Source organism: Phascolarctos cinereus, unplaced genomic scaffold, assembly GCF_003287225.1.
Source record: "Phascolarctos cinereus isolate Bilbo 61053 unplaced genomic scaffold, phaCin_HiC Scaffold_7;HRSCAF=346, whole genome shotgun sequence".
Classification (NCBI taxonomy): domain Eukaryota; kingdom Metazoa; phylum Chordata; class Mammalia; order Diprotodontia; family Phascolarctidae; genus Phascolarctos; species Phascolarctos cinereus.
The window spans coordinates 96785148-96929326 of record NW_027556180.1 but is presented as its reverse complement, the minus strand read 5'-3'; the positions used below and the strand labels follow the sequence as shown (position 1 = coordinate 96929326).

Below are 144179 nucleotides of genomic sequence, written 5' to 3'. Positions count from 1 at the left end.
TTACTTAACGACAACAACACACATATTAATATATTTATATATACTGATATTTATGTAATACCTAACATTCACATAGCATTTAAAAGTTTACAAAATTTTTTGATAGATTATTTCATTTGATCCTCACAGTAACCCTGCAGGGTGGGTGCTATCATCTGCATTTTATAGATGAGGAAACTGAGATTGAGGGAGCATAAGTGACTTGCCAGGGTTCACAACATCTAGTTAGTGTCTGAGGCAGGATCTGATTCCAGCCATTCCTGACTTTAAGTCCAGTCCTTTGTATTGAAATTATGTAAGACTTCTATTCCATCAGAAGAAAAAAAAATCATTTAAACCTTCCAAATAAAACAGTCCTAATTAAGGACTTAGCGATGTCAGCAAGTCACCAAGTGGTAATCATTTGCTATTCCCTTTCTATGCCTATTCAAAAGTGCTTGTATCATATGCATTTCATAGAAAACAAACAAACAAAACATAAACCCTTGCTTTTTACTAACAAGAAAAGGCCAAGTGCTGGGTCAAGAGAAAAAGAATGAAACAAATACTCTACTAGCAATCAGAAGATATAGGTTATAGTCCCACTAACCAGCTGTGTGAAATTGGGCAAATTGAATTATCTCTCTAGGCCTCAGTTTTGTTATCTGTCAAATAAAGAGGCAATGCTCATCATAATTTCTTCTATCTCTGAGTGATAGGATCTGTAACTAGGATCTTAACAAAGGAGCAGAAGATTTTTTTTTTTTGGTACAAGATAATCCTATATGGTTTTGTGTTGATTCTTGTAGCGTATGTAGGCTACTCCCAGGGCAGGTGTTTTTGACACATTCTGAAAGCCATGGATTGTAGCATTCTTCTAACAGGATCTGGTCCTTTGAACAATTTAAAAAAAAAATCAGTAGTTCACAGTAGTCACTCCATCAATGTCTCTGTTAGATGGCCCAGACTAGATAGGCAATGTTAGACTCAAAGGACTAATTTGGGACTCAAATTCTAAGTTGGGGATTTCCCTGGAGATTATCATGCTGTCAGTCTGAAAAAAGAACAGTTTCAGAAACTGATAGCTACAACATGCTAGCTGACCTTTACTAGGTGTAGGAAAACATTTAAGCCTAATTGAGAACCTGCTTAGAGCTACAGCTGAATGTAATTGGATTTGTAACATATATAAAACAAAGAGAAATTCTAATGAAAATGCTCCAATACCTTTATTGTACTAGTTGTACCATAGGTGCTACTTCTTGATTCAAAGAGACAAAGAATGGCCATAATAATAGCAAACTCACTTGTCATTTAATGTCTTAACTTGAGTCTTTTTGTTTGTTTGATAAATTAAAGATCGGCTTTCCAATATGTGAACCCACTTCTCATGGTAGAGTTCAGTTATCTGGTATTATGATAGAGATAATATCTACCACCAGGTATTTAAAATTGGGTTTTTATTGATTAATTACCTGCTATGAAATTAATATAGGTAAATGAAATAAGGATTTATTCTTTCTAAATAAGAGATCCCCTAAAAGTTGTTTGGAAGCATTGAAAGTAGATGGTATACTTGTGTGGGGCACATGCATACCCTAGCAGAGCACAGAGGATAGTGTACTAAAAAAGACAAAAATGACTGGGGTCAGGTGACATAACTAATTATGGTAGTTTTTTATTTTATTTTATTTTATTGTATTTCTGCTTTCTTCAGAATATTTACGTTTCATAGAGCTCTTGCCCTGAAGCAATCATAAGGAAAGGTTTTATTGTTCACTGCCTCCCAATGTGAACACAGATCCAGGACACAGGGAAATGTACCCACTTGTTTTTAGATTTTTAAAATATATGTAAATATATGCAAATGAAGCCACTTGTTTTTAGATTGCATATAATATATAATAATATTATATATAGCTAGTATATATTGTATATAATCTAAAAACAAGTGGTTGCATTTGTATGCAAACACACACATATATACACATATATATGTATGTTATACATATATATTATAGCTTCCTTGCATTTTGGTTATCTATTTAAATGAATAAACATCGGCAATTTTGAGAATTTTAGTTTGAATCCTCACTGGATGACTTCCCACCTGTGTTACTCTGAGCAAGTGATTTTCCTCTTCTGAGCTTCTGTTTCCATATGTTAACATTGTGCTGAGGAGGAAGACAGTAAGGGAGAGGATTATAGTTAATGTTCTATAAGGTCTCTTTCAGCTACAAATATGTGATTCCCTGATTTTATTATTTCAAAATTATATGTTCTTTGAGAAGAATCCAAGATCCTATTAATAGTTTATGAGAGGAAGTGAGGATCTATGTCACCAGAAGGGGGGAAAAAAAAGGAAGTTTGGAGGAAGCAAAAGTTGCCTCCTTTGATTGTCCTTTTGTCTTCTGCTTACTTCTATCAGGCCCATTTCATTGTCAAAATCTATGACTTGAAGTAATGTCTCTAATTAACAAGAGAGGAAAAAAGCCTTCTGTTTCCTTTGATCAATGCTATGATGATAAAAAGGGAATTATTTAGGGGACTATAGTAGATAGTCTGTTAGATAACTCTTACAGATCTGTGTGGCCCTACTAGAATACAGATTTTTTTTTTCTTTTTCTTCTTCATTATATGCTCTCCCTCCCTCTCCCAAATTCCTCTCCTCACTTAATGTTAGGTACTACCAGGAGCTGAAACAGCCATGGAATATTTCAGATATCCTTTGGATTCAAGTAAAGAATGCAGAAAACTTGGTTGTAATTACTGAAATACCTATTTGAAAGAGAAAGAACAAACAATAACCCAATGATTCAATTCTCATTCATCCATACAATGAAACCCACCAAAAGAGGTAATAGAAACCTGGTATTTTTCTTCCTGTTGCACTTCATTGAAGCTAGAATTCTTCTTTTCTTCTTTTTTATTTATTTATAAGACTATGCTGTAACATGTAACCATCTGGTATTCGGAATCTAACTTTGCCTGATAATTTCCTGGTGTCTCTGTCTCTGGGTGATATACTGAATTATAGGAGATCTGAAGTATGGAGATTTAACAACTCTCTAATTAAGGCTGCAGCATTTGTGCAACAGATGAAGACTATTTCAGAATATATTAATATCAATAAAAACCAAGAAACTAGCCTGGGTGTTTTGTGGGAAGCTGCCAGAGCAGTCATGAGGGGTAGAATAATTTGCTTAGCTGCAGTGGTAGCACAAAAAGTATATATTGAGTACCAGTGTAAATTAGAAAAGGAAGTTAATGAGACGAAAAAAAGCAACATAAAAAAAGCAGGTACCCTAGGACCCTCCAACTTTTGATTAAACAGAGGGAAACTAAATGCTTTGTGGTGAATAACACAGACTGTGTTAAAGCTTAATGAACAAATGTACTATGAAAGGGGGAATAAATCTACAAATTATTTGCATATGATCAGGATGAGGAGAGAGAAAACATAATCACCACCTTAAAAGCATGGGACCTTCTCCCTGAATAGCAGCTGAACACTAGGATGAGATCTTCAGATGTGTTTCCAAGAAAATCCATCTATGTTAAACATGGGTCACAAAGAGCATTTCTTCTTATTGAATGTGTGATTGCTAGGGATTAAGGAGGGATAAAATGAATTTGGTGTCTTCAGAGACCATGGAAAGGACAACAAGCTATTAAGAGATAGAGTTTCAAGAACAGTAGTTCCAGATGGATTTGTAAGTTTTGAGAAAAGTTTTCTTTCTTTACTTCTGACTTAAGGAATTCTTCTTATCACTGAACTAGGCCTCTTTCATGTTATAATAAAAGCAAGTACATTTAAGATGGAAAATGAAAAGAAAATGCATGATATGAATAATCAAGGGGTTGTGTGTTTCTTTAGCTTACCTTATTCATAAAAATGTGCATATATACATATATACTTTATCTGTTTCATACAGTCTCAGATCAGGAAGTGCCCAAGGGCTCATCCATTACAACACTCTTAATTTTTATAAAATGAGGAAACTGAGACCCACAGAATGGGAGTGGCTTGTCTTTGGTCATATAGAGAGTTAGTGGTAGCTTTAAAGCTCCTTACAACCTGCCTCCAATCTATCTTTGCAGCCTCCTTAGGCATTCCCACCTTCTACCACCAACCCATTCTGAAATACAGCAAAACTGGTCTTCTTTCTAGTTCTCACTAAGACATTTAATCTCCTATTTAAATTTATTTGCACTAACTATCCCACATGCCTAGAATGAATTCCCTTCTGATCTCTGCTGGATAGTGAGTATCTCTTACTTTAGATGAAGCACAAGTACTATCTTCTGCCAGAAGCCTTTCCTGACCCCCTCGCTACCCCAACCGCTAGTACCCTCTCACCCACACTGCACTGTATTTAATTACTTTAAATGTATTGTACTATATCCACTTATATTCTATTTATTCTGACTATATTTACTGTATTTCTCATTAATATTTACACTCCTGGAGAGTAGGGATTGTTTCATTCTTTGTACCTATATCCCCAGTGTCTAGCACAGTGCCTTGAACACAATAGGCAATTAGTATTGATTATTGATTGATTCAGTCAAGGCATAGTCAGTGGTAGCACCTGTCCTGATTCTTAGCACAATATCTTTTTTACATACAACAATATACATATCCATTTGTTAATTTAGTGATGATAGTTTTACAGCACCCACCATGTTGTGACACTTAGAGTTACATTGTTTTTTGTAGAATTTTAGCAAGGATATGGAAGCGTTGTAGATTCTAGCAGGAACTGGATGGTAGAGAATTGTTCATGTGGTAATAAAATTCAGACACCTACTCTTTTTTTTTTTTTTTTGCTAGGCAATGGGGTTAAGTGACTTTTCCCATGGTCCCACAGCTAGTTCAGTATCAAATATCTGTGGCCATATTTGAACTCAGATCCTCCTTACTCCAGGGCTGGTACTCTATCCACTGTACCAACTAGCTGCCTCAATACCTACTATTTCTTCTTCAGCCCTAAACCAAACTTAAGAGGAACTCTGAAGGGGATCTCACATCACTATCTCTGTGGCATACAGCAAGACATTTAATCTACCTGCAACTCATCTTCAACACTTGTAGCATGAGAGGGTTGGACCAGACGGTTTCTAAGGCAGCAATGTGATGGTGAATATTTAACAGTGATCTCTTTTGGGGAAAAAAATCTTTTAACTTTAACCTGAATTATTAGTAACACTTTCTTCATCACTTTCAGAAGTTTAGGTGATCAACAAAACAGTAAGTCAAACCCTAATTTAAAGAATTTGCTGATTTCTAAAGTGTAAATGTTCATACTAAAAATTTAGCAATCAATTGGCTCTTGGCTGTTTGAACTGGCTCCAGCACATCCTTATGGGGTGCCAAACCCCTCAAGATCCACGATCAAAGAAAATGTTTTTAAGAATAGTGCAAAAGTAATGCATAAAAAAGGCAGGAATCCTTATCATGTCTATTTGAAGGAAAGTGCTTTGGCTTCATTAGCCTAGTACCTTTCAATTAATGATAATGTTCTTGAATTTGAAAAAAAAAAGGGTTTTTTTTTGTATCTTCTGAATTTAAAGGAATACCCCTGTAATTGCTCCTCTGTCCCTTTCACAACCATAAGTTTGAAGCTTCACAGGGTATTAACTAAGTGAGCAGGAAAAAAACAAACAAACATAGTATTATCCAGGAGTTTGCTGTAGCCAGCACTTACTGGCTGATTGTTAAATATTCAGTGTGAGTATTTTCACTTCAGAAATCAACAAATGTTATAAATCAGAGTTTGGTTTCCTCTTTTGTTCACTGTCTAGACTTCTGAAAGTTATGGAGAATATGGGAAGAATGATGCAGATAAATTTAAAAGTGTACTATGGATACCTTTTTTTGTTTTTTGAAGAGTCACTGGTTAAACATTTACCAGCATACCACTGGTACAATCCAAGCACTTGAATAAAGAGAGCAAACAGGCTTTACTTGTAGGGCAACATTTTCAGCCTTTCTTTTAAATACTCCCATCTCGGCTTCCTCTGTATAGTCACAGATGCATTCATCTTCTGCCGTCCTTGCCCCAAAATGCTATATCTGGGCAGGTGCCCACATATAGTTTACATATGCATACGTATACATATGTATGTGAATGAAAGAAAATATGTATATGAGACAAAAATGCCTTCTTTTCCTCTTTTTTTCTTTTTATTACTAAAATTTCAATACACAATAAAAGAAAAAAACATTATAAACTTAAATAGTGAAACTTAAATAAAAATAAGAAAAGCATGTCATGTGTACAGCAGAATGTAAGAGGATTCAGAATATGTAGCAATAAATTTCTGTTTCAAGAAAATCTATATCATGAATATTACACATTGTGTTGAGAGCTATCCATCTTTTTCTTTGCTTCCTTGTAAATTTTCTTTTGCTCTCTATAGTGCACTTTTTACTTTGTTCTTTTTTCTCTTTCCCTCCCCACCCCTGAAGGCTACAATTAAGTCTGGATTTATTTATATAGGCATATACATACACATATACATATATATATACATACATATATAGACATACATATACTGTCACTAACAAATCCTACTTCTGAAGTTTGTTTTTATATTTGAGCATATGTCCTATTTCCTATCCTTCTAACTCCTCTACTTTACTTCTACCTGCTTCCTTGTCCTCCTCTTACTTAACCTACCCCCCTCCAAGGACCCCTCCTTTATCCTCCATTCCTCTGAATCTAAACATCCTTCTATATCCTCCTTTGACCTCTTCCCTCACCCTCTCCACTAAAGATCCCTCCCTTATCCTCTCAAGAAAACCCTCCCTTATGCTCCTTTATCCTCCCTTTTCCCTTAATCTAAATACCCTTCTGTGCCCCCCCTTCATCCTATTCCCTCACCGCCCCCCAGAGATCACTCCCTTATCCTCTCCCTCCCAATCTCCTTGGCATTTTGTTTTTTTTCCTGAATTTAGAAGACTTTTATACTCTTCTAGATATATACATATCATTCCCTTTTGAACCCATTCCCAATGAAAGTACATTTCCAGAACTAACAGCCCTCTTCCCCAATGTGATTCCTCTGTATCTGTTCTTCTCACACATCATTTGTATAAGATAATTACTCTTTTTACCTATTTCTAAATGATTTTACTTCTTAAAGTTATGTCATACTCAAGTCTACCCCAGTCTTTCTTAGAAACTACCCAATTTCTAATAACAATCTTAGACATACATTTTGCATTTTACATACACAAAAGGTAAACAGTCTGTCCTTATTGAGTCCCTTGTAATTAGTTTTTGATATGTACTTTACATTTCTCTTGGTTCTTGGATGTCAAATCTTCTATTAAGCTCAGTGTTTTTTTTTTTTAACAAAGTCTTGAAAGTCTGACAGTTCATTAAAAAATGTCCATTTTTTTTTTCATTCAGGATTATGTTAGCTTTGCTGGGTATGATATTTTTGGCTGGGACTCCAGATCTTTTACTCTTAGATATATAGTGTACCATGACTAGTGGTCTTTTAGTGTCACCACTGCTAGGTCTTGTGTGATTATAATTGTGGTGCTATGATGTTTACTTTTTTTCTGTTGTTGCTCCTAATATTTTATATTTGAGCTGGGGGGTTTCAGAATTTGGTTATAATATTCCTGGTTTTCCTCATAGGATCTCTTTCAGGTAGTAATTGGTAGATTTTTATAATTGCTACTTTCCCCTCTTGTTCTAATGCTTCAGGACAATTTTCTTTAATTATGTCTTGTATTATAGTATCAGGATTCCTTTTTTGATTATAGCTTTTAGGTAGTCCAGTTATTCTTATGTTTTCTCTTCTTGATCTGATCTCCAGAACAGTTGTTGTTGCTGTTGTTTTCTTATGAGGTGCTTCACATTCTCTTCTATTTTTGTTTTTCATTCTTTATATTTTGTTTTATTATTTCTTGCTCTCTTGTAACATCTCTGGTTTCTCCTTGCCCATTTCTGCTTTTCAAGGGGTTGTCTTTTTTCCTTAGGATTCTGGAACTCCTCTTCTAATTGGTTGATTGTCTTTTCGTAATCTTGTTTTTCTTGAATCATTCTTATTTATTTATTTCATTAGTTTTTCATCACTCTTATTTGATTTTAAAAGTCTTTTTTTAGTTTTATTAATTTTTTTTGAATTTTAGGGGGCCAGGTGACCATTTGACCTTTACTCTTTAGGGGTAAAAGAGGGTTTCTTTTCTTCAGTATCCTGCTCTGAGGATGATCTGCAGTCTCCTTTATGCCTGTTATTTTCTATGGTTGAATTCTTTTTCCTTTGGCCCTGTGTTATTTCAAATTTTGTAATACCTTAGTTTTTGTAATCATCTCTAATCCTGGAATATGGATAGGGGTGCCTCTGGCCTCAGATCTTCTTCCAGTTCTCTCCTCTGGCCTGGAACTGGAACTGAAACTAAGACATCCAGCCTCCTGTAAGTGTTAGCTTCCATATTCACTGGGTGTGTGCTGGTTCCTTCTTCCTCCACCCCATCTCACCAGCACAGCTGGGTCTATTTTTCCTTATCATCAGAGATTCCCTTGATCTTCCACTCAGATCCCCAATTCCCCTCACAGTCCTGGGGGTTCCCTTGGCTGGGGACAGGCACCATCCAAACCCAACTAACTCTTGGGTATGTTGTTTAAGCTATCCCTAGTCTGGAAGTGTTTATTCTTCAGAAGGACCAAATCTAGTCCTAGTATTTTTCTTAAGATCTTCCCCAATTATCCCAGGAGGACCCCTGTTCTACTCCTACTCTTACTTATTTTTACTACTCTATATTCACCCTGAGGCATCATTTCAACTCTTTTGTAGAGGAAAATCTTAAGACCTTGGACTTTTCTTAGGTACTCTGCCATCTTCCCAGAATCCTCTCCTCTTTTTCGTCCTTTAATCAATGATATCATGATGTGAGAGATGAACTCTCAGAAGTGAAGCCTCCTCAAAAGGTCAATAATTTTTGATTATTATTTTCAAAATCCTCCCCCACTCAGACCCTGATTTTAAGCAGGTAACAGAAAGAATAAGCCCTGCCCCACCCCCAACCTGAGCTTGCCCTTGTCTTTGAATTTTGGGTCTGGCATGTAAGCCCACCCCCCAGTTAAGGTGGTAAGGGATAGTGGTGGGTGGAGACTTGTTTGTGTGGTGGGTGGAGACTTTTCGTGGTGGGCAGGGATTTGCTTTTATAAGGTGGCCCCTGTTACTTGGTCTCTCTCTCTGCGTATGTATGAAGGAGCAGAGAGCCATCTTTGGAGATTGTAATAAAGGTAACCTTTGCTTTCCACCTTGAGATGTCTCTGAGTTTAATTTGGGTTAGGGTCACTGTCGCACACAATGATAAAAACGGATATTATACACACTTATATAGAATATAATAAATGTATGTATATACATATTTATACACACACACACACACACACACACACATATATCTATATATATATATAATCCTGCCCGAGTCCCTTGTCAGAGGTATCAAATTTCCTAACCAGATTAAAATATAATTGGCAAATATTTTAAAAAATAAATGAAAGGAAAATAGAACATAGCAATGTTAATTTGTGATTTTCTAAGTTAATATATTGCCTACAAGTATTTCTTTCAAATTGAATGTCACACCATTCACTTAAAAAAATCCATTTTTATAATCATATCACAGATGAAAGAAGGAAACAGAAGGCTTGTATGTATACATATATGTTTTTCTACCCAGCATTTTTGATACCTTTATAGTTTCTTAGAACTATAATTAGTTAAATATTGAAGTAGACCAGAGAAGTGTTATTTTGGACAATTCATTATGACATGGAGGGAAGCTTGTATCTATGCCGCAGTCCTTCTCTTGCGCTATGCAGACTTTGGCCCTAGGATTCTTTCTGGTGAGATATTTCACCACATTCAGACTACTCCATTCTCACAATAGTTCTCTCTAGCCATCTTCCTAACCTTCTGGGGGACAGATGTCATTCCCTGTCTCAACCTCTATTTTCCATCTTTCGCTCCAGAAGCAGTAATCAAAACAATACTGCACTTTCTGGAAAGTGAAATAAATTACGTATTACACTTATCCCTGTAATTTCCCAAAAACACCCCTCCTTGACCACCATTCTCCTTTAGGCCTATTATTTTGCCCTACTCAAATGTAAATTCTTTTAGGGCAGGGGCTGCCTTGCTTATTTATGTTCCCAGAACTTACCATACTTCCTGGCACATAGTAAGGACTTAAATTATTTTTCATTCATTACTTTCTTTTTCATAAATTGTTCAGTTAAATTCACACTGACAGTAAGGAAAAAGAAAAGGCAATACTTAGAATTTTATAACGTTAAATTATTCAAAATAACTTGCACATTTATTTCATGCCAGGAAAAAAAGCAGCTTGACATACATAATGGAATGCTGGCCTCAGGTCAGGAACACCTGGGTTCAAAATTTGCTTCCAATACTTAGCACCAGTTATACCACAGACAAGACAATTAACCTCTCCAACCCTCAATTAACTCTAAAAGAGTTTAAGTTAAAAGTAACTGTGTTCTGTATTTGTGGCCATACTAACTATGTTCTGGGGGGAAAAGGGCTATCAGTAGGAGTAATTTATTTAACAGATCTATTCCATTTTCTCTTTTAACTTTAGTATAACTTTATTTCAGGAGAGAGAACATGCCTACAGAGGCCAGATTAGTTCATGCACTTCTATCCTTTTGAGCTCTTTAAGCCTATAGGAATTGGCTCTGAAGTTTAAAGAGCTTTTTGAGTAGTTATTAGGGTTATAGAAGACTTTTTTCCTTGAAAAAAAATATACATAATGCTTTGCTTCTGTTCATTCCTCTCTACTCAAATCAGCTGGTGTGATCTCACTCACAGAAAGGATCAGACAATGTACTTGTTGCAGTTTGATTGAAACCTGTTTCAATTTTACCCACTTGTAGACTTGTACTGAAATCATTCAATTTCTGCTTGCTTTGGATTTAAATAAAAGACACATTTTTCTCTACAGAGTTTGGATCATCAGATTACTTTTTATTGTAAAGCTGGTTTTGTTTTTGAAGTGATGGGGTCTTTCTTCAAGTATTTTCTTTGTGGCATTAAATGGATGTTACTTCCTTTACCATAGTTCTAAATAAAAGAACCAATTAGAACCTGAGAAAACTCCCAGAATCTCTAAGGAGTGAAAACATAAGGTGGCACAATGGATGTAGTGCCTGGCCTGGAGTCAGGAAGATTTCACTTTAAATCTGATTTCACTTACTAGCTGTGTGACCCTAGTGAGTCATGTGACCTCTGTTTGCTTACATATAAAATGGGGATATTAACATTATCTAAGTTCAAGGTTTATGAGGATCAAATGAGATAATAATTGTAAAATGTTTACAATGCCTGGCTCACTTAGTAGGGAAGCTCAAAATGTTAAAGAAGATTACTGAGGGTATACGTCTTTACTCGTCACCTCAGAAATTTTCTTTTTTTCATTATGTTTGAATTTATTTTAACTGAAATACAAAATAAGAAAAAAAAAGTCATGTACACAGCAGAACATGAGCTTTCAATATAAAGCAATGGATTTCCATTTCAAGAAAACATATGGAATAAATACTACATATTATTTTCAAAGTTTTCCAACTTTTATTAGCTTACTTGTATGTTTTATTTTGTTCTCTGCTACGAACTTTTTACTTTTTCCCCCTTTCCCCTCATACATACACACATGGATATCCATAGATATAAACACACATATAATACATATACATAGATATCCATAAGCATAGACATATATATATATATATATATACTCAAAAACAAATAGGAAAAACCACATTATGCTTATTTCCATTTGTCATCTGTTTCTCTGTAGGTGGAGACTACCATTCTTCACAAGTCCAAATCTTTCCATGTTTTTCTAAATCCGCTAGCTCATTATTTCCTACACCACAACAATATTCTGACCCAATTACATTCTATTTGGGAAATTGTCTATGACAGTTTTTCCTCAATTTTTCTGCATTCCTTCTATATTTGGCTACATAGGTTTTATTTATACAGGAAAATTTTAATTTAAAGTAATCAAAATTACCCATTTTGTACTTCAACATTGCTGTCATCTTGTAATATGGTTTAAGGTCTGATACTACTGAACCCACTTCCTTCATATCTTTTAACCCTGGTTTCCTTTAAGTGCTTGACCCTTCATGTTATTATTTTTTCTAACTCAGTAAAATATGTTTTTAGAAATTTAATTGGGATTGTATTAAATAAATAGATTAGTTAGGTAAAATTGTCATTTAAAAATTATGTGATCTTTACCTACTCATGCATAATATATATTACTTCAAATATTTAGATCTTTGTATAAAAGGTGTTTTATATTTATATTCATATGGTTCCTGTTTTGGCAGGTATACTTTAATTTTTTTATACTGTCTAGTTATTTTATATGGTCTAAAACTAATGATTAATATTCCTGACACAATGTAGTTTCCTTATTTTTCTTTTTTTATTAAATCTGATTTTAGTTTTAAGTTTGTCTGAAATCATGATTACTATCACTGCTTTTTTACATAATAAATTCTACTCATAACCATTATTTAATGTCTATGTGTATTTCTCATTTTATAGCATTTCCTAAAAGCAACATATTGTGGAATTTAATCTGCTATCAGTTTCAATTTTATGGGTAAACTTATCCCATTCTCATTCTAAAATATGAGTACTTGTATATCTTCCTCCTTCCTATTGTCCTCACTATCCTTCTCACCCTATTGCTATCCCTCCCCACTTCTCTACTTTACTTCTATACACTACCTTGCCTTTCTATTCCTTAACCTACTCCCTCCTTATCCTTTCCCTCAATCCCATCCCCTTGCACTCCTATTTCTTTCTTAATTTAGAAGACTTTTATACCCTTCTAGCTATATGTTTATTGTTGCCTCTTTAACCCATTCCAGATGAAAGTTGGGTTCCAGAACCAACAGCCCTGATCCCTCTTCTAATTTCTCTGTATCAGTTCTTCCTCACGCACCTCATTTGTATGAGATAATTACTACTTTTGCCTTCTCCTATATCATTTTGCTTTTTAGAATCATATGATACTCAGCTCTACCCAAATCTATTGAACTATTGAACCCAATTACTAATGACAATCTTAGACATACGGTTTACATTTCCCCATAAAAAAGTAAGCAATATGTCCTTATTGAGTCCCTTGTAATTAGTCTTTGATGTTTACCTTATATTTCTCTTGGACCTTTGGTGTCAAATTTTCTATTTAGTTCTGGTCTTTTTTCAATAAAATCCTGAAAATCTGTCAATTCATTGAATATCCTTTTTTTTTTCATTCAGGATTATACTTAACTTTTCTAGGTTCAGCAATTACCCAGAACAAAATAACCCATACTGATATGACAATGATCCAATGACTGACCAAAATCCAGGCATACGATACCCCTGAAATAACATTTCAAGAGCCATGTTATAAACTATCTTAGTGTCTAAGTGTCTCCATGGATAGACCTCTGGTCCAGGAATCAGGAAAATCTGAGTTCAAATTCAGCCAACACTGTGTGACATTGGGCAGGTTACCTAACTTCTGTTTGTCTCATATTTCATCAACTATAAAATGGTGATAGTAATAGCACCTACTTCCCAGAATTGTTATGAAATTCAAATAAAATGATAATTTTGAAGTGCTTAACACAAAGCTTGGCACAGAGTAGGCATTATATAAATTCTCTTCTCCTTCTTCTTCTTCTTCTTCTTCTTCTTCTTCTTCTTCTTCTTCTTCTTCTTCCTCCTCCTCCTCCTCCTCCTCCTCCTCCTTCTCCTTCTTCTCTCTCTTTCACACACACACACACACACACCCAAACACACACTCACACACACACACACACACACACACACACACACATACACACATAGAATATCTAGGTAAACCTCAATCATTTTGGATTGACAAATGTAATCAAGAATTGATTCATTGAGACATTTAGTCAACAAGTGTTTGTTAGTGACTTGATATGTATCTGATGTTCTGTTTGTTTGTTTTCTTTGTTGAGGGACAGGTGGGGAGCTTCCAGGTAGGTTGCATAGGCCAATGGTCTTGGAGACAAGAAGACATGAGTTTTCCTCCTATCTCAGATACTTATTAGCTGAGTGGTCTTAGACTAGTAACAAACTTTTTCAGCCTCAATTTCCTCATCTATGAAATAAAGATGATATTAACAACCATCCCATAGTAATTATAATGGGTTGTTTTCTAGTAGTTTCCTAAAATTACTAAGGTGCTGAACTAGATGTTCATTCTCTTCTTTTTTATAGTATTTATATATACATTTACACATACAAATTTCCAGGAGGAGTAAATGCCTACTTTATCTCAATGGAAAGTATTGGACTTAAAGTCAGAAAGAATTAGGTTCAAAAAATACATCAGACACTAGTCAAGTGACCTTGACAACTCATTTAACTTTTCACTGCCTTAGTTTCCTTTTCTGTAAAATGAAGGAAATAATAGTATCTATTTCACAGTTTGAAAGAGTAAATCAGATAAATTATTTAAAGTGCTTTGTAAATCCCAACTTATAATATAAATATTAATACTATAATACTATATATGAATATGATTATATATAATTATGTTTCTCTATAAATGCTATTACAACAGATTTTCAATACTTAAAATATTAAATGACTAATATGTGGAATGTGTAAGAGTTGACTTAGTTGGATAAAAGTTTAAAAGCCAGGGAGTTAAGTTTGAAAAAAAATTCTTTTCACCTAGATGTTTATTTAATGTTTCTTGAATGAATGAGTGAATGAATGAATGAGCATGACCAAAGAAAAGGTTTGAAATAGAAATAGCCTTTGAATTGCAAAAATATTGGATTTGAATTGATGCAAACCATCAAGGCTGGAAGAAGAACATGAGCAAAAACATCTGGATACTGAAAAATATAAGCTATGTGTAGCATGAGGCTAAAGATTTTAAATTATCCCCCCCAAATGCTCTACATACTCTAGTCTCTAGACTTTGATAATTGTGATCCATAATTAGACCACATTAATATATTAATGAATGAATGCATTAATCAAAACATATTTTCCAGGACAAGGGAATAGTTGTATATTTCTCTATCCTGATCAGAAAACATTTGAAGTGCTGTATTTAGCTCTTAGAGACTGATTTTAGAAAGTATATTGCTAAGATAGAGAACATCAATAAGAGAGTCACCAAGCTAGTGAGGATTCTTGAAGAAATATACCAAAAAATGTTGAGTCAGTAGAAGAAAATATTAATACACAAAAGATTAGAGAGCTGATTTGATTGTTTAAGTGGCTGTTTGGAAGAGGAATCAACTTGTTTCACTTAAACTGTCTGCCTTTGTTTTCTCTTCTGTAAAGTGGGTATAATAATAGTACCCACCTCTTAGGTTGGTTTTAAATATGAAATAATATTTCTATTTTAAATTATTTTATAAGCTTTAAGCCATTATGTAAATGCCCATTGTTATTTCTATTATTATTGTTGTTGTTGTCAAGCAGTCCTTGGAAGTAATTTGCCTTAAGTCCTGATGGTTGCAGCTGACATTTGAGTTTATTTTATTTAACAATAAGACCTGGGAAACAAGCAGTTCCCTGCTGTGCCAGGAGGTTATGTGTTCTATTTCAATCTAGGGGATTCTAAAGTGAAACATCAGATTTCTCAGAAAGCAAAAGATCTCTATCCTCTGGTTTTATACTTTTTTTTTTTTTTGTGAGTGCCTGCCATTCATCTGAGGAGATTTCACAGAAAAGTCTTTTGTCATTCTTTCCCCTTCCTTCTTTAAAAATATATTTCTACATTATCATTTCCCTTTTTATGTAGTATACTTGTATTCCAACTCTCTTCTTAAGAATAGGGATGATTTCTCACACTCAGGGTCCACTGGAGCCAATAGTACTGTCTCATGAAAGCCAATCGTTAAATTTTCAGCATGAGCATTTAGATAACAGAAATTGACAAACACTTCAAATCAGGCCTTGATTTGTTAATTTGTTAATCCTCTAGACTTAAGAAGGTGACGGGGAAAATGTTAATAATGAAGATTAAATATTAATGTGTTGTGCATGATTTTTTTCACAGAGCTAGTTAAATATTTACCAGCATTCCCTGCCTCATACATATTTGTATTTTGCATAGATCCTAGAAAAGTCTTATATTCATAGAAATTGTTCAGTAAATATTTATTGAATGAATAAATGCTTATTTGTTCATGTTTCTGGATAAAACTTTAAATATTTTCCCTTCCCGAAAAATATGTTCCCATCTGAGGAAGATATACATTCCTTTTGCTTTGAGTTAAGATTTCTCCCTGATCTAGAAATGAATGAATCTGACAATCAACCTTGTGTGTGTGTGTGTGTGTGTGTGTGTGTGTGTGTGTGTGTTTTGTGGCTATTCATCTATTTGTTGATTATTTAGAGCTTAAACATAGCTTTTATGTGGGCTACAACACATTCAAGTGTGACCAAAACTGTTATCAAAATGTAATTGGGAAATATTTTAAAAAATAAATACATGTATAATAATACGATAACATTATATCTTAAAACTAAGTCAACATGCAGCCCACAAGAATACTTAAGTATTTTTCAGTGACCCTTATTTCTGTTTGAGTCTGATATCTCTGGGCAGACTTTTCACTTCATCTCCTACCTCTTCTGCCTGTTTTGGTCAAATCACTATTTGTCGCCGTGTCCACCTGGGGTTGGAAAGAGACAGACAAATGGTGAAATTTAACTCAGTTTTGTTACTTGGAACCACACTTACTAAAAGCTTTTCTGGAGAACAAGTTGGAGCCACTTGTTAGAATTAGTGGTTTGACATTTTTTAAAAAAATTATCTATGTGTATCATTTATCATTCATCACTGTCTTCCATTCTATTAAAATTCCATTCTATATAATAGTTCTGCCATTTGGGGTGAATCAGTTATACTGACTGATTCAAGTACCTAAATTCACTGGGTAATTATTAAGTGTTTTGAGTTACAACCCAATCTTCTTCTGCTTCTCTTCTGCACGCTTTTCATCTCTTCTAGCACCTATTAACATATGAAACTCCAAATTGAGATTACCTCTCTAAAGATTTGATGATAACAGAATTTTAAAAGAAATTGTAAAGTCTCATATTATGTGCTTAATAAAATATATCTCTCACCTTTTCTATGTAAGACATGAGCAAAAATTATTATCAAGCATTGTATTGAGCTAGACAAGAGTTTTCATCTTTTCTTTGTTTGTTGTTTTCCCTAATGAGTAGAGCACATTTGAAGGATCTGTTTTTCTAAACCATTTATAGGTTTTTAGCAGATCTTATAATTCAGCGCTTAATCTTCTTCAAGGCTTTGAATTAGTAATGAGAAAATTTGCTTCTTCAGGTTGAAAAAAACCTCCAAAAATTCAGGGCTTAGAATTTTAAACAGAACTGTGTTCTTTTGAAGTTCCATTTGTTTCTTCTCCACAAATTGCAACTTCCTGTTTTTGAAGCTAAAATATTTGTAAAGGTAGTTTAAAGAAACCCAAAGGATTATAAATAGATCAAACATATTTTAAAACACTATTTTGGTGATAATACTGGATGGAGTTCACTTTAAAATTTCATCAAATAATCGACAAACATTTATTAAGAACCTATTATATGCCAGGCATGCTCATTAATTTGAAGATATCTTAAATTTAGGACCAATGGAATGACATTTAGTACACAATATTTACAAATTTATCTAAAGAACGGATTAGTATACAAATTCTGAAGTCACTTTTTCCTCTCTTCTCTCTGTTCTTTATGTTTTGATCCATGCATAAACATGCAATTGATTATTATTTGGTAAATGATAAAAAAATTTAAGGCACTTAATCGAGTAATCTCTACTGTGAGCTTATGGGAAGATATAGAGAAGAGCTGCACAGGATCGGTAGGCACTAGTGAGTTGAAATTAGGATAAAGGAAGAGATTGCTCATAATTATTAGCTGATAGATCCAATAGAGTATTTGAGTAATATAAAAGCAATTAGGATATCAAAATAATTCATGAGAACAAAGTAAGTTCTATGTGTAGTTAAAAATCTAGCTTCAAATCAATTGTATTTTGCAGGGAAGGGGCAGGGAGAGGTGAATATGATATGGCTTTATTCTATTCCCACTTCCATTCTCTGTATCAGGCCTTTGCTCAGGAATACTTAAATCATTTCAGTTAATGGTTAGCTATTTTCAGGTGCACACTGAAGAATTAAACCTTTGTAATGTTGTAAAAAGGGATTACTATTGAGGTATACATCAGAGTAGAATGACTTAGAGTCCTTCCAATTTCTTTTTGTGATCTTGTAGTCGCTCTTTTTCCAGCCTCTTTACTCTTCAATAAGTCTTATATATAACAATTCAATTAACCTTTCTAAAACATTAGCATTATGCTAATACGCTGAAGCATAGCATTATGATTGCTATATTATTAATGATTCCCTGATGAAATAAATCCAAAGTGGCATTCAAAGCATCCGCAGTATCAACCCAAAGTTATTTTTCCTCTCTCTCTCTCTCTCTCTCTCTCTCTCTCTCTCTCTCTCTCTCTCTCTCTCTCTCTCTCTCTCTCTTTTGTCCCTAGCTACTTAGCCAAATAAACATCTACACTCTAGTTAAGCTAAAAATTTCTTCATTCAATTCATGTCTGTTCAAGCAACAGACATTTATTCAGTGCTTGCTATATGCCATGCACTGTGCTAAATGCTGGGGATATAAATACAAACAAAAAGAAAGACAAACTTTCCCTCAAGGAGTTTAATTAACAATACAAAAAAAGGGACTTAGGGTGGATGGGTCGGGGCATACCTGGAAAAGAGCATGATGGTAAATTATAGAGAATAAAATATGGCTGGTCTGTGGTCTTCCTCAAAATAGAGGAACTCACCAATGTATGTAGGTGACTGGAAGTGTGAAGTCAGCTGAGTCATTGTAATGAAGTCCAATGAATGAAGGGAATATTGCATTCCCATTTCCACCTGTTTGTAAATGCATTCACTTTCCTTGGAAGATTTAGACCACCATCACAACATCCTCTTCCAAAAATATAATAATTCTGCATTTAAACTATTAAATCTCTATTCATTCTTCAAGACCCAGCTAAAATGACTTACTCCATGATGAATTAATTGATCATGAGAACCACAAGTTGTACCTCCTTTTCTACACTTTTTAACCCTTAGTCCAGTTATATAGTATATCATATACTCTGCACATGAAAGGTATAGTTACATATATTCAAAAAAGTATTTACTTAATCAATGAAGAAGCATAAATACATCTATTTAAATAACCAGCTTCACTATAGAAACAGAAATAAATAATGAGAAATCAAAAGACACAGAAAATTAAAGAATAAGCAAATTGTATTATAGCTGCCCATAAGTAAGAATAGCAGATAATATCCTTATAAAAGGAAGTGATTTTTTTTGTAAAGTGTAGCAGAAAATACATAACTCAATGAATATATTAAATGTTTACTTTTCACTTGCCAGTGAGCAAAGGCAAAAATGAAATAGTCCTGTGATCAAGGAGCTTATTGAGGGGATATAGCATATAAAAAAGTTAAGTAAAATATGTACAAAGTTATACAATGGGATTTCAAGAAGAAGGTGGCACTAATAATTGGGGAGATCAGTAAAGGTTTAATATAGGAGCTGGTATCATTAGTATGCTCTGAAAGAAGTTAGAGATTTAAAGAGGTCAGGCCAGGAAGGAGGGTATTCCAAGCATTGAGAAAAGCTTATACCAGAACACAAAATCTGGATAAAGAGTCTTCCAAATGGGTAAAAAATATAGTATACCAGTTTGACTGAAAAGAAGAGTATGTAACAAGTACCTATATGAAAAAGGAAGATGGGAGCTATAGGAGGGAGGGAGACTTCAAATAACAGGTTGAGGATCTATTGTATGAATTAACTAGAGAAGGTAGTGAGCCACTGAAACATTTTATGTAGAATGATATGATTGGATGTGTGGTTTAGCAATCTTAGTTTGGCAGCTACAGGAGGATAGATTAGAAAATGAGAAGACTGGTATCAGGGATGCTGGTTAGTAAATTATCACAATAATCCAAGAGAGTGGATATTTAGGTTTGAAGTAGATTAGAAGTTATATGGTGATGGGAAAGGGGTAGATGTTGTTGAATTAAAATTAACAAGATTCTGCAACTAATAGGATATGGTAGGAGATGTTGGAGAAATGGAAAGAGAGAATGTGATTGGGGGAAAGGAGAAAAGAGAAAAGGTTACTCTAAGTGACCTTGAATCACTGTGAATATGATGATGCTTTCAAGAGATTCAGAAATTTTCAAGGGATATGTGTTTGTAGTGGAAAGCATGGCAGGGAGGAGTTTCATTTTGGACATATTCAGTTTGTGATGCCTGTGAGAAATAAAGGTAGAGATGTCCAAATAATACGATACTTTATTTAAGGAGAATAATTAGGACTTTGATGATTTTGGATTAATGTACATAGGAATAATAACTGACCAAATACAAGCTGATCAGAATAACAGAGCATAGAAAGAGAATAGAAAACAGCCTAGGTCAGAACCTTGGGGAATGTAAGCACATATATTCAGTAGCCAGGATCAAGATGATAATCCAGAAAGGAGAATCAAAAGGGAAAGCCAGTCAAACAAGTAAGAAGGGAATCAAAAAAGCAGCGTTTTGGGAAGGCAAAGGAATAGAAAAGAGGAGAGAGTGGAAAAGAGTTATTTTGTTAGAAAGAAGAGAAAATTTTAGTGGGAACAAATGTTGAGCAAACAATCAAAACAAAATAGTAGTTTACAGAGGACAGAAAAGTTTTCACCTGTAAGGTGAAAACAAGCAGAAGCAAAAAATAGGCAGATGAAAAGTTAGATGTTAAAATTTCAAGAACATGTGATCAAATATTTAATAAGGACATACAATGCTCAAGACAATTTGCTAAGTGCTGGAAATGAGTTAAAAATGAAAAAGAACCTGATTTCAAAAAAACTTACATCTCTCTCTCTCTCTCTCTCTCTCTCTCTCTCTCTCTCTCTCTCTCTGCAAATAATCATTTACATTTGACACGTCATTCCACATCAACATTCAAATAAGTTCTTTCAATGCTACTGGAAAAGGTGTGACAATCCACTGCCTCTGGCTTTCCCTCAGAATCTCCCTGAATTCCAAAAATTCCTGTTTCTGGATGTCACACTATAATATGTGTATTATATCCTCTTAATTGAATGTAAACATCTGAAGGCAGAGACTGCTTCATGTTTGTATTAGAATTCATATCACATATCCCTGTCAGCATAATGTCTGGCACACAATAGTCAGTGAAAAAATGATCACTAAGTGATTAAGTGGGTGTATGTCTAAAGTCATGAGAATTCTGAAAATTTCAGTAAAAATAATAAAACTATACTGAGAAGATCTGAGATGTGATGAATCAATGAAAAGCATTTACAGTGGTTAGGTGCCAGATATCAGGCTATGAACTAGGGATACAAATATGAAAGTGAAGAAAAATCCTTCCTTGCTTTGAAGAACTCATATTGTAATAGGGTAAAATGATAGATTAAGGGGAGTAAATTTTGTTGTTGTTGATCAGTCATTTCAGTTGTATCCAACTCTGTGATCCAATTTGGGGTTTTCTGGGAAAAGATATTGGAGTGCTGTAACATTTCCTTCTTCAATTTCCTTTAAAGATGAGGAAATTGAGGCAAATAAAGTTAAAGGAATTGCTCAGGATCACACAGCCATGAAATATTTAAGGCTGGATTTGAACTCAGATTTTTCTGACTCCAGACTCAATGTTCTAGCCACTGCAATATGTGTGTATAATAATAATAATTATGCATATATAGAGAGAGTATATCTACATCTACATCTATATCTATATCTATATCTATATCTATATCTATATCTATATCTATATCTATATCCTCACATTCATATACATAGATATAGTCACCATATCTTCCATTCAAAAAAGAAAAATAAGTGATAGATAAAAGGGGTGGAAAGGAATGTTTGCAACTTAATTTTTCAAGTATGGAAGCATAATGTTCAAATTACTAAGTTCTAGACACCATGTAAGTGCTAGTGATACAAATATAGGCAACAAGTAGACAGTCCCTGCTTTTAAGAGACTTAAATTCTAGTTGGAGAAGACAGAATGGGAACTGAATAGAAAGGAAGGAAAAAAGAAAAAAAGGGAGAGGAAGGGAAGGATCCACATTGGGTCGTGGTCTTGAAATGCAGAATGAAAAGCAAAATCTGGGGGAGAAATTAAAAAAAATAAGTTTGACCATAGTTCCTTCATCAAAATGGAAGATCTGGAAGGAACTCACAAGTAAGATGCTATAGATTCAAAGGGATATTCTAGCAAAAGAAGGCATATAGAGGTAGAGAGGACTTTCAGAGGAATAAGCAAGCTAAAACATCATGGTGACCTTCTAAATCAGAAGTGGAGACAGGATGTCATTTAACACTGAGAGGGTTCAGGTAACTCCCTTAGCATTCATTTACTAAACAATGGGGCAAAGAGAGGGCATATAGCACAAAGGCCAGTCTGTCTAGGACTTAAGAATGCATGAGAAGGAGTAACATGAGCTCAGTTGGGAAAGATAATTATCTAGTAAATGTCTCAGGCAATTTTTTTGAACTCAGGCATTCCTGACTCCAGGCCTGGTGCTCTATCCACTGAGCAACCTAGCTGCCCCAAGATGAGTTGAAAAACAACCTCAGATACTAGCTGTGTGAACCTGTATAATGCTGTTTGCCTTAGTTTCTTCATCTGTAAAATGAGCTGGAGAAGGAAAGGGAAAACCACTCCAATATCTTTACCAAGGAAACACCAAATGGAAAAGGAGGCAGAAGACAAGGAGGAAGAGAAAAAGAAAAGGAAGAAGAAGAAGAAGAAGAAGAAGAAGAAGAAGAAGAAGAAGAAGAAGAAGAAGAAGAAGAAGAAGAAGAAGAAGAAGAAGAAAGAGGAGGAGGAGGAGGAGGAGAAAGCATCAATGATTTTTTAAAAATACACAGAATAGAGCAGAAAGGACTTTAAAAGAAGATAAAGACAATACAGAAAAACAGGGCAATTCTATTACTATTAGGTGAAATTAAAACACTTAAATGAATTAATAGAGTTTCAGTCTCATATACAATCTGTTTTTTTTTTTCTTTGTATATTTGGATGTTCATATATGTTGGCTTTTTTTTTTAAATTCACAAGGAAAAGTTACAAAATGTGGCATCAAAAGAGTTGCTTGCTTCATATAAAGTTTCTTGTTTAATTGCTAAGTATAAAAAGACTCATTCATTAGGAGAAAACATGTTGATAGAGTCAAAATGATGTTTAGTGAATCATATGCAAAAGAGTTCTAAATAGTTCTAATAGCAGATAATATACTGGGAAAGAGAATTGCCCATATGTCTAAAGACCTTTTTAATCAATTAATTGAGAAACTAAAATCTTCCTCTTTTGTATTGCAAATGGATAAAGAAGCAGATGTAGATAAAGATGCTCATTTGATTTCATGTATATTGCTAGTTATTGAAAGCAATGTTTAAAAGATTTACTATTTTGCTGAACTATTTGTAATGCAGCTATAAGCAAGATTTTCAATATAATTGAAGTATTTTAAAAATGAAAATTATAGAAAATACTCCAGGGATTAATTGATATCAGGATGAAACATAGCTCTATAAGCATTAGTTAAACATGTGACCTTTGCTTCATAATCACTTCCATCAAGAAATATGAATAAGGAACTACCTGCATATTTCCAAGTTGTTGCAATAGTCAACTTTATAAAAGACAACTCACTTATAGTAAGCCTCTATAAAATTAATAAGCTTACCAGAGAAATGCCCAGACCATTTCCATACTACTGCAAACTACATTGACTGACAACTAAGTGGAGATTTTGGCAGACATTTGGAAATAAGATGCAGCATGTCAATATAAAGGTTGAATCTAGAGATCCTGAGGAGGTACAAGGGAAAAAATAATTACTTTCTGGTGATTTTTAAAGTCTCTACCCTGCCATTAACTATCTGTCTGATCTTAGGTAAGTCATATAAGGTACTCTCAGTCTCTCCTCATTCAGTTGAGGGGGCTGACCTCTAAAGATTTTTTTCATCTCTGTTTATATGATTCTAAGGGTGTATGGGGTTTTAAGGGAGCATAGTCACATCTAGTGTGAGGGCTTCATGAACTTTTTTTTTTAAACTTTTTAAAAGTTCATTTAGTATTTTATTTTCCCAGTTACATGAAAAACATTTTTAAGATTTGTTTTTAAAATTTTGAGTTCCAAATTGTCTCCCTTCCTCACTCTTTACTCCCAGTCCCGTTGAGAAGACAAACAATTTAATATATGTTTTATGTGTGTAGTCATGCAAAACATTTCCATATTAGTCATATTGTGAAAGAAAGCATAGTCAAAAAAAAAACCTCAAGAAAAAATAAAGTAAAAAAGTATGTTTCAGTCTACATTCAGACACCATCAGTTCTTACTCTGGGGATGGATAGCTGTTTTCACCATAAGTCATTCAGAGTGGTCTTGAATCATTGTATTGCTGAGAAGAGCTAATTGCTGATCATCTTACAATATTGCTGTTACTTTGCACACAGTACATTTAATTCTACATCAGCTCACGTAAGTCTTTCCAGGTTTTTCTAAGAGCATCCTGCTCATCATTTCTTATAACACAATAGTATTTCATCAAAATAACATAGCACAAATTGTTCATCCATTCCCCAATTGATGAGCACCCCTTAATTTCCAATTTTTTGACCCCAGAAAAGAGCTGCTACAAATATTTTGGTACATATAGGTACTTTTACTTTTTTTTTTTTAATCTCTTTTAGGATACAGACCTAGTAGTGGTATTGCTGGGTCAAAGGGCATGCAAAGTTTTATAGCCCTATGGGCATAGTTCAAATTGCTTTACACAGTAGTTGAATCACTCACAACTCCACCAAAATGCATTAATATCTCATTTTTTCCCACATCCCCTCCAACATTTGTCATTTCCCTTTTCTGTCCTATTAGCAAATCTAATAGGTATGAGGTAATACCTCAGAATAATTTTAATTTGCGTTTCTCCAATCTATGGTGAGTTAGAGCCTTTTTTCATATGGCTATAGATAGCTTTGATTTTTTCTTTTGATCATTTATCAATTGGAGAATAGCTCTTATTTTTAAAAATTGGACTCAGTTCTCTATATATTTGAAAAATGAGGTCTTTATCAGAGAAATTTGTTTCATTTTTTTTCACAGTTATGATTGCTAACTGTATTTCTCTCCATCCTATTCCCTTCTCCATTCATTCTATTCTCTCTCTCTCCTTCACTCTGTCCCTCCTCAAAAGTGTTTTGCTTCTGACTATCCAATCCTACAACTGGCCCTCCCTTCTTTCAACCCCCACCGTTCCCTTATCTCCTTCTTTTCAAATTTTCCTGCAGGGTATTATAGATTTCTATACCCAAGTAAGTGTGTATGTTATTCCCTCTTTGAGCCAATTCTGATGAGAGTAAGGTTCAATCACTCCCCCTCACCTTCATCCTCTTCCTCTCCACTGAAAAAACTTTTTCTGACCTCTTTTATATGAAATAATTTACCTTATTCTACATCTCCCTTCCCCTTTCTCTAAATACATTCTTCTCTCACCCCTTACTTTTTTTAGCTATCATCCTTTCATGTTCAATTCACAGCAGTGCCCTCTGTCTATATATACTCCTGCTAACTACCCTAATAATGAGAAAGTCTTATGAGTTACAAGTATCATTTTCCCATACAGGGATGTAAAAAATTAACCTTATTAAGTCCCTTACAATTTCCCTTTCCTGTTTACCTCTCTATGCTTCTCTAGAGTCTTGTATTTGAAAGTTAAATTTTCTATTCAGTTCTAGTCTTTTCATCAAGAATGCTTGAAAGTCCTCTATTTCATTGAATTTCCTTTCCTCCCCCTAATGAGGATTATACTCAGTTTTACTGGGTAAATGACTCTTAGTTGTAATATTCACTTTTTTGCCCTCTGGAATATCATATCCCAAGACCTCTGATCTTTTAATGTAGAAGCTTTTAAATCTTGTGTTACCCTGATTGTGGCAACATGATACTTGAATGGTTTCTTTCTTGCTACCTGCAACATTTTCTCATTGACCTGGGAACTCTGGAATTTGGGTATAATATTCCTGGGAGTTTTCATTTTGGGATCTCTTTCAGGAGGCAATTGATGGATTCTTTCAACTTTTATTTTACCCTCTGTTTCTAGAATATCAGAACAGTTTTCCTTGATAAATTCATTAAAGATGATGAGTGGGCTTTTTTTTTTTCAGGCAGTCAAAAAATTTTTTTAAAATTATCTCTCCTGGATCTTTTTTACAGGTCTGTTGATTTTCCCAAGAGATATTCCACATTGTCTCCTTTTTTTTTTCACTCTTTTGATTTTGTTTGGATAAATTTATTAGCTTCCATTTACTCAGCTCTAATTTTTAAGGAATTATTTTCTTCCATGAGCTTTTGCACCTCATTTTTCATTTGGCTAATTCTGTTTTTCAAAGCATTCTTCTCCTGATTGGCTTTTTGGATCTCTTTTGCCATTTGTTCTAGTCTGTTTTTTAAGGTGCTATTTTCTTCAGTAGTGTGTGTGTGTCTCCTTTACTAAGCTGTTGACTCATTTTTCATGATTTTCTTGACTCTTATTTCTCTTCCCAATTTTTCCTCTCCCTTACTTGATTTTTCAAAATTCCTTTTGAGCTCTTCCATGGCCTGAGACCAATTCATATGTTTTTCTTGAAGGCTTTAGATGTAGGAGTTTTGACTTTATTATTGTCTTCTGAGTTTGTGTTTTAATCTTCCTTGTCACCATGGTAACTTTCTATGGTCAGAATTTTATTTTTTCTGTTTGCTCATTTTCCCAGCCAGTTACTTGACTTTTAATTCCTTTTTAAAGTAAGGCTCTGTTTCCAGGTTTGAAGGTGCAGTGTCCCAAGCTTTAGGACCTGTACGTTTTCAGTTCTTTCAAGTTGGTATGATCTAAGGAGAGGTATATTTACCACTTTCTTGGCCTATGACCACAAGCACCTTCTTTACTGCCCTGGAACTGTGAGGAAGGTCCCTGTTCCACTGTGGCTGTAAGCTCTGGTGTTCTAGTATTCCTCCTTGTCCTGTGTCTGCCACCAGAACTGTGACCCAGATCTGAGTTTGTGCAAAGCAACAAAGTCCTGCCTCAGTGCTAGGAAAAAAACCCTGTAATCTCTTTCTGACTAGTTGTTTGACCCTCTCACCACCTGTGGACTGAGAGCTCCAGAAGCAGCTACTGCTGCTATTGATTCAATGGCTCCCAAGGCCTGCTCCTGGTTTGCTGGGCTGGTTTCATGCTGGCATGGCCTAGGCTAGACTGTGCTCCACTCTCACCTACTTGTGACACACCTTTCCTGCCAATCTTCTAAGTTGACTCTGGTTGTCTCACCCTGCCCTTTTGTAAGTTATTCTTCTCCAGGAATTGTTTGATGACATTATTTTAAATGTTCAGAGAGGTTTTGGGGACAGTTTAGGTGATTTGCTGCTTTTTCTCTAACATTGAGGTCTTCCTGAACCCTTTTCCGGGTTGTTCATATATCATTGGTGTGCATCTGATCACCCATCTCTCATCTGTGGCTCCAAAATGCTGTATCATGTGTAGCAGCCAGACCTTAGTAAACTATCTCAGTAAATGGGCTAAACCAGGTTGAGGGTAAGAGTTAGGGGATTGTGGAACACAAGTATATGAAGACTCCACCCCACCAGCCCTCTGAGGAATGGGCTGATGAGAACAATTTGGTCCAAGGGCAATGAAGGTCCCAGGTGCTATGCAGTACTTAGAGCTTGGTCAGATATCAAAGACACCACACACTTTGTTGCCAGTAGTCCTGATTTTTGTGTTGCCACTGGACTTCAATGACTCTGGAGAGAGAGTGAGATTGGCAACTTCGTGCAGCTCTGCCTCACTTAAATCCAATTTAAGCCAAGTCAAGATATTGCTCCCATGACACCATTTGTCCTCATAGAAAAAACAAGGGACAGACATCAACAATATTATGATTCTATGTAGATTGGATAATCCTGGGTAGAAACTGTCATTGAATCCATGAAATTGAATGAAATCACTAAAGTGAATTATGCCTTCAGGCATTTCTGCATTCTAAGTGGATAGTGTCAATAGGAATTAACAAGGGAATAGAAAAAAAAAAGGATCAGAGAAGCAGAAAGAGAACAAAGAAAATGCAATGTCAAAGAAGTGAAAAGAATAGGTCTTTTTAGTTCTCTATTACTCACTTTCTTCATCTGTAAAATTAGGGTAATATAACCAAATGATTAGAAGTTGTAGAGAGGTTAAAAGGATAAAGTCTGCCAAATAGTCCTCATATTTATTGATAAAGTATCTGTTGGTAATGTTTAATATATTTTTTTCTAGAATTGTGAAGAAGTAACCCTGATTTAAAGGAGTTAATGCAAGGATGTGTAGTGAAGAAGAAAGGATAGCTAGTGCAATAAGGTTTTTTTTTTTTGGTGAAATTTAACACTGAAGGAAGAGAGTGAAAATATAATAGCTTGAGAAGGCAGCAGGGTAGAGTGTTTTTGGTTTTGGTGCTTTTTTTTTCTTTGTGGTTAGTTGGTTTTGTTTAGTTTTACAAAAGACAGCATATTAACATCTCTGTAAGATTACAAGATGAAGCCAATGGTTAGAGAGAGAAAAAAGATAGAGGAGAAAAGATGGATACTCAAAAGAACAAGGTCATAGCTAGAGTAAGCAGATATGGAATCAAAGTTGAGGGTTTAGCTTTTGCAAGAAAGAGGGATATGTCATTGTCTAATGTCAGAAATAAGGAAAGAAAGGGTGAAAACAAAATAAAGTTTCCATCTGGGTTGGAGGTGGCTTAAGGTAACATCAGTTAATCGTGATCTTTTTCATTATAAATTTAACGGTAAAGTTAGGAAACTGAGAAGAGAAGAGCAACTTCAAAACTTCAACTGATTAGCATGATAAATTGAGATTAATAAAAGAAATTCTATGCAGCAGTAAAAGACAAGTCGATTCTAGATAGCATGGCTTTACAATGGACGTAGAATAATTTCAAGACTCCTCAAGCAGTTCTCATGTTTATGAGGTTAGGTTTGATGAGCAAGGTAATGATGGCTACACACAGTAGGGGATTAACAAAGCAGCCCATATCACATTAATTTAAAGTTTTAAGGTCTGCAAAGTACTTTTCTTACTCTGTGAGATAAATGCGAAGAATATTATTCTCTATTTTACAGAAGTGGAAAATGAGGATCAGAGAGACTTTGTTACTTTCCCAAGATTCTGCAGCTTATGTCAGAACATAGACTAGAACCCAGGTGCTAAATCCATCTCTCTTTCTTTCTTTCTTTCTTCCTTTTTTTTTTTTTAGGAAATTGGGGTTAAGTGACTTGCCCAGGGTCACATGCAAGTGTCAAGTGTTTAGTCTGAGGCCACATTTGAACTCATGTCCTCCTGACTTTAGGGTCGGTACTCTATCTACTGTGCCACCTAGATGCCCCCATCTCTTTTTCTAATGTTACATATTGTGGCTCAGAAGCAACATGTTACTAAAGGGATAAGAAAGCATTATTGCTAATGTTGTTGCTTTTGTTGTTTATTAATATAAATGGAATTTAATAGCTTAACAAATTAGTCCTTTGAGTGAGTAGGGATCTTTTAATTTTAATAATGAACTCTTGACCTCAAAGCAGGTTTCAGGAAGAATTACTTTGTGAAATGGGTTAAATTAAAGAAATAATATTGGATTTGGAAGTAGAAGATTTATATTCACATTCTGGCTTATGACATACTACCTCTATGACCCAAGGAACCTTTGTTGTGTATACTTCAGTTTCTTCATCTGTAAAATTAGGGTGTTGTTGGATTAGATAGACTCTTAAGATACTTCAAGTTAAGAAGGAAGGAGGAATTTACCAGTTAAGGAAGAGAGTAATATATTATCTGAAAACTTCCTTTCTCTGGTAGTACCTCTTTCATTCCAAACTTTTCTTTCTGGAATCAAAATGTATCCATCTATTATCTCTTCAGACCTTAGGTCTACGCAAGTGGACATTTAGAGAATCTAATCAATTAATATATATTTTATGCACAACTTTTAGGTAGGTGTAATATCTCTAATGTAATATTTTTGCTATCTAACAAACACATTAGGGGGAGGAACTATGTGATAATTCAAAGTAGTGATGATAATGGTACACATTTCAGACATCATGTTATGCCAATGGTAGAGGTTGCTAAATATTTTTTGGGAAGTAAAAGTGAGCTTTTATCACTCCTCAAATCATACTATATATGTGGCCTTTTATCTATGCCACCTATGCTGAGGGCTAGCTTTTTATCAAAATCTCTAATGTGATAAGATAAAATTGGCTTGTTTTATATATATATATATATATATATATGTGTGTGCGTGTGTGTGTATATATATACACACACACGTATATATACATATACACACACACACATACATGTATAAATACATTAAATAAAGAATAACTTGATTTCTTATCTAGTTTATGTTGTTACATAAGTACTTTAACTTCAACAACTCAAAAAAGCAAATATCTGTCACACGAAAATACATTTTATCATTAGTTCAAAAGACCAGCAGTCACAGTTCTGCAGGGGCATGCCATTGGCAGTCATCTGAATGAAACAAACACCAGGGATCACTAGCCACAGGTGCCAGTTACAAACTGAAACACATTTGAATTCACTTCATTTAGACCTAGATGTGCCCCTAGTCAATTCTGAGAACTAAGTAATCATGAACAATAGGGCAGTCCCACTCTTTTAGACTAAAATTTAAAATCTATAAGCCTCCTACAGTTAATATTTTTGTGACTGCTGGGAACAAACAATTTTCAGTAAAGTTATTTGTCAAAATCTAGATGTCATTTCTGTCCCAGAGATCCTGAATCTTACGGTTTAGGAAAATATTCCTCAGAAAAGTTAGGCATAGGATTGTTTTGCAGGAAGAAAAAATGTGGGTAGTGAAAAAGAGCTGTTTTTCAAAAATGTGCATGAGTAAATAAAATATTGGAGGGAATTCGGGTAAAGAGGTAAAGGAACAGAATTGAGTGTCAGAAGACTTTGGCTTCAAGTCATGGCTTTACTACTGAAAACAAAAGAAAACAAAACTATGATTTCCTCATGAAAATTAAGTGTGGTTCTACAACAAAAGTATTATGGTAGCCAGTTGGATAATTTTTATACTATGTCCTATATTTATAATGAATTATATAATCATCCACCCAACTATGAATCACTTTCCCAAAATTTACATTTTATTTATTTTGGCTATATTTCTTGCATTCTTATTAATTTACATATTTTATTCCCAGAAAAAGGATTATTTCATACTAGTCTTTGTACTTCCAGTGCCTTACTGACTATCTGATACATGATACACACTAAAGAAATCCTTATCTATTGATATTTGTATTGATCTTTCCTTTTTATGCTTATTTCTAATGTTTTAACATTTAACAGAAGACTATGTAAAAGGAAGCCCAGAGCCCTCAGTGAAGTTTCCTTTATTGGCCATGATAAGGTAGCAGCTTCTCAAAAAGTAAAAAAAAAATCTCTTCTGAGAGTCTGTAAACCAGTTTATCTTACAGCCTATTCCCTCTGAGGAGCTCAGAGGTGCATCCAAACCATTATAGTTTCACTCATGTAGACTCAATCATCAATTATCTTTTGTCCTTCTAAAAAGAGATACCAAATAATCTAAATTTTTGTGTGTATGTGTGTGTGTGTGTGTGTGTGTGTGTGTGTGTGTGTGTGTGTGTGACATATCTCTTTTTCATTCTGGTGAAAACCGCAGATCCCTTCTCATAATAATATATTTCAAATCTATGAAATAAAATCCATAGGATTATAGACAAAACTACCTATATTAAAATAAAATTGTCAAGGGGGAGAAGACATTCACAGACTAGCTTAAAAACCTCTGTGAGGCACTTTCAAAAGTCCCAGATAATGTCTTAATATCCTATGAGCTCATGAAATTGATTGGATACTTTGCTTAACTCCTTAATTATTTCATATTCACAGCTTAAACATTTTGTATTTATCTTCCTTTGCACATGTTTCATCCTACACTAGAACTTAATTTCCTCCAGAGTGGGGTTGTTTTATTTACTTTGCTTAGTACAATGTGCATAGTCAGCCCTTAACAGATGTTTGTTGAATTGAATTGTCAAATTATTGAAATGTAGAAAATGTTGCCAGAGATTTGAGGCTAGAGCATAAGACCCTTGTGTGGTACACAATTCTGTCTCCTTAATGGATAGCCATATCTCCATTGATCATTCATTGATATTTTAGGCAATTATACTCAAGGTAATATGAATGGAGTAAAAAATATTCAGGCAAAGGGTCCTCTTCATTTCCATTACAGTGAGTGTGATCAAAATGACCTCATAAGTATGAACTAACTAGCAATCCTTATGAATATGAAGTGGAGGTAATGAATAGATTTAAGGGATCAGATCATAAAGAACAGAAGTTTGCAATATTGTACAGGATGGAGTAACAACAACCACAACAAAAACATTCTAAAGAAAAAGAAGAAAGCAAAATGGCTGTTGGATGGGGATTTACAAAGAGCTGAGGAAAGAAGGAAAGTGAAAGGAGAAGGAAAAAAGGGAAAGGTGTATACTCAACTGAATGGAGAATTCCAGATAATAGCAAAGAGAGATAACGTTTTCTTAAATGAGCAAAGCAAAGAAATAGAAGAAAGCAATGGAGTGGGAGACAAGAGATCTCTTTAAGAAAATTAGACATATCAAGGGAAAGTTTCACTAAAAAATGGGAGTGATAAAAGGCAAAAAAATGATTAGGGGCTTATTAAGGTTGCTGGGAAAAATATTAACAATCTCAGATTTGCAGGAGATACACTCTAGTGGTAAAAAGTAAAGAGAAATAAAGAAGTTTCATGATAATTGTGAGAGAGAAGAGGGTAAAGCTTACTTGAAGCTAAACATAAAAAAAAAAAAGATCTTGGCAACTGGTCCTATTACTTCCTAGCAAATGAAGGGAAAAGAAATGGAAGTAGTGTCAGATTTTATATTCCTTGGCTCAAAGATCACTGAAGATTGCAACCGCAATCATGAAATTAAAAGAAATTTGCTCCTTGGATGGAAAACTTTGCAAATCTGAACAGCACATTGAAAAGCAAAGATATTACGTTGCTGATAATGATCTATATAGTCAAAGCTTTTTTTTTTTTTCTGCCTTGTGTGGTTGTGAGATTCAGACCATAAGGAAAGCTGAGCACTGCAGAACTGACACTTTCGAATTATGGTTCTGGAGAATTTTGAGTGTTCCTTGGATAGCAAGGAGATCAGATCAGTCAATACTTAAATTAATACAGATTATTAATTGGAAGGTCATATACTGAAGCTGAAGCTTGAATACTGTGGCCACATAATGAGAAGATGTGACTTATCAGAAAAGAGTCTTATATTGGGAAAGATTAGAGACAAAATGAAACAGGTATGGCAGAGGGTGAGATGGATTGATAATAATCATGGAAACAATGAACATAAACTTGGATAGACTTTGAGAGATAGTGGAGGTTAGAAGGGTTTGGCATGCCATGGTCCATGGTATCATAAAGTGTTGGAAAAGACAGAATGACTGAATAACATCTTAGTTTTAAAATACCACATTTGGTGTATTTGGTAGAACCAGAGATCTTATTTGTTTTACTATTTGAATAGTCTTTAGATTGCTTAGGAATATTGATAATAAAAATATAAAAAGGGTCATGAAGTAGAAATACTTAAGTCTTTGTAAGTTTCAAAGTCTATTTTGTTCATGTTTTCTTTCAACAAGAAAACATTCAGTGTACGTTTGTTTGTTTTTAGTTTTCTTTTTGGGCTAGGCAATGGGGTTAAGTGACTTGCCCAGGGTCACACAGCTAGTAAGTGTCATGTGTATGGGTCGATTTGAACTCAGGTCCTCCTGACTTAAGGGACGGGTCTGTATCTACTGCAACACCTAGCTGTCCTTTCAGCATACATTTATTAAGCAGCTAAGTGACACAACAGATATTCATGCTGGACCTGGAGTAAGGAAGGCCTGAGTTCAAATCATCTGAAATACTTATCAGCTGTGTGAACCTGGACAAGTCATTTGACAAAAGTCTGCCTCAGTTTCCCCATATTAAATATCAGGATTATTGATTGGATAAAATGAGACTATTTGTAAAGGGTTTTGTAAAACTTCAATTGCTAAATGAATGCTAATTATTATCAATTATAATAGTACCTTCAAGGCATTGTGCTAGACCTGTATGACTTCTTTCTTGTTTATAGATATTAATATGTATTGTATGTTAAATATTACTTGTTATCATTTTCATAGCTTTGACAGTATTAGGCTGTCCCTATGACTCTGACTCCTATTAGTAATATTATGGGTGCCATTCAATAATCCTCTGACATATGTGAAGCCTTTATTCTTCTAAAATTCTGAGTGTGGGGTGACATGTCACTCACATTATGGTAAAGTCATTGTCAATACAATTTCAGTGTTCTCAATTTTGTTTTTCCTTTAATATCCTGATTAAGTATTTCCAGGATCAGTCATTTATAATATATAAAGAATGGGATAATTGGATTGAATCTCAAGGAGATAAAGACTCACCTGTTAGAATTATGAGGCTGATCATGGATGGTTCAGTAGCAGGAACAGGTTTTCTGGTACATCCTCTTCACTTTCAAACACTTCAATGATTCAGGAGTCTGACATTAGCATGGATATGTTTTCTACAAGTACAATATAGGAACCTCTCCATCATTTCCAGCAAGTGGTAAAGACATTGAGTAAATGACAGTACAAGAATGAGTCATGCTTTTATTTTCTATACAGCCTTCAAAGTGGTCTATTCAAATTGACAGAGATCCTTAACTATACTGACAGTAAAATTCCAGTGGGTTGAGATGAATACCCATCTGACATTGTTAACCTAGGATTATCATCATAGGCATGCTTCACATTTTGTAGCTCTGGAAGACTCTTGAGCAGATAGAAGATGAGATTTTAATAAGCTAGAGCCTGTTGCTAGATGTAAAGCATATGGTTTAAAAAAAAAATGATTGTTCCTAGCACAGGACGATCTTTGAGTTTCCTGTGGACAATTCACTATTACACTGGATGTGCTGTCTTGTCATACTGCTGATAAATTATAGAAGTGTCTGTTCCCTATCTCTTTGTACCTGGTGGAATGAATGTTTTAAGATGAAAATGATACCACTTCTATTTGGTAACTTTACTTTTACAAGAATAATGTCATTGCTGAATGACAAAATGGAGGTTAAGTAGTGGCAAAATCCCTTGAGAAAATGGGGTTTTTTGAGTAGACAGGATGGGTCCTTTGCAAAAATGACAAGAATGGGAATTCTGAATGCTAATACTCTGCCATGTTAAGTAAAAATAGTATAATTTTTATTTGGATTTTTAAATATATCTTTCAGCAGTCAGAGTTAATATTCAGTTCCTTATGTTCTTTTGGTTTGTTTTTTTGAAATAACAACAAATTTTTCCTCCTCTCTCCTCTCCTCTCCTTCTCTCTGCTTCCCCTGGAATCTTTCCTCTCTTTTCCTTCTGTATATGTGTGGGAGGCCAAGTAATGTAATGGAAAGAACTCTGGCCTAAGAATCAGAGTCCATTAGGTATTATAGTTAAACATGATCCATGAAGTCAGAAATATGCCATATACCAGGGCCTAGCACAGTGCTTGGAACATAGAAGATGAAAAAAAAAAAAACAACACAGAAATGGAAAGGCCAAAATCCAACTCTATCACTTACTAGCTATGTAATCACAGGCCCACTTACTTATTTCCTCAAGCCTCCGTTTTTAGGTTTATAACATAGAGATACTGCTTATAAAGAGTTGTAGGAGGAAAAACACTTAAGAAAGCATTAAGTTGGGGGCAGCTAGATAGCACAGTGGATAAAGCATCGGCTCTGTAGTCAGGAGGACCCGAGTTCACATCCGGCCTCAGTGACATAACATTCACTAGCTATGTGACTCTGGCCAAGTTACTTAACCTCAATTGCCTCACCAAAAGAAAAAAAAAATAGGCGAATATAAACTCTCCATTGGTTGATAAGCAAAATTTTCCTTTTCTCTTTTTTATGCATATATGATATGGTATAATGTATATTTTTAAAAATTATTTTATACATATGCATACAAGATACATTTGCTAGTCATTATTCCAGGGAGTACTGTGGTAAAATGCAGTGTTCTTATTCCAAGTAATGTCCTATTAATTATTTGTTGAGTTGAAATTCTGGAATTCTGGAATTGTGAATGCAAAAATCCATTTCTAAAAAATGAAGACATATATGCAACTAGGGGGACAAAAGGAACATAAATTCCTAAGGAATAACTATACTGTATTGTCTCACATTGCTGCCATGTATAATATTGCATACACACATACATATATACACAAAAAGTGTGTGTGTGTGTTTGTGTGTCTATTTGTCTATAGATGGATAGATATTTATATGTATGTATGTGTATATACATATATATATGTATATATATATATATATATATATATATACATACATATATATATATATATATGTACCATTTATAATAGCTAGCATTTACAAAGCATTATGAGATTTCCAAAGTGCTTTACAAATTTTATCACACTTCATGCTTACCACAAATCTGTGAGGTAGGTACTATTATCATCCTCATTTTACAGATGAGGAAATTGATGCTTAAGTGATTTACCCAGGATGACACAGCAAGTAAAATGTTTAATATTAGAATTTGTCTTAGGCCTTCTTGACTCCAGGCTGAATATGATATCCACTGTATCATCTGAGACATGTATATATGTGATATACCTATATCTCTGTCTGTTTATCTATCTATATATGTATATACCAACATATGTATGTATGCATGAGCCCACATTCTTTAACCTTTAAAATAAGAACAATATACTTATGATTTATAATTCATACTTTTAATGAGATAAAAATATGTAACTCATACTTTCCAAAAAAGTCTTACATATTGTGTTTCCTATTTTTTTGTTGTGTTTCTAGCAGTTTTAGCACTTAGCAAAAGCTTGAGAAATGCTTTTTGACTGACTTGAACAATATACTTCATGAAAAAAGAGTGCTAGTTGAATGTAAACTATGTAGTAATATCAGCATATTCACACAAATATATATGCCTTGTCATTTTACATGGTGTCCCAAAAGTTTCAGAGCAGTTTTATCTTTTGTATCTTAAAATTGCAGGAAGAGAACTGGGACTTTATATATAACTTTTTATGTAAATGCATGCAAATCCCATACAACCATTATGTTGGTAAAGTGTTGTGTTGATAGGTCTATGAGTTACTCAAAAAACCCTGCATGATTAGAAATGTTCATATCAGTAAGATCCAAAATTTCATCTTGGCATATGCACACACATACTTGTGTGCGTGTATATATAAAATATACACACACATTATGTTATGTAAAATGTAAATATATACACATTTATTCTATATAGAACTCACATGGGCAGAACACTCTATACTGACTATAATATCACATTGTGTGTGCATATATATGTGTTTATAGATGCATATACACATATATGAATTTGCCAGTGTTCATATGGAACAATATAGACATATACATGTGTGTGAATTTTATCATAGTCTTTTCTATATATATTTATACTTTATGTATTATATAAGTTATATTTATATATATAGTACACATATAGAGAGAGAATAAGAGAATGAAAATAAGAAAAAGGAAGGAAGGAAGGAAGGAAGGGAGGAAGGAAGGAAGGAAGGAAGGAAGGAAGGAAGGAAGGAAGGGAGGGAGGGAGGGAGGGAGGAAGGAAGAAAGGGAAAGAAAGGGAAAGAAAGAAAAAGAAAGAAGGAAAAGAAGGAAGAAATAAAAGGGAAAAAAGGAAAGAAGAGAATGAATGAAGGAAAGAAAGAAAGAGAAAGAAAGAAAGAAAGAAAGAAAGAAGAAAGAAAGAAAGAAAGAAAGAAAGAAGAGAGAAACAAAGAGAGAAGGAAAAAGAAAATAAATTATGTGTGCATGCTCCTTTGAAGAGATTTTTTTAGGATCACATTGATGTGGATATACTAATGATGAAGATCACAACTCATCCACTCCCTCTTATAGAAAGAGTATTAAGTAGCTCAGTGGCACAATGGATAGAGCACCGGCCCTGAAGTCAGGAAGACCTGAGTTCAAATCTGGCCTCTGACCAAACACTTGACACTTACTAGCTGTGTGACCCTGGGCAAGTCACTTAACCCCAATTGCCTAAAAAAAAAATATGCACACACACACACACACACACACACACACACACACAAAAGAGTATTAAGGACACTAAGAATAGTCTTAGGTATTAAGTACTTACCTTCCTTAGTGGCAAAAAATGATTTCCATCAAAAAAAAAATTTCAAGCGGTTTAATTGTATATTCCTTTCATGTTACCATCCTTCCGTTTTTATCTTTAAATGCCTTTGGAATGACTTTGCTTACTTTAGGGACTTTCAACAAATTTTCATTAGACTAAAGTTACTTGCTACTGCTTTTTTTTTCTGTTTTGTGATATGATACAATTAATAATCTTCCATCATCTTTTCTTCCATTAATGTATATATATTTATATTATAGCTCTCTGTCCTATGTGGCTGTTACAGCTTTGAATTATGCATATAGGGCAAGTATTTGTTATCTAAGGAGTTTTTGTATATTTTTTGAAAGTACTTTAAAGTTACTTTTTAAAAAGTGTTTTTAAAAGTATTTTAATACCTTTGTTATGGCTATTAATTTACAGTTTCTAAAATTCCACAAGAATTGTTATATTGATATCCTTTCTTCTATCCATACCCCAATTTAAGACCTTATAACTTGTTTAAATGAGTCAGGATCAAGTTGGTTTGATTATTAAGATATAGATAAATAGGTAGATGTGTGTGGGGTGTTACAATTATATATGTATGCATTATATATGTGTATATATGTATATGTACATATATGTGTGTGTATAGTTTAATCTAATTTCATTCTTATTTAACTTTTTTTTTCTTTGTTTCTTTCCAAGCATAGAACAAAATAAGCCTGGGGACATGGGCCTGGAAGAAAATAAACACATTTACAACTAAATGCTTATTGACTTGCTTTGATTTGACTGCACTAACAACTTATTCTGACTCTACAGACAGGTAATTCAGGAATGAAATCATTATTATAATACATTTTTAAAGATAATATAAATTTCATTTTTGTATTGTTATTTGGTATAGAGTTCTTGAGTCTCTTCTCAATGAAAGGTATTTCTGCTATATAAACATGGAGCATCTCTTTATATGCTAACAACCTTTCACATTTCTTATTCCTGATCTATATCACTTCCAATGTTTTCATAGCCCTCATCTATGCCCACCTTTGCATTGAAATTACTATTTATCAAAGTATGCATTGATATAATTTGGAGGGTAGGATTAGGTTTTTCATGTAATTTTTTTTTTTTTGGTGAGGGTAATTGGGTTAAGTGACTTGCCCAGAATCACACAGCTATTGAGTGTTATGTGCCTGAGGGTCAGATTTGAACTCAGGTCCTCCTGACTTCAGGGCCAATGCTCTATCCATTGCACCACCTAGCTGCCCCCATGTAATTTTTAAATGTCCCTATCTTATGCAAATGATTTTGTTCATAAATTGCAATTATTTTCATGGAGGTCTTTTTTCAGATACTGATCATAACCACAGGCAAGTTGAGATGGTCAAATATCTCATGAAATCGCTATTTTAAATATCCTTAGGGGATCATGACAGATCAACTCTTTTATTTACCTCTCTAAGGAGAACCTATGATTCATCAATCCATTTAGGTAACACAACCTCCAGTTCTCATTTATAGCAAGAATGTCATGATGCATGCAATTCAGTTTTTCTAATATAGAGGTTCTTAATCTAGAGTTAGTGACCTTTTTTTTCCATTATTAAGAAAAATGAATTTCATCACAATTGGTTTCCTTGGTAGTGCTACATATCGTATTTTGTTGATTTAAAAGCATTATTCTGGGAAGTGGTCCATAGGGGGTCCATCATACACACATACACACACACACACACACACACACACACACACACACATACACCATACCTAAAATAAGAACTACTCTACTAGTATGCCCTGTTGTTGCAGAATAAACAAAGATCTTATGTTTAGATGTCAATCAACTAAGTTAAATATTAGAGACAGACCCAAATTATGACTGTTTTCTGTCTTAATATTCCTATCTTCCCTTTGGTCTTAATTTCCATTATTTTGCATCAACACTAGCAAAAGAGAAGGTTCTACCCCAGGTTTGAGGGTCATTCTGTATTTTTCTTATTTTTAGTGAATTTCCATGAGCCCATCCTCAAGTAACCTCCCTCTTCAGGATAGACCTGTTTATATTATGCTGAGATATTTCTTGAAAAATAGACTCAGTCTTTTTATAGATCATAAGCAAAGCTTTTCCCGCATGGTAGAAGTAGGCTGCCAAAGCTTACATTTCACTTTGAGAATTCAAGACCACCTCCGTGTGCCATAATGATTCAGGGGAGAGAGAGAGAGAGAGAGAGAGAGAGAGAGAGAGAGAGAGAGAGAGAGAGACAGAGACAGAGAGACTGAGAGACAGACAGAGAGAAGATATACAAATATATAGAAGCAGATTTTGTGTATTAGATGTGCATTAAGTATCCAGACATAATAAAATATATGAACATAATGTTTGTAGTAAATAGAGTGCTCTACTTATAATAAGATCTGGATTCAAAACCTACTTCTGAAAATAATTTGCTTTGTGACCCTGAGCAAGTAATTTAACCTCATTTGTTCCCAGTTTTATCATCTGTTAAAAGGGGATGATTTCTGCAGCAGTTACCTGTTAAGTTTATTGTAAAGATCAATGAGATAATCCATTTAATTCATTTTTAAAACCTTAAACAGTTAAATAAATATCAATTGTCAATATTGATTTCATTTTTATAACTTTTAGAAATAATACATTCTCCCCATTAATACTGAGTCATCAGGTAATGAGGCTGTCACATTTCTGAGCTAGTCTTTGAGTCTATTGGGCTAATCATTATACCATGTCTTTTATTCAGTTTGCTTGCCTCCTGTTTTTGGAGTCAATTTTACCATTTCTCCCCATTTGCGTTCATCTCTATTATTAAAAAATCTCTGCCCATAATAGCTCTTACATTTTTCTTTTCTTTCATAATCTCATTTTATTTCATTCCTATTTTTCTAAGGTTGTTCTGAATAGCTTTTTCCCATCAGTAGTATTTACACCTACGCTCAAATTAGTATCATCTTCTAACACGATTAATGTTCTACTTATAACTTTGATAGGTAACGAAGATGTCAGCAGAAACCAGGTATGATACCAATTCTGTTGAGAACTTCTCTCAACTCAATATTTTTTTTTCATATTATCCTTTGTCTACATATTTCATAACTTTTTAATCCACTTTCTCAGCACCCATCCTTGCCAATTTGAATTATGTTGTATGGAATATATCACCCAATACTGAATTTGATAGGGTATTATAGTTATCATATGCACTGCTATATCAACAACATTATTCATAATAATGGTATCTTATATTTGCCTCATGCTTTTCAAAGCTCTTTCCCAGACTAGATCTACATGATTATAGAAAACTCAGATTCAACAAAAGAGTCTATGGCCCCTAATTCTTTTTCACTAAAGCTCATTAATTCTTTTGGGTTCCTGGAAAGAACTAATTCATTTAGGTTGTCTAGCTGTAGGAGTAGATTCAATATAGTCAAGTCTGTTCCAGCAACATGTAGAGGCAAATCAGACTTTGAATAATAATTCTCAATTCTTCTTTCTTCCATTGTTTCTCTACATTAATATACCCTCTATAACTAAACAAACTACTCTGAAGACCATCCTTATCTACTACTGCACACTTCTCTCCCACGTCAGGTTGCCAGTGAGGTTTTCCAGGAACTTAGAGAACTGAGCACAAAGCAGGAGGTTGGAGACATAGATAAGGGAAGACGTTGATGGAATAAAGAGAGATGATACCCTCAGTTCTGCCTAAAGCTGGGAACTTGAGATTCCCAATATACAGAGCACTCCAGGGAGCTGTCAAATGTAATAAGTTCATCCTTTGCTTATTTAATGACCTGCTATGCATAGTCTCAAGTTCATAAAATATCAGACATTGTTAAGGAAATACAGGCTACTTACTGTAAGGTCCCTCTTATCTTCTATTCATTTCAAAATAATTTAATATTATCTGCCATCTCTTCCTTTAAACCACTCCTGATTTTGTGACTTTTGTCCTCACCAAAGCCTACCCATCCACATGTGCTCTTGATTTCAGCCCCTCCCTTCTTCTTACATAAAACATCCCTTTAATCATCACCTAACTGGATGTTCCCTAAGTGTCTGACTTGAGCTCCCTACTCATTCCTTTCCATATTCTCTCATTTTTATTGACTCTCATATGTTTTATTATCATTTTTATGGAGATAACTCAATATGCTACATATACAGCTGTAGTCTCTTCCCTGATTTTCACTTCCATATTATCAGATGACTATTAGATATTTCAAACTGAATGTCCCCAAAATAACTCAAACTCAACGTATGCAAAGTAGAATTCATGATTCTTCTCCCCAAGCCAATTCCTCCTTTAAACTTTATTTCTTTTGAAGACACCATACATCTTCAGGTTTCCCTGGTTCATAATATTGGAGTTCTACTGAAATGTTAATTCACTTTCATATTATACATCCAAATAGTCTCCATATCTTGCCTATCTCCATAACTTGTATCATATCAAACTATTCCTTCTCTGTACTCAAACAGCTATGATCTTATTCAGAGCATTATTCATCTATCACATAGAAGGAAAAGTTAAATGAATTACAGGAGGAAATAGAGAGTAAAATAATACTAGTAAGGAACCTCAAATTATCCTCCTCAGAACCAGGTAAATTTAACTATAAAATAAATGAGAAAGAAGTCAAAAAGATAAATAGTGTTTTAGTAAAGCTAGATATGATAGACCTCTGGAGAAGATTGAATGGGAATGGAAAACAGTATGCCTTTTTCCTCAGTTCTAAATGTCACCTTCATAAAAATTGGTACTGTGCTAGGGCATAAAAATTTCATAAATAAATGCAGAAGAGCAAAAAAAATATTAAATGCACCTTTTTTGGACCATAATACAGTAAAAAGTGCTGCAATGAAGAGCCTTGGAAGTGTAGATTAAAATAAATCCAAAATATAAAAATTTAAACCAAATAATGAGTGGGTCAATGAAAAAATTATAAAACCAATCAATAATTCCATTAAAGATACTGACAGTAATGAGGCAATTTGCCAATATTTGTAGGATACAGATAAAGCAGTACTTAGGAGAAAATTTATATCTTTAAAAACATCAATAAAAGAGAAAAAAGAGCAGTTCAGTGAAATGTGCATTTTAATTAAAAATACTAGAAAAAATAAAAATTAAAAATGTCTAATTAAATAACAAAATAAAATTCTGAAAATCAAAGGAGATATTAATAAAATAAAAGTATTAAATTTTAAAAAACCTAGGAGCTAATTTTGGGAAAGAGAAAACAATACAAAAGATAAAGAAATCATTAATTTAAGAAGTAAAAAAAAAGAAAAGAAATCCAAGTTACCAACACCAAAAATGAAAAGGGTAAATGTACCACTACTAAAGATGTGATTAAAACAAAAAGTGTTATTTTCTCCAATTATATTCCAAGAAAACCGACAATCTAAATGGAATGGAAATATTTTAAATGAATATTTACTAAAAATATACAAATTGCCCAGATTAACATAAGAGAAAATAAAATACTTAAATAACTATGTAAACAAAAAAAGAACTTCAACAAATCTTTAATGAACTCCTAAAGGGGATAAAAAAATTACCCAGTATCAGATGAATTTAGAAGTCAATTCCACCAAATATTTAGTGAAAAATTAATTTCAATACTATGTGAAGTATTTGAAAAAAATATAAGTAATGAGTTAAGAAATTCTTTCTATGACACAAATATGGCTTTGATGACTAAATCAGGAAGAACAAAAACAGAGAAAGAATTCTATAGACCAGTTTCTGTAAAGAATACTGAAATAACAATGTTAAAAAAATAATATTATCAAGGAAACTAAAATAATATATTACAAAGAATATCAAGAGAATCAATGAAAAAAAGTGAAGAAAAGAGATGTAATAATGCCAGATGTTAAACACATTGCAAAGTTGCAAATCATCAAAAGAAATAAGTACTACCAAATAAATAGTGATCCGTGGAATAGATTACTTATATAATGTACTGAGGTAAATGACCAAAATAATATATTGTTTTATAAACCCAAAGATCAAAGATTGCAGGGTAGAAACCTATTATTCATTAAACAAACAAACAAACAAAAAAGATCAGGGAAAATTAGAAAGAAATCTGGCAGAAACTAGACATAGACCAATTTCTCAAGAGTGAAACATAAAGGGTGATATCATAAGCAAATTAAGGGAGCATGGGAAAAAAAAATCCCTGTCAGATGTATCAATAAGGGATGAATTTATGCCTAATAAAGAGAACAGACTATGGAAGGTAAAAAAGGATAATTTTAGTTACATGCAATTAAAAAAAGTTTTTCACAAACAAAGCTAATGCAAACAAAATTAGAAGGAAAGTAGCCAACTGGGGAAAAAATATTATAACAGGTTTATCTGATGAAGGCCTTATTTCTCAAATACATTGGAACTGAGCCAAGTGAATAGACAGAAGAGCTATTCTCCAATTTATAAGTGATATATTAATAGACATTTTTCAGAAGAACAAATTAGAACTATCAATAGTATATGAAAGCACTAATAATTAACAGAGTGCAAGTTTAAACCATTTTGAGGTGACACCACACCTATCAGACCAATGAAAATTACATAAAAGGAAAATGAAAAGTGTTGGAGGACATGTAGAAAAAAATATGTACACCAGTGTACTGTTGGTTCAGCTGTGAATTTGTCCACTCATTCTTGAGAACTATTTGGATTATATGCAAAGGGTTAAAAAACTGAACACTTTTTGCCCTAGTAGTGCTATTAGTAGGTCTGTATCGCAAAGAGATTAAAGAAAAAGGAAAGAATGTATATGTCCAAAATATTTAAAGCAGCTCTTTTGGTGGTGAGAAAGAATTGGAAATTGAAGGGATACCCATTAATAAGGAATGCTAAAAAATTTGTGGAATATGATTGTAATAGAATTGTACTATTGTACTATAAAAATTAATAAGCAGGATGCTTTTGGAAAAAACCTGGGAAGACTAACATTAGCTGACGGAAAGTAAAGTGAGTAGAACAAGGAGAAAATTGTTTACAGTTACAGCAATATTATAATGATAATCAACTGTGAGAGACAGCTACTCTGATCAATACAATGATCCATCAGAATTTTAATGGGCTCATGATAGATGCTATCCACCTCTAGAGAGAGAACTAATTAGCTGTGAATGCAGATTGAAGCATATTTTTCCATAGTATTTTTCTTGCTATTCTTTTTTACTTTTTTTCTTTTTTTATTTGTCACATGGCTAAAATAGAAATATGTTTTACATGATTTCATACATATAATGGGTATTACATTGCTTTCCTTTTCAATTAGTTGAGGGAAGGGTGAAAAGGAGGAGACAATTTGGAACTTCAAATTTAAAAAAAAAAACTGAATTGTTATAAAAGAAATCTGTCTTCCCTAATAATAATAATACTTGGGGGGGGTAGGTTGAGGAGTTGAGGTCTGGTATAGAGAGCAAGAATAACAATAAAAGTGAAAGTCTGAACTCTCTATTTGTAAGCTTTCCTACTTTTTGTTTAGTTACTCCTCCCTGAGATTTCTTCACACTTTACTAAAGTCATCTGAAACAAAATAATTTGTAAAAATCAACACAGCCTAGTGGATTGTGCTGAAGTGAAGACTGACAAAGGAGTCTAGGAGAAGAAACCTGACACTGAGGACACAATCTTGAGTGATGGAAGCACAGAGCAAATCAAGAAGTAATGAAACTCACAAGAATGATCCTATTTGTGTAGTGTACTATAAAACTGTCCCTCTTAGAGGTATTAAAATTGGTATCTGATCTGGCAGTGTGAAATAAGAGGAGAAAAGTTGTTTATGTATATGGTGTATATTCATTGTAAATTATTTTGAAACAAAAAACTGCCTTAGCTAAATAACTCTGTCATTGCTTTGTGCAATAAGAAGACAAATATCTATATGCACATAGTTTTAATTCATTCAGTCACACGTTTATTTATTAATTAATTGAAAATGCACTTATATACCTATTCTTTTACTCAAGAAAATAAGTTATAATATTTTACAAAGATTTATTTTCTTTATGATGATAATAATAACTAACATGTACATGGAGTTTGAATAGTTATGTAAGATAAGTGCTATTATTCACATGTTTCAGATGAGGAAAATGAAGCTACAAGTTGTGAAATGACTTTTCATAGGTTAAAAACTATTAAGCTCATGAGACAATTTTTAAAATCAAGTCTGTTCTGATTTTATATTTAGTGGTCTACCATACCACCTAGCTACCTCATAATAATAGATCTTTAAAAAAAATACTGTTTTTTAATACAATTAACAAAATACTTCATATGTATTCATTGTGTTGTCTTCTTTTTCTTTATGTCAGAGGGAAAAAAATTCTTCCTGTGGTATCTATGTGTTATAATAAATATTCTCATATGCTTATTTTTTCAACAGGAAATAGTCTAAGGTTTAGCACATTCTTTACTTTTCATAATTGTTCTCCTAGCTATAAGATATAATTTAATAAATTTTCAATATAGCTACTTGATACAATCTTGGTCAATTCTACACCTAAATAGAGAGCAAGCCAATTATCTGAAAGGTCTCTAACATGCCAGAAGTACACAACATTGGAGTATACTTATTTGTTAGAAACAGGATTTGCTCTTCTTTTATCTGTTTTACTTTTATCAATATCTGTTGATTTCTTTTCATTTTCTTCCATCTATTTCTCCATCTTCCTTCTGCATGCATGCATGCATGCATGTATGTATGTGTATATGTGTATGTGTTTATATGTATATCTTCTGGAGCAGATAGGTGGTGCAGTGAGTATATCACCAGGCCTGGAGTCAGAAAGACCCAAGTTCAAATCTGGCCTCAGAGACTTGTTAGCTGTGTGATGCTGGGCAATTCACTTAACCCTGTTTTCCTTAGTTTGCTCATCTATAAAATGAGCTGGAGAAGGAAATGATAAAGCACTCTAGTATATCTGCCAAGAAAATCCCAAACAGGGTCACAAAAATTCAGATATGACTGAACTGAATTGTTTTCGAATTCTTTCTCAGTGTTGTATGTGCCATTCTTTTTTTGCAAAATTAGTTGGATAGGTTTTGATTATTCTAAAGTGTCCCTAAAAGATTAAGTTATTTAGAAACCTGACCTGTAGTAACACAGTTGCAAGGGCAGTAGATTTTTAAGTCTAAACACATGGGTTCATTTCTTGACTATTCTACGTATTCCTTTCAAGCATTTTGGCAAATTTTGTGACCTAAGGTTCCTCAACTATAAATTAATGGGTTGACAAATTGCAGATTGCCACTAAGATTTCTCCAAATCATAGATCTAGGCTCCTGTTACCATTATGAGCACTTTCAGTAGTTTGACATTGAGAACATGTGTCCAATAATTTTTGAGAAAATAATTTATTCTGTATTTCAAATAATTCGGCTTAAGCTTATACAGTCACAGTTTTTTCTTTCCAATATTTTAGCAATATTTTCTTTATTTTCAAAATGGTATTTAAACAAATAAAGCACCAGTGTATTTACTGCCTTCCTATGAGCATGTGGTAAATGGCAGGTGAACCAAAAGATTTTTCATATGGTAGAAAAACATAAAGAGTGTAAAGCATGGCAGGTGTCTAAACCTACGAGCATTGATTTTGATTTCCCAATGGCAACTGTTCAGAAATAATTAGATTTGATATCTTCTTCCCTTATGAATTTCTTTATAATCAGAGACTAAATGGGTCTGACATATTGGTGTCGTGAGCTTTTTCACTCCCATAGAGGATTACTAACTTCAACTCTTTCCTCCTTTATTCAGCAACTTTGTTGCTAAAGCAATTTCCTTTCTTTGACTGAAATGGAGTCTGTTTTTCCCCCATTCACTATCCAGAAACCTCGGTTCCTCCTTCCCTGATGGAGGACAATCGAGTGGGGTCAAAGTCTGATGGAGGATGGAGGCACAGGGACATATTGCCTTAAATATTCCTTCTACCATCATGGACATGATCTACTCAGTTGTTCTTTTTTCCCCTCTTTCCTTAAAGTGCTGAATTCCTCAAGTTTGTGGGAGGTGGTCCAATAGCAAAATGGCCAATCTCTTTGGACAAAACTCCTCTTCAAGAAAGAGTTACCTTTTTCTGTTGGAAAACAAGTACCAAAGCTCTGGAGTGGATGATGGAAAGTACATTCTATTCCTTGAAAATACATTTATTTCCTAGGACTCATACCTGGGACAATGGTCCAGATTTTGTTGTTGTGCAGTCCTGTCCCATTCTTTGTTACCCTGTAGACTATAGCACACCAATGCTGTACATGTGGTTTTCTTGGCAAAGATACTGGAGTGTTTCTCCATTTCCTTCTCCAGTAAATTAAGGCAAATAGAGGTTAAGTGACTTGTCCAGTCACATAGCTAGTAAGTAATCTGGATTTGAACTCAGGTCTTCCTGACTTTAAGCCCAGCACTCTATCCATTCACAGCCATCTAGCTGCCTCAGTATTCAGCCCAAATTAGTGCTCTGTGCATAGAGTGATTATAAATTTTTTTAAATAATCATGGTATGATAGAACTGGGCAATATACTATCTCTACGTCCAATGACAACTTCATCTTATGCAACCCCCTTTTTACCCACTGAACTGCTTCAGGGTTTGCTTTGCTGGTTCACTCTTATATTTCTTTGCTGCTATTACCACCACTTCCCCCAAAGCTGATTCCTCAATGCTAAAGGTGTTTTCATCCCCTGACCCAAAAAGGCAAGGACCAGTTGGGGGAATAAGCAAAAAAAGCCTTGGGAATTACTGGCAGAAGAAAAGGTAGGTTGTCTGGTATATAGATCATTCATGGAACCACAACTACACCACCCTTGGCAGCTTGAAGAACATAAAAACTGGGAAAAGGCGAAAGTACTAATTTTCTCAGTAAGTCATAAACATAAGAAGCCTGCTAGCCTAGAGTTTAATATAAGCTGAACTTACAAATAAGTACAAATAGAGTTAAGAAAAATTTATGTTTGATAGATTCATACTGACTTTTAATGTAAACTAGGAATATTTTGAGATTTATGACCTAATATTTTTAGTTGATAATCTTTCCATCCCACAGAGTATCCCTTGGTGTCTTATTCCAAAACAAAATAATATCCAGAAGGATCATATGAGGGTATCCATTACGGCAATTCTTATAACCTAATGTAGTCTTTTGAGGTAAAAGCAATGCTAGTAATATTTAATGTAAATTAATCAACATTTACTAAATACCTATCTTCTGTTAAGCTAGTAGTCTCCAAATTGTTTTGTTCATGTACTTCTATTGGTAATTTTTTTTGAGAAAACTTTCATATACATACGTGTGTGTGTGGTGTTGTGTGTGTGTGTATGTATGAGTGTGTGTGTGTGTGTGTGTGTGTGTGTGTGTGTGTATCATATGTCATATATCTCCCCTGGCTAGACTCCAGTCTTGATTCTCCAACCTGCTACATATCTCTTGGATATCTCACTGGCACATGAAACTCAACATGTTTCAAAAGGAACTAATCATCATACACTTTAAAATCTCTGTCCTCCTAAGTGCCCTATTTTGTTGATGGCATAATTATCTTCTCAGTCACCCAGGCTCAGAATCTTAAGTCATCATCTTCTTTTATCTTCTCAATTCTGATACTTTTTCTCCTTTTCACTGGACATGTGATTTCTTTAGTGTAGGAAATTACTGCATAATGAAACCTCCCTCTATTAAATTAAGTTTGGCAGCTGTCGTACATTTTTTTTTAGAAAAATGTCCAAGCCATTGAAAGGTAAAATAGTTGTCCAAAGTCACACTGTCCATTTGTGTCAAAGACAGGATTTGTTCCACATCTTCCTTTACTGGCTCTATATTTTCCCTCAACCCTTCCATTTATCCCTTCCCTCTCACCTTAATCATCAACCTCCATGATGCATCTCCTATCACTCACCTGTTCTCTATGCATATTTGCTACTATCCAAATACAGATCCTACTTACACTGCCCTATCCAGGTTCAGGCCCTCATCTTCTCTCATGGTATGGACTTGAAGTACCAGGAAATGTAAAAATTTCAAAGAGGCTAATTTAACAAATAAAAGGAAAAAAGAACTAGAGCTTTTCAAAATAGTAATGGCTTTCCTCTGCAAGGAGTGGGATCTTCAGAAGAGATCTGTTGTTTAGATGTGAGTGCTATACAGTGGGAGTTCTAACCTGTATGAAATCATACAACCTTTTAGAAGTTTGCTGAAGCCTATCAGCCCTTTCTCAGAATGTTTTTAAATGCATAAATAAAATGCACAGAATTGACAATGAAAGCAGTTATATTGAAATAAAGTTCTCAAAAAACCAAATTCACTGACACCCCTAACACAGATTAAGAACCCCTGGAGTATCTGATATCTACTGCTTTCGGGTTTGGGGAATACTAGTCTTTTTTGCCTAGTATCTCTTCTCTTCAGTCTATTCTCTACCCAGATACTAGTATAATCTTTCCTATGAACAAATCTGAACTTTTGATAGCCCTCCTCTGAAACAGTCAGTGACTCTTTATTGCTTCTAGGGTAAAATGCAAACTTTACGCCAATATTTGAGATCCTCCAAATGAACTATACAATCCATACAAACTAAACTACTAATGGCTCCCACATTTTGTCTTTCTTGCAGTTTTGTAGGCTTTTTCTACGTTAAGCCTAAAATATATTCTTTTTTATTTCTGCCTGTTGAAATTTGGCTGTTCCTACAAGCCCTTCGTCAAGACTCTTGTCCTTCACAAAGCTTTCCCTGACATTGCTTGTCCTTAAATGATCTCTTGTATTGATGTTTCCTTTGCCCCTATCACTATCTACCTTATAGTGTATTTATTTGTATACATGTTCTGTCCCTCTTTTAGGGCCTGCCCAGTGTGTTTTTGTGTATATGTGTGTTTCATATTTGAAAAATGGCTCTTCCGTTAGTTGGTAATGAATAAATGTTTGGCAAATATATTTTGAGGGATTCTCTAAGTAAAGGAGCCATATGAGTAAGGCAGAGAAGCAGGAATGTAGTTGCAATTCATGCTACAGTGAATAACCCAGTCCATCACAAAATTATTATATAGTTACAGAAAGTAATCATAGAACCAAAAAAAAAAGGTTTACATTAAGGAGTAATGGAAACTAATTTTGGAAAGGTCCAGGTTTAAATTACAGCTTAAAAAGGGCTTAGAATAGGTAGAAGTAAGGATTTCTTGGTACTACACTCCATCATTCTTTATCTTGGGTGTTTTTCTCTCACACTTAGAAATTGCTCTTTTGAGTGACATAATTAAAATCTGTATAGTTATGCATAAGGCAGGAATATAGTTTCACTCTTCCAGTTAAAAGAATAGGCTTTTTAAAATGTACATTTTATGCAGAGATGTCTGCAAAATTTTTAAGTGGTGTTTTCATATTTGTTGACTTAGAAAATGTAACAAGGAAGTAGCACCATGTCTCATTGATTCATATTTCTGTTGCTTGTTTTTTTAAGCAGCCAAGTTTGCACTGTAATTTTTTTCAGGTACTGCATAATAAATTCTTTACTCAATGGCCTGTTTAAATATCTCTAATTACTCTGTTTACTTTGTCTAATGACATTTAAAAAGTCTATTATCCTATGTGCTTTTCTGCATCCCTAAATGAAGTTCTAACGAGTCTTAAGTCCCTAAGTGTGTAGATAAGGAACATAAATGTAAACTGCAGCAAAGAGATTTTGCCCGTTTTGCATTATCTCTTGTTATGAAACAATTGCACATTTTACATTAAATTCAAGCTCTTGAGCAATTGGATACTGTACAGGGGTTCATTATTTTCCTTATTAGCTAAATTTCCATATGAATATTTTGCTGGTAAATATCATCTGCTTTGTCATAAATTTTGCTTAAATTAATGCAAACAATAATACTTTATTAGCATATATGATAGAGCATATTTTAAATAATCATTTGATTCAAGGGATTCTGGGCTGATTCCTGCATTCACTAGCTCAAATTAGTCTCAATATATATTTCCTGCCATCTTTAGCTTATAAGATTGTTTAGGGAACTAGAGTCAGTTGGTATCACCAATCAAAATTCAAAATTAACACATTTTGTAGAAGAACAAGGAAGTTGAAAGCTACATATTTTAGGTGTGATTTACAAATACTGGTTGTCTGTTCTGGTTGTAGCTCCACTTCTAGGTTTAAGCCTCTTAATTCCTGTTTCATAAGATTTCTATTGCATTATGTTCAACAAGCATTTATTAAATGCCTATTATATACCAGACCTTGTGCTAGGCATTGGAGATATAAAGACAAAAGTGAAATAGTCCCTGTCCTCAAAAAAATTCACTTTGCTGAGAAAAATAAAATGCACACAGGTAAGTAAAATGAAAATATAGAAATGAAGTAATTACAAATAATTTGTGAGGAGGGGAGAGGTAAAAAATGATTTTTATTTCTTTATTTAGTATTTAGGATCATTGAATATTGAAGGTGGACTAGGTCTTAGAGGTTAATGATTCCAACAATCAAACTTTCAATATTGGGATTATGGGATCCTGGAATTTGAAATGGAAGTTACCTAAGAAGTCATTCTTGTTTTAGAAATGAGGAAACTGAGGCCCAGAGAAATGAAAGAACTTGCTCCAAGTCATAATGTGACCTAACGGAATAGCCAAGACTAAAACATTAAAGTAGGCTACATCTTAGAAGAGGAGAATACAGTATACAAAATTATGCTCTCTGTATGTTGATAGAATTTTTTGATTTCTTTCTTCAAACTGAAATGTCCTTAAAATGAATGGTGAAACCCCTCTACTAGCCTAGAAGCACCTGGATGGCTTGGTCATGTGTTATCTAAAATTTATAGATAGACAGACAGACATATATATGTGTGTGTGCGTCTGTGTGTGCATGTGTGTATGTATTTTACACAACAAACAAACCATGTGAATAAAAGAATGTGGTGATTCTATTCCAAATTGCCTCATTTCAGACAATTTCTTTACCACTGTCCCTTAGTGATCTTCTATCACTTTGAATCTATGGACTTTATTGATACAAACCTTGTCACCAGTTACATTGCTATAATCTAACAATATCCAGATCATTCTTCCTCAATTATATTATATTTAGTTCACATTCTTGCTTTTTGTTTCATCCTTACCACTATTCTCAGGGATCTCAATATTCATCTTAATTACTCCTTTCTTGATCTGAACCCACGATTCCTCAATTTCAATAATCATTTCTATGCCAAATTAACCACACTGCCAAGGTCATACCTTAAACTTCACAACCTCCCAGGACTTTGAATTTCCATGAGCTCTCTACAACCTCCTAAATTTCTATCTCCCCTATTCCTTTATTAACATTAAACATCTTCACTTTCATAATTAATTCTAAGCCATTCAATAATCCCTATTTTCCAAATCCATATTACTTCATTTACCTTGATCATGTGGGGTACTACTTGTATATGTGGGTGTGCATGTGTATATAAATATAAATTATACATACAAATATATACATATATATTTATGTAAATATATACATATATATATATACATACATACATACTATACTTGTATATAGAATGCTTTACTCTCATGACATTCTTTCACTCTCAACATGAAAATCTTCACCTTGAGATAACTAATCCTTACTGTACAATATATCTATTGCTTCTAGGAGGTTGCTATTTGTCAATTAAAAAAAAAAGAAAAAGACTCACAAAATTGACTCCAACTATTACACATCTATGGTACATAAATTTACCTGAAACCTCACCATTTCTCTTCTGATATGCCCTTATCCTTTCTTGTCAATAGGAATTACAATTTCCTTTTTTTGCCTCTGATCTTTATACTCCATACAAGAAGGAGAGGTAACCCAGTCTCCTACCTTGTGAGCAAGATTGAGACCATTCAGAATGAAGTCTCCTCTCCTCAATTTCCCAAACTCCTCAGCATCATTCACACAATACACACCTTCACTCTGGGAACAGAAGATGTACATCTAAGCTTAATAACACTATCTGTGCCTTGTTATGATTGCATGCTGGATGGTCTACTGCCTTTTTATAGCAGCCATCCCTTTCTTTAATCTCTTTTTCACTAGAACATCCCTATAAATATGTTCAGATCTCCCAAAACATGAAAACAGAAAGCTTTCCATTGACTCTTTTCTGAAATTAGCTAGCACTACTTCACTTACCACTCCTTCATTATCAATATTCTTTAAAATGTTTATACATCTCCTTTTCATATTCACTCTTTAGTTCTTTATAATCTAATTTCTGCCCTAGCCATTCTACTAGGAAAAAATGTCCACTTCCTTAATGGCCACTAATGATCTCTTAATTTCAAAAATACTATAGGTATGCTAAGTTTCTGTTCCTATTATTTCAGAAGAAGCAAATTTTCACTATTCTTCTAAGTCAGCTGTTTCCTTTACTTGCTATACATCTTCTTTAAGACATCTTAGTATGTTCAGGTAGTTCTTTATAAATTGTTCAACACTTGCCAATTTGTATTGCTAGAAATTTACTCATATAATTTTCCAGGATCTATCAGAAGTCCAGACCAAAAAAAAAAAAATAAGCATTTTGAGCCCCAGTCTCTCTGATGATCCCTATACCTAGAATATTCCTCCTCCTTCCCCTTTTTCACCTGTTGAATTCCTATTCATTTTTCAAATCACATGCCTTTCAGTTTAGAATTTTGAATCTATTGCCTCTAGGAACATTTTAGCAATTAACTTCAACACAACATTCTTTTTTTTTTTCAAATTTTATATTGAGCTACATTCCTAATGAATACCTTTAATCACCTTCATAGGTTTGACCTTCACTCCTTCATCCTTGTAGATGATGAGGTCAACAATCATGCCTCATACCCTTCAAAAAAATCCTTAACGCTAAACAGAAAATGACATTTGCTGCCTTAATGCAACCCTCATTTGGGGATTTCAGATGTTATAGAGAAAAGCCTATGGGCCAGACTAGTAAAGAACTGAATGACTTCAATCTAAGGAAACTTCCAAATCTTTTCAGGAACTTCTTGAATCTTGAAGATAGAACTTCTGGAACGGTTCCTGCAGCAATACCTTCTCCAATTAGACCTTCACCCCTGTATGAAGATAACCTTTTTAGTAGCCTGACTGGTAAGACTCATAACCCATTTGCTTCTCCTCACAGGAAAAAAATTACCTCTTACACAGCACAGAGAGACTCACCTATGATCCCAATAAGACTTTTGTCACAACCCTGTGTTCTGAAATGTCAAACCCTATGTTGTGTTAACTCATAAAGGGTCATGAGACTATGAAGGGATAGGCCAAATCACTCAAGACCCTAAACCTAACTTTGTTCTGAATCTGTCTATGTAGTTTGATCAGTTTGGAGAAGTTATGACATTACCTATACACAATATAGTAGCTTGGATCGAGGTTCCACTATCATTCACTTTAATCTACAATGTACTTACACAAAGTCCTTACTGCAACCTTGGCCAAAGCTATGAAAGATCCCCCAGTTCACTCCCAGCTTATCTACCAACAACACAACACTTAACAAAGGTAAGCCTGTGTAACTTGTGAATACCTACTACTCCCATCCTTATCATATCATTCTTGAGTACAATGTAGGATGGACCTACAAGTCTTTATGAATAAGTGGAACATATTAGAACTCACTTCACTGTAACAAACAATTTCTTCATTTTCCACCTTGATCCATCTGTTTCTAAGTCTTGAAACTATATTTCTCCATCATGTGATATAGCAAATTCTAACCCTGGGTGGCTTTACAGGTTGTATGAAACCTAATCTAAAATATACCCAAACCAGAACCCTCTCTATAGTATTACCAAAGAGTTATCATTAAGCCTTTGTTGAAGATCATCAATCAGAAGGACCCTATTGCCTCTTGAGGCAGTCTGTGAAATTTTAAATAAATCTACTTGTTAGGAAGTTCTATTTACATCAAGCCCAAATCTTCCTCTGCCTAACTTTCACCCGTTAGCTATCTCCAGAGTATTATGGATCCAACTTAAAAATAAGGTGGCATGGCTAGCATGCTGTTGGCATAAGTAGACTGCCTCAGGGAGAAACTTTTAAAAAGTAAAACTGACATTTGCCAACACTTTCTTCTCTTCTTCATATTGCTTTCCTGAACATATTATGCACAAACTTGTCCCCTAACTTTATTCTACTGCTTCAAACTCCATTTGCCAACCCACTACCCAGTCCTCTGAGAGGTTTTTTTTTTCATTTTATCCATCAGATGCTCTCTCATTCTAGGCATATTAATAGTCCAGATTCACAAACAAGCAGAAGGCCCTTGCCCCTTAGGGGAATGGGCTGAAAATTGTTAAGTCTCCAGTTAAATAACTCCTACACTGATAAAGGGTAGTAGGAAATAAGGAACATATATCAAAGATGTCTAAATATCTTGCCCTCTTCTCCTTCCTATTCTTTTCCTAATTGGAAATATTGGTAGGGAGTTTGAGTTTGTTTCTGCTATTGTTATCTTTGAAATGCCCTCTGATACTTTGTGATTAAAAATCACAGAGAAAGAAAGTTATTATCTTCCCAAATGTTTGTGTACTATTATGAAATGCAGAAATTAATCTCACATTGGAAAAAATGTCCAGGTTTAAATGGATGAGAGCTCTTTGGTGGACAAGAAGCTGTGGAACCATTTGCCCTCTATACGTCCCAAAATTAAAACCAACTTGTTTTATTCTATTTTACTTGCATTGTGTATATCTCCTGTTATTTCTACCATGGAGAAATTTTTGGATAATGTTTCCTTTATTTATAATGATAAAGAATAAAAAAGTCTTCAATGATTACATAAAAACTATGAATGTGATTTCGTTTTCAGAAAAAGGCTTTGCCACTATTCCTGATGTTTACCTAAAAGAGAAAGGTAACCCCAGTCATTTTCTTTATTTCTAGTCTACCAGAGTATCATTGCAGTTAAAGAGCCCTTCTGGAGTACTGCAGGGGGATTTAAAAGTGGCAGAAGCTTCATTGATGGACCTTGGACAATTGACAGCTGTCAGTTTAACAATAGTGAGGGACTACAACAAGACGGTGTGTGACAGAGATCTGCTGTGTATTTCTATGAAGACTGCACTTGTCAGTTCTATCTTTTACATGCCACAGAAATTTGAATAAGCTAACAATTATATAGTCCTGATATAAGATTGATTTTCAAATGTTATCATATGGACCTTGTCAAAATTAAATAAGAGTTTTAGTATCTATCCCATGAGTATGCTTTAGATCAGAACCATTCTGATTGGCTATCTGCAAGGCCTAGATTTACAAGAAGACTAAGAATACTATTATCAGTATTAATAACCAAAATAGTAGTTTGCATATCAATAGGGCTTGACAATTTTCAAAGCCTTCTTTTTAACATAAGTTAGCTCATTTGAATCCAATGGCCAGCAATTATTATCCCTACCATTTTACAGGTGAGGAAATGATATTCAGAGAGTCTCAATAGACTAATTTATTGTCACAGGAAGTGCTCCAGCCAAGAATTAACTAAAGGAATGCAAGTTGAGTGTTGTCTCCACTACTTTGAATTCAGCTTTGACTTTTTCCCCTCGTCTTTTATCTTCACACATAATTGTTATTGATATTACTATCATATAGGGTCTAGTAGTGAGAGATTCAATTCAGTAAAACATTTAGTAGTTTTCCTACTTACAAAATTATGTTGATTTTTCCTTTGCAATATCTCTCTAATTTACCTCTTTCTTTCCACCACCATGACCAGGTTATGGTTATCACATAATTTCAAGATTGATCCTCTAAATTGGTATCCTGGTCTTTACTATTTCTTCCCTCCAATTCATGTTATATGTCATGTAATTCCAGAGTAATCTTCCTAAAACACAATTCTGACCATATTAATTTCTTGTACAAAATATTTCAAAGATCCTCATTCATGTGCTGAATTATGTGCAGATGCATTAGCCAAATATTCATCTGTACTCTAGCTTCAATTTCCTTTATTGTCATATTTTGTATTCTATTTATCAAATTATTAAACTGTTTATATTTATCTTTTAATATATCAGACTACAAATTCTATTTGGGCAAAGGCTATAGCTTATCTAGACTATGTAACTCTCTAAGCACTTGGCAGTGCAATTTGCAGACAATAGAATCACAATAAAAGTATATTGAATTAAATCTCCCTCTACTAACCCCTATATGACAGTAACAATATGAATAACAACAATAACCATTTTTGGTATAATTTTAAGATATAAGCAGCACTTTCCACATGAAAAATCTAAGGTAGGAAATATAACTGTTATAATCATTTGCAGTTGAAGACAGTGAAGGTAAGACAAATTAAATGACTTTCCTAAGATAATATAGTTTTTGACAGGATTTGAATCCACTATTCTGTCCTTTATAACTCATAGCCTCTTTTTACATTCAGTTTACTTCAACATGGTCAGTATGTTACTAAAGTAAGTCAAAACAAAAGGCTTTATTAAAAGCCTCAATTTGCCAGACAGTTCTGGGGATACAATGAAAGGCAGAAACATACCCTGCTCTTGCTCACAATCACATGGGGCAGCAAACATGCGCAAAAAAATAAAAATGATAAATTTTTTAAAAACTATGCACACCAAGATACATAAGGAATAAATTGGATGTAATTTCAAAAGAAGATTATTATTAGCATTAAGAAATAGTGGGAAAAGCTTTGTGCAGAAAGGAATTAGCTGAGACACGAAGGAGGCCATGACAGCCAGGAGGAAGAGATAAGAGAGGAATATCATTCTGGCAAGGGAAACGATCAGTGAAAAGGCACACTCAGTAAATATTGTATGATTAACAACAAAAAATCCATTGTCACTGAATTATAGAATACATGGAGGAAAATAAGATATAAGAAGACTGAATATGTAAGAATGGGTGAGAGCATGAAAAACTTAAAAAGCCATACAGAGAGATTATTTTATCTTCGATCCTGGAATTAATAGGGAGCCACTGGAGTCTATTCAGTGCTCAATATATTTTTGAGCATGACCACACTTGATCATATATCTGATGAAGGTATACAGGATCATATTTAGCAACATGACTGCGAGATGAGTATAGGATGGACTGGTGTAGGAAAAGATTCAAATCTGGAAGACAAACCAAAAGGCTTTTGTATTAGTCTAGTAATAAAGTGATGGGAGCCTAAACCAGGATGTTGGTACTGTTGGAGGGCAGTTATCACTGGAAATTGAAAGACCAAAGAAAAAAAGGATAGGTGTCACAAGGCTGAAGAAGAACAAAGGTTATCTTGAATTTAATAAAAAAAAAAAGGAGAGGTAAAAGTTTGCAAAGCACAGTTCAATGAACTCAAATTATATTCCAGAGATAATCAGAGGGAGGATTATTGAGGAAATGTTTGGTATACAGCTAGAAGGGGGAAAAAAAAAAGATTGGCTTTCCCAAGAATCAGTCATGCCAAACTACCTTCATTTTCGTTATTTGACAGAATTATCAACTAGTAGATGAAATTAATGTCACGGATGTAGTTTGCCTCAATTTGATTCAAACTTTTGAAAGAGCACATCATGCTGTTTTAGTAGAGAAGACAGAGATATTCAGATCTGATTGAATGGCTAGACTGAAAACACAGCTATTAATGGTTCAATGTGGAACTTACAAGAGATAAACACTGTAGTACCTCAGAGATCTATGCTTGTGCTTATGCTGTTTAACATTTTTATCAATGACTTGGACTGAAGTACACATGGCAAAGTCATAAAATGTTTGAATGGCATAAAGCTGGGACAGAGAGGAGGATATTAAAATGAGGAATGCTTTCCTATATAGTTCAGATTTGATGGTTTCTGAAGTCCCTTACAATTTTCAAATCCTGTAGTCATTTAAATATTATATGCTGAAATACAATTCTAATTTGTCTGGGGCCTCCAAAGACTTAGGTAATTAGCAGATAATCATGCAGATTATTAGAATAAAAAGAAAAGTGGTGGAGTGGACAGAGCACTAAACATAGTCAAAGCACCTTGGCTCCAACCCTGTTTCTGACACTGTCTATGTGACCTGTGCCAAATCATGTAAGCTCTCTGAGATTCAGCTCCTTCTTTAGTGAAATGATAATGTTAGGCTAGATGGCCCTTTGAGTTTCCTTCCAAATCAAAATCTATGATACTAAAAGGAAAATGGTGAAAAATTTCTCCATTCCATTTGAGGTAATTATCACTAGTTATCTCTTCTATATCATGACTATATCTGTATCTGATCTTTGTTGCAAATGGGAAATTTTCTCAAACTTCAGTCTCTTTGCTCTTAATAGAATAGGAAGAGGTCATTCAGTTTGTTTAACAGAACATAGAGGTATACTTTTTCAGTTCTTTTCTATACTAATGAAAGAAATAAATGTCTCTTTCCATTAATAAAAAACATTTAATATCCTACTTTAAGTGCCTGTGGTTTTCTTATCAAATCACAACCTGGGAAAGAGTTAGACTATTTTTAATTTTTGCTCATTCATCTGCTTTTCATTTGCCACAAAGCCCAGGGTTTGCATTAACAACACTTTTGCAACAAAAAAAACTATGTAACAAATGACTTTGATATTGAACATTAAGGACAGACAAAAACCCAGAATAGAAAGATACAGATAGTACAACAGTGACAACAGGAAAACAAGGCTGCATCTGCCAGGAAAATTGAACCATTCAATTGGTTGAAATGCTGGCCATTTTCCCCCTAGATATAACAACTAAACTGCCCCCTGGCAGTACATAAGATAAATTATATAGTTTCCACTTACTTCTTTTATGGGACATTAGAAGTTTGCTTAAAAGAATCCCTGGGATTTGAACAGCAAGAATTCTCAATTATTTCCTAAGCATATGCGTAGGAAACTTCTCTAGGGTAGAAATAAACTAAGCAAAGCCCATTTTACTCAAAACAAGCCATTGCCAGGAAGATAAGGTAATTTCCTCTGATAGAGAAATGTGTTAACTTGTGAGCTAAACAAGGAGGAAAAACAGTTATTGAGTTAATATTCTGTTTTATTGTTTTGGTAAACAATTTTAATATTTTGAATTAGGATTAATATAGAAAATTCTACCAAAATGTGAATCTATTTATCAATTTTCATCAAATGTCTATGTAAGGAAAAAAATAATAAAGAAGGTTTATGAGAGGTTAGGGAATCATCTAATATGTCCTTCCCACCTTTTCTGTTGTACCTTGTCCATGATTTTCAAATAGAAGTTCTGTTAGAGAGTGTATATTTTTTGAGGTGAGAGGTCATATCTATTTCATTAACTTTGTATTATACTCAGTAAAGCACTGGAAAATGGATTTAATACATAGGAGGAATGGTGTATCTGTGATTATGACATGACAACACACCCAGGCAAAAACTGGAAAAAAATAAAAACCTGATGCTTTGTGTATGGATAAAACTTAGCTTACTAATAAATCAGTCAAAAAAATTTGTTAAGCACCTACTATGTGTCAGGCAATGTACTAAGTGCTAGAGATAGAAAAAAGAGACAAAAGACATTCTCTGCTTTCAAAGAAGCAATGAGGTGGTATAGCGAATGGAGCAATGGGCGTGAAGTCAGGACGACCTGAGCTCAAATATGATCCCAAACATTTACTAGCTATGTAATCCTGGGGAAGTCACTTAACTGCTATTTGCCTCAGTTTCCTTACCTTTAAAATGAGGCTGATAATAATAGTATTTACCTCCAAGAATTATTGTGAAGATCAAATAAGATAACAATTATAAAGCCCTTAGCACAGTGCCTGACACATAGCAGGTACTATATGTTAGTTATTATATTAAAGGAGCTCACACTCTAATAGCTGTTGTTCAGTAATTTCCCACTCCTTGTGTCCCCATTTAGGTTTTTCTTGGCAAAGATATGTGAGCAGTTTGCACTTTCCTTCTCCAGCTCTTTTTCAGATATGGAACTGGGACAGTCTTCAGCGACTTACCTATGCTTGCACATTTAGCAACTGTCTGGAGCTGGATTTGAATTATTCTTTACTCTGGGCAAGGTGCTCTAACCATTGTACCGTCTAGCAGGAGAGACAAACAATTATATACAAATAAGCTTTATGCAGGATAAATAGGAAATACGTAAGCTAGAGAAGGTCTTAGAATTAAGAGGGGTTGTGAAAGGCTTCTTATAGAAGATAAGATTTTAGTTTAGGTAAGTTTTGTTCAGAAGATGGGACTTAATGGAAGACAGAAAAGGCAATAGAGTTGAAGAAGGAAAACATTCTAGGAATCTGGGTCAACCAGAGAGAATATACAGAGCTTAGTGATGGAGAATTTTATTTGTGAAACAGCAAGGAGACCATTATTACTAGATCAAAGAATATGGGTTGAGGAATGAGGTATAAGAAGAATGGAAACATGGGAAGTGGGTAGGTTATGAAAGGCTTTGGATACAAAGCAAATAATTGTGTATTTGATCATAGAAGTGATAGGGAGTTATTGGAGTTTATTGACAGGGAGGTGACATGGTCAGACTTGTGCTTTAGGAAAATCACTTTAGTGGCTGAATGGAAAATGCTTTGGAATTAGGAGAGACAACAGCAGTCTATTGCAATAGTTAAGCATGAGTTGATGAAGGCCTGAACAAGAATGGCAGTATCAAGGAGAGAAGGATGTGTTTTCAAGAGCTGTTGCAAAGGTAAAATCTGTAGGCCTGGGCAATGGATTAGAAGTACAGGGTAAGAGGTAGTGAAGAGTCTAGGATGGTTGTGAGCCTGATGCCTTCCACAGTAATAGGGAAGGTAGGCGGTAAGAGATTTAGGGGGAAAGATAATGAGCTCTGTTTTGCCTATATTGAGTTTAAAATGTCTACTGGACATGTAATTTAATTTGTCTGAAAGACACTTGAAGATATGAAAACGGAGGTAAGCAGAGAGGTTGGGGCAGGATAGGTATATTTGAAAATCATTAGCATGGAGATAGGAGATGATGAGCTCACCAAGTAAAGTACTACAGAAGAAGACAAGAAGGACAGATCTCTGTGGTTCACCTATCGTCAGAAGGTGTGATTTGGGAGAGTATCCCACAAAGGATACTGGGAAAGTACTGTCAGATAGGTAGGAGAAGAACCAGGAGAGAGTGTTATCTTGAAAACTTAGAGAGAAGAGAGGATGATCAACAGTACAGAAAGCTGCAGAGAAGTTGAGAATAAGGATTGAGAAAGGGCCATTGGGTTGGGCGACTCAGATTCTAACTTTGGACAGAGTATTTTAGCTGGAACGAAGTCAGGAGTTGGATTGTAAGGGGTTTACAAGAGAGTGAGAAAAGAGAAAGTGGAGGCACTTAGTGCAGATGGCCTTTTCAAGTTTAGCCACAAAGGGTAGAAGAGATACAGGATGATCAAATGAAGATTTTTAAGGATTGGGGAGAGATGGGGATGGTTTTAGGCAGTAAGAAATGAGCCAATAGACTGGTAAAGATGGAAAATAAGTGTATGAGTGTATGAGAGAGGAAGAGACAGAGAAAGAGACACACACACAAAGACAGAGAGAGAAAGAGAGACAGGGAGACAGAGAGAGAGAGAGAAAAGAGAGAGAGACAGACCAACAGACAGACAGACAGAGAGACAGGGACAGAGAAACAGAGAGAGAGAGAGAGCGAGAGAGAGCAATATGTTGGAGGAGATAAAATATGGGATTATTTGATCAGGGTCTTGGTAATGAGTAAGGTGACTTTATTATATGAGTAAAAAGTGAAGAAGAACAAAGTAGCAGAAAGCATACATGTGATATGAGATGAGGGAGAGGGGAGAAGAGAAAGCTCATGTTGAATGGCCTCATTTTTTTTCTGTAAAATATGAAACAGGGCTTTTAGCTGAGAAGGCAGGGTGAGGGGAAACTATGAGGACTTTGATGAAGATGAAAAGGTGTGGAAGCTGCTGTCAAGAATGGGATAGTGAGTTGATTAGGTAGATATAGAAGGAGTAGCTATGTGACCCTACATAAATAAATTAATCTCTGTCAGCCTCATTTTCTTAATCTGTAAAATGGGAAATACACACACACACACATGCAACACATATATACTTCATAGAGTTGCATGAATCAAATTAAATGACACATTAAAGTGATTACAAATATTAAAGTTTCAAATTAATGCTTGCTGTTATTACTCTTATAAAATACTTAATAGATCTCCTTGACAGGTTTATGGATCAACTTGATCATCCAAAATTTGACATTTTCATATATGTTTCTTAAATAATAATCTATGAAGGATCTGAATGAATTTATGCCCCCTCTTCCCCAAAATTACTCTATTACTAAAGGATAGTCAATGATTTCTTAGATTCAGAAAGAAGAAGTGCCTTGACTATGGCGCTGAGACAGTCTGAACTCCAAATCTTAATCTCTTATCATGCTGATTTCTTAACCTTAACTGTGATTACCGCTAATTCTTCCAATACAAATTTTCTCACGTGCTTTCCTTTGTGGTTAGGTACAGGTGATGAATGATTTGAGACATGGAAATCTAAAAATCAGACAAGAACTGAAAATGGCCTTCATTCCTGCATGCCTCCTTTCTATACACTCGGTGAAAAGAGTCAAAAGGTGAGAAAGAAAAAAAAGAAAGTGCTAAAATCAACAGTTTTTATACCATCTATAGTTATTAATTTAATTATAATGAAGCTACCATTTTAAAAAAGCACTTTAAGGTTTATAAATCGTGTCATTTCATCCTTTAAGGCCGGTAGGATTATTATCTCTGCTTCACAGACAAGTTAAAAGGAATGATGAGAAAGATTGTAACCTTCTCAGACTCAAATATCTAAAAATTATCTGAGGCAGAATTTGGACTCAGGTTTTCCTGACTATAAATTCATCACTTTATCCGATATGTCAGCTGATTATAGTTTGTGGGATTTTTTCTTGGTTTGTTTTGTTTGTTTGTTTTTATCACTGATCTGTGAGATGACATATAACTGAAGGAATTGAACAATATCCATAAACATATTGTCATTATAAGTAAAACCAGATTTAAAAAAAAAGATAATGCAATAGGATAGGCACTTCTCAAGGTTGTTTTTTTTTGTTTGTTTATTTCTTGAGAAACAAATAAGGAGTTGAAGGAAATGCCTTATTTCATCATATTGCTAAAGCAACAAGAAATATAATTTCATGCAACATCTATTCATAATACCTTAAAGTGATTACAATTTGCATAAGCAAAAAGGCTACTGTGCTTTAATTTTATATAAAAAAGTTTAAGTTCCTACTGAGTACAAGATACTTCATGGGAAGTATCTAGTATTGCAATTTTTAAAGGAGTTGAAGGACTAGAGAAATTCCCTCCACACTAAGGTCTACGAGATGGTCAATGATTCTGTTCTCCAAGAAGATATTGGTTTATTGAAATCAGGAACTGTTTGATATGTGTAGGTATATAGGTGTGTGTGTGTGTGTGTGTGTGTGTGTGTGTGTGTGTGTGTGTGTGTGTTGTCCCTGTAGCTCCATAACTGCCACAGAACTTTAAACATATTGGGTATTTGATAAAAGCCTGAATTGAATATCTGAATTGTCAAAACAAACATGCGTGCATTTGGACAGCAGATTGCATTGACTGGTTGTAGAAAAGGTCAAAGTAAGACTAAACTAGAAGAAAGGTTAAAATTTTAAAGAAAAAAATAGGGACAGCACAGTGGATAAAGCACCAGCTCTGTCAGAAGGACTTGAGTTTCAATCCAGCCACAGACACATAAGACTTACTAGCTGTGTGACCTCTGGGCAAGTCACATAACTCCAATTGCTTTGCAAAACCCCCCAAAAAACCTATATCTATATAACTCTCACTATATATATGGATAGATAGATAGATGATAGATAGATAGATAGATAGATAGATAGATAGATAGATAGATATACATATGCATTTATAGAAACTTCAAAATGCCTTGTATAACAGACTATGGAACACACACATTACATATGTGTGTATATAGATATATTCAATATTTTTACTCTGATTTCTATCACTTCTGAAGAAGTTTAAGGGACACAAATTCATCATAAAAAAAGGAGGTGGAGAGAGAGAGAGCAAAGAAACAAAATCAAATAGCAAACGTTTAATATCATTTCTAAGTAAAGCCACCTACCTGCCAAAGACTGCCATAATGTAGAAGTCAATTATTTGCAAAATTTGAAAGGGAGGTAATAATGTTATGAAGAAATCAGTTTATAAAATAATGAAAATCAACTGAAGATGAGACTATAGGGAAGTTGGACTAAAATCTAGCTCATTTGACAAAAGGACAGAATAAGACCTCAGAATACATTTTGCCCAAAATTTATATTAACAAGAGTTCTTTCTGAAATATCCCAAATGGTCATCCTATAATTTCTTAAAGATTGCCAGGGAATAAGACCTACCACTTCATATAGCAACCAATTTGTTTTTGGGCAGCTCTATATGTTAAAAGTTATTTTTCAAAATTTTATTTCCTTCCTTCTTCACTTTCTGCTTTTCTCTCTCTCTCTCTCTCATTGCTTTTCTTATTTCCTTCCTTCCCCCTTCTGTCCCTCCCCTGCTCTTTTTTCCCTTCTTTTCTTCCTCCTACAAATACTCATCACCTAAAAACTCCTTACCATGCCCCCCAATCTTGCTCCCAAATATTCTAAACTGATTACACCTTCTTAATATGCAATGTCAACTTTTTTCTTTTTAACTTTCCTGCTTATTTTGAATTATATATGCCCACCCAGAAGCCATGGAGGTATGTAATCTTCAGAAGCAGGCAGAAAAATAACACTAACTAGATCATAGAATGAAGTACCAAAGTATCTAAATAATTGGAATTGACTGATTTTTACATATACTATATTAATATTATTTGAGATGTAAATAGAGCTTGAATTTTGCTTCAGGATGCTATCTAGAAATGAATTTTCTTTTCAAAAGCTGTGCTATCACAATATTTAATGGCTTTCAATAACATCTGAAGTATAGGCTGAAGTTACAGACATGCTAGATTATTAGGACACATACTGAAATTTCAAAAACATTAGTTCAGAGACAAAAGGTAATCATATGCAAAGAAATGAAAGTAAAGTACCAGGCCATATTATCGAGGGAGGTTTTGAAATCTCCATTTTCAAAATAAACAGTTCTTACTAGGCACAAGGAATTGAGTTTGGTGCTCAGGACAGAAAGGTAAAAATGAGAGTCCCTGTCCTTAGGGAGCCTACATTCTACCAGGGGGAGGTGGAATAGTAAAATATCTCAACAGACAAATGAATACAAGTTAATTTAAAGAGGCAGAGAGCAGTGACAAAATGGCAATAAGGCAGTAAGAAGATATGGAATCACAAATATCTTTGACAGAGAAAGTACTTAATTTAGTCTTTAGGAATCCTTATTGTCAGTTGACACTATACAGCAACTGTTCTAAGTTAGAAAATTGCAATTGCCTTTAGAGAGATATAAAAAAAAAAGAAAAAAATGCTATTATCTGTCCCTAGGCTATATAATTTATTTGGCAATATTAAATATGGACAAAAGGAAAGGGCTTAATATATTGCAATGAAACCTGCAAAGAGATACTATTTAGCACACTACTTATTGAATTTATATAGGTTTTCAAGAAATACAAAGCTATGGGTAATCTTACCTAGATGCAATTAATCATTAAAACAAAATGGATTATTTGAAGCAAATCAAGACTACAAAGTATATCCTGAGTCATTTCAGATCTGGAGAAGTTCTCTATGAGTAGATTGCTTCTTAAGCCATTGAATTGGTGTATGTGTGTGTGTGTGTGTGTGTGTATGTGTATGTGTGTGTGTGTGTGTGTGTGTGTGTGTGTGTGTGTGTGTGTGTGTGTGTAGAGGACAACTCGGTGACACAATGGATAGAGTACCAGGCCTGGAGTCAGGAAGATTTATCTTCTAGAGTTCAAATATGGCCTTAACCCTATTTACCTCAGTTTACATATTTGTAAAATGATCTGGAGAAGGAAATGACAAATCCCTCTAGTATCTTTGCCAAGAAAACCCTAAATGGGCCAACAAAGCAAGACATAACTGAAAAATGACTATACACACACACACACACACACACACACACACACACACACTGATGGGAGGATATAGCCTTTTGATAGCCTATGCTAGATTTGGACTGGTTCCCTGATCAATTATAGTCAATTATAATTGACTAGAAATATTACAGAAAAAAATGCTGTTATCTATAACTAGGCCACTGGAACATATCAGTGATACATCCTGTGTTTCAGGGCACATTTGTAGCATTTTGTGCCAGTTGGATGTCAAACAGCTGATAGTACCTTTAAACTAAATCTCCCTTGTTATCATAAAAAAAATAAAGGAAGTCATTATTATTTTATGTTTCTAAGGTTTTTGAAACTCTCACTCCTCTCCAAATCAACCTCAAAACAGAAAAAGAGTCTTTGAAAAATATGGTGAAGAGAACAAGACTATGTTTAAAAAAAAAAGTAAGGAAGAAACAGAACTGGGATATGAGAAAATAGAAAACAAATGATGCCACTTCCCAGCAGAGATATTGATATACACATTAATGTGTTACTGGAATAAGCCCAGAAGCAATGAAAGAATCAATGTGGGTTTGATCCCACACTGTAAGTATCTCTTTCCTCCACCAAGAGTGTAATGGGCAACCACTCCTCACATCTTGGAACACGTTTTCTTTTCACCTCCAATTTGCTCATATCTATATCTAAAATAGACTAAATTCAACTAGCTGTACATAAGAGCCTTATAATCAAATATCCTTCCCAAAACTCACACTGATCTCAGAATAATAAACTACCTATTTTAGTAGAAGTTTTGATTTGGAGAAGGAATGTAATGTTTGAGAAACTCTGTGATTGTTAAACCTTATCATTTCCTAGGTTAGTACATCCCAAGAGTCATTACATTTATTACAGCTATACAGCAAAAAATTTGATAAAATTAAAAAATATCACTTCCCAGTCCAAATCTCACTGACTTCATCCACGTTCACCAATACACTGTTCTTCTTGCATAAGACTGAAAATTGAGGAGAAGACTGGATTGCCCAGGGACAAAGGCCGATTTTAGTTGAAAATAATTTTACTCTTATAGCACAAGCTCCATTTAGAATCAGTAGCTGGGAGCACCAAGTAACAAGAAAACAACCAAATAATAGCCATCTGTCTCCCCTTTAAAACATTCTCAACTTCCCTAAAAGCAAGAGAGGTCTGTGCCACTCTTCATTTTTTAATAAGAATAAATTGGTGTAGAAGGCTATCTTTGTTGTTGAAATGCTACAGTCTACAACCATACAAAAATGAATTACAAAGATAGGAGATACTTAAAACTTGGGAAAGAAGCCAAGAAAGATAATAAGAAGGCATTGTTAGTATTTTTCATGGTTTCTGAACCATGGGGAAAACCAATGTTGGCACATGGACAATCAACAACTCTTAAAATTTCAGCTTTCTACCTAAACACACTAGAGCACTTTAAGAAAATAATCAATTTATTCTAATATAAGAATCAGGAAAATCCATTAATCAACATTTATTATAGCTCAGTAGTTTTTCAGTCATATTTGACACTTTGTGACCCAATTTGGGGTTTTCTTGGCAAAGATACTGGAGTGGCTTGTCATTTTCTTCTTCAGCCTATTTTATAGATGAGGAAACTGAGGCAAAAAAGTTAAGTGACTTGCTCAGAGTCACACAGCCAGTAAATGACTGAAACTATATTTCAGTTCAGGGATGAGTGTTCCTAATTCCTGGTTGGGCACTCTATCCACTACCTATGAATATGAATATAAATATAAAATATGAAACAATCTCCACTCCTAACAATATTACTTGTTATAAGAGATTAAGTATGTGTGTATGCATGTATATGTATGTATGTGTATATACATATGCATATAGCATATATGTATATATCATAAATAGAATATGAATATAAAAAGATACACAATTTTAATGTGTATTTATATTGTTTATATGCATACATACATATATGCATATTTATGAATGTATGGAAATTTATACAAAATAATTATAACATAATTTGAAGGAATAATAACAGGAGGGATTAGGAAAGGACTCTTGAAGAAATTAGCACCTGACTTCTCTTGAGTAGAACTAGGTATTCCAAGAGGGAGAAGTACAGAAGGAGAGTATTCCAGGCAAAGGCATGGGTAGGCTAAAGGTGGGATATTTTGTCAAGATAATAGCAAATAGAAGATAAGAATTTTCTAATTAGCACTCAAGGAAAGAAATTGGGAACAGATTACTGACCACTTTAATGTGTGCTGGAGATGATGCAATTTTAACTTAGGGGTCAGGTTTTTATTAAGTCTGAAAAAGCACAAGAGAACATGGATAAGTGGCAAAGAATTAAATCACATACAATTTAAAAGATTATTTCCAAGATTATTCTAAAAATATAATTCATTTTATATTACAAATATTGAACCACATGCCAACAGTAAGTAGTAAATATTTATGAGAATTATCTGTGCAGCTATAGAATGCATCCTTCAATGAATTATGAAAATGAAACAGGCAGCTTTTCACTAACTCTTCTTTCTAATAGACCAATTCTTGATTGTTAAATAATCAGACAAAGAGGTGTCAGGTATATTTATTGTTTGTTAATTAAAATAAAAAGCATTTGTTTAGTAGAAAATAATGTGGCCTTAAAAGCTCTCCTCCCATGAATTTGTTAAGATAATATAAGCTTTCTTGAAAGCCCCAATCAAAGGCATAATTTTTTAGCATTGAGCAGTGGACAGAAAACTGGATTTGAAACCGTAGGACTTATATTTGGATCCCAGATTGGCTACTTATTACCCATGGTCACACAGGTACTCATTTTACCATAGTGAGTGAATCAATGTACCTCTCAAAGACTCAGTTCTCTCATCTACAAAATGAGAAAGTTTAACTAGATAAACTCTAAGTGTCTTCCTAGCCCTAAATTTCTGAAGAATGATTTTATGACCCCCATGATCATCTGATCAGGAATTTGAGCAAAGATAGAAATTAAAACTCCATTAGTAACATAAACAATTACCTCTAAAATACACACAAAAAAGATTCTTTAACTTTCAATATCAAGTAAGATATAGAAAAAGAAGAGAAATGCCTCCCAAGTTGTTTGAAGTTATCATGAAGAATTAAAACAGAAGAGGAATTCTCTGAGCTTACTGACTTTCTACACTGTCATTTAATTCAGATGCTATTTTTTTTCTAAGAGCATGGAGTCCCTGAACACTTTAGAACATATTCAATGACATTCATAGTCATCTAATAAAGATTACTCTATTAATGCCAACAGGAAAAAAACCCTATATGAATAATCATATTGGCTAATACTCACATAATACTCTCTTCTGTTTGGTTTTAAAGACTTTTACTTTCTGCCTTTCCAGCCTGTTTACCTATAATTCTGTTCCAGGTATTCTAGGATGAAGAAATACTGATGTCCTTGCTCTTCCTTGAATGTGACATTCCATCGAAAAACTCTATGGCTTTTTCCTGGATGTTTCCCACCCCAAAATGTTCTTTCACTCATCATCTATTCCTCCTGGATTCTCTCATTTATAAATATATGCGTGTATTTAAAATCCAAGCAGAACTAGAGTTGAATATTTATGCCTATATATTTACATATATATGTGTGTGTACACATATATACTACACCTATGTGTTTATGTACACAAGTAGACATAATATATATAAGCATTACACATACACAAAGTCAAAGTGTGTGCCTATATATAAATATGCATATATTTTATACATGTATTATATGTGTTTGTATATCTGTATGTATACCTACACATATGTACATATACATATACCTGCACATACATAGGCACACAGGCATATGGCAGATAGGTGGCACTGGGAATCAGGAACACTCATTGTCCTGAATGCATATCTGGCCTCAGACACTTACTAGCTGTGTGACCCTGGACAAATCACTTAACCTGGTTGTCTCAGTTTCCTCATCTTTAAAAAAAAAAAAGCTGGAGAAGAAAATGTCTAATCATTCTAATGTCTTTGGCAAGAAAACCCCAAATTGGGTCAGAAAAGTCAGATATGACTGAAACAACTCAACAACAATAACATATCTGTACTATCTATAGTGTGTATACATACAAACACATATACACACATATATATGTGTGCATATAGATATATGAGTGTGTGTATATATGCATATGTGTATATGCATCTATGTGTACGTGTGTATATACAATTCCAGGTCTGTTTGGATTGTAAATCTATCACCCTTTCCATCATTTTAAGTATTTTTTTTTCTTTTTGGCCAAATTATGGCAGGTAGCAACCAAAGTATCTTCCTGAGACATAGCTTTGATATCATTTGTCTGCTCAAAAACCTCTCAGCCTGTCCTTTAAGGCCTTATGCAATCTGGCTCCCACATATCATTCTAGTCTTATTTTAAACTATTCCTTTTCACAAAATCAATGTCCAGCCAAACTGTCTCTCTAGGTGCTACTCTATGGATTCCTTCATTTTCCTGAGACCTATAGTCCCTCTGCCTTGAATATAATCCCTGCTAACTTCTACCTTTTAGGAGATGTAGTTCCTCTAAGGCTTAGCTCTAGTGCTATGTCCTGGTTAGTCTTTACCTGATCACCCTGCTTTTTACTGCTCTCTTTCTCCTCAAATTATCTTTTTCTTATTGATATTTATACATGTTATATTCCCCCAACTAGAATGTAAGCTCACTGAGGGAATATTTTGTTTTATTGTATATATGTCTGCCATGTACCTCAGTGCCATATACATAACAGATATTTATCAATTACGCTTAAATGAAATCAAATTGAATTTAAGGTCACTAGTTCTCAACAGGTCCTCTGTGAAGACTGTATGGAAAAGAAATGGACAAGAATCATATGATATGTGAAGGATTAGATGACTTTTCATCTACAAGAAAAAGGGAGTTACCATGCTAATGTAACTGAAGATTCCCTGAAGTTTTAAAGATAAATGTAATCTTGGCCTTCATTTTCCTATTTGTAACCCTAGAAAAATGTTGTGAACTGAGATCTCAAAATGTTCATTTTTTTTCAAATATCAGTTGTATTCCGAGCAATATTTTTTTTAAAAATGATTCTTTTTGGAAAATGTCCTTTGCTTGGGGAAAATAAACTCCACTGTATAATTGTTTTGAGTCACATATTACTCCTCACGAATACTGAGCACACATTGTAATTAAATCCCCTTTAGGGACATAATCCATTACCTCTAAGATGCAGCAAAAGATTCCTCAACTTTCAATTGGGTTGTGATTAAAAAAGAAAGAAAGAGAGGAAGCAGCTATGTCCCTGCAAGCCATCCCATATGGCAATCATGATTTCTCATTAACTTTTGGAAGCAGGTGTGGTATGAACTCCCATTTTCAAAAAAAAAAAAGTTTCACATCTTTTAAATTTTTTTTTAATTTTCCTTTCTCAAGCACAGGATTGTGAATCAATGCTACTCAAATAAATTGCATGTGATGCTCTAATTGAATATGTCATTTTGGGACTCTAGTTCATGACTGTGTGAATATTTTGAATGAAAAGACATTGAGTTTCTAAGATTGACTTGATGGAATCTTTTGGGGCCACAACAATTCATCACTGAAAAGATAAATAAACTTACTGGGATAGTTTTATAAAGACAAAACTTCAATTGTATATTCTATTCTTTAAAGGAAATCCTTTCTAACCTCTTTTTTTCTTCTTGTCACTTCCTTTTCCCATTCTGAGTGATTTTCTTTTTAATGGGAGAATAGGGACCTTTGAAATTACATGTCATATGTTTTCACTTTCTTTTCTCCCTGTCTAAGTAAGAGTAGAAACAATTTAAAGACTGAATGAGAATTAGAAGATCTAGTTTCTGAAATCTAGTTCTGCCACACTCTGGTAATGTAGACTACTGGATGGTCACTACTGAGAAGTGTCAATTATCTTGTTTTCTGTGATTATATTTACAATATATATACAATATAAATACAATATCCTAATAATGTATGATTTTTCTGATATCATCTCTTCATAACTTACTCCCCTATTTTTTTCTTCTGAAATGGGAAGATAAGCCAGCATTCCTGAATGGGACAGTGCATTTCTTGCCATGACCACATGTAAAAGGTCTCTACATTGGCACATGAGCTGTCACAGAAATATAGGGCACACCTATACGGCAAAAACAAGGTATATGTTTCAACATCTAGGAGATCCAGGTGGTAAAGTTCATTATTCTCACTGAATTTGTTCAACTTGATCATTATGTGTCTTAGAGTGTCTAGAACTGTTTTTGTTGTTGTTTATTTATTTATTTATTTTTGATTTTCCTTTTTTTTCCCCCCTAGAGATGATCTGCGGATTCTATTTGTGCTTTGTTTTCTGCAATGTGAGGTTCTGGGACAGTTTCATTGTATTATGGATTGCATTGTAATGTTCAGACTTTTTGATTTGCCACATTCTTTTGGGAGACCCTTGATCCTTAACTTATCTCTATCCTGTTTTCACAATCATGCAAATTTTTTTTTAAATTTCAGTAGAGATTGAGTGTTCTTTTAAGACTGTTGCTTTTTCTCTTCTCTTATTCCAGATTGTCCTTTGTTTCACTAATTTGTATTCACAATCTGTTACTTCCTTTTCTTCTTTTGAAAAACTTGCCACTGTAGATTCAGGTTTCTCTCTCTCTCTCTCTCTCTCTCTCTCTCTCTCTCTCTCTCTCTCTCTCTCTCTCTTTCTCTCTCTCTCTCTCTCTCTCTCTCTTAATTACTGCTAATTATTTCTAAACTCTGCACCATTCTTTCACTTTTAAATTTAGGTTTTAAGATTTTTATTTCTCTCTTAAACCATTTGGGCACATTTTGCTATAGGTTCCATTGTATCCATTGGAATCCATATCATCCTCTGTCTCACCTTGTGGTGATTGAGTTCTTCTTTGTCTTACAACATTTATTTAGAAACATTCGCTGTGATTTATATGCCTTTGTGACCAACTTTCCTTCTGTTTAATATTTTTGTTTTTGACTTATGTACTTGAACTCTAGCTTTTATCTGTGTTTTCTTCCTCCTGAGATCTTTGGTGTTACTAGCTTTTGTTGTTGTTTTGTTTTCTTTTGTTTTTGTTGTGCCATCTATTACCAAATTTCTTACGTTTTTATTCTTTTTTATATTCATTATAGATTTCCTAGTGGCTGAACATCAAAGCTGTCTTAGCCTTCGACTATATTGGAGAATTTAATTTTTAATAGTCTCAGTGGCTTCTTGAATTAACTTCTGTGGGGCTGGGACTGACCCCATTTGGATGTTAGTCCCCTTTGCTAAAGCTTTGATATATAGCACCCTATTGCAAGTCCTAATGGTCTTTAAGAAGAGTATATTCCTACTTTCTTATGTCCCTCTCCTTTATAAATGGATCAGCAGAGTTGAGGTCTGCTTTTTGATGCTCCTGAATTATGTGGATGGAGCATGGTATGTCGATATAAAATGTATAAACATCAAATAAATTTCTGAGTAGATCCCAGAGCACAAGTCTGTGTCAGGTTATCAGCCCTGCAAGATCAGAGAGCTGTTGGAGAGTGGATACTGAGTAAGGGCATTAGAGATTTTCATTCTCTATTTTCAGTTCATAAGAGTATTACTTTATTAGTCTTCCTGTTTTCTTGTCCTGTGGAGACAGCTGTAATTGCTTTACATCTGGAACATAATGCCTTTTTATGAGTGTTTTGAAAGTTAGGAAGGACTGGAGAAAATACCCTCCATCTGGTTGACCCAAAAGAAATATTCCTTTCATTGTAGCTATTTCTTTTAACATATTATTTCTTAAGTCTGTATTTTATGATTTTCATTTGTTGAATTTTCCAATTCTTTTTTAATTTTTTGTAGAGCTAAGTTTATATTTTCTTCTATTTGCGTGTCTAGCATTTTGTTTTTCTGAATTGGGATTTCCCTCTTTTTTCCCCAATAATTATAATTAGTTTTGCTTAATCTTCTTTGAGGAACCCTTATTCTTGCAGAACCTCCTTACCTCACTCTCGACAACACACTCCCCTTTAATTTATCAATCCTTAACTTAAATTTGTAATTCTAATTTCTTAATTACTCTTTTTTCTTCCTTTTATTCAGTTTTCCAATTTTCTTTCTTTTCCTCCATTTGTTTTCTCCTTTCAGTTAAATCATTACTTTAAAAAAGCCCCTCAAATTTGTTTGATAGGTGGTATATATACATCTATATTGAGAGATATATCACCTATCAAACATACACACATACACACACACACACACACACACACACACACGAAGGATTTATATGCCTTGTTCTCTACATGAACTCTCTTCTCCTCTTTTCTTTTACAATTCTCAAACTTATTCTTTGAAAATGATATTTAAAAGTACTTCATACTTATTTGTCTTTTTTTTTCTTTCATGGAAATCAAGCCTTTCAAGGAATGAGTTGGAGCTTCCTGAATAATTTTAATGTTATTGTTTGGTAGATCTTGCTTCCTTACCCCATCATATTTTTTTTCCTTCTCTGTATCACTTTTAGAAGTAGCAATTCCTGAAGGAGATAATGGAGTAAAAGGATTTACTCTAGGTAGAAAAATGCCCTGTGTCTCAAATGGTGTCTTATCATTAAATTATTGAATTTAACTATGATGTGTCTTAGAATTTGAAGCATAGAGATCTCCGTTTCTCATCTCCTGACAAGAACCTACCCTATCCCAGAAGATGACTTGTAAATTCTTTTCAACTAGCATTTTATTTTGTATTTTAAAAAAAATTAGGCAGTTTCCATGTATTATTTTTATTTGTGGTATTTAGGATATTTTCTTTTAATTGTCACATTCTTCTGAGAGGTTTATAATGATGAAGCCTTCTTCATATCCTGTCTTTCAGATAAATTTCTTTTATAGACAGCGTGTATTTTTTAATATCATTGTTTTTTCACTTCTCTTCTTTTATATATATTTTTTTTACTTCAGCATATTTGTATTCCCAGCATGTTGTCCTCTCTTATTCCTTGGAGAGACTTGATACTATTTATTCTGTTCCATTTTTCTGTTAATTATTTCTGCTATTTCATCTATCTGTGTAACTTCTTTCAAGAATCTGAATTCTCTTTTGAGCCACGTAGAAACATCCTGCTCTGATCCCATACTCTTGGCAGTGTTCTGTTGTTCATCTTTTATCTATTTTTTTTTGGTGTGGGTTTGTGTGTGAGTGTGTATGTGTGTGTGTGTGTGTGTGTGTGTGTGTGTGTGTGTGTGTGTGTGAGTGTATGACACAGCTAGGTGGTGCAGTGGATAAAGCGCTGACCCTGGACTCAGGAGGACCTGACATTAGGATCTAAGGTAGTCATTGTTAGTTATGTGTCTTTATTGGGATAAAAATTGGGCCCTTCACATTTGCTGCAATACCTGGAGAGAATTTTTTGTACATAATTTAAAATTTTAGATATACCATTCTTTGCGATCCTAGAGAAATAGGGAGGGAAAGAGAGAGGAGGAGGAGGAGGAGGAGGAAGAGGAGGAGAAGAAGAGAAGAGAAGGAAGGAAGGAAGGAAGGAAGGAAGGAAGGAAGGAAGGAAGGAAGGAAGGAAGGAAGGGAGGAAGGAAGGAAGGAAGGAAGGAAGGAAGGAATTTATCTGTTAAGGGTAATCAAGCAGAAATATCTTTAAAAACTTTGTGATTTGTTTATTGTTTTGTTGTTTTGTTGAACCTATAAGACTTTGAATATGATTATAAATATGATTTTCATCCTTTCATATGGAATGTTTACTCAACATAGAAAGTTTTAAGACTCCTGTTTGGCACTAGAGAAAAAAAAAAAAAAACAAACAAACAAAATTGCTTATAACTCTTCAGAGCACTATTCTGAATTGGGAACAAAGAATTTGTTCAAAATATTCTTCTATTTGCCAAGCATGGTTAACATTTTGAGAAGGGTGGGTTCAGGAAGAGTGTAACAGGGTTTAAACACATGCCTAAATCACCTAAGGTGGAATCCTCTATGTGAGATATACCAGCAAACTCTGGAGATGACGGTGTGCCTCAGTGCTTATGTTTGGGTGCTTGTACTTGGACCCCAATTTCTTCCTAGCCTCAGAAACACTGTCCCTGACAGTTTCTCCCCAGCCCAAGGATGCTGTACTTAGCAATTACTCACAAGTGGGCCCCAGCAAGAGCGTTATTGCTTTCCCTGGTGCAGTTACAAACAGTACTTGAAGGATTTATTAGTTTAAACTGGCTTTCCACTGGGTCATAAAGACATTCTTACCCACTACTATACTATCCTACCACCCTACCTCATTATCTACATCCTGGGCTCCTCATTAACTGTGTTCTATACTTAAGACATCTGTATACTCCCTACATCTATCTTGTCATACAAGATATTGATTGGTGGTAGACTGGACAGCTCCCAGTTACTCTGAACTTTGGTTGGCTTAGTGATGTAGCAGGCTTAAAACCACACCTCCATGTGGCTCCCCTTGTGGGTTTTCCTGGTGAACTCTGGGTAAACCGCCTGCGCAGTAGGTACAAGAAGTTCATGTTCCTTTAAGAACTGACCACACCTTAACCACTCCCTAATCCCAACCTGAATCCTCTAGTTAGCATATTTGGCATATGTTTTATTGTATTTTATCCTATATAAATTTTAACTGTACTTCTCTAAGATTGCAGGATCCTTTAAGAATCCTTGCCTGCTGAAAATCATTACAATAAATTTTGCCACCTTGGCTTAAAGGATGCTTGGGTCTGTGAATTCATTCCAGATGACCCATGTACTTTAGTCTTTGAGGGATCACAACTCCTTAACCTCTCAGCCTGTGACATTATACCAATGAAATGAAATCAGAGGTATATTCTCCCTCTCTATTTCTCTGTCTCTTTTACACAAATACACACATATACACACATAAATATGTGTGTTTACATATGTGCATGCATTCAATTAATTTACTTCTACGTGGCCTTTTGCTCATGATCTTTCCAATGTATCAACTGCTAAACTGGCATGGTTTAGAAGATGGCGGAGTGAAAGCAGTGACTTGCTTGAGCTCTCCCCCAAACCCCTCCAGATACTCATAAAAAATGGCTCTAAACAAATTCTGAAGCAGCAGAATCCATAAAAAGACAGAGTGAAACAAATTTCCAACCCAAGACAACATGGATGACTGATCAGAAAGGTGTATCGTGCTGGGTTGGGAGCGCAGCGTGGATGCACAGGCCACAGCAAACCTGGAGCAGGCCTCAGAGAACTGAATCGGGGGCAGCTGTGGATGTTTCCAAACTCCTCAATCCACAAATGCCAAAGACAACTTAGAAGGTCAGTGGGAAAAGTCTGTTTCTGTCGGTGGTCAGACAGGAAGGTGGGGTCTCAGCTCCATTCCCCAAGAGCGTGGCCCTGGGGGGGGGCAGCTGCTTCCCGAGCTTCCAGCCCACAGACTGAGGGGGAATCCAGTGACTGATCAGAGAGGGACTGCAGGGATCTCTTTGCCAGTGCTGAGGCAGGAATCTCTTGCTTTGCCCTGTGTGGATCTGGGTCACAGTTCTGGGGCAGTGCTGGGGTGAGGAGGAGCGCTGGCGTGGTGGAGCTTGTAGTGGCTGTGGAGAGGAACCCTCCTCACAGTTACGGGACAGAAAGGAATACTTGTGGTCACAGGCCAGGAAAGGAGTAAACACCTCACCCCTTATCATACCACCTTGGAAGAACTGAAAACTTACAGGTCCCTACAAGTATCTCTGAAAACAGCTACAAACCCCTGAAGCTTGGGACAGTACACTTCCACATTGGAAGCAGACTCTTACCTTAACAAGAGTTTAAAACTCAAGTAATTGGCTGGGATCATGAGCAAGCAGCACAAAAAGAGTCAGACTATATTATCTTACTTTGGTGAAAAGAAGATCAAAATATACAACCAGAAGAAGACAACAAAATCAAAGCTCCTACATCCAAAGCCTCCAAGAAAAATATGAATCAGTCCCAGGCCTTGGAAGAGCTCAAAAGGGATTTTGAGAAGCAAGTAAGGGAAGTAGAAAAAACTGGGAAGAGAAATGAGAGTGATGCAAGAAAATCATGAAAAACAAGTCAACAGCTTGCTAAAGGAGACCCAAAAAATACTGAAGAAAATAACACCTTAAAAAACAGCCTAACCCAAATGGCAAAAGAGGTCCAAAAAGCCAATGAGAGAAAAATGCCCTAAAAAGAAAATTGGCCAAATGGAAAAGGAAGTCCAAAAGATTACTGAAGAAAATACTTCCTTAAAAATTAGAATAGAGCAATTGGAAGACAGTGACTTTATGAGAAATCAAGACACTGTAAAACAAATCCAAAAGAATGAAAAATTAGAAAACAATGTGAAATATCTCATTGGAAAAACAACTGACCTGGAAAATAGATCCAGGAGAGAGAATTTAAAAATTATTGGACTATCTGAAAGCCATGATCAAAAAAAGAGCCTAGACATCATCTTTCAAGAAATTATCAAGGAAAACTGCCCTGATATATAGAACCAGAGGGCAAAATAGAAATTGAAAGAATCCACAGATCTCCTCCTGAAAGAGATCCCCAAAGGAAAACTCCTAGGAATATTGTAGCCAAATTCCAGAGTTCCCAGGTCAAGGAGAAAATATTACAAGCTGCCAGAAGGAAACAATTCAAGTACTGTGGAAACACAATCAGGATAACACAAGATTTAGCAGCTTCTACATTAAAGGACCGCAGGGCATGGAATATAATATTCCAGAGGGCAAAGGAGATAGGATTACAACCAAGAATCACCTACCCAGCAAAACTGAGTATAATCCTTCAGGGGAAAAAAATGGTCATTCAGTGAAATAGAGGACTTTCAAGCATTCCTGATGAAAAGACCAGAGCTAAACAGAAAATTTGACTTTCAAATACAGGACTCCAGTGGAACATGAAGAGGTAAACAGGAAAGAGAAATCATAAGAGACTTATTAAGATTGAACTGTTTACATTCCTGCATGGAAAGATGATATTTGTAACTCATGAGAACTTTGTCAGTATTAGGGTAGTTGAAGGAAAAAAATTGTATGTATGTATATATAGATAGATAGAGGGCACAGGGTGAGTTGAAGATTAAGGGGTCATATCTGGAGAATAAAATTAAGGGATGAGAGAGGATGATACTCAGAGAAGAAAGGGAGAGGTAGAATGGGGTAAATTATCTCACAAAAAAAACAGAAAAGTCTCTCACAGTGGAGGGGAAACAGGGAAGGTGAGAGGGAATGAGGGAATCTTATTCTCATAGGATTTGGCTTAAGGAGAGAATAACATACACATTCAATTGGGTATGGAAATCTGTCTTACCCTACAGGAAAATAGGGGGAGAAGGGGACAAGAGAGCAGGGGGATGATAGAGAGGAGGGCAGATTGGGAAAGAGGGTAATCAGAAGCAAATACTTCTGAGGAGGGACAGGGTCAAAAGAAAGAATAGAATAAATGGGAGGGCAGGATAGGATTAAGGGAAATAGAGTTAGTTTTTCAAAACATGTCTACTAAGGAAGTGTTTTGCATAACTGCACATGTACAACCTATATTGAGTTGCTTGCCTTTTCAGTGAGGATGGGTGGGGAGGGAGGAAGGGAGAAAATTTGGAACTCAAAGTTTTAAAAACACATGTTTTAAAAATATATTTTCACATGCAACTGGGAAATAAGAAATACAGGAAATGGGGTACAGAAGTCTATCCTGTTCTGCAGGAAAATAGAAGGGGAAGGGGATAAGAGAAGGGAGGGGAGGAGATAGAAGAGAAGGCAGACCAGGGGAAGGGGTATTCAGAATGCATGCCATCTTGGGTGGGGGAAGGGGGGAGAAATTTGGGACTCAAAAACTTGTGGAAGTGAATATTGAAAACTAAAAATAAATAAATTTATATTAAAAAAAATAAACTGGCATGTTTATTCAACTTAACTTCCTTAGCTGTATATAAACTGCTTTGTAGTAATTCATGCTCTCTGAAGATACGTAGGGAGGTTCAGTCTTTTTAATACTACAGGCAACTATTTGTTACTTTAAAGAGCTGTCCAATATTCTTTTTCACTTGAAGGTCCATTTCTATCATTATTTCCATCCTGACATCTCTAAATTTCAGGTGACTACTTTCTAACACATTCACTGATGCAAAAGCATTCTGTTACAACAAATTCTGGGTCGTATGTTTAGAATGTGAAGGGAATTTACATGCTATGTAGTCCAATATTTCACATTTTTCCAAGGTCACTTAGGCTCTAAATAGCAGAACCAGGATTTGAATCTACCCCTCCTGTCTCCACTTTCAACGCTCTGTCCAAATGCAACACTGACTGCTCATTGAAAAGAAAGACCATAATATAATTTCCTCTATTACTGAAATCTCACAAAACTCAGGTGGGAATTTTTCATTACCTTTTAATGAAAATAATTCAGTTTAATAATTCAATAAATTCTTATTAATTGGCCATTATGTGGAAGGATATTGCATAGGAAGACAGTCTTAGAATCAGGAAGACCTGGGTTGAAATATCTCACAGGCACTGTGACGCAGAGTAAGTTACTTAAACTTTCAGTGCCTCAGGAGACTCTTAATAAAATAATAAGTTGCAGAATAGTTACCAATTTTCATTAGTATAAGTACTTTTTTGTTTCATTTTGTTTTGTTTTGACTAGTACATTCTTATACAAATGAATTAAAAAGGCTATTCAAAAGAAAGAAAATAAAGAAATCTTACACTTGTCTTGACAATGGGAATACAAAGCCTACCCTCTTCACTACCTAGAGATGCAAATCAATTCTTTACTCTGACTGTAGAAACAGAAGGACATGCCTACCACATTTAGGAGAAATGACTCAAGTAAGTCAAAAGAATCCTGTAGAAAACATGTAGAGAGCCCAGAAATGAGCCATGTCACCATTTAGCACACTTAGTATGTTACTTGGGCATGTTGTATTCAGTTGCTAATGTTGATACATTTTTAGACACAGTTACTTCCAGTTTATATTGACATATTGTCATCAATTATGCTTCACCATCTGTAGACATAATTAAGTTTACCCTTAAATTTGATTTCACTAGACACCATTCACAAGTGACTCTTGTTTACTAAACATAGTCAGTGCTAAGAAGAAATAGAAAATCAGGATGGACTGAAAATAGTTTTGCTGCTAGCATTATGGGTGCCAATAACCACGTTTTATTTAGAATATTTTCAAAGTAACAATTGGGGTAGTTTTACTGGTGATAGGGGATGGTATAGGGCACATGACTCTATATTCAGACCACTCATATGATGGGCTGGAGGGGGTCCAACATCCCTTTGTTTGCCCCAGGAAAATGAGACTACTATTGTGAGCTGCTTTATCTTTTCAGATCTCATGAAAAAGAACTTCAAAGAGGGCATGACCCTTGCTAAAATGGAAACTTAAATTAAATGTTGAGAAACATGGCTAGACAAGTCATGTTCTCAGCAATCATGCTGCTATGTTCTACTACAAAATTAAAGGATTATCAGAATTGCATTTGATGCAGTTACATCATTTTACTAATAAGGAAGGTTCCTGAGAACCAGGAAGACTAATGTCACACTGATAGGAAATAGCAGAAAAGGGAATTCAACCTCAAGCCTCCTGAAACCAAATTCAGCTCTGGAGTAATTTATCTTACTACTATATGGACAACAGGGAGGAGGTTAACCTCTTCTAGCAAAGCTGAAAATAGCAACACTATTGCCCCATATCCAAAAAAGAGAGTTAGGCCATGTTTTGATCTTATTTTGGGAAAGTGTGCTGAGAACTACATACATAGATAGGTTAGTGATAGAGAAAAGTAACCCAAGTAATTTGTGTTAGAAATAAGGCCTTAGAGAAATCAAGGCTTCTAGTTAAAAATGAAACTAAGCTCAGACAGAGTAAAGAATCATTTATTTACAATTCTTGTGAGAACCAGGCAAACTTCTCAGAAGAGATTGCACCTATTACAGAAGCAAGAAAAAGTGCCGTGGCTCCTCCTGTCCTGGCCTGGATTGGTCCGTTCCTTTCCAGGTTACAATCTTACACATTCAACCATGCCATGTACCCTTGATATAACCCCCCCCCATCCCTTGTCATCCAAAAGTCCGTGCCCTTTGTCCTATTTAGGGCTAGTCAAAACTGGTTCTTCTGCCCTCCAGAACTTTGGGGCCCTTCTCATTGGTTTGCCCTTTCAAGGTTTTGCAAGCTTGTTAAAACAATGTAACTTCTTTGCTGATGTTATAAGATGTCAAAAGTTATCTTAAATTGTGGGAACATGATATACTGTCCCTTACATTTGCTACTTGAAATATATCCTGATTTTAAATCATAGAATCATAGTTCTAGAGCTGAAAATATTTCAATCCTATAATTTTACAGATGAAACTGAGACCCAGAAAGGTTAAGTGCCTTGTCTAAATTCATATATGTAGCAAGTATCAGAAGCAGAATCTGAACCTAGGCGTTCTTTCCACTGAACTTCATTGAGAGAATGATCAATTTGAATACATACGTATTCGTGTTTGTGTGTCTCTGTGTGTGATATGCCTTCATTTTCTACAGAATGAGAATATATATATGGGCAAATCATTTAACCCTTCATTGCCTTAGCTTCCTTGTCCATAAAATAAGGATAATTGTACTTCACAGGGTTATTTTGAGGTTCAAATAAGATGATGAATATAAAGCATTTTACAGGATTTAAAGCATGATATCAGTCTGTTATTCCTACTCTTATCATTTGCTGCTTATGTTTTAAATTTAAAGAAAGCAGAAGAGTTATTTTAATGAGACTAAGATGGGCTGGTTCTCAGCATTATCTTTCTTTTACTTTGAATGCGCCTAAGTTGCAATTTTGTCAGCAAAATCACCAGCTGTGAGGTCTATGTCACTAATGCTAAAAGACAACCCTGTCATACCCAGAGCATTGTAAGGCATTTATACCTAGAAGTAGAGATACACAAGTCAAAGAGCAGAAAGGCAGCATTTGGTGACAAATGGAAGCTTTCTGAGATTATGGTTATAGCAATACTTTTCTTAAACTTACTTATTCTGTAAAGCAGAGAGAATTTAGATCAGTGGTTTTCTTCCAAACACATCATTCCGGGGAAAATAATCCCTGCTCACCTTGAGACATGCCGAAAGCCCTAAATCTCCCTCAAAGAAGGAATTTGATAGATGACAGGAAGCATTTTACCAGAGGATTTTCTGGTCTGTTCGCTAGACTGGATTAGAGCTTGGAAAAAGGTTCAGTCCTGGAATCAAGAGAACTCTTATCAGTGGTGCTCCTCCAGTGCCCTGTGAAAATTGACAGAAGAATTACAACTTAGAACCAACCACAGGAAAGTCACTCAGCCGCAATCAGCCATTTTCAGAAGACTTTCAGCAATCAAAAGGAGATGTGTAAGTGTCTGGGTGTGAGTGCCTGTGTGATTTCTACATTCAAACTTAAAACAAAAAAGTTAAAAAGTTAAATTGTTTGAATGAGTTAATGTCTAAAAGAAGTTATTTTTGAAGTGATGCAAGGGCAAGTGATCTATCTGTGACTTATCAGAATTAAAGATAAACCAGTACTTGTCATTCCTAAATATTAGAATATCTTTCAGGAGTGACTCCCATCAGTGCCATCACTATACCCTGATAATAATAACACTGCATTATTTCACTACTTCAAGTATCTCTGATTTTGTCATAGACAATGTAGATTACCACTCCTTCATGACTTGATAAACAGTCTTAGAGAATATGCTGTTACCTAAAAATTATTTTCATTGCAATGATAATGATAGCTTGGATTTATAATCAACCTTATGATTTATACTTTTCTCTTCATAACTGTAGAAAGTAGGTAGCAGAAGAAATATTACCCCCTGTAAAGATGGAGAAACAGATGTGTGGAGAGGTCAAATGACTTGCTTATGGTCATAGAGCTAGTTTGTCAGAACTAGAACTTGAAATAGAATTACATCTTTTGAGTCCAAGTTTAGTGCTGTCTCCAGTAGGTAACATTGTTTAACACATTTTCTAGCAATAATGGGTCAAGAGGCCATGTAATTATTAAATTGGAAACCTTTCACATCACCCACTTGCGTTTGCTTCTGAAGTAGATAGTAATGACTAAATGCTCAGCAGAGTTTTCAAATTATGTTCACTGGCTTACTCAAGGTGAAAGTAATCCAAGGCATTAAGTCAAAGAGGTGCTTCCATCCGCTGTACAGTCAAAATTGGAAAATGGAGAGCTATAGGAGCATAACAGTAAAGGTATTGGGGAATTATCAGTACAAACCCAAAGAATAATTTGTCTCTCCATGCCATACTTTCTTCTTCTTCTCCACATTCATCTCCAAAGAAAGACTAAAGTTCAGAATGGTATGGAAAAGAAATAGGTTTTTTTTAAAGACATGGAACACATTACATTTTTTTATTTCAATTACAATAATAAATGATGTCTGTTTTATATTTTCCAGATCAGGTTGATGTCATATCTTTTTCAAAACTCAGGACACAAAATTAATTAAACAAAATTCAAGTACATAACATTTGAGGCACATGTATTATGCCTTTAAAGATTCAGATAAGCAGAAGCTCCCTTTAAGGTAGGTGGGTGCACTAATGGTATAGAAAGCCACGTTTTACAATGGCCAAACAGAAAATCCATTAAAAAAATGTGATGCCAGAAATATGGGCATTTAAAATGTTCTTGTCTGGAATTACAAGCAAATTCACATTTCAAAACATGGGCAAATAAAACTATATTCAATACATATTGAAATTTCTAAACACAATCCCCAAAACTCATAATCAATTGCAAATAACCGTGTTGTAGTCAATGTGTTCTAGAGTCCTAATTCTCAAAATAAGGGCAACTGAATTACTGGGACATTTTCAAAGGTGAAGGTGGAAATGGGAATAGGAAAGACTACAGAGGATGAAGGTACATAGTTTTGACTAGCTTCAGGAATCCAGAAGAAAACAGGGAAGCTCATGATTAAGATGATGTGGTTTCTTCTTCTAGCCCTTTCTCCTTGCACCTCCTTCTTATGCTTTTTATCTTGAATCCTTTTAGATAGGCCACCAGAGGTAGTACAGAATTCAATAGACAGAGGAATGAGGGGAATAATTAATAAATTGGGAATGTTAAGAAGAAAGGCACAAGATGAATGCATTCTAATGGATGGGGACAGTAAGATTTGAGAGGAGCAGGGGGTTCAGAGAGATAGTACAGATATAAGATGTTAATAGACTGGGTAGGATCAGTGAAGGGGTGGAAAACATCAGAGATAACTTCAATGTTTTAACCATAGACTACAGAGTAGGTAGTGTAACTATTAGAAATAATTAAGTAATGGGTATGAGTAGGCATTTTGGAGAAAGATATTGAATGAAGAATAAGAATATTGGAGCATCTCAGAGTCAGAAAGAATCTCACCACACATATTGTCCAACCTAATGAAGAATCCTAATTAAACATTATTTTCCAAGCTCTGCATTAAGACTTCAAGGGTAGGAAAGACAAATACCTCACCAAGCAGTCCATTCTACTTTTGAATAGCCCTTAATATTAAGTAACTTTTCTTTCCATAAAGCTTATCTGAAAAATGGACTTCATGATAGACCATGTCAGGCAAAGTATGTGGCTATTTGTTGTTGCTGTTTGGTTATTGTAGTCAAATCCAACTCCTCATGACCCCATTTGGGGTATTATTGCCAAAAATACTGAAGTGGTTTGCTATTGCCTTTTCCAGAACATTTAACTGATGTGGAACTGAGGCAAACAGGGTTAAGTGACTTGCCCAGGATTACATAGCTAGTAAATGTCTGAGGCCAGATTTAAACTTGGGAAGATGAGTCTTCTTGAATTGAGGCTCAGCACTCTATTCACTGCGCATCCACCTAGCTACCCCAGTGTGGTCACTGCAAACACTAAATTTAAAAAATAAAATGGAATAATACAAGAAGTGTATGTATTGATAAAAATTGTGTTCCCCTGATTACTAGGCCTCCTGTCTCCAATTTCCACCATCAAAGCCACCACTTACATTCACACCCTAAAGGACTGTCAATTGTTTACCATAAACCCTATCACAATCCATGGTCCATGGGTTGGCTCTTGTCCTTTATTCTCGGAGGACCAAAATGACAACAGTGTGTTAGAATAAAGTGATAGTATGTCAGACTGTGGCTGATTAGAACAATATGAGCTCAAAATGTTCCACCACAGGTAAGGCACAAACAGTCTATGTGGCAACATTGTGCGTGATCAACTATAATAGACTTAGCTCTTCTTAGCAATAAAATAATTCAAGACAATCACAAAATATTTATAGTGGAAAATGCTATCCACATTCAGAAAAAGAACTATAGATTTTGAATGCCTATTAAAACATACTATTTTCACTTTTTTTGCTTCTTTCACAACATGACTAATGTGGAAATATGTTTAACATGATTTTACCTGTATAACCTTATATCAGATTGCTTGCTACTTTGGCGAAGGGGAAGGAGAGGGAAGGAGAGAGAAAACATTGGAACCAAAATCTTAAAAAATGAATGTTGATAGATGGATAGATAGATAGATAGATAGATAGATAGATAGATAGATAGATAAATAGACAGAGAGATAGATAAAATGGTAGTCTATGTGATTATTTGGGGTGGATTCTCTAGATCTGCATATTTCAATTGGAGCTACTTTAATTCTGCTTAACTCATGGAGCACAGCACTTTCTTTGGTAAGGGCACACCATAATTGGCAGTCCTATGCCAATGTCTCCCATGTCACACAGTCAATTCCAAAGTTCTTCAGAGGTACGTTCTCATCATAAGCCTGGAGATTTGAATTGGAGTTAGTCTTGATTATCATTTAGCTCACACTAAAAGGGCAAACATTTTCAGATCAGAGATACAACTTAAATGCAAACCAAAAAAAAATCCTGTAGATAAAAGTTCTAAATAAGCAATTAATATAACGTGGGAATATTTTAAGAAATCTGTTATTTCGTGAGCTAGTAAATCTAGGTACTGGAACTCTTTATTTTTCTTTGTTAGCCCATTTCTTAACTTTTCCATTGCTCTAATACATACCTGGAAAAGGAAATGGCAAACCACTTTAGTATCTTTGCCAAGAAAACCCCATACAGGGTCACAAGGAGTTGGACATGACTGAATGACTGAACTTTCAACACTATTATGTGAAGCAAAGAATGCTCTAAATAGAGCCTGTCTAGTATTGTGTCTATACCAGCACTTTTTTCATTGTGAATGAAAGAGCAAGATCTAAAGTAGGAAAAAAGGGAAGAGGAAAAATAAAAAAGTTTGTTTCTTTTTTTTTGGTGGGGAGTTTCTTTGGAGGAAGCACAGAACCAATTTGGGATGGGTCTCTCCCCAGGGGACTGCTCTCCTGTGCTTCCCTATCGCTGTCAAAGTTTGAGGTGATTTGGTCTCCAAGGGGAAACTGAATGAGGTGGTTCTGTTTTCTAGCCAAGATTACTAAAGGTAGTTGAAGCCCAGAAATCATTAGAGAAGGATGTAATCAGACCAACCCATTTTCCCCAGCTGCAGACTAATCCCATCACCTGAGGATTATTCCTTTCTCCCAATCAGAAGGAAGATATATCTAGGTTTAAAAGACTCTGTCAGCTCTCACTTAGGGGCTTTGGTCATTGAAGGTACACATTGATACTATTTATTTGTTACTGCTAGCGTAACAAATTGATCATACTCAGGTCCTTCGCTTTGTTGACGCAGCCAGTGACCCATTTTATTAAGAGCTATGTGTGTCACTGTTTATGTACTGTAATCTTGCCTTGCAGAAAATCATTCCTCAGTTTGCCTCAGTGTCATTTTACTCACCACGTATATATATGTTTGCTCATGTATGTGTTGTTTCATTTCCTTTCTTAATATTCCAGATTTCTTTCTCTTCTCTCTTCCTATCAACTTAATTATTCTCTTTCCAATTCCCTTAGAACCTTGTGTAGTAACTAGCTTGCAAAACTCTGAGAAAACAATGCACAATACATTATTAATGTTTGGAGGTTAGTTCTCAATAAACCGAAGACAATGTTAAGTATTTACTGTTTGGATAATGAGAAAGGAATTTAAAGGTCATCTCAAGTTAGAGCAGCAAGTGACCTTAAAGATTGTCTCTTTAACTCCTTCATGCAGAGGGATGAGGAGAACTGAAGATCTAGAGAAGGTTAGGAGACTCTCTTGAATTTCCATAATAAATTAGGTTGTAGTAGAGAATTGCACCTACCTGTGGTAGGATTGAGATGAGGAGGGGAAAAATTTTTTTAAAAAGCATTATACCCAGTCACCAATAAAATGGTAATTAAAGTTTATCAGCTGGGAAGAGGGGAGAAGAGGTACAATTATATTAAATGAGATAAAAAATTTCTGGCATTTAGATTTCTGTTGGAGAACCTCAAAAAGGAAAAGCCAATTTAAGTTTCTGCTTTCTTTGGAGATTAGCAACAAACAGCCTCTGATAAATTAAGCTACATGGAGGAGACACATGATTGAACCCCACATTCAGCAGTATTATGCTAAAAGAATTAATCAAGGAAACTACAAACTCAGATGATGTAGGGCTCTTCTATTAAATATGGAGGGGAAAGAGGAATTTTGTGGTGACCTGGAAGCACATACTATGTTTATGTTTCTTCCACTGTTAAGTAAAAATTTTAAATGCACCAAGTTGAGGGAAGTGTGTGTGTTTTTTTTTCCCTAGAGAAAAATTTGAAAGACCTGGGGAAATGCTTGTTTTCTCTATTCCTTTAAAAATTAAAGTGTTTGAAGAAAAAAAGTATAATAGTTAGCAATAGCAATTCTTGTTACTACTACTAATAATGGCTCTGAAGAGGAAATTAGGAATCTTTACATGTTTCAAGAGATTGGTAAGAAAGAGTGATTTGAATCTGCAGGTATCATAAAAAGAGAAAATAACATGTAAGGATCACAGAATCACAGAATTTCCAAATTGCATTGGGATATTATTGTTTATGTTATTCACTTCATAAAAACAAAATAAAACAAAAAACCACTGTAATATATCAAAAAATGGAGTCACTCAGACCCTGCATCAAGACCTCCATTGAGTGGGTACTCAATAACTGCCCAAAATATACCATTACACTTCAGGATTTATTAATTTTAATTAAATTAATTAAATTAAATGTATTAATTTTATTTCCCCCCTCCTATCAAGACTAAGTCTGTATTTTTACAACTTCTACCAATTGTTCTCACTTATGTCTTTTTAAGTCAAATCTTTCTTCTGATTAAAAAAAAAACCTCAGAACCAGCTTTCTTGTTCCCACTCTCCTTTCAAGTCTTCTCTTCTCAATGCTAGACCTTCCCCATTTTCTTCACTTGATTTTCATATCACATGAGCACATTTCACTGTCCTGGTTGCCCACATGTAAACATTCTCTGATTTGTCAATATCTTTCCTAAAATATGGTGCCTAGAACTGAACACAGAGGTTGGAAGAAGAAGAAATAAATATTGAAAGCTGGGTATTACCTAGAGAAATGATATGCCTGTTTATCTACGTGATGTAAACCATGAAAAACAAAACAAAAACAAACAAAAAACAAAAACTCCTGTCTTCCAGGACATGATGAAGAACCTCATGAGACTTGTCAAGACTGAAGAGTCACACTTATTGTGATGATTCATGTGAAGACAAATGATATTGTAAGGATATGAAAAGTAATTTCTAGGGGTGATAAAGTTCTAGACAAGAGAAAGAAGACCTACATATACAAATGGTCCTCTTGTCTCTGCTACTAATTGAAGGGAGGAGGAGTGTAACCAAGATGGTAGAGTAAAGGGAGCATTTTTCCAAAGCTCATCCAACATTCTCCTCTAAACAACTTAAAGAAAATGAGTGAAGTCAAATTCTAAGTGTCACAGCCAAGAAAAATTCAAATTAATTTTTTTTTTTTTAGCCAGGATAATTTAGGAAGCTTTAGAAAGAAAAATCTATGGACATTGGTATGGTGGCTAACCAGGAATATGGTGAAAAACAACACCATCTCTGGGCCTTGGATGCAGTGGCAGCATAGTTGGCAACAGCGGCAGCAGTATTAGAAGTTGCCCTGGGTACCAATTGTCAACTGTATTGTCCACTACCCAGGTCTATGTGAAAATTCCAGAGCAGTGAAGAGAGGTGGTTGAAAGTATGAGCTCTATCTGGGTACAGGTCTCAGTTCCAGGGCAGAGTGAATTTGTGATCACAAGGGAACAAGGACCCTACCTGGGTAAGGAACAGAGATTAGACTCAGAGAGCAGTAAGAACACTTCTCCCCAGATTACAACAACTTAGATGAACTGAAGACATATTGAAGGAAGACCTATCAATTGAGGAATTGCTGATCAAATTGTGGTATATGAGTGTGATTGAATACTATTGTTCTGAAAGAAATGATAAAGGGAATGATTCCAGGGGGAAAAAAAACCTGGAAAAAATTGTAAGCATTTATACAAAGTGAAATGAGTACACAGTGATAGCATAACTACTCTGATCAACACAATGATTCATCAGAGTTCCAAAAGACTCATCAAAAATTCTATCCACCTCCAGAGAGATATCTGATGAACTCCCAGTGCAGGTAGAAGTATTTTTTTAGACTTATTTTATTTTTCTTGCCTTCTTTGTGTTAATTTGTTTACATCACGGCCAACACAGCCATGTCTCCAGATGGCAGCTAGGTTCTGCAGGGGATAGAGCACCTGGTTTTGGAATCAGGAAGACTCATCTTCCTGAGCAGACTAGCTGTGTGACCCTGGACAAGTTATTTAACCCTGTTTGTCCCAGTTCCTTATCTGTAAAATAAGCTGGAGGAGGAAATAACAAACCTATCTGGTATCTTTGTCAAGAAAACACCAAAATGAAGTCACAGAGTCAGACAAATGAAATGACTAGACAACAACAACAAAATGTAAAAAATATCCTTTGCATGACTTAATTAAAAAAAAGAATGTAGGAGAAGTAAAAGAAGAAACTGTATTGTGGAAGTAGAGTTGATTAATAAATGGTAATTGAGCATGGGATTTGAATTTTTAGAAAATGGCTAAAAATAAAGAAATGATGAATACCTGGGCAGGATGGAATAATGTAATGATGACCTAAAAATCTCAAGACAGCTTTTGACTGAAAAAAGTTTTAAGAGGTAGAAAACTGCCATAATGCACCTTTTAGTCAAGATTCCATAGCTGGGATATTGGAACTTTGGGTCTGCATTCTGCATTAATAAATATCTTATGATCAAGATGTGAGGATATGTCTATGTGAAGCTGGGTGAGGAAGGGGATATGAACTGATATTATACACAAATGAAAACTTCATAACTTCTCCCAGAGGTGGTGAAGGTTGAGGCTTGAGGAGCAATCAGAAGCTACACTATGGATTATACTGAACTTAAGATTGTATATTTTGGTCCAAAATATTCACCTGAACATGCAGAAAAGGGAGGAGATGAAAGCATATGGGATACAGTTAGATACTTCATGGGAGAAAAGATTTGACAGAATGTTAATCCACTGTAAGCTCAATATTTATTAAGGTAAACAGGGAGCTGTTAACAAAAGACCAGAGCCTGATTTCAGATTTAAAAAGCATTTATTGTCTGAGAAGATGAAGAACTTGCGAGGTGCAAGGGGGGAGAAGGGGAATGCAGAAAGAGAGAGAGACAGAGAGAGACAGAGAGGGAGATAGAGAGACAAAGACAGACACAGAGACAAAAGACAGAGATAGAGACAGAGGCAGAGAGTTCTCAGCTGCTCAAAGGGGAGTTGGAAAAGAATGAGATAATATTGTTTCTAGAGGCTTTTGGGCCAGGTGTAGGGGTTAAGGGAGAAGACATTTGCAGGCACAATAAGCCAGGCAACAGGATATTTAGAAAGTCAGAAGCAAGGTCTCAAATTTGCAGCTTCTGCTCAAGGTTGCTCTTGAGCTGATAGAGGCTGGTTCCGTCATTTCTGACAGCTACAGACATCCAAATTTGGCTAGAGTTCATTCTCAAAAGATCACTACTATGTCAAGCAGCTCTGAGCCTCAGAAATCCTTCTAATTGTCTGGCTGTTGTGTAACTCCATTGTCCTGCTCCTCTGTGAAGAAGGGAAGTTCTAACATAGTTCTACCTAGTTCTAATATATTATAGTCATTATAGAGCCCGTGTTAAGAAAGCCTAATGAGCTAATACGACTTTTAAGATGGATTAAGAAAGTCATTGTGTCTAAACAAATGGGTTACACTTCTATTTTCTTATAACTGGCCAGAATATATCTGGAGTATTGTTTTCATTTCTAAGTGTCACTAATTGACAATAAACTGGGTAATATAAAAAAAAAGGATCTTAAATTGATGAATAAAAAAGAGAACAAGTGTTAGGAGGCTCCATTACAGGAAGGGGAATGTGAAGCCTGGAAAAGAGAAGACTTAAGGGTGATATATCTTCAAACATTTGAACCACTATCATGTGAAAGAAGAATTAAATGTATCCTGCCTTTCTTTAGGTACAAAACCTAGGAATAATATCTGTGAGATCCAGAGAGACACATTTCAGCTAAATATAAGGGGTGAAAAAGTCATAACGATTATAGCTGTCAGAAAAAAAAATGAATTGCCTTAGTAATGGCTTCCCCTCCCTGAAAGACTAAAAACAGTCTTCAAGTGCTGACTAGAAGATCCCTTGTGGAGGATATTGTAGACAGCATTGCTAGCCAGGTATGTGGAATATTAGATAGCCTCAGACATTCCTTCCAGCTCTGCACTGTTGAAATTCTAGTTGCTCAGGTCTCCTCCTGGCTGGGCTGAAATTTTTCTTTCTCTTCCAGGAAAAGTCTGCTTGAGTTCAGACATACCTTGCAACTGTTGCCACTTTAGACCTCAGTGTACTACTCCACAGAAACCTAAGCTATTATCCTTTTACATCGTTAGCAATGGTCAAGGGACATCCCCATTATTATATAAAATTTTCTCAGCTAAACAACTGAAATCTGTGTTTTCCCACTACTGTTTGCTAAGCAGTTACTATATTTTCTTTCTATTCTACCTGTGATGTCTTCTTAAAAATATTGTTTATTCCATCAAGTATAGAAAGAAAAACAAGACAGTATCTCTTTTCCCAAAAGAAGTTTTAACTTAGTCATGGTGGTAACATATATAGATATATATGTGATTTGAGTTATTTCATATACAATTCTGTAAAAAGTCATACTCCACTATAGAAGTTCAGAGAAGAAAACATTCATTTTTGGTTGGTAGAATCCAGGAAACTTCATATTTTTTTCCTGCTATCTTCTTTTGGGAAACAGTACTTCACAGACTATGAATATTGCTTCCAGCCAAACCTTAACAATCACCATTTAGGGAAGCAACATCTGTGGAGAAAGGACCAGCCACTCCCACCATCTTCCAACCAATTGTCACAATAGGATAAGCAAGTCAGCCTTGCTGAATCCCAGTCTTTGAAACAAATGGCAGACAAATCAAACCATGGCCTCCTCCACTATTACCCTAACCAGATTCTGATGTACACAGTCTAGGCTGCTGAACCCCTGTCTTTGAAACAACAATGCTCTGAGCCCATTAATCTCAGGCATCATCCTGGGAAGCAATCCTCTGAGGAGACAGCTCGGAGTCACCCCTGCAGATTCTAAAAGTCATAGCTATTGAAGATTCAGAAACGAAAGTTCTTGCCACCAAATCCTTGGCATTGTCCAGAACTTCAACATCAAAAACTGATAATTTACCAATACAAATGACATTAAATAAGAGGAATTACCATCTGCTTCACCACTACTCCCAAAGGACCCTGAGACCTTTGTGTTGGGGTGGTGAGACTTGGACCCCAAAAGGCCCTACGATCATGTCTCTGTAGTAGGCAGGGTCTATTAAGAAATTGGGAAGCTTCCACAGACATGACCTTAGGGCTTTTTTGGTTCCAGGTCTCACTCCTCCATCACTTGCATATAACTTGCAGATGAAACTGTCCCTAGGTGTTGTCTCTCCATTTAGAATGTGAATATCTTGAGAGCCTGGAATGTTTTATTTTATTTTTTTCTGTTTGGATTGCCAGTGCTTACCACAGTGTTTTACAGACAATAATGTGTTTTTAAATGTTTTATTCATTCATTCATTCATTCATTCATCCCAATCTCAATATTTAAGATGATCCTTCTCTTTGACAAAATTAATCACTCACCATGCCTTTCCTTACTGTCTTCTCCAGGACCTTTTCTCAATGATCTATTCCTCCCAACTCCCAAATCATACATTTCAAACTATTCCTCCCCATTAGCTCCTTTCCCTCTGCCACCAGTTGTAATCATGTCTTTCCAATCCTAAAAGAATCTGCTTGAGATTCTTACCTCTTCAAGGTATCTTACTATCTCTTTCTTCCCCTTCACTGCAAAATTTCAAGAAATAATAGTTTACACAGATTGCCTCTACTTCCTCTTAAAATACTCTCTTCCTGAATCTTACTATCTGATTTCTTTCCCACCATCAAGTTAATAAGATCTTTCAGAATCTGGGGCTGTATCTTTTGACTGGCAAAGGCATGAGAGGTAGAATACTGCCATAACATGCCTTCCAATCAAGAAACCATTTGGTTTTTTTTGTTGTTCAGTTGTTTCAGTTGCATCTGATGCTTTTGTGGTTTTCTTGGCAATGATACCAGAGTGGTTTGCCATTTCTTTCTCCTGCTCATTTTACAGATGAGGAAAGTGAAGTAAACAGGGTTAAATGACTAGACCAGGGTCAGGTTGCTAGTAAGTGTCTGAGGCCATATTTGAACTCAGCTCTTCCTGACTCTAGGCCCTGGCCCTCTATCTACTGAGCCATCTAGCTGCCATAGCTAATGCTAATAATAAATTCATACTTTACATGCTGGCCACATTAGACTTTTTGTAGCTCACCCTTTCTTCTCCTATTTCTCTGAATTTGTACTGTATATTCTTCAGGACTGAAATGGACTCTAACCTCTCTCCTTTGTTACCCCTTCCCCAAACTGTCTCATACACCTATACCTATTAAAATGTAACATCATCTGGTTCTTGTGGCCTTCTCTGAGTTCCCCTGATAAGAGTGCTCTCTTCTTCTTCTAATCTCTCAGTCCCCTCAAATACATTTAATAATTTTCTAGTAGGTTATACTCATTTGTGTATATCCCATTCTTCCTCTATCTCCTCTCCCTTTATATTGAAAGGTAAGCTTCTCCGTAACAAGGGTGTATAACTTTTCTTCCGGTTTCTTTTTAACCTTTCCAGTGTCTGTCACAGTGTTTTATAGCTAGTAATAATATGAACCACTTATATTTATATAGAACTTTAAGGCTTGTAAAGCATTTTACATACATTATGTCATGCAAACATAATAGGCAATAAATGTTAAATTTTAATATTGATGCAACATTTGAGCTCAGCCTTTTAGGATAGATGCCATTTGAAAGGCAGAGATGACAAAGATTGAAGAAATTGTGAAGAATTACCTGGAGATGGGAAAGCATGAGTCATATGAAGGCAATGTTGCTTAAAGATAACAATAACAATAGTAATAATAATAATAATAATACATTTGGAATCATTGCGAGGAATCTTTAATGTCAATTAAAGGAGTTTGGAGATTGTTTAAGGAGAAAGGGGGATTGACTGAAGGGTTTTGAGTAGAATAGTAGTCAGGTAAAAACACAAATTAAGGAAAATTAATTTGATAACAATATAGAAGCTAGATTAGAAAGGGTGAAGCCTGAAAATAATGATGATCTGAATTACTTTAATAATGATTACAATTGTATAGTGCTTATAATTTTCAAAGTTTTTATGCTTAATTTCATTTGATCCTTGCCATGATCATGTAAATGAGGCAAGGTAAATAGGTGAATTTTACATGGAATGACTGTGATTTTGGTCCACTTTCTCAGCTCAAGTCATGCCTGCTATACTGTGAGGTTGTGGAATCTTTTCTTAACTACTTTTGATTTCAACCTCAACCAGCTGTGACTCGCCGATCCCTATTCTCACTGTTAAGAAAAATAATAATAATAATAATAAACAATAGCATTTGTTTGGCACCTACCATAAGTACAATTCCAGGCACTGTGCTAAGCACTTTACAAGTATTATCTTATTTAATGCTCACAACAACCCTGGAAGGTAGCCCTATTTTTATTTTTTCCATTTTTATAATTGAGGAAATTGAGACAAGCAGAGGTTAAGCTACCTGTTCAAGATCACAAAATAGTAAATGCCTCAGTTAGTCAATAAACTTTTAGTAAGTGTCTACCCAGTGCCAATCAATCTGCTAAGCTGTGGGGATACAAAAAGGTCTGTTTTGCTTTTCCTAATGGATAAGTGTTTCAAAGAATAACACACACACATAAACATGCACAATTTCCCCCCTTGTCTCTGGTGCATATTCCCTACACCACTTTGGTCTCTTAGGAAAGAATCTCAAAATTTAACTCAATTCTTATATAATATCATTCACAACAAGTTTACAGTATCTCTGTTGAAGAAGTCCTTGCTCCAACCACCACAGACCTAGGTCCTAAAAATCAATTTTTTTTGAGGGGGCCATTATTTCTGAAGTGGTGCAACACTCCTCCTGGAACCCAGATTTTGGAATACCAGGGTGGCTAGAGCACTCCCGTGTCTTTTTAATATATTAGATTATTAAGATCTAATCATTTTCACCTAGAATGGAATAGGAAGGAGTCATTTGACATCACAAGGGAAAAAAAAAGCTCAAAGGCCATATTCTTTACATTCTGCTCTCTCATTGGATACCATGCGAGAATGAAGAAAGCAAATAGATAACTGAGAATGACAGAGTTTTTTGAATGTCTCCAAGGTCAATCTAAGAGTCTCCCTCTTCACCCTATGGTTAAACAAGTAAAACCACTCATGTAAAGGCTTTATATGCTCCATGGTCACTAGAAGGCACTTTCTTTAAAAGTTATCACAGTTTTCCTGGAAGCAGACTATCCAGGTTCTCCATGTAGAAACATTGCATTAGCTGCACAAGCTGATGTAGTATGTGATTGTGCCAGACCACCATTACATGCAGATTAAAAAACTGAGCCTCAGAGAATTTAAACTACTTGCCCATAGTCATATGATCATAGACATAAACCTTAAAGAAATAAAGGAACTTAGAAGTCATCTAGTATAACCCTCTTATTTTATAGATGATGAAATTGAAGCCCAGAGTAGTTAAATTACAAGGTCACATAGGTAAAAATTAGCAGAGCCAGGATTTGAACATAAATTCCAGATCTTCATGTTCAGCATTCCTTCAACAGTACCCTGCTGCCTCTCTGGATTAATAGGAAGTAAACCTAGAATTAGCATCTACAGTTCCTGTCTTTCATTCAGTCCAATGATGTTTCCAATATGTCATGCTGATTCACATTTCTTTAGTACACATTTGCTTATTTATATATAGGAATCAAAAACACAGCTAATTGTAGATACAATTGATATTTTAAACATTATGGAATAAAAGCTTCCCAAAATCCTGTTCATTTCAAACAGAAATTGGAAGCTAGAGCTCACAAGTGCCTTTGATTAAAGGCATGCTTTTATATTTTCATGAGCAGCTTGATCTCAGCAATAATAACTTTCAAAGTTAATGTGGGCTTGCCATAATTATTTTAACCATTTTGATGCATGAACAATCCTGATCTGAATGTGTTTTCTTACAATAAATTTGAATACAAACACCCACACAAATAATTCACACTATCTCCTTTCCCCATAACTTTTTGCATTTTAGTGTGAGGACCTAGAGTGTGGGGATTAAGTTTACAAAGAAAATTAGATGGACTTTTTTAATGTAAATATACAACTGGAGAATTCTGGGGAGGTAAATGAATGAACACCTTTGAGGCCCAATCAGGAATGGATTAAAGGTAAAATAGCCACTGAGTATAAAAGGAAATGCTAATACTTTGTTTATATCCATATATAAGTATAGGCCTTTTCGCCCTAATAATTCCGACACTGCCTTTATTTATTTCTGGTTTATGCTCTGTTCTAAATTAAATATACCCCTACTTTCTGCAGGAATTACATTTGAATTATAATCCTGCCTCTTCTACACACTCCAATTGTGAACTTGGGCTACAAGCTCTCTGGGCCTCAGTTTCCTTCTTTGTAAAATGAGCAGATTGGATTAGATGACCTTGAAAGGTTCTTAAAGATCTTACTTTATGATACTATTAACCCATGCACTTTTGTTCATTAATTTAGTAAAATGAATTACTTATATTTGGAAATCTCTCTAAAGTAGTCTTTTATTTCTTTCCTTATATGAACCAATCTTCCCTGCATTACTACATCCAAATTCCCTTCATGACCTCTTACCTTTTTACCCTTCCATGTCATTAATTCTGCCAAAAATAACCTCTCATATCACAACCACTCAAATGTCTTCTTGTCATCATTCAAAACCCACGTTGAATTTACTTTTCTAAAGAATCATATTAGCCTTCCTTACCCTCAAATGATCTATAAATGAGATTAGACATGGGGGTTAGAAGACTCCCTCCATAAAAGTAATACTTGAAAAAGATACACAGCTGTATAAAGTTATGTTTGTTCCCACCTTCTATACTTGTTTTAGAAAGTTTTTTTTAACAGACAGCAGATTTTTATAGTAGGATAACACACTGTTCTCTATACTTTAATAAATGACGAAGAAATCTTATTTTAAAAAGGGAAAAAAAGTTGGAAGAGTTTGGGGAAGTGTGAATTTCTTGGTCATAAATTTGAAGTGGAGCAAGTTAGTAAATAAATAAACCCTTGTTACAGTAAGTGAATTCAATTCAACAAACATTGTTAAGAATCTACTAGGTAAGTGCAAGATAATGAAGATAGAAAAAAATAAATAGTACCTTTGCTCAAGGAGCTTACATTCTACTCAAAGGAATTCATAAGTGCATGTAAAAGAAAATGTAAGATGCCTTAAAATTTGAGAGTACACTCAAGCACTATTGTGTGTGCCCTGGGCATAGCAGGGACATTAAGAAAGGCTTTTCTTGTTCATAGATGGTACCTAAGCTGAGCCTTGACAGGAGCTAGAAAACTGTATCGATAGATATATTGAAAGAGCTCATTCTAAAATTGGGAAATCGCTTTTGCAAATGCATGGAGGTAGAAGACAATTTTCTTCCAGTTTGGGAAAGAATTATTAAATAGAGTTTCACTGAGATGAAGAATGTGCATAGAAAATTAAAGTCAAGTAAGTCTAGAGTGATAAAAGAAAGAAAGTATAATGTACAACCTTAAATGCTGGACAGGGAGTTTGCATTATTCCCAGAGGTAATAAAGAATCATAAAAGGCATTTGAGGGGATGACCACCAACTGGGCGATGGCTAAACAAGCTGTGGTATATGACTGGGATAGAATATTATTGTGGTATAAGAAATGGCAAGCAGCATGATTTTAGAAACACCTAGAAAGACTTACATGAACGGATACAAAGTCAAATAAACATAACCAGGAGAATGTTATACACAGTAGCCAGAATATCATTCAATGAAGAACTGTGAATGACAGCTATTCTCAGCAATACAATGATCCAAGACAATTCCAAAAGACTAATGATGAAATATACTATCTGCTTCCAGCTGAAGAACTGATATTGTTTGAATACAGACTGACACTCTATTTTTTCCACTTTGTTTAATTCTTTTTTTGTTTGAATCTTCTTATACAAAATGAATAATATGGAAATGTTTTATATGATTGCATATTTATAACCTACATCTGATTATTTACCATATCAGGGAGGGGGAGGGCAGTAAGAGAGGGAGGAATAAAACTTGGAACTCAGAACTTAAAAAAAAGCCTTAAAATTATTTAAACATGTAATTGGAGAAAAATAAAATATATTAAGTTTAAAGAAAATAAAATGACCTCAAAAAAAAAAGGAAATGAAATGAGAGCCGTGCTAGAAAATTATGGAAAGATAATTTAACATTTTGATAAGAGAGGCACAAACATTTTTTTAAAATGCCATAAAAATTACAATAGGCAAAATTTTAAAGGAGGTACAATATTTTACTCAAGAAAATAGCTCATTACAAATTAGAACAGGTCAAGTAGAAGCTAAATAGAAGTGTGAGACATCAAGAAACAGTAACACAAAGTCAAAAAAACTGAGAAAATAAAAGAGAATACTTTTCTTATAAGAAAAACCTGGAAAATTAAGGAGGAAAAAAAATCAAAATTGGACTACCTAAAAAAGACATGATCAAAAAAGAACCTAGGTATGATATTTCAAAATATCAAAAAGGAAAAACAGTCCAAATATCTAAAAATCAGAGGCCAAAGTAGAAATTGAAAGAATCTACTAATCACCTCCTAAAAGAAATCCCTGAATGAAAACTCCCAGGAATACCATAGCCAAAATCTGAAGATACTAGATCAAGGAGAAAATACTTCAAGCAGCTAAAAGAAATAATTTAAATATTGTAGAGCCACAGTTGGTATCACAAAAATTTAGCAGTTATCACTGTAGAGGAGCAGATGACTTGGAATATGATATTATGGAAGACAAAGGATAAGGATTACAACCAAGAATCACCTTCCCAGTAAAACTGAGTATAATCCTACAAGGGTGGTGGTGGTAATGTGGGAATTGGATATCTAATGAAATAGAGAACTTTCATATGTTCCTCATGAAAAAAACAGAGCTAATTAGAAAAGTTCACACTTAAACACAAGACTCAAGAGAAGTAAACAAACAAATGAAAGGGTGAACATGAAAGAAAATATATAGAAAAAAGAATGGAGGGAAATACACAGTTAATAATTATAACTATGAATGTGAAGGGGATGGATTCACCCATAAAATTATAGATGAAAGCACAATAGATAAGGAACTAGAATCCAACAATAGGTTGTTAAAATAGGTACACTTGAAACAGAAAGACACAAAAAGGGCTCAAATAAGGGGCCAGATTAGAATCTATTTTGCTTTAGCTGAAGTATAAAGTCAGAAGTAGCAATCGTGATCTCAGAAGAAAGCAAACAAACAAAAATAGACTAATTTAAAAAGATACTCAGGGCAATTGCATTGTATTAAATGGTACCATAGACAACAAATTAATATTAATTCAGAGTATATATACAACAAATGGCATAGCATCCAAATTCTCAAAGGAAAAATTAAATGACTAAATTTAACATAAAATAAAAAAAAAAATGAATGAATAATAACATTTTAGAAAAATTAAATGTGATACCTATCTGGAGAATACTGAATGTGAATAAAAATGTATATATGCATTTCTCGGCCTATGTTTCTGTATTGTACTCTGTATTTCTCTATTGCACTTTATCAAAAATTTACTATTTTATAACATAAAATTTCACATATAAATGCAGAAAAGCAGAAATATTAAAAGCATCCCTTTTAGAACATAATTGAATGAAGTTATATACAATAAAAGACCTAGGAAACCTAGATTAAAATTAAATTGAAAGTATATGACCTAATTCAAAATGATGAGTGTATGAAAGAACAGATCATGGAAACAATCAATAATTTCGTTAAAGAGAATGTCAATAATACAGCAAACCAAAATTTGTGGGATGCAGCCAAAGCTACATTTAAAACAATAAAAGATAAAATAATACTAAACTAGCATTTACATAGCACTTACTATATGCCAGTTAATGTGCTAATTGTTTTACAATTTCTATATCATTTTACACACTCAACAGTGGTAAGGTAAGTGAGAAGTAAGTGCCATCATTATCCCATTTTACAAATGAGAAAGCTGATGCAGAGAGAAGTTAACTGATTTGCACAGTGTCATACAGCTAATAATTTGCATTAGCAGATTTAACTCATCTCCTTCTATTCTATGCCCAGCACTCTGTCTTTTCTGCCGCATAGCTGCCCCATTAGTCTTATGAGTAAAGTCATATTATTTTACATTCTGAATAATAAAGCATATTATTCAAACAACAAAAGTTCTTAAATATTTTAGATAAACTATTTATGACAGATTAGTGTTTACATACATGTGATTCATTATTTTAATTCTCCTTCTAGTAGTCAAGTAATTAGTTAACATATGTAGATACTGCCATATAAGAACACCAAACACCTATGGGACTTAAGAAAAGTGAAAAATTCTTTATTGTTGTTCCAAACTATTGCTAGATTTTATGGGAACAAAAAAAAGTAGTATAGTATTAATGAAAAAATTTGCAAGTGTACAATATTTAAAGACAAATATCAAAATCATTAAATTATTCAGAACCTTTGACCTATAGAAACCTGGTGATCTGTTCCTTTGTGATTTGGCCTCCATATGATCAACCAAGTTTTGTGGATAAAATACATGAAAAATTCTGGAATAATTTGAACATTATAGTGTTGAATTAGACATTTAAAGAAAAAATTAAAGAATTAAAAAAAAGCAGAAATGAGTGAAAATTATTTTCAAATGGGCCTTTATACTTCCATGTCATATGCAAAAAAAAAAACAAGCTTTATACATTACTTCAGGAAGTGAATGATGGGAAATAATTGATTTCTTAGACACAAGGCATACTAAAATTTAACCTAAAGCTTCTATGGGCATTGTAGAGCCAAGATGTTTTGAGTAGAGACAGCAACCCAGCTTAACTCTAGCAATATTCCTTTCCAAAGAACTTCAGAATGATGCATCAACTTGAATTCTGTAGTGACATAGCCAACAAAAGGTTTGAGTAATTCATTTTTCCAGTCCAAGGCAATTAGGAGGAAGGCAAAAGAGGTCTATGATACTAGGGTGGTGATTGGCCCAGAACACACAGGGCTGAAGCACCAGGGATAGGCCTTAGAGGCAGCAGAGATGGCAATAGTAGCATCTCTGGAACTCTCAGCCCAGAGACTGTAAAGGGGTTTAACAATTACGGAAAGAGATCATAGGCAACATTTTGCTAGCACTAGGTATGGAATCTGGCACTATCTACAACTTCATTGCAGATACAAGCTCTGAGTCATATTTTTAGGGGGAAGAAGAAGACTTGTGGTCAATCACCAGGGAGTAGGTGCTCTGGTTTCCATTGTAGGGCCATAAAATATGTTCATACCTGTGGATGCAGGAAAGGGGATCTGGTCACAGTTCTGCTATAAAGGGTAATGCTTGTGGGTGCTCACAAGAGAGCAGGGGCTCTTGCCTCAATTCTAGGGCTTTAAGTAGTTCTGGTTCTTGTGGCTACAGGGGAAAAGGAGACCTTCCTGGGTAGTGTTTGGTCATCCTTCATTCTAGAAGAGGACCAAAAAGACATCACTATGTTGGAGTCAAGTATAGTGTGACTGCCTGTGTCTCATTAGACCAATATAAGCTCAGAAGCCTCTACCACAGGTCAGTCACAAATAGTCTGTATGAACATTTGGACTAGAGATGTTTCTAAATTTTTGCATCTCATGTATCTTTTGAGCTACTGAAATTCTGCTTCTTTCATTAGAGCACAGTGCCTTCTTTGATGTTGGCATGACATGCTGGGCAGCCCTTTATCAGTTTCTCCCATGTCACACAATTAATTTCAAAGTTCTTGAAATAGATCTTCAGGTTGTCCTTATAATGCTTCGATTTCCATGTGAGCGATTGCATTCTGTGAGTTCTCCACAAAAAACAAAAACAAATACAAAACCACACAAACAAAGCAAACAAACAAAGAAACAAAAAATTCAAACCTTTTGGATAAATGTACATTAGGCATTTGAAAAATGTGGCCAGTCCATCAGAGTTGCATGCTCTGTAGTAAAGTTTGGATGCTTGGCAGTCTACCTCAAGAAAGGACCTCAGTATCTGGTACCTTATCTTGCCAGGTGATCTTCTGAATTTTCCTGACAATTCAAATGGAAATGATTCAGTTGCCTGGCATGGTGCTGGTAGACTGTCCAGGTTTCATAGGCATACAGCAATGAAGTAAGCACAGTAGTTCTGTAAACCTGCAGTTTGATAGGATGTCTAATACCTCTTCTCTCCCACACTTTCCTTTGGAGCCTCCTATTCTATCTAGCTCTGATAATGCATGAGTCAACCTCATCATCTATGTATACGTACTTGGAAAGTATACTGCCAAGGTAAGTGAACTTATCAACATATTCAAATTTTCTTCATTTGTTGTAACTGATCTTTCTATGTATGGATGATGAGGTGCTGCTGGTAGAGAACCTGTGTTTTTTTTGTTTGTTTGTTTTGTTTTTGGTGTTAATTGTTAGGACAAAATTAGCACAAGCAGCAGAGAATTGAGCCATACTTTGGTGCGCCTCAGCCTCAGAAGCTGCACTGAGCGCACAATCATCTGCAAAAAAAACCGTAAATAAAAGTAAAAGTAAAATCATGCATTAACTCTCCTTCCACTCTTGGCTTATAGCATTTTCAAGTTGAAGAATTTACCATCAGTGCAATAGCTGATCTTAATGTTCTTTTCATCCTCACTGAAGGTGTCTGACAATTGCTGAAACCATCATACTAAAAAGCATGGGAGCAAGCATTCAACTCTGTTTCACTCCATTGATGACTGAGAAAGCACAAGAGGATAATCGATTATCCAGAACCCAAGCAAACATGCCGTTTAAATTGATGTACAATACAGATGAACTTCTCCTGACAACCAAATTTTTGACATAATTTTTCAGAAGGCCCCCCACCCGACAGTATCAAAGGCCTTGTTCAGATTGACAAAGATTGTGTGCAGACCTCTATTCTACTCTTACATTTTTCCTGGAGTTGTGGGAAAGCAAATACCACATTGACCATCCCTTGGCCCTTTATGAAGCTACACAAGCTCTCAGATAGATGACCATCTTCCAGGTGAAGGATCAGCCTATTAAAGAGGACTCTGTCACTAATCTAGTCTGCAAAAACTAAGAGAGAGACCCCACCTGTGATTGTCACAGAACAAACTATTTCCTTTAATTTTAAAGAAATGGGTAATGGAGGCATCTTTGAACTCCTGGGGGATACTCTCGACATATAATTCAGAAAATTTCAGTCAGCTTTTCTGTGAACAGCAGACCCCCTGCCTTGCAAATCTCAGCTGGAATAGAATCAGTACCATGAGCTTTGCCACATGAGAGGGACCTAATGTCATTCAAAACCTCTTTTTCATTTGGAAATTTGGTTAAAGAGGGATTTACTTCAACTGAGGTATATGCTCAATGGCTTCAGGATTGAAGCCACTGAAAATACCATAGCAGTATTCAGCCCATCTCTCCAGGATGATGTCCTTAATAGTAATCAATGTGGCTATGCTCCATAGGTCTTTGGACCTTAAGAAGTCTTCAGAGCTTCATAAAAATCATGTTGGATTGTTACTATCAACTTAAAACTAAATTTCATCTGCCTTCTTATTGAGCCAAGAATCCTCCATCTCTCTAAGCTTCACTTGCACTTTACTTTTAATGGAGTTAAATGCTGCCTCCTTAGAGATGGGTGAATGTTCCTGCTGGTAAACCCTGTGGAGTTTTCATTTTTCATTTAGCATCTCTCTATTTCTCCATGATTTTCTTGAAACCATACTTGATATTTGGAAAAATAGGTGGAGTCTTACCAAGATCTTTTTTATGATACAAATAGGGTGGTGATATCTAAACTGGGAAGAGCCAAAACAGAGAAAAAAAAATTATACATCAGTTCCCCTAATGAATACAATTTAAATAATTTAAATTTAATTAAAATTTAAATAAAATATTAGCAAGTAATTGCAACAACATAACACAAGGATAATATACTATGATCAGGTGAGATTTATACCAGGAAGGCAGGGCTGGTTCAATATTAGGAAAACAATCAGCATAATTGACCATATCAATCAAAAAATTAACAGATATCACATATAGTCTCAATAGATGCAGAAAAAGTTTTTGACAAAATACAACATCCATTTCTACTAAAAATACGCAAAAGTATAGGAATAAATGGAGTTTTCCTTAAAATGATAAGTAACATATATCGAAAACCAATAGCAAGCATTATATGTAATGAGGCTAAGCTAGAAGCTTTCCCAACAAGATGAGGGGTGAAACAAGGATGCTCATTATCGCCACTATAATTCAGTATTATACTAGAAATGTTACCTCTAACAATAAAAAAAAAAGAAGTTGAAGGAATTAGAATAAGCAATGAAGAAACAAAACTATCACTCTTTGCAGATGATGTGATGATGTACTTAGAGAATCCTAGAGAATCTACTAAAAACTTATTTGAAGTAATTACCAATTTAGCAAAGTTGTAAGTTATAAAATAAACCCACATAAATCACTGGCATTTTATATAATACTAATAAAGCCAAGCAGGGAGAGATAGAAAAATAAACTACATTTAAAATAACAATAGACAAAATAAAATATTTGAGAATCTACCTACCAAAACAAACCTAGGAACTATATGAACACAATTATAAATATTTTTCACACAAATTAAGTTAAATGTAAATAATTGGGAAAAAAAATCAGCTGCTCATGGGTAGGCCAAGCTTTTGTAATAAAAATGACAATTCTACCTAAATCAATTTACTTATTCAGCACCATACCAATCAAACTACCAAAAAATTATTTTATAGAGTTAGAAAAAATAATAACAAAGTTCATCTAGAAGAACAAAAAGAATATCAAGGGAATTAATGAAAAGAAATGCAAAGGAAGGTGGCCTAGCTATGCCAGATCTAAAACTGGATTATAACACAGCAACCATTAAAACTACTTGGTACTAGCTAAGAAAAAGAGTGGTAAATCAGCAGAAAGTTTATGTACACAAGACACAGTAGTCAATGACTGTAGCAATCTACTATTTGATAAATGCAAAAACTCTAGCTTTTGGGATAAGAAATCACTATTTAACAAAAACTGCTGGGAAAACTGGAAAATACTATTGCAGAAACTGGGCATAGCCCTGAATCTTATACCCTACACAAAGATGAAGTCAAAATGACTACAGGATTTAGATATAAATGCTGAGACTATAAGCAACCTAAGAGAGCAAGTAATGGTTTACCTGTCCAATTTACGGAGAATGGAAGAATTTATGGCCTAACAAGAGATAGGGAACATTAAGAAATGCAAAATGCATAATTTTGATTACAATAAGTCAAAAAAGATTTTGCACAAATAAAGCCAGTGCATCCAAGATTAGAAGGAGAGCAGAAAGCTAGGAAACAATTTTTACAGTCAATGTTTCTGATAAAAGCATCATTTCTGAAATATATACAGAACTGAGTTAAATTTATAAGAGTACAAGTCATTCCCCAATTGATAAATGGTCAAAGGATATGAACAGGTAGTTTTCAGAGGAAGTAATTAAAGTTATTTGTAGTCATATGAAAAGAATGTTCTACATCACTCTTGATTAGAGAAATGCAAGCGGATTTTGAGGTACCACATCACATCTATCAGATTGGGCTAACATGACAAAACAGGACAATGATAAATGTTGGAGAAGATGTGGGAAAATTGAAACCCTAATGCATTGTTGGTAGAGTTGTGAACTTATCCAATCATTCTGGAGAACAATTTAGAACTATGCCTAAAGGGCTATAAAATTGTGCATACCCTTTGACCCATCAATACCACTTCTATGTTTGTATCCCAAAATAATAAAAATACAGCAAAAGGACCCACATGTACAAAAATATATATTATAAATATATTTATAGCAGCTCTTTTGGAAATTCAAGGAATGCCCATCAATTGGGGAATGACTGAATAAGTTGTGGTATATTAATATAATAGAATATTATTGTGGTATAAGAATTTATGAGAAAGCAGACTCAGAAAAAAAAAAACTTGGAAAGACTTATATGGACTGATGCTGAGTGAAGTGAGCAGAACCAGGAGAACACTGGACATAGTAACAGCCACACAGTATGCCATGACTGACATTGGTAGACTTGGTTTTTCTCAGTAATGCAAAATTCTAAGACAACTCCAAAAGACTCATGATAGAAAATGCTATTCACATCCAGAGAAAGAACTATAGAGTCTGAATGCACATGGAAGCATACTATTTGCTCTCTTTCTCCTTTCCCGTTTTGTTTTATTGCTTCATTCTCATGGTTCTTCCGATTAGTTCTAATTGTTCCTTCCACCATAACTAATGGTAAAATATGTTTAATATGAATGTATAAGTAGAGCCTACATCAGATTACATGTCATCTTGGGGTGGGGGGGAGAGAGAGAATGAGAGAAAATTTAAAACTCAAAATATTATGGAAGTGAATGTTGAAAACTAAAAACAAATTAATTATATAATTCTATAAAACACTAGAGGGCATAGGAATAAATGGTGTTTTCCTTAAAATGATATGTGCCATATATTGAAAACCATCAGCAAGCATTATATGTAATGGGGATAAGCTAGAAACTTTCCAGAAAGATAAGGGATGAAACAAGGATGCTTATTATCACCACTATTATTCAATATTATTCTAGAAATGTTAGCTTTAGCAATGAGAAAAGAAAAAAATTGAAGGAATTAGAATAGGTAATGAAGAAACAAAGCTATCACTCTTTGCAGATGATATGATGGTGCACCTAGAGAATCCTAGAGAATCAACTAAAAACCACTTGAAATAATTAACAAATATAGCAAAGTTGCAGAATATAAAATAAATCCACATAAATCATAGGCATTTCTATATAATACTAAGAAAGCCAAGCAACAAGAGGTAGAAAGAGAAATTACATTTAAAATAACTATAGACAATATAAAATATTTGGGAATCTACCTGCCAAGACGAACTCGGGAATTATATGAACACAATTATGAAATACTTTTCACACAAATTAAGTTAGATATAATAATTGGAAAAATATCAGTTGCTCATGAGTAGGGAAAGCTAATGACAATTGTTCCTAAATTAATTAACTTATTCAGTGCCATGCCAATCAAACTACCAAAAAAAATTTTATACAGCTAGAAAAAATAATAACAAAATTCATCTGAAAGAACAAAAAATCGAGAATTTCAAGGGAACTAATGAAAAGAAATGCAAGGGAATTTAGCTTAGCAGTTACAGATCTAAAATTGTATTATAAAGCAACAATCATCAAAAGTACTTGGTACTGGCTAAGAAATAGAGTGGTAGATAAGTGGAATAGGTTAAGTACCCAAGACACAGCATTCAATGACTATGGAAATCTACTTTTTGATTAACCCAAAGATTCCAGCTTCTAGGAAAAGAACTCACTATATGATAAAAAACTTCTGGGAAAACTGGAAAATAGTATGGCAGAAACTAGGCATAGACCAACATCTTACACAGTGTACTAAGATAAGGTCAAAATGGGTACACAATTTTGAGATAAGGGGTGATGTTATAAGCAAATTAGAAGAACAAGGAATAGTTCACCTGTCAGATCTATGAAGAAAGGAAGAATTTATGACCAAAGAGAATATTATGAAATTCAAAATGGATAATTTTGATTATATTAAATTAAAAAGGGTTTACATGAAGAAAGTCAATGTAAGCAAGATTAGAAGGGAAGCAGAAAGCTGAGAATCATTTTTTTACAAACACCTTCTCTGATAAAGGCCTTATTTCTAAAATGTATAGAGAACTGAGTTAAATTTGTAAGAATACAAGTTATTGCCCAATTGATGAATGGTCAAAGGATATGAATAGGCAGTTTTTGGATGAAGAAATTGAAGCTCTGTGTAATCATATCAAAAAAAAATGCTCTGAATCACTATTAATTAGAGAAATACAAATTAAAATAATTCTGACATATATCACACCTTAGAAAACAGGAAAATGGTAACTGCTGGAGAAAATGTGGGGAAACTGAAGCATTAATGCATTGTTGGTGAAGGTTTGAATTGCTCCAACCACTGTGGAGAGCAATTTATTTTCTCTTTTCTTTTCTTTTTTCTTTTTTTAATGAAAATTTATTTATTTTTAGTTTTCAACATTCACTTCCACATGTTTTTGAGTTCCAAATTTTCAGCCCATCTCACTGTTCCCCCACCCCAAGAAAGCATGCATTCTGAATATCCCTTCCAGTAGTATGTCCTCTCTTCTATCTCTCCCCCTTCTCTTATCCCGTTCCCCTTCTATTTTCCTGTAGGACAGGATAGACTTCTGTACCCCATTTCCTGCATTTATTATTTCCCAGAAGCATGTGGAAACATTTTTTTAAACATATGTTTTTAAAACTTTAGGTTTCAAATTTTCTCCCTTCCTCCCTCCCCAACCATCCTCATGGAAAAGGCAAGCAACTCAATATAGGTTGTACATGTGCAGTTATGCAAAACACTTCCATGGTAGACATGTTGTAAAAAACTAACTCTATTTCCCTTAATCCTATCCTGCCCTCCCATTTATTCTATTCTTTCTTTTGATCCTGTTCCTTCTCAGAAATATTTATTTCTGATTACCCCCTTTCCCAATCTGCCCTCCTCTCTATCATCCCCCTGCTTTCTTTTCCCCTTCTCCCCCTATTTTCCTGTACGGTAAAACAGATTTCCATGCCCAGTTGAATGTGCATGTTATTCCCTCCTTAAGCCAAATCCTATGAGAATAAGATTCCCTCATTCCCTCTCACCTTCTCCTGTTTACCCTCCACTGTGACAGACTTTTCTTTTCTGTTTTTTTTTGGGAGATAATTTACCCCATTCTACCTCTCCCTTTCTTCTCTGAGTATCATCCTCTGTCATCCCTTAATTTTATTCTCCAGATATGACCCCTTAATCTTCAACCCACCCTGTGCCCTCTATCTATCTATATATACACACATACAATTTTTTTCCTTCAACTACCCTAATACTGACAAAGTTCTCATGAGTTACAAATATCATCTTTCCATGCATGAATGTAAACAGTCCAATCTTAATAAGTTTCTTATGATTTCTCTTTCCTGTTTACCCCTTCATGTTCTACTGGAGTACTGTATTTGAAAGTCAAATTTTCTGTTTAGCTCTGGTCTTTTCATCAGGAATGCTTCAAAGGCCTCTATTTCACTGAATGACCACTTTTTCCCCTGAAGGATTATACTCAGTTTTGCTGAGTAGGTGATTCTTGGTTGTAATCCTATCTCCTTTGCCCTCTGGAATATTATATCCCATGCCCTGCGGGTCATTTAATGTAGAAGCTGCTAAATCTTGTGTTATCCTGATTGTGTTTCCACAGTACTTGAATTGTTTCCTTCAGGCAGCTTGTAATATTTTCTCCTTGACCTGGGAACTCTGGAATTTGGCTACAATATTCCTAGGAGTTTTCCTTTGGGGATCTCTTTCAGGAGGAGATCTGTGGATTCTTTCAATTTCTATTTTGCCCTCTGGTTCTACTATATCAGGGCAGTTTTCCTTGATAATTTCTTGAAAGAGGATGTCTAGGCTCTTTTTTTTTTTATCATGGCTTTCAGATAGTCCAATAATTTTTAAATTCTCTTTCTGATGATCTATTTTCCAGGTCAGTTGTTTTTCCAATGAGATATTTCACATTGTTTTCTAATTTTTCATTCTTCTGGATTTGTTTTACAGTGTCTTGATTTCTCATAAAATCACTAGCTTCCAATTGCTCTATTCTAATTTTTAAGGAAGTATTTTTTTCAGTAAGCTTTTGGACTTCCTTTTCCATTTGGCCAGTTTTTCTTTTTAGGGCATTTTTCTCCTCATTGGCTTTTTGGACCTTTTTTGCTATTTGTGTTAGGCTATTTTTCAAGGTGTTATTTTCTTCAGTATTTTTTGGGTCTCCTTTAGCAAGCTGTTGACTTGTTTTTCATGATTTTCTTGCATCACTCTTGTTTCTCTTCACAGTTTTTCCTCTACTTCCCTTACTTGCTTCTCAAAATCCGTTTTGAGCTCTTCCAATGCCTGGGACTGATTCATATTTTTCTTGGAGACTTTGGATGTAGGAGCTTTGATTTTGTTGTCTTCTTCTGGTTGCAAATTTTGATCATCTTTTTCACCAAAGTAAGATAATATAGTCTGACTCTTTTTGCACTGCTTGCTTATGGTCCCAGCCAATTTACTTGAGTTTTAAACTCTTTGTTAAGGTAAGAGTCTGCTTCCAATGTGGAGAATGTACTGTCCCAAGCTTTGGGGGTTTGTACAGCTGATTTCAGAGGTACTGTAGGAACCTGTAAATTTTCAGTTCTTCCAAGGGTGTATGATAAGGGGCAAGGTGTTTACTCCTTTCCTGGCCTATGACCACAAGTGTTCCTTTCTGTCCTGTATGTGTGAGGAGGGGTTCCTCTCCACAGCCACTACAAGCTCCACCATGTCAGTGTTCCTCTTCACCCAAGCACCACAGGCCAGATCCAAACACAGGCAAAGCAAGAGATTCCTGACTCAGCATTGGCAAACAGATCCCTGCAATCCCTCTCTGATCAGCCACTGGATTCCCCCTCAGTCTGTGGGTCAGAAGCTCAGGAAGCAGCTGCCCTCCCAGGGCCATGCTTTTGTGGAGTGGAGTTGAGACCCCACCTTCCTCTCTCATCACTTCAGAAACAGACTTTTCCCACTGACCTTCTAAGTTTTCTTTGGCATTCGTGCATTGAGGAGTCTGGAGACCTCCACAGCTGCCCGCAATTCAGTCCTGTGAGGCCTGCTCCAGGTTTGCTTTGGCCTGAGCACCCACACCATGCTGCACTCTGCTACCAGCCTGGTGTGATACACCTTCTTGATCAATCATCCAGATTGTCTTGGGCTGGAAATTTGTTTCACTCTGTCTTTTTATGGGTTCTGCTGCTTCAGAATTTGTTTAGAGCCATTTTTTTTGAGTATTTGGAGGGGTTTTGGGGAAAGCTCAAGGAAGTCACTGCTTTCATTCACCATCTTGGCTCTGCCTCTCTTGTGAAGAGCATTTTAAACTATACCAAAGGGCAACCAACCTGTGCATACTCTTTGATGCAGTAGATCTGGAACCGAAAGAGATATAAAAAAATGGAAAAGACCAACATGTACAAAAATATTTATAACAGTTCTTTTTCTGGTGGCAAACAACTGGAAATTGAGGGGATGTCCTTAAATTGGGGAATGGCTGAACAAGTTGTGGTATATGAATGTAATGGAGTAGTATTGGGCTATAAGAAATTATGAGAAGGCAGACTTCAGAAAAAGCCTGGAAAGTGTTACATGAGCTAATGCCAAATAATGTGAGCGAACCATGAGAACATTGTACACGGTAACACCAACATTGTGTGATGATCTACTTTGGTAGACTTAGCTCTTAGCAATGCAATGATATAAGACAATTCCAAGACACATGATGGGAAATACTATCCACATCCAGAGAAAGAACTGTGGAGTCTGAATGCAGATCAAAGCATATTATTTTATGTCTCTTTTTTTGTTTTTTGTTTTTCTTTCTCATGAATTTTCCTACTGTTTTGATTCTTCTTTTACAGCACTAATGTGGAAATATGTTCAATATGATTGTACATGTGGAGACTATATCAAATTGCAGGCTGTCTTGAGGAGAAGGAAGGGGAGGGAAGGGGAAAATTTAGAACTCAAAATCTTATAAAAGTAAATGTTGAAAACTAAAAATAAATAATTTTTGTTTTAAAATAAAGTCTTGATATTTGCCAGTGTTGTGGCCCAGGTGAGTAAATACAGTGCTGTATCCGAAATTGTGAAAGCTGCACACTCTATTTTTGTTCCACTGCAGCCAACCATGTGTTGGTTCAGCTTTCCCTCTAAGTTAGCAACAAACTGTTACCACTAGAAAGGTGTTGTAATCAGTTGATATTAAGTTTTCCACAGGTCATCTTGCCTTGAGGCTGCTGCTTTTGTTGAATGTGAATATTTAGCTTGGAGAGGATGTTTATGATCAGTCCTGCATTCTGCTCCACACATTGCCTTTGTCATTCTCATATCCTGTCTGTCTCTTCTCCTTACAATGACATGGTCCATTAAATGCCAATTTTAGCTGTGAGGATGCATCCTTGAAGTTTTATTGTGTTGAGGTAAATGAAAGATGGTATTGACGATGAGAAGGTAATTAGATACACGATTCTTTAGTAGTGACTGTTTCTGTTGCTGTTTCTGACTTGATTCCCCTCAAGGACTCCCTGAGATGTCTGTTTGTCTGTGCCTATGATTGTGTTAAAGAACCCAAAATTATAAGCTTGTCTCTTTCAGCGCATTGATGATGAGAGGCTCCAGGTCTTCATAAACTTTTTTTTGACATAATCGGGGTTCATCATGGTGGCAGCACTGACACCAATTGTGGTGCCAGTACTTTCATGCAAGTGGCAATAACCTTGTCATGAGCCTGTCATTCAAAGACTCAAAGAAAAATGTAAATTAGACACAAATGCCCCCCAAAAAAAAATCGCTGGAAGAGTTAAAGAAAGTGATGAGTTGTATAGGAAAAATTGGGAAAAGAAAAGAGAGTGATGCAAGAAAATTATGAAAAGAGAATTAACAACTTGGAAATAGAGGCACAAAAAATATTGAAGAAAACCTTAAAAAGGACAATTAGCCCAATGGGGAAAAGAAAGAGGTTTAAAAGAAGCTCAATGAAGAAGATAATTCCTTCAAAATTAGAATTGGGCAAATGACTTTATGAGACATCGAGATACAAAAAACAAAGTCAAAAGAGTGAAAAAAATAGAACAAATGTGAAATATCATTGGCAAAACAGTTGATGTCAAAAATAAATCAAGGAGATATAATTTAATAATTATTGGACTACCTGAAAGCCATGATTATAAAACAATCCTAAGTATCATATTTATATAGAACTTATAAAGGAAAACTGCCCTCATCCCTGAGAACCACAGAGTAAAATAGAAATTAAATGAATCTACTAGCCACCTCTGGAAAGTGATCCCTAAATGAAAGCCCCCGGCAATACTATAGCCAAATTACAGAGTTCCCAAGTCAAGGAGAAAATATTGTAAGCAGAGAAAAAATTAAATATTATGGAGTCACAGTTAGGATCATACAAGATTTAGCAGCTTCTATATGTAAAGGAGCAAAAGGCTTAGAACAAGATATTCCAGAAGGAAAAGTAGCTAGGATCACAATTAAGAATGAACTATCAACAAAATTGAGTTTAATACTTCAAGGGAAAAAAAAACTGATCATTTAATGAAATGGAGGACTTTCAGGCAAAAACCAGTGATGAATAGAAAATTTGATACTCAAATACAAGACTGTAGAGAAGCATAAGAAGGTAAACATGAAAAATAAATCATAAGTGACTTAATAAAGTTAAAATGTTCATATCACTGCATAGAAAGATGATGTATATGACTTTTAAGAGTTCATCAGTGGGGAGTTCCGCTTCTGGGAGCCAAGATGGCTGAGTGAAAAGGTAGTCTCTCTCACTCTCCCCTATCAACCTCTGAAAACCCAGAAAATATCACCCCCCAAAAAAACCCTGGAACAGCTGAACTAGAAGAAAGTCAGGGAGCAGTAGTGCAGCCCCAGCAAATGGGTCTCCCAGTGCCTCAGCAAAAATAAGGGAGGCAGAACTACAAGGGGCCCCAGGTAGATAAGTACCCTGCTCTTCTGAAAGGAGGTGAAGAAAACAACCTAAAGGCTTCCTAAAGCCCCAGCCTTGCTGATTCCAACCCAACACCAGGTGAGCTGTGGGAGCCCTGTAGCCTCCAGTTGTGAAGAAATCCTGAAGCCCAGGTGGTAGAGCAGGCAAACACCAACACGTGGACCTCCGAATGCCTCGGTGAGGGCAGGGGAACCATCAAAAACGAGCTCAGAAAACCACCAGGTGCCTTCGCACTCCACCACAAAGGAATCTCCCGGTGCATTAGCAGAAAGGAGGGAGACAACACTGCAGGGGGCCCCAGGCAGATAAACACCCTGCAGCACCCACCTAAAAGGAGCTGAAGAAAGCTAAAGGAAAGGAAAAGCAGGCAACCTAGAATTGCCTGAAAGTTCCAGCCTTGCTGATTCCAGCCCAACAAGGTAAGCTGCCAGAAACCTACAGCCTCCAATTGCCAGCATAAGAGGCCCCAGCACAAAGCCAGTGACCAAGACCTAGGCTCCCAACACAAGAAGCTTGGGTCAGTACCCTCTGTTCCCCAGCAGGAGAGCTCAATCTCTTTAAAGGCCAGGGAATAAAGAAACACCATGAGTAAAAAGAAAGTACCATAGATTCATATTATGAGAAGAGTGAAGATCAAGACAGAAATTCTGAAGAGGACAACATTGTCAACAAACCCACATCTGCAACAACAAAAGGGAATATGAACTGGTCTGAAGCCCAAAAAGCCTTCTTAGAAGAGCTCAAGAAGGATTTTAATAGTCAAATGAGAGAGGTAGAAGAGTCCTTCAAAAATACAATTGGCCAATTGGAAAAAAAAAAAATACACTGAAGAAAACAAGTCCCTAAAAAACACAATTGGCCATTGAAGAAGGAAGTACAAAAACTAACAGAAGAAAACAATCTGTTAAAAACTAGAATTGGACAAATGGAAACTAATGTCTCTATGAGAGAGCAAGAATCAGTCAAACAGAAACAAAAAAATGAAAAAAAAGATGAAAATGTAAAATACCTCATCAGTAAAACAAGCGACCTGGAAAATCGACTCAGGAGAGACAATTTAAAAATTACTGGACTACCTGAAAATCATGATGAAAAAAAGAGCCTGGACAGTATCTTTCAGGAAATCATAAAGAAAAACTGCTCGGAAGTCCTAGAACCAGAAGGGAAAATAACCATAGAAAGAATCCACATCACCACCTGAAAGAGATCCCAAATTGACAACAAGGAATATAATAGCAAAATTCCAAAATTACCAGATGAAAGAAGGTGCTGCAAGCAGCCAGAAAGAAACAATTTAAATATCATGGAACCACAGTCAGGATTACACAGGACCTTGCAGCTTCTACATTAAAAGACCACAGGGCATGGAACATGATATTCCATAAGGCAAAGGAGCTTGGAATGCAGCCAAGGATCAATTACCCAGCAAAAATGAGCATCATTTTTCAAGGGAGGAGGTGGATATTCAATGAAATAGGAGACTTCCAAACTTTCCTGATAAAAAGACCAGAGCTCAACAAAAAATTTGATCTTCAAGTACAGGACTCAAGAAGGACTTAAAAAGGTAAATGGGACAGAAGGATACAATATGTTGTTAATAAGGGGGGGCTGTTTAAACCCCTACAAGGGAATATGAGACTTGCAACCCTTGAGAACTGTATTGTTATTACACCTTGTTAAAGGAGTATACATAAAAGGGTGGATATTAGTTGACTTTGACGTAATGATAAAAAAAAATCTAATCAAGTGGGTTAAATGGATCCAAATAAGTGGATCAATCTGATCTTAGAAAATGTACTGAGAAAGGAGGAGGCAGACAAGGGTAAATTACATTACAGGAAAAGACACAAAATCCTATTACAGAGGGAAAGAAGGGGGGAGCATTGTTTGAACCTTACTCTCATCAGATTTGGCTCAAGAGGGGCATAATATAATCAGTTAGGTATAGAAATCTAACTTGCCCTATAGGCAGTAGGAGGGAAAGGGGGAAAGAAAATGGAGGGGGGGAAAAAAAGGAGGGGGGAAAGAAGGGAGGGAAGCAGCAGTAAGAATAAAGGGGAAGAAAAGGGAAAGGGATAATAAAAGGGGAAGGGACTGAAGGAGGTGGTGGTCAAAAGCAAAACACTAGTGAAGGGGGGAAAGGAAAAAGGAGAAAGAAAAGCATAAATAGGGGGAAAAAGGATGGAGAAAAAGACACAGATAGTAATCATAACTGTGAATGTGAATGGGATGAACTCTCCCATAAAATGGAAACGGATTGCAGAATGGATTAAAAACCATAATCCTACAATATGTTGTTTACAGGAAACACATTTGAAAAAGAGTGACACATACAGGGTAAAGGTAAAAGGCTAGAGCAGAATATATTATGTCAGCTGAAGTGAAAAAAGCAGGGGTAGCAATCCTGATCTCAGACAAAGCAAAAGCAAAAATAGATCTAATCAAAAGAGATAAGGAAGGAAACTACATCCTGCTAAAAGGCACCATAGACAATGAAGTAATATCATTACTAAATACATATGCACCAAATGGTATAGCATCCAAATTCTTACAGGAGAAGTTCAGGGAGTTACAGGAAGAAATAGACAGCAAAACTATACTAGTGGGGGACCTGAACCTCCTCCTCTCAGCACTAGATAAGTCTAACCACAAAATAAACAAGAAAGAAGTTAAGGAGGTGAATAGAACATTAGAAAAGTTAGGTATGATAGACCTCTGGAGAAAACTGAATGGGGATAGAAAGGAATATACTTTTTTCTCGCAGTACATGGCACATACACAAAAATTGACCATGTACTAGGGCATAAAAACCTCACAATCCAGTGCAGAAAGGCAGAAATATTCAATGCATCCTTTTCAGATCATGATACAATAAAAATTATATGTAATATAATAGATAGACTGAAAAATAATTGGAAACTAAATAATCTAAATAATCTAATCCTAAAAAATGATTGGGTCAAACAACAAATCATAGAAACAATCAATAATTTCATTGAAGAGAATGACAAAAATGAGACAACATACCAAAACTTATGGGATGCAGTGAAAGCAGTTCTTAGGGGAAGTTTTATATCTCTAAATGCTTACATAAATAAAATAGAAAAAGAGGAGATTAATGAATTGGGCATACAACTAAAAAAAGAAAAAGAACAAATTAAAAATCCTCAACTAAACACCAAATTAGAAATATTGAAAACCAAAGGAAAAATTAATAAAAATGAAATTAAGAAAACTATTGAACTAATAAATAAAACTAAGAGATGGTTTTATGAAAAAAACAATAAAATAGATAAGCCTTTGGTTAATTGAAAAAAAGAAAGAACAAAACCAAATTACTAGTATCAAGAATGAAAAGGGAGAAGCTACCACCAAGGAAGAGGAAATTAAAACAATAATTAGGAATTATTTTGCCCAACTATATGCCAACAAATTTGACAATCTTAGTGAAATGGATACATATTTACAAAAATATAAATTGCCCAGATTAACCAAAGAGGAAGTAAAATACTTAAATAACCCCATCTCAGAAAAAGAAATTGAACAAGCCATTGATGAACTCTCTAGGAAAAAATCTCCAGGGCCAGATGGATTTACATGAATTCTATCAAACATTTAAAGAACAATTAATTCCAATACTATATACTATTTGGGAAAATAGGTGAAGAAGGAGTCTTACCAAATTCTTTTTATGATACAAATATGGTGTTGATACCTAAACCAGGAAGAGTCAAAATAGAGAAAGAAAATTATAGACCAATTTCTCTAATGAATATAGATGCAAAAATTTTAAACAAAATACTAGCAAGTAGATTGCAGCAACTTATCACAAGAATAATACACTATGACCAGGTAGGATTTATACCAGGAATGCAGGGTTGGTTCAATATTAGGAAAACTATCAGCATCATTGAGCATATCAACAACAAAACCAACAGAAACCACATGATCATCTCAATAGATGCAGAAAAGGCTTTTGATAAAATACAACACCCATTCCTATTAAAAACACTAGAAAGCATAGGTATAAATGGAGTCTTCCTTAAAATAATAAATAGCATATATCTAAAACCTTCAGCAAGCATTATATGTAATGGGGACAGGCTAGAAGCATTTCCAATAAGATCAGGGGTGAAACAAGGATGTCCATTATCACCACTGTTATTCAATATTGTACTGGAAACCTTAGCTTTAGCAATAAGAGAAGAAAAAGAAATTGAAGGCATTAGAATAGGCAAAGAAGAAACAAAGCTATCACTCTTTGCAGATGACATGATGATATACTTAGAGAATCTGAGAGAATCAAGTAAAAATTTACTTGAAATAATAAACAACTTTAGCAAAGTTGCAGGCTATAAAATATATATTACCAACAAAGCCCAACAGGAAGAGATAGAAAGAGAAATCCCAATTAATCTTACTGTGGACATTATAAAATATTTAGGAGTCTACCTCCCAAAAACAAACTCAGGAACTCTATGAACACAATTACAAAGCATTTTTCACACAAATAAAATCAGATCTAAATAATTGGAAAAAACATCAGTTGCTCATGGGTAGGCTGAGGTAATATAATAAAAATGACAATCCTACCTAAGCTAATTTACTTATTCAGTGCCATACCAATCCAACTACCAAGAAATTATTTTATAGAGTTAGAAAAAATAATAACAAGATTCATAGTAACCTATTATTTGATAAACCCAAAGACCCCAGCCTCTGGGATCAGAACCCACTCTTTGAAAAAAACTGCTGGGAAAACTGGAAAAGAGTATGGCAGAAACTAGGCATAGACCCAAATCTCACACCATATACCAAAATAAAGTCAAAATGGGTTCAGGACTTAGATATAAAGGCTGATATAATAAGTAAACTGGGAGAACAAGGAATAGTTTACCTATCAGATCTATGGAGAACAGAAGAATTCATGAACAAACAGGACATAGAGAACATTATGGAAAGCAAAATGGATAATTTTGATTACATTAAATTGAAAAGGTTTTGCACAAACACAGCCAATGCAACTAAGATTAGAAGGAAGGCAGAAAATTGGGAAAGAATTTTTACAATCAGTCTCTCTGATATAGGCCTCATTTCTAAAATATATAGAGAATTAAGACAAATTTATAACAACACAAGCCATTCCCCAATTGATAAATGGTGACAGGATATGAACAGACAGTTCTCAGATGAAGAAATTAAAGCCATCTATAGTCATATGAAAAAATGCTCTAAATGGTTATTGATTAGAGAAATTCAAATCAATACAACTCTGAGGTACCACATCACACCTATCAGATTGGCCAACACGACAAAACAGGAAAATGATAAATGTTGGAGAAGATGTGGGAAAATTGGAACACTAATACATTGGTGGTGGAGTTGTGAAATGATCCAAACATTTTTGGAGAACAATTTGGAACTATGCCCAAAGGCTACAAAAATGTGCATACCCTTTGATCCAGCAATAGCACTTCTAGGGCTATATCCCAAAGAGATCAAACAAATGGGAAAAGGACCCACATGTACAAAAATATTCATAGCAGCTCTTTTTGTGGTGGCAAAGAATTGGAAATTGAGAAGATGCCCATCAATGGGGAATGGCTGAGTACGTTGTGGTATATGAATGTAATGGAATACTATTGTGCTATAAGAAATGATGAACAGGCTGACTTCAGAAAAACCTGGAAAGACTTGTATGGTCTGATGCTGAGTGAAGTGAGCAGAACTAAGAGGACTTTGTACACAATAACAGCCACGTTATGCAATGACTAAGATTGTCAAACTGAACCTTTCTCAGCATTATGAGGATCTAAGACATCTCCAGAGGGCTCGGGATGGAAAATGCTGTCCATATCCAAAGAAAGAACTATGGAAGTCAAATCGCCATCAGTAATTTTTACCTTCTGTTAAGTTTTGTTTCATCTTTCTGATAGTTCCTCTTATTGGTTTTAATTTTTATTTACAACTGCACTAATGTGAAAATATGTTTAATGGGTATGTAAATGTAAATCCTATATCAGATTGTGCACCATCTTGGGGAAGGTGGGGGGGAGGAAGGGGGAGAAAAATTTTCAGCTCAAAAGCATATGGAAGTGATTGTTGATAAATCAAAATAAATTACTAAAATTTAAAAAGAAGAGTTCATCAGTAGGGCATTTAGAAGGAGTCTTCACATGAGTATGACTTAATTATGTTGGGATGATCTGAACAAAAAGAAGACATGGAAAAAGGGATGACTGGGAAAAGGGGGAAAAGACAAGTATAATGGAGAAAGTTATCTCACCTAGAAGAGATTCAAAAAGAAAGTATTTTACAGTGAAGGAGAAAATGAGGGGGTGGCATGTAATACTTGAATTTCACTCTCATCAGAATTGATTAAAAAAGGGAATTATACAAACACATAAATGTATACATACATAAACTCAATTGTGTATAAAACTATATCTTATGCCAAAAGGCAAGAAGGAAGTAAAGGTGGAGAGAAAGAGGGTTGATAAAAAGGAGGATCAATTAAGGGAGGCTGTAATCAGAAGGAAAAGAGATTTTAGAAGTGGGGCAGAGTAAAAGGGGAGAGAGAAAGATAAATGGAAGAAAATAGGATTGAGAGAAATACACAGTATTCATAATTCTGGATGGGAATGGACAATCTCACCCATGAAACACACATAGATAACAAAATGTAGTAAAAACCAGAATCTAACAACATGCTGTTTATAAGAAACACACTTGAAACAGAAAAAACACACACAATATTAAAATAAGGAGCTGGTGCAAAATTAAGCCTTGGCTGAAGCAAAAATAGCTGAGGTAGCAATAATGATTTCAGACAAAGCAAAAACAAAAATAGACCAAATTAAAAGAGATAAGCTACAAGTTACCATCAACAATGAATTAATATCAATAATAAGCATGAATAATGAATATCAATATGCACCAAATGGTATAGCATCCAAATTCTGAACAGAAAAGTTTAATGAGACACATCAGGATGTAGATAAGAAAACTATACTAGTGAGGAAGGAAGCCTAGCAGTATTAGAACTGAAACTATATTAAAAAATGGTAGCCATGAAAATAATTTGGTATTCTCTAAGAAACAGGGCAGCAAATCAGTAGAATAGATTAGGTCATTAACATATTAAAATAATAATATACTGTTCAGTAAACCCAAAGATGTAAACTTTGGGGGCATGAACTCACTATCTGACCAAAATTATAGGGAAAACTGGAAAGCAGTTTGGCAGAAAGTACACATAGACCAACATCTCACACCATATACCTACATGAGGTGAAAGTGGGTCAAAAATTTTAATGTAAAAGCTGATATCTTAAGAAAATTAGAGTAGATAAACATTTTTACCTGTCACATTTATGGATATGGAAAAAGTTTATGATGAAATAAGAGAGAGGGTTATGGGAAGTATAATGGATACTTTTAATTACATGAAATTTGTACATTTTTTTTTCAGAAACAAAATCAATACAGCCAAAATAAAAGGAGAGCAATAAACTAGGAAAACATTTTTGGAGCAAGATTCACTGATGAATAGGTATATGTATATATGTATGTAAGTATACATATATATGTGTGTGTGTGTGGTGTGTGTGTGTGTGTGTGTTGTGTGTGTGTGTGTATGGAAATGAATCAAATTTATAAGAATGAGAGCCATTCCAAATTGATAAATGTTTACTGAATATGAATAGTCAGGTTTAAAAAGAAGAAATCAAAGGTATCAACAGTCACATAAAAAAATACTCTAAATCACTATTGAGTAGGAAAAAACAAATTACAATAATTATGAGTATTAGTTTACATCTATCAGATTGGATAACATGACAAAAAACGGAAAATGAAAAATACTGGAGGGGGTGTGGAAAAATTGAAACACTAATGTGTTGTTGATCTCCAGCTGTCTCATAAACTGGTCCAACCATTCTGGAGAAAAATTTGGAGCTATTCTCAATGGGCTATACAACTATGTATACTCTTTGACCCAGCAGCACCATTACTGAAACCCAAAGTGTTCAAAGGAAAAGAAAAAGGATGTATATCTATAAAAATATTTGTGGCAGCTTTTATGTGTCTGTGTGGTGACAAATAATTGGAAACTGAAGGGAGGCCCATTAGATGAGGAATGGATAAAGAAGTTGTGCTAGATGAGTATGATGGAATACCATTGTATTATAAGAAATGATAAGATGGTTTTAGAAAATCTGGGAACCCCTAAATGAGTTAATATAGAGGGAAGTGAGCAGAACTAAGAGATCCTTATACACAGTAACAGCTATATTGTTTTTCTCTTTGAAAAAAAAAACCTGAATTTATTTATTTATTTTTCGTTTTCAACATTGACTTCTATAAGATTTTGAGTTCTAAAATTTTCTCCCTACCTCCCCTTTCCCCTGTCCAAGATAGCCTCGAATGTGATATAGGCTATACCTGTACAATTACATTACAAATGTTTCCACATGTTAGTGAAAGAAGAATCAGAATAAAAGGGAAAAAAATGAGAAAGAAAAAAGAAAGAAAGAAAACAGTATGCTTTGATCTGCATTCAGACTCCACTTTTCTTTCCCTGGATGGGGATAGCATTTTCCATTATTAGTCTTTTGGAATTGTCTTAGATCATTGCATTGCTGAGAAGAGCTAAGTCTATCAAAGTTGGTCATCACACAGTGTTGCTGTTATTGTGTACAATATTCTCATGGTTCTGCTCACTTCACTCAGCATCAGTTCATGTAAGAATTTCAAGTTTTTTTTTTTTCTGAAATCTCCCTGTTTATCATTTCTTATGGAACAATGGTATTCCACTACATTTATATGCCACAATTTGTTCAGCCATTCCCCGATTGATAGGCATCTTTTCAATTTCCAATTCTTTGCCCCCACAAAAGGAGCTGCTATAAATATTTTTTGTACATGTAGTTTCTTTTCCTTTTTTTTAATATTCTCTTAATAACAGCTATATTGTAACTGCAATCAATTAGGTAAGACTTTCCTAGTCTAATCAATACAATGATCCAAGAAAATTCCAAAGTACTCATTATGAAAAATGCTATCCACCTTGAGAAAGAACTGAAGAACTTGTGGGTCCAAATTGAAGGGTGCATGTGTGTGTGTGTGTGTGTGTGTGTGTTTGTGCATTTTCACTTTCATTATTTTTCTTAATTTTTTGGTTGTTTTTTTTTTGTAATGTAGCTAACACGGAAATATATTTTCATGTTTTCACATATACAATTGCTATCATATTGCTTGGCTTGGGTAGCATAGGAAGAGAATTTGGAACTGAAAATTTAAAAGTAAATAATTGTTATATAGTATGTGTATTTAAAAACCTTAACTGGATTGTAAACTCCAATGAGGACATGAATCATAGATAAAATAATCATTTTCTCCAAACTCCTAGTTCAATGCACTGAAAATAGTATTTACTTATTGAATGTTTTATTTTTTTTACTGACTAATGCTTATATTATTTTTTATAATTAGAAAATACCCATTATCATTTTGAAGTTAGACAAAGTTATTACCACAGGCAAAACTATAAGATCTGTGATAATTAAATATTTCTGAAATGTTTAAATAATAAATTAAAGTTACTAAATCAATTGCTCAAAGTTCAAAATCAATTGCTTTTACAAAATTCAGCCCTGCAATAAACTTCACTTAGGTAAAAAAAAATGAGACAATTATTTAATAGTTACATGGTCATTAGATTATAATTTAAAGAATTTGAAGAATTTTTAAAGAAATATGTATCTAATGACTTTGTAAAAGCTTTTCAGGCATGCAAATTAAAATAACTGTTTAATCTTTAAAACACAGGGCAGACACTAGAAATGTCATCTGACCCTTCTCAGTTGCTAATTGGGAACATTATTAGTATCATTCTTTTAGTCTATGTCAAAATACGCTTCCTTAGATTTTTTTAAAAAAAGGTTTCATTTAAAAGTTTTAAAATAGACTAGGAAACTAAAATCTCATTATAAAATCAAATAATGAAGATCCAGATTCCCTGCATACTCTTTTGTATTGGGAAATTTAACCAACCATTACACATAGATACATTAATATGATAATGTTATTGGTATGCTTGAAAAATGCCATTGGCTGAATGTCAGTATAAAATGGCTGTCTGGACCACAACCATCAAGCCAATTAAATTACAGGTTCAGGACGTCTTGGCAGCTGTGAGTAAAGAAGCATGCAATTACATGCACCTGTTGCTTCTGAAAATTTAGAAGACTTTGTAATACTTTGACTTACATGATACTAGATTGGGAATGTTCATGTTTCTTAGCAGAATGATGGGACAATGCTTGTATTCATTTATTGGGACGTTGTGTGTTGACTGGATAAAAGAAATTATGCAAAGTATCTTATTTTTAGCAGTTTGTAACTAATTATTATTTTATTTTTATATAGACCATATTTCCCAATACGTCTTTTCCAAAAGAGCAATCCCATAGGAAAGAGACAGAAATAGGAGAGACAAGCAGTGATTGAGAAAGAGAAAAAAGGGAGAAGGGGGAGAGAAGGTAGAGGGGGAAAGCAGAGAGAAAGATCAGGTACTATACATCAGGTACTGTAATCAAATCTGAAGATACAAATGAACAAAATGAAATAATCTCTGCTCTTAAAGAGCTTGCATTCTAATACATACGGTTTTCAACACACAGAATCTCACAGCTCTGTAAAGAAGTTGGAAGGAGAGACATTCTAATATGTTTTCAATTGGGCCAAACTTGAACATTATAATTTCACAGCATATAGTTCTGTTATAATTTTTTTTCCAAAAGCCAAATGTGCACACATGACATAAGAATGATGCAAAGCAACAAGCCTCCGAGTATAGAATAACATACCAGGAAAGAGATAAGTGCTGATAAGCTAAATTGCAGAATAGAGGAGAATAGGGTAAAATGAGGGCACTTTCTAGGAGGCAAATTTTGCAGTTTGCAGATTGACAGAGTGAGAGGAAAGAGTTTTCTGGTAAGGCAAATGATATGTGTAAAGGCAGACAGAAAAGGATGAGCAGGTTAAATAAAGAATAGTAATAAGAATAGCTTGTTTGGAGTGGAAATAAGGTTACAGTGAGGAGGAGTTGACAAGAGTAGGGATAAGTCATTTGATGGAGGACCTTGACCAGCAGAAGAGTAGAGAGGTACTATAAGTACTTGAACAAAAGAATGATGTGATGAAAATGGGTCTTGGGGAAAATAATTTTGTCAGGTGTGTGTAAAATGTATTATAATGAGAATAGATTTGAAGACCAGGAGACCAGCTAGCAGGCTATTGCAGTGACTTGGGGATAAAGTAATGATGGTCTGTACTCTGGTGGTGTCTGGGAAAATGGAATATAAGAGATACGTCTAAGATACAGTGCAATTTCACTTTTATCTTCAGCATTCTGCCTAGGTAGGAAAAAGTAATGAGAAAATAGTCAGAATCTCAGTATTTTTCAGCATGTATTTTTATCACTCATTTTAATATGATAAAATAATTTGATATCCCTTTGGCTATTGCTTGAAGTTGATTAAGTGACTGAGGCCTGTTATGCATTTTTGGGTGGACAAAAGAAAGAAACTAACACAACAGGGCCTCTGCTTTAACGTGATAACAGCAAATATAGGCACGTTACAAGCTTTATTTATGAGGAATGACTCTGGAGTGTTAGAACTCTGTCCAGATCACTGGTGTAAATCGAAAGGAGATTAGTAGTGATTAAAAGTCATTATCATTTTATGACTATTTGCTGCCTTATAGCATATGAAAGATGTTGGTGATAATCTGTTTTCTAGTAGGTAGATATTCACTATGGGGAAAAAGATACTCCCCACTCCAACACACACACACAGACATATACACAGAATGAAAATGGCTGGAGCTAAAGATGTCAATAACTAACGTAAACCACAATTACCTATCACATTAATTAGAGTGATTTGAAGATTTTTAAGTTGAGGAAGATGAGGGCTGGAAACAAAAGAATAATTAGTGCCTTTCTTCCTTTTCAAATAACGCTCCATTTCATTATATTAATGACAGGTAAATTTCAGGGTCTTTTTTCCCCCCTTGAAAAATACAGACATTGTGTAATTCACTGTGTTTTGAAAGTGCAAAGCTTTCTTTGACCCACAAGGGCACGAAATTAAATACTTTGACTAAATTTTACCTGGGTTGGATAATTTTATGACCAAAATTAACCTTTAAAGTTATGCATTCTAGAATAAGAAACCTCAAATTTCCTACAGCAGAAAGTAAAGCATCTTTAGTAAGGGTTAGGGAAAACTTTTTTCTTCTCTTAAAGTATAGAATTATACAATTAGACTGTCACACTAATCATTTTATTGAACTTTAGTTGTTTACTAATGCCTTGGGGGGAAAATATCAAGACAGTTCAATAACCTGCAATATTGCAAAATGTTGTACATTGGTTCTTCTCATCTACCCATATACACATAATTTTGCTTGAGAGGATCAGTGTGTCTTGTCACACCTTGAAGCAAACGTGGAAACGACTGTGCATGTGTGTGTGTGTGTGTGTGTGTGTGTGTGTGTGTGTGTTTGCACATTTCTGGGGAGGACTGAGCAATGTGATGGTGGTCCATAGCTATCTCAGTTTCTTCGTTTTTAAAATGGAAAAAAATATTCTAAACACCACAGAAGATTATTGTGAGGATCATTGAACTATATTATATTTATTTTAAATTTATGCTATATATCCTTATAAATATACATGTTTATCTCCCAAAACAAAATTTAAGTTCCTTTAGAGCAAACTTTTTTGTCTTTTATCCCCAGGACTTAAAATGTAACCTGACATAGAATAAGTATCCGATAAATGTTTGTTTATTGATTCATAAAATAAGCACCTGCATATAAAAGTGATTTATACACTGCAAAATTCTATATAAATGAAAGTTGTTAAATTATTATTAAATTAATTTTAAGATAACACATCTAATCTCTAAGAATACAAAAAGAATCTTGGAGATGATAATAGTCATCCAAGAAAGAAGACTTTGTAGAAATGAAAATACTGGATTAAATTGCTAAATGATTAGCATATGAAGGAGGAAAAGCTAACCTTCATGAAAACTATGACTCACACAAAAACTTTCCTTTTTGCCCTTTTATAATCCCTTAAATGCCTCTTTTCCATAGGTCCCACCTCTCATATATGGCTTCCAATCCCTACTGCCCACTCTAACTTCATCCTCCTACTGTCTAGGATCCTACTCCCTATTCATCACTGTGGTACTGAGATGATGGGGAAATAAAATAAACTAATTCCCTTAAATCTGTTACCTTCCTATAATAATCTAGTTAAACAAGCATAAATAATAACATTGTCAGAGCAATGGGAAAGACGATTTAGGCTGGAAGACCTTACGGAGCAGATGCACTTGCATATTCTGTCTATATTAAAGGCTAGACCTGGAAGACTGTTCCTAGTCTTGGTATGATTCCCAAACACATATGAAATATTTGAATTTTTTTTTCTCTTTTAATTAGTGAACTTTGCAATTGTCAATATGCATATAATTCACTTAGCATATCCTTCATTTGAAGATGATGCTGTCAGCTTAGTGTCATAGCAGTTACACTAAATGGTCACTGATTCTGAATTAGTGAAGTCCAGCTACATGAATTCACTGCACCAGGCATAGAAGGTAGGGTCTGCTGTCCCAGATAAGTCTTCCATATAAGTGTGGAATCAGAATCGGGAGTGAAGTACATTGTTCTGTAAGGAGATCGATGTTGTGTTCAGATCACTAAGGATTCCACTTTTCTTTAGTAACATTCTAAACTACTGTTCCTTACATCAGTCTGAGATTTCATCAGGGTTTTTCTCAGATTCCAACATCATTTATTGTTTTACTAGTAGGCATACTTTGTGTCTCTCAAAGCTTTACTTCTCTGTCATCCACTTTCAAGTGGATCCTTTTTTTGCCTCTTCTATTTTCAGTTTTCTGTAGCTACTTGATCTACATCCTCTATCTACAAACATGCTGTAGATATGCATCCCCTAAACCAGTGTTTCTTAAACTGTGGATCGCAACCACACATGGAGTAGCAAAAAATCTGGTAACAGTAAAAGGTTTCTGAATGTGCAATGACTAAAAATTAATTAAAAATCCAACACATAATGAAGCTGAGGAGTTTCTGGAAGTGCTTGCCCATGTTGCACTGGGCAACTTAACTGCAGCCTTGTTTCTGAACACAAAGCATATGCACTTTGGATTGCGCATGCCCTCAGGCCACACGATGCCAATGAATGCAGCCAAAAATGCAAAAAGGGATTGGGGTGGAAAAAAGTTTAAGAAGCCCTGCTCTAAACAAAACACTGACTTTATCCAGTCATTCCCACCAATTATTTTTCTGTATTTTACTTTTCATTGCTGCATTCTGGAAAGAATTGTTTATTTGATGCTATCTGTTTCAAATTCCTCACTATCCTTCCAATATTCAGTCCATTAAAATCTGACATCTGACTTATCACTCAACTTAACATCTCTCTACAAGGATCATGAATGATCTTTCAGTTAACCAATCCATTGGCCTTCCCCATCCTCCATGACCTTTGACTATTGATATTTCCTTCCTCTCCTTCCTTGGCTTCTTTGAAAGTGTTCTTTCCCTATACTTTGAATCTTACTTGTTGGATCACATCTCATTTTCTTTTCCTGTTTGATCTTCTTCCTTTCACACCCTTGACAGTGGGTATAACCTAAAGCTGAACCTTGAGACCCTTATTCTCTCTAAATTGTCTCACTTGTGATCGCAGAATGATTTGTTCACTGGGAAATTCAATATGTAGACTATTCTAAATTGACATTTCTCTTATTTTCTCATATCTTTTCAGTCTGGAGATTTGATACTACTAAAAAAGAATCCCAGTAACAAAATAATGGAGTATATAAATGAACCTATAGATATCTTTAGGCAGCATGAGTGATAAAATAAAAACATGGCCTCTCCCAAATACCACTCCCTCACCAGTGGTATATTTTTGACAAATTGTAGGGAAGACAATTTAAATTAGTGTAATGAACAAACAGGTGAACATCACACACTGAAAAATCCTTTCTTCTCATTTCACAGTAGATGACAATTAAGTAAAAACCTGCAGAGCATGATAGCAATTACAAGAGCCCCCTGCGTTGCCAACTGTCTGAACCTAATAGAGCATAATATTATGCATAATAACAGACACACAGAACATGTTAAGTAAAGCCATGCAAATCCCATGGAGATCTCTGAAAATTGAAAAAAAAAGCATAGACCACGTATACTCTTTAAATATAGTAGTTTTGACTGTGTTTATAGAGAACTGGAAGGGGATAGATAGATAGATAGATAGATAGATAGATAGATAGATAGATAGATAACATGGTATAGTGGAAAATACTGGTCTTTGAATTAGAAGGTTTAGGATTATAATATATATCTAGAGTTGGAAGGCACATCATAGACCATTTAGGACAACTTCCTCATTTTATAGATGAGGAAATTGATGTTAAGGATGATTAGTGACTTCCCAAACCAAGGCTGCATAGGTAGCAATATAGCTATACGTCTTGCATAAATGAAAGCCACCGACTTCAGAGCCAGACTCCTGACCATCATTTAAGATCTAACTTTGGCAATTATTATTTGTGGAACATTGAGCAGATCAATTCAATATGACCCATTTTCTTTATCAGTAAAAACACCCAAAAATTTAGAGCTAGAAGAAACCACAGAAATCATCTAGACAGTATCCCAAAGAGATCATACAAATGGGAAAAGGACCCACGCATACAAAAATATTTATAGCAGCTCTTTTTGTGGTGGCAAAGAATTGGAAATTGAGGGGATGCTTACCAATTTGGGAATGGCTGAACAAAATGTGGTTTATGAATGTAATGGAATACTATTGAGCTATAAGAAATGATGAGCAGTCAGACTTCAGAAAAACTTGAAAAGACTTGTATGGACTGACACTGAGTGAAGTGAGCACAACAAGGAGAACATTGTACATATTAACAGCCACAATGTGGGATGACAGACTCTGATAGACTCTTCTCCTTTCAGCAATGGAAGGATCCAAGACAATTCCAAAGGACTCATGGTGAAAATGCTGTCCACATCCAGAAAAAGAACTATGGAGTCTGAATGACTTTTTATTTGCTCTCTCTCTCTCTCTATTTCTTTCTTTTTTGTTTTGTTTCTTCTTTCTTGTGGTTCCTCCTATTGGTTCTAGTTACTCTTCACAACATGACTAATGTGAAAATAGGTTCAATATGAATGTATATGTAGAGCCTGTATCTGATTGCATGCCATCTTGAAATGGGGATAGAGGAGACATGGGGAGAAAATTTGGAACTCAAAATCTTATGGAAGTGAATGTTGAAAACTAAAAATAAATAAATAATTTTTAAAAAAGAAAAAAAAGAAATAATCTAGACAAACCTCCTCATGTTGCAGATAAAGTAATTGAGGTTTACTGAGATTAAGTGACTTGCCCAAAATAATATGTTGTTATTGTTTTTTTGCCAGGAAAGTCTCAAATGGGGTCACGGAGTTAAACATGATTGAAACACCTAAACAACAAAAATTCTATCATCTACTTTGAGCTGCTAGGTGGCATAGTGAACAGAATGCTGGACCTAGAGTAAGGAAGACTCATTTTCCCAGGTTCTACTCTAGCCTCAGACACTTATTTGCTGTATGACCCTGAACAGGTCACTTAACTCAGTTTGTGCCAGTTTCCTGATCTATAAAATGAGCTATAGAAGGAAATGGCAAACCACTCTAGTATCTTTGTCAAGAAAACCAAGCAGGATCATGTAGACTCAGATACAGGTAATATGGAAGTGAGTAGCAACTTCACTTTAGAAACAAGGTTTAATGACTCTACATTTAATCTCCTTCCATTGCAGCATGTTCTAAGAATTACTATATATATATACAACTTACCTTACAGTGTGGTTGGGGAATAAATATTTTGTAAATTGTTATGTGCTACAAAAATACTTTTCATTTACTCCTGTTTCTCATTTCATGTTTCATATGCATATACATATGCATGTTATCTCATCCATTAAAAGGAAAATGCTTTGCTGGCAGGGACTTTTTAATGTTTTCTTTATATACTCCATGCTTAGATCAGTGTTTGCCACATAGAAATCTCTCCCCAGTGCTTTTACTTCATTGAATGGTGTACATAAAAGATACTGAAAAGAATTCCATGTGATGTCATAATCAATAAGGTATTACAATTCTAGTTATCCATCTCTATTAATCCTGTAGGAAGTGCATATTGAAGTAAGGATCTTCTTCTTAATTCTTAAAAAAATATATTTACAGTGATACAAATGAAATAACAAAACCCAATAAATGTTGACCTTTCTATACCAACCTGAACATGAGACCCAAGAAATTTCTGATGAAGAAAAAAAGAAGTTATTAATAAAGGTCTGTAATCATCACAGATATATTTATGATAGATAAGGCTTTGTAATTTAGCTAATCTACACCATGCAACAATCATACTCCTCTAAAAATAGGGGTGTCCATCCTGTCTCATTTTAAATATATGGAACTATTTATCTTCGAAACATATGTTAAATGAATCCTAATATTTTCCCTTCCTCAATCCACATTTTGAATCCCAAAATATATAAATATAGAAATATTTGTGTATGTACATGTGATTGTATAAATTATTTAGAAATGCATACATATATGTATGTACATATATGTCTATATTTACGTAAAGTCATCTTTGATATTTAGAGAAATATAGAGCAACTCCTTAATCTTTAAAAAATTGAAACAGAGTGTAGTGTGATTATGTTAAGAATTCTAGGAAGTACAGTACAATAAATAAAAAAAAAACACAACTTAATTCTACTAAAAAGTCAAGTCCAGAAACAAGCAAATAAGTGATTTACATGCCCTCAGTAGTGACCTGATAACTGATTTTTCTTCCTATTCTTATTATTCAATATTTCTTTTTTGTCCAAGGACACAAGCACAGAATGTGCATTCATTCAATGCTTGAAAGATTTGTTGACTTCAGTGTGTGCAGGCTCTTATTTAACTAGACCACTTAAAATTTTCTTGATTTCCTGTCATCCTTTAGATGCAAATTTGTTTCCAGGATATCAGTCTTCACTTTGGCTGTATAAAGAGTTTTATGGATCAAAAAAAAATGTTCATTTATACCGGTGGGAGGAACAAGCATGGAGCACATATTTCTCTACTGTTATTCCTTACTAAGTGAATGATAGACAAGTATTAGGCCAGCACAATGCAGAATCAATTTTGCAGTTTCTGGAGAGTCAGTTGGCCTGAGCTATTAACCTAGTCTCTAAAACAAACGAACAACAACAAAAACTCTTCAGTTCTAGTCATTACACTGTTGATAATATGTTTTCTTCTGTTTTTAAAACACCTCATGTTCCTTCTGTGTATCTTGGAAGGGAAGGTTTTGATGAAGGTTCAGCTTGCCCTCATCTGTAAAATGAGCTTGGGGAGGAAATGGCAAACCACTCCAGTGTCTTTGCCAGGAAAACCCCAAATGGAGTCAGGAAGAGTCAGACTGGACTGAAATGACTGACAAGAGCAACAACACCTTACCCTACTACCAGCTCTGCTCTGAAGTACTCCTTTCAACCCTGTGGAGACAGAAAGCATTACAATTCACCTGCAATTCACCTGTACTTCTTCTATGGCTAGTAGGCTGCTACAGCCTATTCTGTACAATACTATTGCATAAATGCCTACTACATAGGAATCAAGTATTCCTAAACTACTATATTCTAGTCTCCTATCCTCAACTTCCTCAACCCTACCCCACCCAAGTTCTACTACAATTGTTCCCCATGAAATCTGGAATTCTCACATCCTAAAGAGAAAAACTTTTCATTCTAGACTCCTTTTGGCACATACTTTTCTGACTTGTTCTCACTGAGACCTAACTTCCTCCAGGTGACACTTCATTCTTCATCATCATCTCTAACACTTACTCTACTTTGACTTATACTCCCAAACACACTTGTCTTAAATGAATGGTCAAAATACTCCTTCTTCTTCAGGGACACTTTTATTATGTCTGCTCTCTCTCTCTGTCTCTCAATCTCTCTCTCTCACTCTCTCTCTACTCATTAAGCTCCCCTTTAAATTTCATCCTATAGGAAATTGAGTTCAGTAATTGTAGAAAAAATGGGAAGACTTGCATGAAATAATGATGAGTGAAATTAGCAGAAGCAAGAGAACATTGTATATGGTTACAGTAATATTTTCAAGAAAACTTTGAACAAATAAGTTATTTTCACTATTATAAATACCTAAATTAACTTTAAGGAATGTATGAAGAAAGATATTATCTTCATCCAGAAAAAAGAACTTATAAGTAGAAGTATGTACACAATAATTTACATATATATCTATATTTGTGTCTAATGGTAGCCATCTCGGGGGGGGAGGATTTACATGATAATTTTGTTGTGTATTTGAAAGGAATAGCAAGTTGTGCAGAACAGATTTGCAGTTTTATGTGTAATCATCTTTTTTATTGCATTGTGCTATGGAAATGCTTGTGTTATTTCATGAATTAAAAATAAAATTTAATAATAAAAAAAGAATACTGAGGCCTTTCCCTGTGAATTCCATTTCCTTCCTTTTCTTCATCTCACAACTCTTAGCTCATCACCCATTCTTCCTGCTTTCCCTCTAATCTCACATAGTGAAGTTGCCATTCTTGCCAAGGCTAATCCCTCAGGTTTAAAAAAAAAAACAAAGAAAAGGCTTCCACACCTACCTTCCTCTTTCCCCCTCCACACATATTCTCTCAAGTCAAAAATAGGATTTATCATTGGTTGGTTGTACTTACTAAGTTATATGGATAACTGGAGATGTTCATTGAGTCCAGAAAAGTATTTGCTACTCATTTATCCTGACTGTTCCCATATACTTTTGTTTCACTCTCTTTGTCTTTCAGTCTACATACTTTGTGTGTATGTGTGTGTGTGTGTGTGTGTGTGTGTATGTGCATGCATGTATGATCCCAATGTGAAGAAGAACATCTAAACATAACACAAAGAATATTCTATTTTCCCCCTGTAGTTCAAAATGAGGTTACTGTGGCCTTGGGTCATTCTTACTCTGGTATCATTAATATTGCAGCTATAGTAGAGACTATCTCATTTCTATTAAAGGATCTCAGAATTTGTTCTGCCAAGAACCTTTTAAATCATGGTAGGTAAAAACCCACATATCCATAACAGTAGAATTAAACAGGATAAAATGATGTATATGAGTAAAACTTAGGAACTATCAGAGATTATTAATAATTGATAGTGAACATTAAGGTATAGTTATAAACTATATTAATTATAATACATTATTGTTTGAAAATATAACAAGAGTAAGAACACCTCATTATAATATAGTTACTGCTATTTTAAAAGCCAAAGCAGCCTTCCATTTTAATTATGAAATCTGAAACTTATCTAACATATGTAGAAGAAGAAAATAAGCCTTTTTTAGTGTATATGATAATAGCTGACCTTTTACATAATAGTCAAAGGTTTAAAAACTACTTTCCATGAAATATCTCTCTGATCCTCACAACAGCTCTATGAGTAAACATATCATGTTTCAGGTCAATATTTTTCTTAATATGGTACATTTGTGATTTTATCTGTCATTCTTTTGCAGGGGCCATGCTAATCTCCCCTATATTATTCCTATTTTATGATGTGTGCTGCTGAAGTGGACAATCATACAATCTTTCCAGTATAACATGACCCATATTCTATATTGCCCTGAGGAATATATACTTCAATAATTCAAAATATACATGATTTCACTACTACAGGTTCTCCAATCACTCTAACATATCAAAAATCCTTGTGCCTTAGTAGAACATGTTTTTAAAGCTGGAAAGGACTTTTAAGGTTGTATAGTCCAAACTCTTTGTCCTAAAAAGAAGAAAACTGATTACCTGAGAAATTAAATGACTTGACCAAAGTAACTAAGGTAGTAACTTTCAAAGCCAGGGTGTGAAGCCATGTGCTCTGATTTCAGATCCAATATTTTTGGTACAGTTTTGTCTTGACTCCCATAAATTGCTATGAAAAATCAATAAAATAAAACTCATTGTATTTCAGACACATTCCTGGTGTCGAATGAGCTCCTCTAAACTTAATAGTTGAACCTCACTTAAAGACATACAGTTGCCTGGGCATATAGGGAAAACTTAATAAATGCTTAGTGTTGCCTAAGTAACTCTACCATTTCAATCTATTCTCAATGATTTTCAAAACTGTAGGAGACTGTACTCCATGAATAAATGAATCTAGAATCCAGCCTCACTACAACATAACCACATTGTATTATTAGAACACAATTTTAGTGGAGCAAAGAAAACTTGAAGATGAAAACCAAGTTTATACCATATACAATCTTGAATCTGAAGTACTTCTCAGGTGAAGTCTCTGTCAGTAAAAATTCTTTGGGAAGTTCACCTTCTTTTTGTCATATTCCATTACTTCAGTTATCCAAAATTTCTTTCATAAGAACTATGTGAATTTCAAGAAATCTATTCAAACATTCACTTCCACCTTCTAAACTTTTTCTTACAAAGTAGGTAACTGGCTCTTATCAACCTAATAACACAAACTCCAATCCCCAGGTTCAAGTGTAGTTCAAAATTTAAAATCAATATTGTAAGTGAGTCTTTACCTTGCCAAGCTGGGTTAATGTTGTTCTGTATAAACTTGAAATTTGTTTCTTTATAGTGTCAGTTGTAGAAAATTGCTTCTGGCAAAAGTTGTGCACTGACAGTAAGGAAGGCAGAACCAGGAAACCGCATACACAGTTGCCAGAGCAATGTGAATGGAAATAAGAACACAAAAAGATGAACCTGAGTGAGGTTTAATTATAGTGAACCCATTTGGCTTCACAGAAGAGATTTACCTCTCTCCTTTATTTGCGCAATTTGGGTACTGTAGCTGTGGAAGACGTATTAGTTGATTCAACTGATTCTTTGGTTAATTTGATGGATTTTTTTTTCCTCTTAATTTTTTATTTTTTTTTTTTAGTAATTTTTTTTCTCCTGAAAAAGTGAACAGAGGGATATATTTTTAAAATTCAGGTGATATTAAAATTAAGAAACATTAAATTTCTTTGGAAATGTTATTTAGAGAGATTTTTAAAAGTGTGCATTTTATTTGAGTATTTTTTTTAGTTACTCATTATTTAGCTGATAAGAGTTTAGCTGATATAAACTCAATGGCTTTAGAGATTGAATTGTAATTTCTACAAATTAAATCATGTTTAAGATGTATGTTATCCACTATCTTTGTTTAGGAGTATAAATGATAAAACCGTACTTTGGCTCTATTTATGTAAAGTGATAATGATGTAAATGGACTTTTAATTGTATTGCTGATTTTGCTGGAAAGTAACAGAAAACAGGGTCAGCTAGGTTGCTCAGTGGAAAGAGTGCTGGGCCTGGAGTCAGAAAGACCTGAATTCAGGTCTTGTCTCAGACACTTAATAGCTGTGTGACCCTGGGCAAGTCACTTAACCTTTATTTGACTTAATCCACTGGAAAGGGAAATGATAAACTATTTCAGTATTTTTGTCAAGAAAACTCAAAATGGGTTCACAAAGAGACAGGACTGAAAAACCGCTAAAAAAACAACAAAGGGTGTTTTCCCCAGGGTCACCCACCTACTAAGCAACATGTGAACTGAATCAGTCAAGAGTCTATATTAATTTATAAGGCTTGGCACATCTAGATAGATAGATGGATAGATAGCTACACATTTATTTATTCACGTATGTTCATATGTATTTGTTCACATATATATATTCATTGATTCATGCACTTATTGTATGTTCAAAGCTTCCCTTCTCTCCTTAAGCCTACTCTGTGTTCTCTGAGCTGAAGACCCTGCCTGATACTTTACTGAGAAAATAGAGGTCACTCCATGTTCATTTTTTTTCTTTTATTAACCATCTTTGAAGAGCAATCCTACTTCAGACACTTACTTAACTGTTTGGCCTGAGCAAGTCACTTAACTGGTTGCTCCTTGGTTTTTATCTTTAAAATGGGGATAATAATAGCATCTAGCTCAAATTAGAAAACGTGTGCAACATTCTTCACAAACCTTAAAATGATATATAAGTACTTGTGGTTTTTTTTTTCAGTCACATGACCTTATTTGGGGTTTTCTTGGCAAAGATAATAGAGCGGTTTGTCATTTCCTTCTCCAGCTCATGTTACACATGAAGAACTGAGGCAAACAGGGTTAAGTGACTTACCCAGGATCACACAGCTCCCAAGTGTCTGAGACCAGATTTGAACTCAAGAAGATGAGTCTTCCTGACTCCAGGACTAGTACTCCAATCTATCTACTATGATACCGAAGTGCCTGAAGTAGACCACACAATTTTTGTTTAGTTATTTCAGTAGTGTCTGTCTCTTCATGACCCCATTCAGGGTTTTCTTGGCAAAGACACTAGAATGGTTTACCATGTCCTTCTCTAGCTCATTTTACAGATGAGGAAACTGAGGTAAACAGGGTAAAGTGACTTGGCAAGGATCACAAAGCTGGTAAGTGTCTGAGACCAGATTTAAACTCACAAAGATGAGTCTTCCTGACTCCAGGGCTGGTGTTCTATCCCTTGCATACCTTTGCAAGGAAAAAGGCATCCTTCTCATAAGAGATTTGAGGAAAGAAGGAAAGAATGGAAGATTATGTCAAGGGGTTTTGAGATGAAGAGAAAGGACATTTAATCAATGAAACATCAATCACTTATTAATGTTCACTGTGGTTATTATATTCTTGGCACAACAAATACAAATATGATAAATTAAATAAATTTTACTCTTATGTTACTTATGTTATAACAGATGAGACAAACTTGTCGCAGATATGTATTTGAATGCATATATATTTTTATATTGTACAAAACTGCACATATTTGATTAATCTACTAAAAGAGTGACCACATACTGCTTCCTAGTAGCCTTCATTTCTAACATTTGAATGAAAAGAAAAGGGTCAACATTTGTAGTAAATTTGATTAATAAGGCACTTATTATCTTGACGGAATTAATGTGGCATCCTGGGCCATCGCCATCATCTCCCTGATGCCATGGTCCTCTTTGAGAATGAAGGACAAACACAACTTGTGAGTAATCCCCGCTGAATAGGGATCCAGCTGGCCAGTTCTAGTTGGATAACTCAGTGCCTCATCTCCTCTCCCTCTCCATCTCCTTCTTCCTTTTCTTCTCCTTTTCCCTCTTCTTCTCCTCTCTGGGATTTACTGGTCAGATTTCTTTCTCAAATATCATGCCTTAAACCAAATTCACTCTGGAGTTCATAGATTGGACAATAATATGTCCTTTCCCAAGTACAATTTGATGCTTATTTTTTGCCCCCCCCCAGCTCAGAATGAATGTAAATAGAAACAATTTTTCTTTTACCAGCAACCCTGAGGGTCTTCTCCTCCCAGTTTGATTTTTTTTCTTTACATTAAAGGGGTCATCCCTTGACTCACTTCTTAAACAGGCCTATTCACTCACTCCAAGTGAGAACCTGAAAAGACGTTACCTTAAAAGGACCAGGGTCTCTCACTGCATTCTGGGCCATCTCCAGCATTCTGATAAATATCTGGCCTTGGACCCAGATGGCTCTGGAGGAGAAAGTGAGACTGGTTGACCTTACACAGCCCTCCCTGCCTCAAACCAAAGTCAATTGCAATTCATGTCATCATCTTCTTGATGTCATGATCTTCTTCAAGGATGAAGGACAAACACAGAATTAATGTAAAGGATAAATGGAAGAGTAGTCCATAATCCATTTGGCTATTATATGTAAATTGAGACTTTTCTGTTGCCTCATGTCCTTAAACTTTTCAGAAATTTATGAATTGTGGCCTTATTTACCTTCTAGATTAATTTATTGTTTTATATAGATATCATTTTAATATTTTATCACCATTAAGAGAAGTATGTCTCTCATTTATGGGAATTTTTAATTTGTGCATGGCATTGTGGTTTCAACCCCCTATATTTGAGAAAATAGAAGCCCCATGTTACCTTAGCATCTGATGGACTACAGATGAATCAGAAATATGTCCAAAAATAAGAACTTGGTTTCAGGTTCTTGGAATTAAAGCTCTTGAAGTTTTTCAGTAGATGTATATTTTTGCCTGAAATTCAAATTAAGGTACTTTAGATTTTCAATGCCTCTTGCTGACTTCTGAAAGGGGTTAGAATCTACCAAGAATTACAAGGGACTTTTCAGACATTGCAACAGACATTCATGCAGCTATGGTTTGATGTCATACTGACATGAAGTGCACATTTTTGTGAAGAATGATGCCTCAAGAGTAGCCCCCAGGCTTGCCATGATGCAAAATTGTGAAAAAATGTAATTCAAAGTTTCAATGGATCTGTGGTTTTATCAATGTGCATACTCCTTCCAGTGTTATAGCTCACAACTCATCCAAAGTGTCTCAACTTTTGTTATTATTACTTTTATTCATTTGATTTTGGAAAAAAAAAGATTTTTACACAAAATATTATGTGTCTTCCTTATGTATATCTCAGTATCCTCATGTTCAAATGCAGTATACAGGCTATCCATTGCTTATCTGCATTATAAGACCAGGACATCTCCTCTGGTCAGAAATATTCTTTTTATCATAGTTTCAAAGCAACTTTCTGAGTATAACTATTAATTATAAATTGTCTCCTCCCACCCAAAATAAAAAAATAGCTAGCATTTATATAGAATTTTAAGATTTGCACATTCCTTTACAAATAATATTTATTTTATTCTCACAAAAACCTTGGGAGGTGGGTTCTACTATTATCTCCATTTGACAGATGACAAAACTGCAGACAGAGGTTAAGTGCCTGTGCAGGGTCACGAGAGCTATTGAGTACCTAAACTGAATTTGAACCGAGGCGTTATAACTCCAAGTCCAGCATTCCATCCATTGTGCCATCAAGCTGCTTTCCATAGTGCTGTGAGTGACTGAAAATGTAGACCTAATGGAGTTGAAGGTTTAATGATCCACAAATATAGAATTACCAAAAGAATATTAGTGTTAAAAAGCCATTTTTGCTA

At 34.8% G+C, this 144179-nt stretch overlaps 1 non-coding gene across 1 annotated transcript; it reads right to left on the bottom strand.

Moving 5' to 3' along the window:
- Positions 1-138703: 138703 nt before the first annotated feature.
- Positions 138704-138807, bottom strand: LOC144454924 (U6 spliceosomal RNA). Its single transcript, XR_013483471.1, has one exon. It is a non-coding gene; the product is annotated as a U6 spliceosomal RNA (small nuclear RNA).
- Positions 138808-144179: the final 5372 nt, after the last annotated feature.